We start from the raw sequence: 144,179 nt of genomic DNA on the forward strand, positions 1-144,179 counted from the left end.
CAAACAAAAATGATTTCCCACGAACAAAATGTGGCTCTCACACTAAATTTGTCATCATGTAAAGTATACCTTTCTTTGTTTACTCTGGTAGTCATTAAACTGGAAGTATTTGTTTTAAGATCAAGTCAAAACTCAAACACACACACACAAATGCAGGTACTAAACACAGAAACACTGGCACACACACACATAGGTTAAAGGGTTAACAAGCACGCTCAAGCACCACACACACACAGATGGAAGTCTCAGTCGTGTGAAAGCATCGAGGAGATAACCCTGGAAAGCTATCCAACAGTTAATATACTATGAAATTGCGAGACACATTAACCTTACACGTGACAGCAAACCAATACATTATGCTCACGTGAATGTAATTATGGCTACTATGCAAGCCACTCTGCCAGCTCTTGTGCAATATTGACCAGTCTTCTTCGATTACTCTGCATATGCTGAACAATGTAGCCTACATTTACAGGCCACACGGTATTAATTAGCAACCATGTTATTTAACTTGACACATTTTCAGTTGGAATGAGAAGTGGAATAAATATGGGAGATTAAACCTCAAAACTCTATGTCACCCCTGGTCATGTGACACTGAGTCTAGAAAACACACAAGAGTCTGCCGTTCACAGGACTGTAATACATTCACTGGTTTACTGCTGGTGCCTCGGCCCTGAAGCCACACAATGGATGCTCGCTCGGGGTTGTACGCTAGAGTTCTCCAGTCAGACAAAGCCCACTAGCTGCTGGCTACCAAATGCCTTCCACCAGTATCAGAGTGACCATCCAAAGACCATCCACCTTAGACCACAGATCTGCTCTCTCCCTGACCTTGTTTTGTCTGCTCTGTCCTCTGTAGCACCCTTCACAGCCTCACCCTCCTTCTGACTAATGGATTAGGCTAATTATGACATGGCTGTGCCCACATTCTGTTGGTGGGGTGAAAATTGATATTCCAGCTTTTTTGTTCTCACTAAACTGTTGATGAGATTGCATTGCCCCAGAGCAATACCAGCTCTTCACATTAGCAGAGATGTGAAGCACGGGTAGTGTTTCTGTCTGTCTGCTTCATCCTGAAGTTAAAAGCCTTGTTAAAACAACGTGTTTTTTGTCATATTAGAAGCTGTGACTCCATTATTTTACCTGTTTTGCCTCTGTGTTTGCAGGTGCTATGAGGTTCCAGGTATTTACCAATGCCGACATGGATACGGCAATAGGCTCAGAGTACATCCACACAACGGACACTACGGAGATCTCCGTCCACACGGGCGTTTCAGCATCGTTTTCGAATTGATCTGCATCCACACGGCAACCTTCGAAAACGGATATCACGTGACCATTAACGTACATCACGTGACCATTAACGTACACTGGGCATGCGTGTGACGGTGCAAACAGGAAGTAGATTGGTTGCTTAGTTAAATAGAATAATAATAAAACAAGAGTAATAAAGTAGTCTTTAATAATGAAAGGTTGTGTTTGATACTTCCTCTAAAATATTCCTCTATAAACTCAAACAGACACAGTTCGTGGAAAGTTTTAGAAGTTTTATTTTTCAGACTTAGTTACAGCGCTGGGGGTCTTGCTCTATCGCTCTCACCTCATATTTACATTAAAATCAACACTTACACACAAAGGTTTACTCGGTCATGGGTCCATAAATGTGGTCAACACACGTGTCTCACTCGTTTCCTCGTTGTTGTCTGTTCTCACTCGTAGCTCTGCTGGTGGCTTAGCTATCTGTCCTACTGGATAGCATTTACTGCTAACCGTGACTTCAGGCGGCCGCTCCGTAGGGCTGATAACGCCGCTGGTCACGCCGCTCGCTAATCGCTCCAATAACAGCTGCTTCCTCCACAGAAATGCAGACTTTAACTGAACAACAGCTGCTACTAAAGACAACAAGGTCAGCAACGCCTGCAATCAGTTGTCCATGTTTAACCTGGTAGTCGATCGGTAATCAATGTTGTTGTTTGTGAGCTTCCGGGTAAGGGTCACGTGATAGGCATGTGACGAATCAGGGAAGGATACGTCATGACTGCTAAGAACCAATCAAGTAGCGAACGCGGGTGTGGGCGTCATCGTTTCTGAATGTATCCGTTTTCGACCGTCCACACGAAGAGGCAGCCCAGGAGTTTTTAAACGTGTCCGTCTTCGGGAGCGTTTTCAAACTCCTCCATTTTCGGGGCTCGAAAACTCCGCAGAGTGTAAATGTAGCAAAACACATGCGTTTTCAAATGGAAACAGAGTAATGTGGACATGGCCTCAGGTAAAGGGTCGCTTACAAAGGTGTTGGAATGTAAAGAGGCTGATTAGATGGCCTTATCGAGCCCTGACTGGAACCAGGCAACCCCCACAACCACACACACACACACACACACACACACACCTACACACACACAAACAGACATACAGCAAACAACTCCCTGACCTCTGCTCTTTCCACTCAGTCGCCTCAATTGCTCACCATAATGAGACAAATTTTGATTGATACCGTCACTAGAAGTCTCATCTAAATGGCACACTTCATGTTATTGCTGAGTTCAGGTTAAAGGATTTCATTTGTTTACATGTCAAAGTATTTTCTGAGAAACTATTGACAGAAGTCTTGTATATCTCTATAAACGTAAAGAAGTGTCAACATGCACAAGCAGTCAGTACAATGGAAGTGGTATGTTAGTGTCTCTCACCAAGAACTTGGAAGACATTTTCCTGGGACCTTTTCCTGATGTTTACTTTTTACAAGGCTGATATTTCAGTTGTGTTCTCCCTGTTCAAAAACAAAACACTTCTGTTGAACCAAACCAAGCATTGGGAAGCCACCATCCTGCCATCATAAGAAACAAGTACACACACATAGTGCTACCAACATGTGTATATATAGTTAAAAGCCGCTTTCTTTTCTTCATTTTTAACGACGCAATAATACGCTGTCTTTGCTGCTTTACATTACATTTGACATTCATTTTGCTGATGCTTTTGTCCAAAGCGACTTACAATGAGTGTCAACAGTATGCATTGTGGTTTTCTTCTCGTAAACAAGGTCTGCAGACGTATGAAAAGTGTGCATAAGAAGTAAAATAAAGTCATGAGCCCTCAAACACTTGCCAATTTCACAGTGGGACAGAGTGAGCTATCACAAACGTATCAGGAGTGTGCATCACATTTGTAAATGAGTAAAGGGAAACATTGTAACTCGGCCCTGCTCACTTTAAAGGAATGACTTGACAGTATCCCGTTTATGTCAATAAACTGACAAGAGGCTGGTGAGAAGGGGGTTTAGATCTCATTGACTGACCCAACACCACTCAAGGAATGAAACCAGAAGTCATCTTGTAGAATTAGATGTGTGACAATACGATGTTCAAAGGAAACTCCTGAGAATGTTCTTAATATTTTATATTTGCAAATCGAAATATTCAGTCAACGCCAGATGCTAATTTGTCGCTAGTCATTCCAAAACTTGACAACGTGGTTTTAAATACACTGGTACATGTATCACATTCTAAAAATCTTGCATTAACTCCGAATTAGTAATTCTGAACCAAACCTGATCAGCACGAATGCTGAGAACGCCATATTTACTACAGAGCTCGAACAAACACACTCGTCTGTTTCATGTGGCTGCTAAGGTTTCAAAAACCCTCCAGTTTTATTGTGAATAAAAAGTCTCAAAATGGGATTGAAGATATTGTCACGTTTCAAATCTCAAACAATCTGCATTGCTCTTCGACCTCATCACTTCGTCCTTCCTGCTTTGATAAGTTCTCTTCACAGATTCCTCTCCATGTAGATCTCTCTCAGCTCTGCATCATCAATAACTTCAAAGAAACAAAAGCAGCTAAATTAGGTCCGCCACTTTCTTCTGTCATGACTAATGAGCTCTCCCTTCGTTTGTGTATTAGTCTCGCTCTGCTGTGGCTGCGCCCCAGGGAACGGGCCACTGCTGTGCCTTCCCATGAACAGGTAAGCCCAAACAGATGACACGGCAACAGAATGGAAATAGAAACAATAGGGTTGTATTTGAGTTTTGTCTGAGCCACACGCACAGTGTTGTATTAACTTGCAAGCAGATGCATCCATTTACCTCTTTACTGGAACATTCAGCAACTATTGAAACTTGTGTGTTGAGTTGACTTCATTTTTGTGTCTTTCATAAACATTCTGCTAACCTGTCTTTGACACAAGTAGCAGAAAAATATTGAATTCCATATTTCACATTTGTGAATCGAAATGTCCTTGTTAAGATACTTGTATTTAGTACCCGTCAGTATGTTTGTGCACTTACTACAGCATTTATGACATCACATAGCCACATATAACAGAGAGACAGCAACTGGAAGATTTAGCTACAGTTTAGGACAACCATAGCAAAGTGTATAACAACTCCTTAGGATTATGAAAGTATCTGTCTGATTGGCAGGATTATCTTCCAGAGCCTTTGGCAGCAGAGATGTGACTGATTTGGCCTATCATTAAATAGTGTGCACCCAGGAATCTAAAAATACACATCGTCACAATGATGAGATCATACACGTGGAGAGAGAGAGAGAGAGAGAGAGAGAGAGAGAGACAGCCTATGATTATAGGCTTTTGTCACAGGAAAGAAATGGTTATTTGTCAGCACCATGTCAAAAGAGGCCAGAAAATAAATCAACACTTTGACTGGTCAACGAGACCCAGCCTTATAGCTGACATCACTCTTTTTCCAAACAAATTGCATTATTATTGAATGAGTAAACTGCCATGTGTCATCCGCTAATTACATTTTGCCATTAATGCAGATGCAATAGGGAACTCAAACTTAGGGGTATGAATCCCAAACTAAAGTCTTCTTTGTTGATGAATCTAGGCTAATGCATTAGAAGCAGGATAAAATAAATGATCATTAGGTGGCTCTATAGCAGGGACTCCCTCATAAGTCACACTCACAAGCCTGTCTGCTGATCTGTCAGTATCACTTCACACCAGCAGTGAACTCAGTTGTCTGTTCGATAAATGTATGAAATACGAATTTAGAAAAAACATCACAATGTACTGTATCCTCCAGCTAAATTAAAGGATGATTTACAGCGTAAACAAAAAAAAACACAGTTTGATCCACATGGCTAAGCCCATATGACCCTCTAACTACACACAACACACAGTTTCATGCAAACTAGAAATACCCAGACTGACTTCTGTTACTGTTGTACACGAGTCAATTAAAAGTGAGACCTCTGAACTGAGATAAAGTGCAATATACAAGAGTGGTTTATATGACTCCACAGCAACGCCTGGCTAGTGCTTAGATAAAGTGATTTTTATGGCAGTGGACATAATATCAGTTTGGATGGAACACTGGGTTCATGGTATTTACTTCCACTTTCTTGCATAACTCCTTTGAAATTCATAAGTATTGCTGTCTTTTACTGAATGAATAAAGAAAATAAAGACACACTTCAATTGTATGCATGTTTGTTTTATCCCTTGATAACATCTTATATTCTTTGTCTGTAATTTGTGTGGACTGATATAGTGATTGAAAGGGGAAGCTCGTGCACGGTTGTGTCCAAAAGGTGGCAGTGTTGAGTTTTATAATGTTACGTAGAGGCATGACGAATCTCTTCGATACATCTTACATCTTTTTGGTCAATTGTCTCTCAGAAGTTACCGCTCAACATTGTCATACATGGCACAGAACAGAAATACTAAATGTCACTAATAAGTTTAAGGGATTTTTTTAGGAGAGAAAAACAAATAGTGTATCATAAAGACAGCCGGCTTATTGCAAGATATAAAAGTCACACAGATACCAGTTACAATATCTCTTTTCAATGAAAGGTAAGTAATTATGACACACGATACGTCGAGATGCATCAATCTATTTATTCAACTTTCGATCTATAAATCATTGTGTTCCCTTCTCGCTATGACCTGCACAATGAATCGTATGTTAATTACTTTGCAGCATGCAAGCTTCACATCATTTCACTGATTTTAATCTTGGATCAATTGTTGCCCCACATAAAAGAGGCGATTTAAATAGTCGTCAACGAGTTAAGAGTCTGTGTCCCAGCTGACAGTCAGCTGATGGCCTTTGACAGTTGCGAAAAGTTTTTTTTCTGTCGGGCTACTAATATGTTAATTAGCTCTCGGAGTGTGAGACCCTATTGGCTCTTCGTCCGAGTCAATTTCCTATTTCCAGACTGACGTCAGGGCAGCTACAATGCTCTTAAACTCATCTGCTGTGTGATCCCTCTAAAAATATTGCCCGACCAGTGAGCGCCGTGTAACGCGCGAGGCTGCATCCACTCCCTTACTTTCGTCTTTTCTCCCTCTCCGCTTGTGCAATGTATTAATGAAGAAACCGTAAAGTGTTAAATGTTTGAAATACAAAACCGCCGAATTCCAAATGCTGAGACGGGACCCCGCTACTCGTGCGCGCGGCACTGGTGTGTCTGTGCAATAGACTCTGCAAAGAAAAACTACTCTCACACGCCTGTAAGTCCGCGGCTGCAAAAAGGACGCTGAAAACCTTCTTTTTTTTTCAGAATCAAGACAAACGCTTAAAAATCTAACTGGCTCACGTTCTTCCCAACCAACCCAGTTTGACAGCTGCTCTTCACCCCACTTGGAGGACTGTCAGCAGCAAGAGGATGGCATCAGAGCTGGCAATGAGCAACTCCGACCTGCCCACCAGTCCCCTGGCCATGGAATATGTTAATGACTTCGATCTGATGAAGTTTGAAGTGAAAAAGGAGCCGGTGGAGCCCGATCGCAACATCAGCCAGTGCAGTCGCCTTATCGCCGGGGGATCCTTGTCTTCCACCCCGATGAGCACGCCGTGCAGCTCGGTGCCCCCTTCCCCAAGCTTCTCGGCGCCCAGTCCGGGCTCGGGGAGCGAGCAGAAGACACACATAGAGGATTTCTACTGGATGTCCGGTTATCAACAGCAGTTGAATCCAGAGGCGCTGGGCTTCAGCCCCGAAGACGCAGTCGAGGCGCTGATCAACAGCAGTCACCAACTCCAGTCATTCGATGGCTATGCCAGGGGCCAGCAGTTTGCTGGCGCAGCCGGAGCAGGAGGCACCATGGCCGGGGAAGAGATGGGGTCCGCCGCGGCGGTGGTGTCGGCAGTTATCGCTGCGGCAGCCGCTCAGAACGGAGGGCAGCACCACCACCACCATCACCACCACAGCAACAGCCACCACCAAGCACCCGGCGTCCAGTCCAACGGCACTTCTGGGACGATTCACCAACACATGCGCTTGGACGACCGGTTTTCAGACGACCAGCTGGTCGGCATGTCAGTGCGGGAGCTCAACCGGCAGCTACGAGGGGTCACCAAGGAAGAAGTGATCAGATTGAAACAGAAGAGGAGGACCCTAAAGAACAGAGGCTACGCTCAGTCCTGCCGGTACAAGCGAGTCCAGCAGCGGCACGTCCTGGAGGGAGAGAAGACGCATCTCATCCAGCAGGTCGATCACCTAAAGCAGGAGATCTCCAGGCTGGTCCGGGAGAGAGACGCGTACAAAGAAAAGTATGAGAAGCTCATCAGCAACGGTTTCAGAGAAAATGGATCCAGCAGTGACAACAACCCTTCATCCCCGGAGTTTTTCATGTGAGTCTCGACATAATCGTGAAACAAATCAGATGAAAAAATCAGATGGGTTACTCACCCCCGCTTACAAAAGTTTTCATGAAACATTTTTTTTTTCATTTGGCGAAAAAAAAACTACTAGACCAAGAACTAATTTGTCAACTTTTTACTTTTTTATTTTATACATTTTGAAACGTCTGCGACTGTTTTTAGATTTGTAGGGCTTTGTCCTCCGTGTTTTTAATTTCGGTGAGGCATATTAGGAAATCGTTTTGCTATCATACGTATATTATGCATAGCCTGTTTGTCTTTTTTTCATCGTTGTTCATTAGATTTGCAGTGTTTGAGTAAAATCTGATTTTTGAAAGTGAATCTAACTTTATGCTGCAGTATACGAAGTGTGCATGCAAGTACTAAGTATACTCCAGTGTACCGATTCCTGTCATCCTGCATCCATCAACAATATGTTTTTGGTCTTTTTTACCTTTCTTTTTTTTTTTTGCCAAACTTGGAGGATTGCGAGCCTGCCGTTTGACACCACCTCATCTCATGCGTTTGCTTGCTTTTGTTTTGAGCAACAAAAGACTATATTCATTACAAACTATTCATTGTTTTAAAGAGATGTCTTATTGAACTTCCCTGCATGCTGGACATGTATGGTTTTTTTTTTTTCTGTGCTTGAAGATGTTCTTCTTGTCGGATGACTCCAGCATGGCATTCATAACTTCATTTATGGCCTCCTCACTTTTTTGGGACAGCAACAAAAAAGTGACAAGACTTCCCAACCCCTCATGCAAGTGCATTTCAGCTGTGTTGAAGTGCACCACCACCGGCTGTCATTAGGCTGCAGTCAATGCCCTATGCGTTTCTTAAGGAAGTTGATCAGCGGGGATCCCGATGCGAGAGGGAAATGAAAAGACTTCACTGTAAAGGAAATCATCGATCCCTTTCCTGGAAAAATAGTCTGATGCCTATTGCCTATATTGTTATTTAAAGGTATTCCTCTCTGCATTTGACAACATTTAAACCATTTTTAAAGCGTAATTTAAGTGCAAAGTTGAAAAGTTGCAAAAGAAAACGTGCTACAGGTTGAATCATTTAGATTGATATCATAATTATGAAGATGATTGCTGCACAAAAGTATTTAAACAATGGTTTAGAGAAATTGGCTCGGCTCCAGTTTGTGCAATTGTGCAGCTCATAAACAACGCTTTTGCAGCATGTGCTTCAAAACGAAGTGTGAAAGCTCGATTGATCATCGCCACACATTTCAATATTGTATTTCAAAAAGTATTGTTGGAGAAGTCAAAGTAAATTACCATGCTTTTTGGGAACGTGTGTCTTCAACGTACTGGTGTATTCTGGACTGAAATGCACTAAAAATCACGTGGAAGGAAAAAGTTAGTGTTCTCCACGTCACACATTCTTTTACGACTTGATCGTAACATTTTGATACTTTATTATCAGTTCAGGAGACTGTTGTTTTGCGTGAAACGAACTCAATATTTGCAAAGCAATAACAATTGTTATAATGAATAATGTCTGGACATTGTTTAGATCGTCAGGGATTGACACCCTGCATGTACAAAATGAGGGAGTACCATTCGCCAATAAATCTTGAAAATATGTTAATTAATACTTCATATTATATATAGTATATATATATATATATATAGATTTTGCTGTGCAAAATTATTTCACTCACTAACCATATGTGATGTTCATATGTGCTCGTTCTTTTCATTTCATACAATTAAATGATATGCAATAAATGTATGTAATTGTCTTCAATAAGTTTCTCACTTTTCTTTTGACTTGTCTTGAATTTTTTATTTTATTTTGCTTTTGTGATTGAAACACAATGGAACTCGATTCAAACCGTGATGAGATGACTGCACTACATATTAGCACTTTTTATATTAGCTGTTGTCGCCCCTCTTGTGTTTTTTTACGACGCTAATTTAAAAACGTGCCACCCTAAAATAATCAGACACATATATTTGTTTCAGTAATTTGCTAAAAAGCAACGCATTTCAGGTCGAGACACTTTCTCCCTTTTGATCGGAGTGCAGCATCAATCCGGTCCGGTTTTACTGAGTTGATCAAACAAAGATTGGCCCACATTTGACTTTTGTTACAACACACTATTGTCTGATAAACGTTAAAATGAAAAAAAATCATAAAAATCCCCAAATTAACTGCCAATCCTTTTCACAATGATCCTAAAAACGACATGAAATGTTATTTGCTGCCATTTAGGCAACAAATACGATTTCAAACGAACTCAATTTCCATTCTAAATCATCTTTGTAATCAAATGTAGGATAAAATAATGTCTTATTTGAAAATATTTTGGTCTACAAATTACATACTCATCTGTGAAAGCCTAATACCGTTTTGTATAATACAATCACATTATGTTAATTTATTGTAGAATGTGACCTGCAATTGGTGTATGTGAGTCTCTCTCTCTCTCTCTCTCTCTCTCTCTCTCTCTCTCTCTCTCTCTCTCTCTCTCTCTCTCTCTCTCTCTCTCTGTGTGCTTGTGTGTGTGGATGTGCATACATGTCTGTGTTAGGTGTTAATGTGAATGTGTGTGGGTTTTCCTTGAAGGACGTAGGAAGTATGTGAGGATGACATCTCAATGTGAATTTCTTGTGGCTATGCATGTTCTATATTTGCCCCATCCGTTTGTCCTTTTTCACATTGCTTGCTTCCTGATCTTTGCATGTCCAGTGTGCCCGCTGTCTGTGTTTTTCAGACACTGTGTGCTCAACTGTCATTAGCCTGTCATCGTCTGGCTTTCCCAATTCTACCCTGCTTCATCCTGTTTGTCAGTGGGCCTGGAGAAGACATGCTCTCGGTGAGGGGGTTGCAGTGAGGGCACTGCCATGTCAGGCATGTGAGGGGGCGCTGGAGAAGGTGCCAGTGTAAGTCAGCCGCTGCGGTGGGCAGAAAGAGGCTCAGCGCCTGTACCCGGTCGTGCATTGCAGTTGCTGTTTAGTCATCTGACTTTGTCTTCTTTCAACATAACTTTTGCACTGTACTGGTGCACAAACTGAAGAGGCCACTTTTCCAAAACACAAGAGGAAAAGTTATTTTGTAAGTTCTGGGACAAGGAATAGCCTTGTGGGCACCATCTTGTTTCACTGTTCCAGGACAATTTGTTTGTTGAAACAGGAAGACCAATGTGCCAAAATCCACTTTGAAGAAACACTAAGGTTTCTGAGGACATATTCAGTCTGGATTAGTTTTGCAATTTAGCCACAGTTTGTGTGTGCACGGCTGTGAGTGAAGGATATACACAAAGGGTACATTTCATGGAAATTACCCACAGTGTCAGTTTGATAACAAAACACTGAGTGATCAACTGTTATTCTATCTTCGTCTTTGTCATTATAAATTTCATACTTGTTCGATTTACAGAAACCTTGTGTGCACCACCTGCCAGGGATGATGTGCTTCACAATTGCTCAAAAAAAAGAGAGAGAGAGAGAGAGCCCGTTTTAACCCAACACTTGTATCCCACTCTGTTTTGTGTGATTTCCTCAAAGGTGTGTGCTGCTGCTGTGGTGGCTGATTTGCCCAGAGTGAGGGAGAGACTGAGACAATAGTCAGGCTTGGGCTGAATTAAATGATTTTGCTGATGATTAATAGTGGTGTGGGCCACTGGCTCCTGCGATGTAGAGATGATAAATCGTGAGTGCAGCTCTGTGCAGCTGTGCCCGTGTTGGGTCTTTGCATGCACACACCATGCAATTTACAGCCAAGCCGTTCTCCTTCTTCCTCAATTTATCTAATTACATCTATTTTGATCAAAGTAGTAGCGCTGCTATATTTTGCATACTTGTTTGCCTTTCCTCTCTTTAAAGAACATGTCTCTGTACTTGCCGTTTCAGTTTTTTGATGTGTTTGGAGTGGCACGTAAAAAATGAAAAATTGGTTTCTGTTTCAGGATGTCCCTGTTTGACTCTTTAGCTTGTATATTTTGATTGTTTCCTTATTGGGATAGACTAGTTAGATCTCTAATATCCATCCACTAGAACTGAATACACACTCACCACAGAGACGAGAAATGAAAACACACTCATCAGCCTGCACGCACCAGCACAAACACACATCCGCAGACAAACAATAAATGACCCTACATATGTTTGCTGCTGCCTTTTGTTTCACAGCAGGATGCTCCTTGTGTTTCTCTTTATTCTGGCATTCATGTGATTCAAATACTTCAATTCTTCAAGCTGAATGACATTTGTTTGACGACAGATCTGATTTGCAAAAGATGTTTCCCGTTATATCTGTGGCACCAGTGTGCAATGGTTGTGTAAGCGATAAATCCATCGACTTTCCAATGACGCACTTATGTGGAACGTCGGTGCTATGCGGGCTTACTGCATAAGATGCAGCACAATGTTCACTTAAGTAGCAGTATGCCAGTTGACAGACCCCAAAATAAGAGCAGGTTGGGGGTCTGAATTCTTCGAAGCTTTACGTGGTGCCAGGGAAAGGGTTGGAGAAGATCTGGTGTCTTGCTGTTTGTGTGTGATTCTGCATCTCTTAACTCATGCCGTCCCGTGTGCACGGTCGATTAGTCCCCTGTGTGTGGGCAATATGTGTGCTTGTATGTGTAAATGTGTGGGAATGCGTCTGTGAATGTGTATGTGTCTCTTGTCATCTTTTGGAGAAGAGGATGAGCAGAGGTCAAAAGTTGCAGCGCACAAGGCTGCTCTCAAAGTCATTAGAGTAATCCGTGCCCAGGGGAGCTCAAGCTCATTTCCTCTGCCCAGAACTCACTGAATGAGATGTACATGCACATCCGACATGGGACACTATACACAGTAAATTCAAGACCAGTCACTGCCAATTTTTTTTTTTACCCATTTCCTGTATTTCACCACTGTCTGAGAGAGTTACACTCTCGCAGCAAACTTTTTCTTTTTATTACACAAGTACGTTTTTGAGGATTGGAACAAAATCAAATTACTTTAACACAGAACTAACTTTTCCTTATTTTTGTGTGTGTAAAACCTATGCTATTAGGTAATGTGTTAACCTCCTAGTTGATGACTCATATATGGCATAGGTTTTACACAACAAGCTGCTTGCGTACTTACATGCATGCAGCACAAGCGTTCAATAAAAATATGTAGAGCAGGGCATGCATGGCTCCTGGCCATGATGGTCACAGACAGCAGTTCATGCTATTCTCACACCCACATCGTTCAAGGATTGCATTGAGGGTGTTGCAAAGACACAACAAAACAACTAGCGGCTAGTAAGCTAAACTCATTGTTCCTCCTATTAATATCCAAAGACTCAGGCTGGGAGTGCTAAACTGGGATTGTCAGTCTCAGTCTTGAGTTGACACTTTAATCAAGGTTCAAAATAACATATGACATCTGAAAAATACTATTGAGGAAAACATTCATCGACCCTCTCTCTTGTAGTGCAATGAGTCCAAAGGTTTTTTTTTCACTTGCTTGCTTTTCTACTTTAAGAAAAGCAAAGTAGAAAAATCACAGAGTTAGGATTTTGTAAGATTATTTTTCGGTGACATATCACAAAACCTTTGAGGATTTATGAGTTTGGTTCTGAAAAACAGCCATGCAGATACAGGACATACTGGATGTGCAACAGTAACAGACGTCAGGTGTCTCAGCACAACCAGGTGGCAGCCACATCTGTGAATGTGACCAAACACAAAGACCAAAAAACTCCTCTCACTGAACAGTGTACAGTATATGAGAGGTCGGTATGGAAACACTCATTCCGTCAGAATTAAACAGACATCAGGGATCAATTAAGAACCTTATTTGATCAGAGTACACTTTGCTCTTTCTGCATTTCTTCTTTCTTTGTGGCAGAGAGTCTCAGTGCTTCAAATAGACATGAAGCGGAAAACGCGCAGTGTCATTAGAGAGTTGTCCTTAAAAGACTGGCTGCAGGTTATGTTGGTAATGAGGTGGTCGGGACTTGCTGGGGTAATTTTATATGTCTGTAAATGGACCCAAACCAAGAGCTTGTGACTTGAATAAATGAAAGACCATCTTTCAGCGGTACCATTGCATAAAAGTTGAATATAAAATGTATGAGGGATTATAGTCTTTCGAAGTAGGAATGTGTTTTTGAAGTTTCTAAAAAATAAAACCCTGATATATGACAGAAATCACAGTTTCAATACATACATCTTGGGTTTTATTCGTATTTTAAGTTATTCTTTTATTATTATCATTAATGCATGCTTTTAATGAAATATGGAGAAAACACATTCAGTGATGGTTTCGTCATTGATAGAGAAGAACGATGATCAATATTCAGCAATTTATCCGTGATTCAGCTCTCTAGCATTTGTGTTCTTGCCTTTTCGGAACTGTTTATATAGTTTTGAAATATCTGTCACTCTAATACAAGATTACACATTGTGATTTAGATGCAACGGCTCTGTTTCTGCTAGCGGTACTAATATCACCATGCTGCATCGCTGCTGTTTTCCTGCAGGTTCTATATACTCCATAGAATCGAGTTATGTGGCATTTATTTGAAAATCCAATTATTTTAAATTTCCTTCACTGCAGTGTATCGGCAAAGTATTTCCTCAACTGTCATTTTCCAACGCGTCTTAAAGCGACCCTGCTTGCCATCAGTGCACAGAAACTGAAGAGCTAAGCAAATGTTTTTACTTGTGTAGCAACATTTTTAGGGAATATGAAAAATCCTATTTGGATGCCTCGAGCAACATTACGTGTGAGTGTTCTGAGGGTGATGCTTATGACAGTGTTCGTCACGGGGTAGCACGGGAGTCCGACATTAACATCCTCCATTTTTCCGTACAATAAATTCCCTCCCTTTAAGAACAATGATGTCATTTAATGAGATTAGCAGGAGTATAAAAGGCCTTTGCATAGAACTCCATCGCCTTTTCTGTGCAACGGAATGTGCAATCACACTGTGTGCTTCGATATTTTAGTTTTGTCTCTTGTGGTTACAGTGTTTTGATGCATGAGTTCTGCCTGTAGAATCTATTTGCATGCAAATTTTTACATTTCCCTCCGCATCAAACGCTTACTATGATACATGTACTGTGTTTCACCAGACCGACACGGTGAGAGTGAATCTCGCTCGGAGAGGATCTCCTTGTTTCTCTGTGATTGTTTGTTGGCCTGACAGGGTGGCAGAGAGTGACACGCGCAGTAGAAGAAACAAAGGAGGTATAGAGAAGAAGACAGCATGTGTGTTTGCCTTGATATTCATTTATCTATTCTTATATGTTTTGTCCAATCTTATCTGCTCCTTTAGGTCGTCGAGAAAATTCCTCCATCTGTGATTTCAAGCCCCACTCCTCCATGCCCTTCCCTCCCTGAGGTAAAACACTTGTTTCTTTGTCGTTCTCATCTATTTTGCCTGTCTTTCCCCTCTAATTTCAACTTCATAACAGTGAATGAATTTGTAAAACAAGCTTGGAAAAAAAATGATCACAGCTGTCTCGAAATATCAAACCTGATTATAATATACAGAATTATTACTGGCCATGTTGTTTCCTATTAGGCATCTACACAATGAAATACATATTAATTATGCATCAATATTAGACTCTTATATTAAATAGAGAGAGGATACAGTCACCACATATAATATTGAGTGTTTTATAGCATATAATATAAATGTAAGACTTCCATAATGGATACATAATATACCATAGTTTGTCAATTCCTATTCATATGCTAAAGAGTACACACCTTCTTTATGTTGCCAGTATCTCTCTCCATCACATCTCTCTCGGTGCCATCACTTTGCAGAGTACTGTATGCATTTCCCCACCTTATTAAAGCCACAAAGACACACGACACACTACACAGATATGACGTTTTCTGTCGTCCTGAATCGACAGCAAAACCAGCACATTATGGCCACTCGTCCAAATGTAAATGTTCAGATTGTGTGTGAAAAAAAGGCAGAGAGGCAAAGCAGAGTGTGTCGGACAGCAGGAGAGAGGCAGAGTGAAGAATAAGCTTCTATTCCTGAAATCAATTCACAGAGACAGAGAGGAAACTGGGCAAATGTATATTGCAAACCCAATTGTTCCTGTAATGGCTTCACTGATTGTTCCGTAGCGGACGCCGCGATATGCTTGGTCATGACACATAAGGCTGAGAGAAGGACTGAGCTTGTATTCATGACTTCGAACCTTGGTGAAGAAGAATGTACGTATGCACAAGTGTTTGTATGTACATGTACTTGTGTGCAGTGTTATTTACTTGATTGTGTCTAAGTGGGGCGTGGGATCAGTAGCTGGCCTTTCTCCAGCTCCACTTAACTTCAAGAGGCGAAGCAGGACAAAAGCCATCACGGAAGACAAGGACAAATCATCTTTAGATGAAGTGTTTTAAGTGCTCTGATTCTCCTCCCACGTCATCACTGTGAATTAGGTGCCCTCTGTTCACTGCTGAGGGCTGTAGAATATAAACAATGCCAAGGTAACGGATGTTAAACGAATGAAAGTGGAAAACCATGAGGGTGTCTATCTTAGTCAGCCTCGTAAATCTCAGCTCCCTTGCCACGCTGCTGCGCTACACTGATGTTGCGCTCTGACAACCTGCCAGCCGAGCTTAGAGTGGCTGTGTGTGGTGTGGTCTGGTCGATCCTGCTCTTAGCAGTTTCACCCAAGGCAGACTTTGCAGGCAGAGCCATGTCTTTGTTTTATGCAAATCCATGCATATGAGGGTGTGTGTGTGTGTGTGTAGGGGGGGGGGGGGGGAGTTGAGCAGTCTGGCCACGTAGCTCCAGGAGGACAGGCTGAGTGATGGAGACGCAGAGCCAGGTCTCCATGTCCTTGCCTGCGGAAAGAATGTCCTGACTCCAGCCTGGGATGCCGAGACATCACCACTGTGTCACTGCGCCTCTTTCCCACATGAGAGAAAACTCATTTTCCAGGCACAAATGTATTTACACTGTGAGATGTTGGTGATAGAAGTTAACGTTGGTATGAGGGTGCCAGTGTGTCCTACCTGTGAGTGGTGTGTGTGTGTGTGTTATCAAGTCAGGCACACCTTAGGGGTTCACCATGCAAAGAGACATAGGAGTTCAGAGCCCAGCAGGGAGGTGAATGACCCAAAATATGCTGACAAAGATAAAACACCAGGTATGTGTGTGTGTGCAGAGTAAGTGTGTGCAAGAGGCTGTGAGGAGGAGCGCTAAGTGCAAACATAGATTGCAAAACCAGGCTTGTGTGTGTGTGTGTGAGAGTGTGTGTGTGTGTGGTGTGTGATCTCATAAGCATACTGTAACAGGTAGGCCACCAACCATGTGGCCAGTGTATGGCAGAGTGGTTTATGTGAAACTTGCTGAAACACTGTCACCTATACACCACATCTAGTAACAACCATCCATTCCCCGTGTCTTTTGCTTCTTTATAGCAATGTAGTCCATCAGTGCAGTAAATGATGTCAAGTGAATGTTTTCCAAATGGTTATGTCGCCCCATCCTCTCTCACTCAGCTTAGAGCTGCGTGCTAACGGTAATGCTTGTTCGGAGGCTCTTCTATCACAGAGAGCTCTATTTCTGGGTGCCAGGATGTTGGTCTCAGTCATCGAGGGCAGATGAAATCGATCCAGATTGACCTGTCATGTGGAGGAGAAAATGAATAAGATAGAGGAGGGGACCAGAGGCCAGAGAGAGAAGGGGGCCAGCGCAGAAGTACAAAAACAACCTCCTGCTCCATATGGGTCAAAAGTTGAGGGCTGATTTATCCCCCCTCCCCCTCCTCCTCCTCTCTGCTCCACCTGCCTCTCGGAAAGGAGTGAGAAACTGGAGACTGCTCAGGAGGCGTTGATTATATTTAGCCTTGGTGGCCAAAGACACTGGGGTCTAACTTTAAAGTTAAAAATACAGATATCCATGTGCAGTAAGATGGGCACGGTTTGCGTCACTACATGGAACCAAGCACAAGTTTTTCAGTTTGAACCGACTCAAAGAAAGATTGCAAAGCAGCTTGTAGCTGTCGCTGGGCGCTTCCTTGTCAGACGATAACACTTACTGGTAGACTTATTCATTGGAGTTATCTTTAACACTCCAAATGATTCAATTCAAATGTGTAAGCATAAACACACAACGTAAACATAAAACTCCTGATTGTGTAAATTGTACTTTCCTAGCTAAGAAGGGAAGATGGTTGCATTTGTATGTGAAGTGGTACTAGATTTAGCCCAGTGTGTTTGGGCAGAGCTCCACTTTGCTAATTATGTTCCCGTGGCAGAGTTCTCAGCGTGGCGCTCATCTCTCGCTCCGAGAAGAGAGGCTCAGCAGTAAGTGCTTAGTCAGCCCCGCTCTGGGTGTGAGATACTGTTGGGTCTCTGGTGGACTGTCGGGGAGGCAGAGCAGCATGGGACCGATCCATCGCAAGGGCGAAGGCTTTGAGGAGAGGGCAGGCCCATCATCACCCATCAGTGAAGGGGAGTAAAATACTACGGTTGGAGTCGGTGAGCAAGAGCTCTGTATTGTATCTACCGGAATCCTCAGCTCTAAATGTTGCTGATAGAGCTGGTACTTCGCTGATTGTTTGTGGAAATGTGATGCCACTTGCAGAGAAATAAAGAACCCAGTCAATGTGGACATAGTTGTTAGGAAAGTCTCTATCGCGGCAGGATCCACACATTAGCAAAGGCATGGACTTTAAAACGTTTAAACCCATCATTGTTAGTTTCTATACTGCCTTGTTACTGCAAATCCCTTAGACTAGAATAAACGGTCTGTGTTCTTTGTTTCTCTCCTCCCTCTCTATTTATACTCCAATGTCAAAGTTGTCTTTCTTTCTATCTCTACCCCTCTTTTTAGAGTGACACGCAGCTCCTCCTCTTCTGTCTGCCCTGCTATCCTCTAAATGACTCTCCTCCTCCTCCCAAACAAACTTAGCTTCCTTCCCCTTGCCTCTGTACCCAACCCATCGCTTTCCCTCCCCCCTCTGCCTCACACTGCACCTGCTTCCCTCCTGCTCTCTGCTCCCTCTCCAAATGTCACTTTTCCCCCTCCTCTCCTCCTCCACTCCTATTCTCCCCCTCGTTAGCTTGATGAATGGCTTCACTGCAGGGAAAGTGCTGATTTTCATCCCTCTGTCTGATTTTTGCTGGCTGTTATTAATTTCAAACACTCAGAGAAAAGCAAGTGAGTCAATAAATAAGGAAATGAACACACTTCATCCTGCCATGCAGCAGCTCTCACAGTCATTCACCCAGGAGGCGGGTCCTCTGTGGAGCCCGTCCCTGCATTTATACTGATAGAGTTCAACGCCACTCTTAAATCACAACATGTTTCAGTCTTTTTTTACAGCAAACATAAAAGTCAGCCGGTACCAGTGTATCATATCAACTGTTAGTATTTTCAGTATCTTGCTTCCTTCAGACAAACAGGACCAGAGGGACAGAATGGTACAAAGTAAATCGCCCCGAAGAGACCTGCAGTGTCCTCTCTCATCTTTCACACCGGTTGACCATTTAAGAAATGTGTACAGAGGGTGACAACGAGAAGAGATATAGAGAAGATGCAGGGTTAAAGAGAGGCAATGAGAAACAGCAGCCGGACAGAGTTATTGCGGCACATTAAACGATGCTGTCCACACAGTGTGGCTGGGCCTCTGTGTCTAAGTGCACATTACTTACATTCCAGGCTTAATGCATTGTGCTTGCCCGTTAACATCAAACACAAATAGCCGTTGACACGTTACGATTCCCTCTCTTTTTGTTGTTGTTGTTCTCTATTTTATGTATTTAATTAAAATGAGTTAGGATGTCTAATCAAAATAGGATCACCATAATGCATGCACAGACACAAGAATTAAAGGCTGGGATATCATCACGCTGTTTACGAAGTGTTAATACAAACAGTCTGGTGGAGTGTCCTATTAATACATGTCTGAGGCACATTCACATGTCCTCAGTTGTGTGGTCTGTGCTCTGCAGCGGTACGGCTTATGTTTCCCTTGGCTCAGACAATTAAAACAATATTTGGTATCACATTAATAAACATACAGAAATTATCAAGGCCAACACTTCCTGAAGTTTGCTGGTAAGTCCTTGATACCTCACTGATTAATTGATTTCAGCATCCTTGGACTGTCCTCCTAAATCAGTGCGTAACACAAATATGTTATGATATAAGAAATGAAATGGAGGTGATTTGCATGTACGTCACACAATGTCTAGAGCTTATGCTTTTGCGGACAAGGAAGCATATAGAACCCACATAATGAATTAGTATGTAATCCAGTTATGAGCCAGTACAGGTGACATATATGAGGAGCAAAGTCAGCGTAGGGAGGAGGTTGGGGTGGACAGGTGGGTCTAAAAACACTAGACTTTCACCTAGGAGACCGCTGCTTGTGTCCCAAGTGAAACCAGAGGTCAATGTTGACTTATTTGTTGTGTAACTTCTGTACTTAAAGGTGCTATATACATTTCTATTGCCTCTCAACGGCTCTCAACATGGCGATGGCTGAGCCGGCAGCGCGCAGCTAACGGTGCTAACAGCGCCAACCATGGCAAAAGTCTTGACAGAGCTAACAGTTTCTTACCTGAGGGGGAAACAAAGGGTGGGGGCTCCGCTTCTGTAACAACGCCGTTGGTTGGAACAACGTTATCAGGTGTATCCTCCGCATGAGGTCAGTGCCGAGCAGCTTCCGTGAGCTACACACATGCACGAACATATACTAAAGTCACACGCAGCCGGCCCCGCTACCTGAACAGAGCAGGGTGAAGCACAGGTAACAACACCCACACACAGAGGCAGAGCGGCTTCATTCTCTGCTCAGGTAGACGTTACTCCACTTCATGTTGCACCTGTAAGTAACTTGACTTGCGTATTATTCTGTGTTATTTTAAACCATGATCATTTCCTGAAACTAAACAGGTAGTTTTGTTGCCTAAACACTGCAGGGGCTTGTGCAGGCGCACTGATTGCCCGTGTTGCTGGACATTCATAGGAAAGTGCACAAAAAAACCAAAATAACTTTTCATAAGTTATCACCGTTGGCAGGATTTGACAACATTAGCTGGTAATGGATTCCCAGAGGGTTTGCTGCAGTCTCAATAGACTGAACATACAGCATGTGACAATACATATTGAGAGGTAGGAAAAATACTAAGTTATATAGAGTTGTTATGACTTTGTGAAAGACAAAGTGTCCGGTGACAAAGAAAAATGTAAATACACTACTGGTACAAAATCTACACTGGAGTACATATCCCATTGACTTTCTGTCATTCGTCATTTAATCCATAAATTAATAAAATTGTATGAAAGCTGAATGTCAAGACACCAAAACTTTTGCTTTTTGGAGTGGTAACATAAATATCGAGGATGATGTGAAGAGAGGAGAGGAGGAGAAGAGAGCAGCGGAGCCTGCATTAGTCGTAGCTGCAGGGTTAGTGGAGCCTGTATGTCTGCTTCATGGCTCTGTGAGCGCAGACATAACTATTGTGTTTACAAGCCTGAGTTGCTCTAACTGTTACATTATTGGGGTGGGGCGTGTTAAAGGAGGAGGAACAGAGGGAACGGGTGGAGGGGGTAAATATTTGTTCCTCTCTCCCTCTCATACTTCTGGCTAACCAGACTGAGGAATGCTCTTTGCGTTTTATAATTACAGAGTTTGGGTAGTGTCACCCACGGAGAGTACATGGCCTCAGAGACCTGGCAGAGGAGTGCCTTTTGTATACCCAATGTAGTGACTGGGCTTCAAGTGTGGTGGCTGAGGAGCGGCACACTTCTGCATGTCACTATACTGCACTGGGAGGCACCTTCAGTTAATGGCCATGTGTCGTGAGGTCACTCTCTGAAGTGTAACACAAACACTCGCAGGCCAGACCAATCCGTGAACTGGCTTGGATAGGTGAGTGACCCCTGGGAAAGAATGTTGTGGCAGAGACAAAAACTGAAATCAAGAGACCCACAGTCCTGGTTTGCTTACTCGTACTCAGAACGAAGGAAACCATCTTCTCTCACACAGTCTCTCCATTAAACATACACAACGTCTTCACTGTTTTGCGATGCTCTTATTTTTCCTTCCACTCTTTGTGACCTGGCCATTAAAGGAGAGCGATGAGTTCACAGCTGATAGTCTCTGGTTGCAAAGAGCGGAGAGCAGTGTAGGATGACATTATCGGAAGCGGCTGCATATAGATACAAAAAAAGAAGAAGACACAAACAGAAAGAGAATACTATGGCGTACTTCTCTCAGTATAAACTTCTGTCTGCTTGGATTACACTAATGACCCCTGACAAACCATAATAAGACACATGCATCTCTATGGATACTAGCCATGACCAAAGGAATGGCTCCGTGTTTACTTTCTAATTTGACATTCTGCAGTAAGACGCTCTTGTTCGCAAAAACTAAAACATCATAATTATCCTGTTGTGTCCTTAAACCAATAGGTCATGGTAGAAAAAACGAAAAGCATACCAGTTAATACATTCTCGATATATGCCACAACTACCATTAGAGAGAGAGATGTGAAAGGAGGGTGATGGAGAGGGACAAAGCTTTCCCTCTATCCCTGCGGCTGAAGTGGAATAGTTGTGGTGATGGGTTGTGACAGCTGAGGGAGCGAGGGAGCAAGAGGGGAGTATCACTCCAAAATCCCCAGGAAGCAGAGAGGAGGGAAGAGTAATTTAGGATCAAACGCCCGCTCTAGCCTCTTTCAGCCTGGCTGTTTCTGTCTTCCTCAGTTTTTGGACATGAACACAGAATCAAGTCTCTTTATCTCTGACACACAAACAATCTTTGGTTAATATACATTTTATTTAATAACTCTCTAGTCACACACCATAAAGATTCAGCCAATACGTATTAATGCTGGCTCCTTGGCCTGGGTCAAAATCAGAAATACGTCAAACACATATGCCGTACCAGCATTAGATGCACGCAGGACAAGCACACCGACTCTCATTTCCTTTCCCCGTCTCTTGATAGCATCCCTAATAGACCACTCTCCCAGTGGCACACTGCTGTTGCAACATTCACCTACTATTGCTTTAATGAGATGTCTGTGTCGTCGTGTGTATGTGTCGGTATGAGTGTGTGTGCATGTGTCTGTGTGTGCCTGAGAAAGAAAGATGTTAGCGATCCTCGTGGCCCTGTTCATCTCCACCCTTGTGTTGGAGTAGAGGGAGGTCAGAGGCAGGGCTGCCTGTATCCATCTCCATTCCCACGGCTGCTGTCTCACAGGCACAGTGGTCACAGGAGGATGAAAAGACTATGGATTTTTTTTTCTCCTCCTCCCTACACTCACCAGAGCAAGAAGATTAGACAGAAGATGAGCACAGCCTGGCCCATTCAAAGCAGCTTTAAGCCCAACACTGGAGGCATCTGACCCAAGCTCTCTGGTTCATGGAGCACAAGATATGCGTGCATGCACACAGAGACACGCACACACACGCACGTACACACACACACACACACACACACACACACGCACACAAATCAACTAAGACAAGATTTCTTGGTTGACTTTTCCGGTTGAAAGCTTGGTCATATAGTGCCCGGGTGTTAAACATCGTCCCTATGACCTCCGTATACTAACACGCTCCAAGCACACACCGCTACACACACATAGACCACTGGCAGAAATCAGCACTCACACTCACTTACCAGCAGCCCCAGATGGAGGCAGACAGTTGCATGTGTATAAAACAATATTTTGGGGAAAACTTGATAGACAATGAGGTGAAGAGAAGAGGGTGGAAGCCATATGGGGAGGGATAGTGAGAGACAGAATTGATGCAGGCAAAGAAAAACAGGGAGATAAAATTCAAAGCTCTGCTGCTCTCACCAGCAATTAAAATTATTTCGGTATAATTTGAGAAAGGCCTGAGCTGTTTTATCAGTTCCCAGATAAGTCGTCTCCTCCTCCTCCTCCTCCTCCTCCAGAATGCATGAGAGGTCCTTATGACTGAAAACTGACACAGGGTACACTGAAAGCTGATACCATATGGCCACCTCCGTAATTTCAAACAAACATGCACATAGGTCAGCCGACAGGCAGCACACAAATTGTAAAAGGGAAGTAGCTACATCTAAATGGGAGCATCGACTCAACTTGTCATCGTCCTTGTCTGTTTTCCAATGTTTTTGGGGAAATGTACTTGTTATTTGTGCGCCACTGTGCTTTTTCAAAAATCATGTATGTTTGACTTTTTATGCGTATCTCCTTGCTCTCTCTCTCTCTCTCTCTCGCTCTCTCTCTCTCTCTCTCACACTCTCTCTCTCTCTCTCTCGCTCTCTCTCTCTCTCTCTCACACTCTCTCTCTCTCTCTCTTTCTCTCGCTCTCGCTCTCTCTCTCTTTCTCTCTCTCTCTCTCTCTCTCTCTCTCTCTCTCTCTTCTCTCTCTCTCTCTCTCTCTCTCTCTCTCTCTCTCTCTCTCTCTCTCTCTCTCTCTCTCTCTCTCTCACATCAGCCGAGAAATAATCGTCAGGGATGTCAATTTTGATTAAAACAGACACTACAAGATATAACTGAAGAGGAGCGTACACTAGAGGAAGTGTGGGTGAGCAGCACAGGGACTGAAACTTAACGTTATGGTGTCTCTATATATGAGGGTTACTTGCTAAGCTAAAAAATAGCATGAAACAACACTATAACAAACACAATAACAAAGTAAAAATGTCATTGGTCAGAGTGACCGATAGGTGAGGCAGCCTGGAAACAGTGGAGGGAGGATCTTCTCAAAACAGAGGGGCAACAAGACTCTTTGACTTGAGCCTATGTCAAACCTACTTGAGTCAGTTTGTAAATGGGTGCCTCCCTTCCATCAAGGTAGGTCTTTGGGGAGCCAGCAGCAACGGATTCCAACATAATCGACATGGTTTCACAGTGACTGACAAACTGAGTATCCCCCTCGAGACACAAAATCATGTACGGTCCGTGGTAGAGTTGTTGAGGTCAAACTGTTGACACTCTTCTTGGTACTTGATGTGATGTGACACGTGACAGACTTTCTGCTGTTTAGTAACATCAACAATTGTGGCAGAAAACGGTTAGTGGCAGTTATGGATAAGTGCCATGTAGACCTGGTTTCAGAGCATTGGATAAAGCACGAACCAGTGGTCTGCTACTGTTTTTCACGCAGGGCTCCAAAATGCCACCATCAGCATGTCGATGTAGCAAATTGTGTCTGTGTAAGAAAGGATGCAAGGATACAAATAGAGGGAACGAGCACTTTCCAAGACCAATGTGCTTCAATGAGACGCTGAAAGGCGTGTGTTGTTAAAAAACAATGTAGAGGTGGGACCAAATGAAATTATTATCTCAAATGTATGGAATAACCTGCTCCTTTGTACTGCAATGTAGGACTTGTGAATCTGTTTACCTTTACTGGGCATGTCCAGAGCGGGACGGCAAGGTGGCACTATGTCTGCGTCATTTGGGAGGTTTGCTGGTTGTCACGGACACGCTGAGGGCAACGTTCCAGTGAACAGGGGGTGGGTGCAGTGACATAAGCAGGGTGCAGTGCCCTTACCATACACAAGACTCTCACAGCACACACATATGGAGGGGTCAAGGGCATGTACACACCGACTCTCACAGACACAAACACACACATTTCATTGTGATGTAAAAAAGATTCCACAAAATGCCTGTGCCTCTCATTTTAAGATGATTCTACTTTCTTTATATGTCATATGGTGTGTTTTTACAAAGTGAATACATCTTTTTTTCAGTCTGTGTGGAGATACAGTCCAACGCAGAGTGCGTCTAGCTCCATACACTTGGCAGCATCCTGCGCACACACTGTGTGAGTGCTGTAAATAGCCAGAGTGCGCCGTGCATCTCTGCTGTGTTTGGACCTATTTTAGAGCTGACACAGGAAACAGGGCCATTCTCACAGCCACCCTGCCAGCCGGTACTGCACAAAGCAGCCCCGGAACCTTCTGTCGCACACACATATACACACTGTACATAAGCATGTACGAACACACACACTCAGACATGCAGGCATACCCACAGACAGAGAGGATTTGTCCATGTTAACAACCTACCAGTGCTTCATCCACCTCATAGACTTTCACGAATCATTTCATTTCCTTTTTAAGTCAAAACGCCTTCTCCCATCACTCTGTTTTATTCCAGTTTTCCACAACCTCCGACTGGAGAGACCTTTTACAAAAGCCCCCTGCTGTGTCACTTGGCAGCCCCCAGTCCCTCATCTTGTCTTTAGTATTGAACATTTCAAACCGTGCAGTGAAGGGGTGATTTCACTTCTGAGCCAACTAGAGAGAATCTAGCTGCTTTACTGTGTTACATATCCCTGCATAATAAGCAAAATGATAAGTCTGGCAGAGGGGAGCTCAATTACCCAAGACACAGGTTTCTGCTTTCAGCGACACAAGACAGCTGGAGACCTGCCACAGTATACAGAGTCAATTTAGAGTTCATTCATGTTTTTGTTTTTTTTGCTATTGTGGTTCATTGTTACTGTACCGTTCTGTACTTTTTTAAATTTCATTTGTCCACAGAGGTGAGTTAATTTAATTCAGCATCTTTGTCATTTATTCATTCATTCAATACATATTTTGAGGGACTCAAGAGAGTTCATACCCTGCATCTCATTGTCATGACAGTGCTCGCTCATTTAGTTTGCATACAGACATAAATGCCTCTTGAAAGGCTGTAGCGGAGTCCCACTCACCAGACTCTCGTGTTTGGGGTGGAAAATAAATTCTGCAGGCTGCTCCTGCCTTCCTATGTAATTATGTGCATGGTGATGTGCTTTTACAGCCTGCCTAACAGTCGGAAATGATCTCCTGGAAATGAAGTCCAATTAATTGTGGCACTTTGGAGGCGTATGTGTGTGCAGAAACACTGTAATGACACTTAACAGGAAATTGGCTCCTGTTGAAATATTTAATAAATAAGTTGTGAGGTGAAACAACCTTGTATAATACTGACAAACGTAGCTTGTTCCTTCTGTTTTTTACACACTCTCACACACACACACACACACACACACACACACACACACACACACACACACACACACACACACACACACACACACACAGCTCCCTCTCATTTCAGTAAACTGCTCAGATATAAGGAGTTAGGAGGGAAAAAGCCAATAGTTTACAATGTATTGCACGTAACAAACACAGGTATCAATTATTATTATTATATAGAGGACGGAATTGTAATGAAAAAAAAGTGCAGATCAAAATATTTTTAAATAGGTATGGGTGCAAAATACCAATCTAACCTAAAAGGGGAAAGCCTATAAATGGACACAGCAGTCTTTTAGGGTCAGTCACATAGTGTGCCACGCCACAGTAGCTCTCTATTGTAGAACACACTCTGATGAGTGTGCACTGTCGCAGAATAGCACTTTTTTGTTTTTGGCCCTGGGTGTGTGGGTGTTCTGCCCAGATCTAGTCCAGATACAACCCATTCATGGATTCTATTTTATTTTTTGCCATTTACTACTTGTTCCATCATTCTGAATATGTTAAAGGGTTCTTATTCAGTTTGCACCAATTGAAACTGGTTCTTCTTAAAATGCAAGTTTCAGCTTTGAAAACATAATCTTTAGTGGAGGAAATACTACATGTAGACATAGAACCAAGCGATCTGAAACGTCACCTGAGACATTTGTTATATCTGGACGTTGTCGTTGTGTCGTTGCGAAGCAGTATGCAAAAGCTATTCATTTACATTTGATGTGGTCCCAGAGCTAGAAGCCATCTTCATAACGCAGTTATGTTTGAAACAAGTTACTGAAAACCATTTACTTTTAAACATCACATTCTACAAGACAAGTTTTCTCAGATTAGTTCAAAAGGCTGTGTGTGTGTGTGTGTGTGTGTGTTTACATTGACCTCTAAATGTATATTTATGTCCTCATGTTTATAACACTCACATCCACTTGTCCATTACCGTAGGTCATTCTGCTCTGCTTGGTTACACTAACAGCTCCCTGGTCTATGTGTGTGTGTGTGTGTGTGTGTGTGTCTGTCTGTCTTGCTATGTTAAGGGCCTACTATAGAGCCATTCGGCTCAGCAGTACGGCACGTAAATGGCAGCAGAGTGGTGTGAGTGTCAGCCGGAACGTGTGCTTGGCAGGCAGCGGCTATGCTATTAGCAAGCGCTAACAGTTTTATTATTAGAAAATAAACGGTGCGCTGCAAAACTCTGAATGTTATTAGCGCCTCACCATCTGGGTCTGCCAGCTGTGTTCAGCCACCATCATGGCTGAACTGCTAAGGGCTACATCTGAAATCTCTACTCTTTATCTACAGTACTTTCACACTCATTCTCTGTGTCTGTCAGCATCTCGTCCTCTCTTTCTCCCTCTCACGATCTGTTTTTCGTCCCCTTGCTGTGTTTCATGCAGACACAAAGATAAGTGAGTGGATAATAAGCGAGCAGATGCAAACACAATCTATTTCATGGCCTCACACACACAGAAATTAAAAAAAAGCAGCAGAAGCTCTCGTGATTTTTTTGCAGCCTATGAAATGAACATTGTCTCTTCTATGCCTGTGTTTCATTTGCAATGGTAAACTCATGCGTATTGCCTTAATTATATAGTTGTAGAAGTAAAAAAAACTAAAAAGACTGTTGTTCAACTCTCTCAAAAGAGGCATACTGTTTGTGTTTGCTTGCGTGATAACTTCTGAAATGTGTTGCTTTTTATTCACATGCTTGAGTGTCTGCACAGATACCTTTAAAAAAAGAAGAATTCTGGATGTGTTCTTCCTCCCCTATCACACAGCTTTGCATGGCTTTATTTAAACAGATAACCTGCTACTAGAAGCCCGCAGCATCCCCAAAACCTCCCAACTCCTCTTCTTGCCTCCAAGTCTTTCACAGGAAAAAAAACCCATAGAAAGGAGACACCTCCAGAAATGAACACTTATTGCAGACACTGCAGAAAAGCCATACCCTGGAGTGCTTCACTTTCTCCAACAGAAAATACTTTTCTTCACTAAAACAGGCCAACTCCTTCTCGGGGTGCGTCTCAACCTAATCTACATGCATACTTACTTCCCATATATATAGGGATGTCGCTCCCAAGCAGCATGAAGGACTCAGGATGGCATAGAAAGCATTTCACATAAAGATGCACAGGGCTAGCATACAGGGATAGGATACATATAAAGAGAGTAGAGAAAGTCATTGTTTTCATTGGCCCTCCTTTGTATTGTGACATGGTTATCCGCTGTCTAACTATCTCTTCAGTTTCTGATACGTTATGGGAGAAGTGTTCAAAAAGATATAAATGCTTTTATGTTTATTTGTTGTCTCAGCAGGTAGATTTACCAAACGAAATACACTGTACGGCTTTAAATCGTTTTTTCTGTCTTTCTTTCTTTAATGAAACAAGATGCGCTTCCTTGTGTACTCAATTGTGATGTATAAATAAGATCATCTTTCTAAAACTAGTAATGATGCCACATTCACACTGCCAGTTATTCTGCATCTAAATTAAATTCAAAACTAACACTGTACAACAGATTCAGCTGAACGGAATCCTTCTTATATCATAGAAGGACAAATAGTGACATGGTCTGTAATTATTGTAAATAGGCAAAATCATGGATTACATTTTATTAAGCACAAATGTAATTTGAACATGGAAGAATAAACACTGCACAGTGTGACACAACAACGTCTGTGTGTAGTGCATCGTTAAAGTAGCCATGCTTACTTTTACCATTGCTTTTGATGAACAGGTTACAGCTTCTGTTCTGTTTGGGTAAAAGTGACTCATTTTGAAGCACTTAAAAGACTCGTGAATCACTGCTTTTTGTTTAGAACTTTTCTCTCAGTTGGTATTAATTATGGGTTAGGGCATTTGGATGCGAGAAAGGGAGCAATTTACAGATTTGTCTCAGAGTGAATGCCGAGCAAATGAGTCACTCTGGCAGAAGAAAACAAATATATTGGGCTCTGGACCTGCTGAAATAGGCAACACATCACCAGCAGCATGTTAGTAGTTTTCTTCGGCAGTGCATGAATACAGACTACACAAACAGTTTCTGAAACGATATCAAACACCCTGCAAGCAGGCCCATTCATTTCACTCTCCCTGAGGTTTGCAAAGAGACCATTTATTTTTGATGGTGTGTGTGTGTGTGTGTGTTTACGCAGCTAAATGTGCACATCTGTGTACTACGTGGTTAATGCACTTGACTTGAGCCTGACCACAAATCAAAGTGATGGCTGGTGAGTACCACATAAGAGAACAGAAATGAAGCAGATAAGTGTCGAGATCAAACAGACCTTCCCCAGTCAAAAGACGCAGGGGGACGGCAAAAGCACTGCTCAGTGTACGTCTCATTTACTAGAGGCAGCACCGCAATCGCTAACGAGGTGATCACACGGACAGACGATGAGTTATTCGGGGGGGAAAAGACCAGCTTTGTCACTTTGCTTTGCTCTCTCTGTGTGCCACTGCATAGTATTTAATGGCATCTCTCCTAATACATTTTACATGTACAGTATATAAATAGAAAATACAATTATATTACTGCAGTGGCTATGTTGTATGTAAGTCTGAGCTGAGATCAGAGCTGAAGTGGTCCAAACACAGCAGACAATGGGACTCTGAGGACAGATGAAATGGCATTGATGAGAGGTTTCAGTCACTGAGCTGGCTGGGAGCCAGAAGTGGACTGGGGAGTGTTAGAGTTTGACAAGACTGAACGCTGTTTGTCTGACAGCCAGCTTACTGCTCTGTATCTGAGACCAGATCATAACCAGACCAGAGTCCTTCTGCCTGCACGTCTCTCCCTCCTCACCCACCCGAGCCCTTTTTTTCAGGCGTTTGGTATTTTCTCTCCCCTTCTCTTTTGCCAGACATGTTTCGTCTTTTATACAACATTTTAAAGGGCAGTACACTTCATCATTTTCCGTTCAAATTTGTCCTACCTTTTTCTTGTCACTGTCTTTACCTCTCTGTGCACAGGGGTTCCCAGGGGGCATCTCTGGTGTGTTTTACGGGGGATGTATGTGGAAAGACTGTGATTTACAAAAGAATATAATTATATACAATTTCATAACATACATAAATAAATAAAAGAATATATAAAAAATAGGATTTCATTAAAAAATATCTCCACATATTCTTATCTTAGAGGGAAATTAGTCTGACTCCCCGCTGGTTATAAGCCTGTCAGTGGCCGCATATTTCACACGGCATTCTCCTCCCCATCTGCTATCTGCGCTATCTATTTTGCAAGGGCGCTGTTGCTGTATCCTGTGGTTAGCGGTGCCCAAGATGCTTGTGATTGGTTCACAGAAATTTAAATCAAGCCAGAGTGTTTTTTTACCCTATACCAGAATGGTAATGTGTGGAGCCGGACCTTTCTTTTGCGCTGTGTAGATAAACTGGGCTATGCAAGACTACAGGAAAATAAACACAGAAATAGCATTACAAATCGGCGTGTCTTAATTAGACTCATTGTTCTGAGTGCACAGGAAATTCCTTCGTTTCCCATCAAGCTGAGTGCGTTAACTCCTTAGAAAAAGACAATACAGAAAGCCAGACCTAAACATCAGGATCACTGTCTTGTGTGGATGTGCAGCCACAGATACACCACGGCAACTGTGCTTTCTCTGCTGTGACGTATTCTTGAATGACTACATGAAGCCATGCCATCTATGGAAGTGCTACGCCAAGGCGTACTCAAGTCCTTCTGATAGGGCTCTGGGAATGTGTCAAAGAGAAAGGGTTAGGAATCACTGTATTCAGTCTAACATGCTGGGCTCCCACTCTCCCGAACTGTCTACCTCCGTCACCGCCTCATTCACCTCAGGTATCCGTTCAGGAGCTGTGTTTTAGCTGGCTCTACTAATGACAGTGTGGCAGAAGCAAAGACAGCTTTATAATAGTAATTCCTCCCTACTGACACCAAAATTGTTCTGGGGGAGAATTATTGACTTGTCTTTACCATTGTCCCTGCGGTACAAATTCAACCACAGAGCCATGAATACAATAGCCCATTTTTTACACTTGAAATAAGGCTTGTATTCAGCTTCCTCTCCTTTTGTGTTTTGTCAGTGTAATACTCCAAAGTTATTTAGGTTTCTGAAAAGGATAGATTTGATAAGTTACGTCTCCACCGGAGGAAATGTGCAGTGTGTGGGTATGATGGGGAGTGTATGTCATGAGTACTGCATTGAGAAAATGCTATTACATAAATGGACTAAGCAAGACAAAGACTTTGATATTATCATAATTAAAAGTGAGCAGCACCATATGGTGAGGGAGAAAACAATCAAATTGAAAGCCTCTCAGTGAACAGAAATACATGAAATGCTCATTTTTCAGGCAGAATAACTGACAAAGTCTAAACATACACTTTACTATAACCTTCTCCTCTCCTCTCCTTGTCCTGTATGTGTTGTGTGTGCGTGTGTGCCTGGTCAGTGCCCTGGGCCTTGCTAGGTGTCTACAGTATACTCCAGGAATAGTCCAGTCACATGGCCGCTCTGTGGGATCTGTTCCCCTGGCAGGAAGCTGTTATATGGTTACAGTTATTTTTGTTGTCTGTCTGGGGATAGTTTTTACTGCGCTCCAGAGGATCAATAATTGTCATGAAAAGACTGCGTCACTCTGTGCCCTCTTGGAGCAGGACAGTGAGGTGGTGTGTGTAGATTAGGGAGGCGTGTGTAAGGGTGTGTGTGTGTGTGTGTGTGTGTGTAGCGTACACATGCAAGTGTTTTTCTGTATTTAAATGTGTGAGCATGTAGAGTGAACATTTGGGTCTTGCGTGCACATTCGTGCCAGTGTGCATGATATTATCTTCAGTTTCTATGTGAAGGTGAGGTGAGTTGTCAAGAAGTGCGAGTGGGTTTTTTTAACAACAATGCCAGAGTCCGTGGGAAATGTGAAATATGTTATGTGAAAGGAAATAAGTTACAGACAGTGTGGTATGTTAGGCTGTGGGGTGTTTTTAGATGCGTTACAAGATTTGGTATAAGGATGAGGGGACACGGGTCAATTACAGTGTATCATTTCATTTAACTGCAGCCCGCATTGTTTTTATTTGATATAAAACTACAAGTTGCCCTTTATGGCTTTGACCTGCTATGTCTGTCTGCTCTTCTGTTCGTCCCTTCCTGTCTGGAAGGCCACACCACGTCCCTGTCCATAGCATGTCTGCCGGGTATCTGTGTCTCTCCTATAGCTTGTCTACTGTATACAGTATATGTGCCATCATATCCCCGAAGCTGCAGTCAGCCCTGGGGACTCAGAGAGGAGGTCCTATAACAGCGCAGGCAACGGAAGCTGGCTCCTAGCTAATTGGTTCCTGTGTTAGCGGCACACAGAGACGGTGTCAGAGTCAGCACTTTCCCTCCCTCTTCCCACGTTCCCTCTCCTTTTCCCCTTTCTCCATCCCTCCCTGCCTGCCAACCACAGATGCCGCAGGTCTGATATCCCTTCAGGACGCACGCCTGAGCTAATATGTACATTGCAGTATGTTTGTGTGTTGACAAAGGATTTACCGGTAGGCGTGTTGTCGCTGCCGATGCCAGTTTGAAGCAACATTTTTCATCTTAGAACATATTCCCCTTGTCTTCTTCTGTCCTTTGTGCTGTATCTGCCCACTTCATGGGCAAAGCAGATGAAGGTCACGATATGTTACTGTGTTGATGTCGCCAACCCTCCCACCGAAAAAACACCGACCCTCCTTCAGCTGATGGCCCCAATGACAGGGAAGGTAGACTCTAGTCCAGGTAATGACAGCTTTCGGCTCTAAAATGTGTGTAAGGATGCTTCCTCTGTGTGTGTGTGTGTGTGTGTGTGTGTGTGTGTGTGTTTCATACTGCAAGAGGAGATGACTATGAAGTGTATCCCACTGAGCTGGAGTGGCCCTGAAGAAAACAAGCCTTTTTCCCGCTCTGATCACAGAGTATGTGTCTGGTCAGCCACAGCCTGATGCTCTGTGTTTATCTTTGCAGGATGTCCTCTCGCAAATGGGTGCAAACTTTCTGAGCCCTTGCGTTCACGCTCACTCATAGAAATATTATCTTCTACATTCTCAAGCTCCCGCCAAAGGGTAAATACTGTACCTCTGTACTTTATTTCATGGCAGTTAAGGTTGTTGGGAAACAATTTCATGTGCACTCCTGGGATCAGTTTTAAATGATCATTTGATATGACCCATTAATTAGTGTCTGCGCTTTGGTTTACGTTCACTGGCCGTGGTTTTTCAATCCAAAAACTGGATGCATGAAGGGTTAGGGTGGGTGGTCGAGCTTTGACACAGGGACCAAGAATCATGTACGTCTCAGCTGTTCAACAATAATCTGTGGTTATGGAAAAACATGTTTTTTTATGGTATTAAACAAATTAGCACATCCCTTCTCATGGTTCAAGTCAGCAAGTGGCTCAGCAAGCAAACAAAGTATGTGATGTCACCGATATGGGATTTTGTACTGAAAACGAAACATTTGGAAAATAACTGATTTGGCTCACTCTTTTTTTTAATTTGTGGCCAGTACAGACTGGAGGAACAACTACAGTGCAACACTTTCAATGTATAAGCCTGTGAGTATTGTATTACGATAGACTTGAACAAATGCTAACTTATCTTTACCTAAGTGGTTTGAGTTGTTTATTAAACTCCCAAGAGATGCCTTGTGTGGCAGACTATTGTCTCCTGTCACGCACCTCCGCACCTCCGCAGTGCCGACCTCCTCTATGAGGGTGGCAGCCCAGGCTCGGCCACTTCTCTGCACCATTGCATTAAACATTGATGGAGCAGTAAGGGAAGGCTGGAGCCTGTCTATACTCTGGTCTGGCCCTTGCCTATATAGCAGGTCTCTTCTATGGCTGCAACATGTCTCCTTTCAATTTATTTCCCTCACTTTGCGATTTACATCTTTGCTGCCGCTGTGGTTATTTGAATGTGGCCGAATGAAGTTGTCTGCAGCAAGTGCGAAGAGACACATCAAATCTCAAGAAATGAGAGTGATACGTGTTTGCTGCTGCCTGTGGCCATTTCACAGCAGTGAGACGTGACTTCCTGGAAATGCGTCTGTATTTGATTCCTGTATTTGCATCTGAGTCTATGTGTGGTGCATTTATGTTATGCATTATGACTCTCACCGCGGCGCACGCTTATATGAAAGGAAGTGGTAGGAGACACAAAACAGCAAGACTTTCCTTCCTTTATCAGTGTGTCTCTCTGTGTGTGTGTGTGTGTGTGTGTGTGTGTGTGTGTTTTTGCGTGTTCCAGTACTGCTGCATAACATCAGAGCACGGTCTTAGCACCTTGCTATAGCTTCATTTTCATGTTGGTTTGAATAACACCTTCATATAATTAAATAATTGGTTTAAAACAAGAATCAAAATAAGTGTACATGCAGTGGGTACCACATCTGAGTAGGCTACTAATAATGGTATGTTAAAAGTGTTCTGTCGTTGCCACGGAAATCCACATGGCCAGCAGAACAGCTTATGGTGACAAGTCCAAACACTTACAGATCCAAGAGGGATTTAGTTGCCTCCACCCTCCCTCACCTATCCCCACAGAGCCCTGCCCTGGGAGATCTGCCCCACAACCAACAAGTGGTGGATTTCAGCAGCATACCAGACCAAATACTGAGTCCTGTTAAGACTGAAAATGTATTTATAGAGTGCAATGTGAGCCGGGTACGGGTGTTAGATCCTGAGAGACGTTGTAATATAGCATTTGTGAGAATTGATGTGGCGTTTGCGCATGTGAATTTGCGAGGTCTAGGAGAAAGCTTTTTTTGTGTTTACATGTGTGTGTTCATGCAGTGTTTGCATGTGTGGATGTTTATACATGCCTGTAGCAGGCTTGTGTTCATCAGGATCATGTCTGATTATGTGACCATTGGGAATGGAGATTTTAGAGACGATTCTTGTGTTTTGTGCTGGCAGACTGCTTTGTTGGGTCCTAAGAAAGTCTGCTGGCAGATCTGGACTGGCCCCCCTGCCATTCAGCCATTCAGCCCTCAGGCAAACTTCAAGGCAGCACAGCAGAGTACAGTCGGGCTTTTCTCTCTGAGCTGAATTACACATACAGCAAGCTCTCTTTATCACAAGGCACACACTTCAGAAAATACGATCATGATACTGAGCAAATACAAAGGAGATAAAAAGGTTCGGATTGCAATAAAAGTTACTTCAATTGATGTTTGGGATTTTCCACCTACAACAATCAGTTGTGATGAAATCATCTGAATTGGCAAAACTAAGATTAAGGTTTCTCATTAATTTGAGGAACTCAGACTCAGTTGTCTGCTTCAAGGAGAGACAATCGCATGAGAATAATCCTAAGTGAAATAATCACAGCTCTGAGCAACAGCAAACGGGGATGAATAAATAAGGCTGACTAAATAAATGATCAGTGATTGTTTGGCTCTAAGTGCTGTTGCCGTAGCTCAGCATCCTGATTTAGTCGAAGCCTTCAGCCATCCCTCAGCGGAGCTATGGCCTTAGCGGAAGAGAAACGGCTAAAAAGCCCCATTCTTCTTCATACCTTCAATATTCAATGAGAGTGCTAATTGCACGGTGCTGAAAGAAGAAAAAAGAAAAAAGGCGGAGGTGGGAGAGGGGAGGGATCTACTGGCTAATGGTCCGTAGGGGGAAAATAAAGGAGAGGAAAAAAGCGGGATTTAAAAAGTTAGACATATCCTCGGGAGGTTCCTTCCTCTGTGTTTTCACCTGTGCGTCTCTTAGCTATAATGCTAATGCTCATTAGCCAGTCTGTGTGATATCCGCCGAAACACGGCTACTGTTAGCGACCGTCACCGGGAGCACTCATGGCGAAGTGAGTGCATCCAGTGGTTACGCACACGCTGTTCTGTTGTCAGCTGGAATCCAACTATGGTATTTGTTTCCCTTTTTTTGTTTTACCTCAAAAGTTAGTTGGAAAGATATCTCGGAATATATTCGCTCAAGGTGCACCCATTTGTGAGGAAGAATTGAGGGCTGCATATGCATGACAAAGTCTTTGTGTGTATAAAATGCAAGCGCAGCACTTTAGCCTTCCCTCATTCTTCCACCCCCGTTCCTCCCTTTAATCTTTGGCTGAGTTATAATACAATAAGTCCTTATAATCATTGGATCTTCTTCTCTCGACTTACCTGGGATAAATGAACGGGTTTAAACAGGGAGGCAGTGGAAAAAGGGAAAATATTTGACCATTATTTATTGAATAAAAAACAATGGTAAAATATCATTGTTGAATGAGTTTTACAATTGAACCTGCTACGTATGACCACAAGGGGCAGTGTACAGGACGTCTGTTTAAGGTACCAGGCTGCAGTGTCTCCTCTTCTCCCCTACAGTCAGCCCTGCCCCCTGGTATTCTGCAACTGAAATACTGCTGATCTGAAGTTTTTCTCATAAATCACGGCATCCACCAAACAAAGCAATAAAGATGGTTGTTTGCATTATTGAAGGGAAATTATTGGCTTGGGTCAGCTTTAAGCAGTGGTCGGTGTGTGTGTGTGTGTGTGTGTGTGTGTGTGTGTATGCACACAGCCTTAAAAGTACATGTTCACTTGAGTGTGTGCTTGCCAAGTATTTGTTCTGCTCGGAAAAAAAGTAATTTGCTTCAGAAAAGCATATTTTGTTGAGTTGACTCGCTTTTTCGCACAGGAATAGTATTTTTGATTGCTCAGCCAATCAGAATTCAGTTGGCTGTGTGTATTTGAGTGTAAAAGTGGTAATGGCGGAAAGGGGTACATACTGGGTACATGCACGTACTGGAAATAGGTGATTGGCTGCATGTCTGTGCTTGTGGATATGAGTTTGTGCTCTTGACAATTTTATAACAGCCCATTTGGTGGTATTTATATTGATCACACAGGCTGCCAAGTGCAAGCTCAGAATACAAGTTTCCCTGAATTGAACTCTTTCTCTCTCTGCGTCTGCTTTACTTTTAACAGCTTGACTTCCTTGATGTTTCTTACACTGATACACAGAATCCCTTTCAACAACCTTTTTTCTGTGGTGTGTTGTAGAAGATGAGAAGATGAGATGATATGTATATGATGTAGTTATGAAGGTGCAAGCTTATCCAACAGGCTATTACAGTGTCCTAAACTGTGTTTTCAGTGCACACACAATCCCCATGTTGTCTATTTACACCCACTCTAATGTGATTCACACTCCAGATAATATAAAAATACGAATCACTGACCATCACATGACCCTTTGACTTTTGTGTGATAAGCGGTCTCTTTCTTTCACTTAGTGAGTCACAGATACCAAGATAAATACAAGCAAGTGAACTATGTTGGTTCATTTACTCAACTTTAATCAAGAAAATAGAATCACTTTGAAAATGATACAACTTTTTTACGAGTGCCTTGGACACAGAATGTTGAATGCATATATTTGATAACTTGGCAAGAGTCAGGTGACACACAGCACCTGTGTCGGATCATTTCCGCCTTCTTGCTCATTAGAAACCACTCAGTTGGTCAGTCAACAGCATTCCAGCTCAAGCTTGAACGTGGTACACTTATAAATCCAAACCCAAGTATTTGGTTTGTGGCCTCAAGGCTCGTGTGTAATTCATGACTGCATATGTGTGTGTGTGTGTGTGTGTGTGTGTGTGTGTGTGTGTGTGTGTGTGTGTGTGTGTGTGTGTGTGTGAGATGGAAGTGTATAGGCCCGTCCCCAGTTGTGCTTGAAACTTAACCTGGTCCATCCTGTTCTGGGCTTTTGGCTCTGCTCTTGTGGCGTTCGAGCATTCAGCACTTCATCTGAGGAGGAGTTTAAGAGGGGTTTTTGAGTGCTTTGCATAGCCAACACACTCCTTTCTAACCGAAACAGTTCCCTAAGAAGGCCAAAGCTTCTCCTGTTTCCCCCTAGAGAAAGTTAAAACACAAATAATCAAGTGTCAGGTCACTGAGACAGAGCAAAAGGAAACAGGAGCAATTGCAAGTAGAAGGTGTGCATATAAGAAACTGAAAGACATTTAAGAAGGACATTACCGTTTGCTGCCTACTTTTAATACTTTTTATGATCCTGTTTACTCTGCCTCCTTACCCTTTCCGCTCCTCACTCTCTGTCGCATAGATGACTGATAGTGAATGGCTTTCTAGAAGGCTGCTGCAGAGTGAGGGGGTGAGAGACTACCTGCTTTTGTTATCTTAACACCCAGCGGCATGCAAGAGACAACCATCAAACATTCAGCTCCTCGCTTGACATGAGCAGACTGCGCTGATGTGGAGGGAGCTGGTAGTGACATGGTTGGTGGAGTGAGAGTACACTGCATCCTGGGCCTGGCAGCTTTATGAGCCCAGGGGGAACCATAAAGACACAGGCTTTCAGGCCCTCAGCTGCTCCCTGTGTTTGGGTTAGAAAAGCATGAGGGACAGGGACAGGATGCCTGTTTGGTCAGAGTTCATTCTTATCTAGGAAGTGTCTTCTCATTCACAGTAGCAAGAGTGAAAGTGGGTTACTTCTATAACCAACTAAACCTTCCATCATTGCATTCATTCATTTACAGCCATATCCATGTACGACCACAAACGTCCCTCTTTAACAGACAACATGTAAACTGTACCTGTGCAAAGTCAAATGAATAGGCAACTACAATGTTATACAAGCCAGTGGCCATATGCAGACACAAACACACGCATGAACACACTGGGAGAAAAGATTAGTTCCTTCTTTTCAAATACCTGTGGCATGTCGCTGACAGATGGATGGGTCAGTGTTTGTTTTAACAGCCAGGTCTTTGGACGACAGGAGGAAGCTCTGGGACAGCTATATCAGTGTTTAGACAGATACTACTGGGCCTGAAAGACACACGTTATCCTTCCCTCAGGCCACTGCTCACAGAGCAAGGCAAAGGCCACACAAATGTCAGACGTTCTGCTTAAACGTACCATCGTCATAATTCGGAAATATTTACCCTGCTTGATCTACCAGATGGGTCGTTTTTTCAGTAAGTGCAGGTTCTAAATTTGCTTTTAAGTCTGTCATTTCCGCTGGTAAACTCATTTAATCGCAAACAAAAAAACATTAGGCAGAGGAGTGTTTGAACATGGCCATGATTTTTTACTGTGTGTGTTTGCTCTTGTTTTCCAAGCTTTCGTTGTGACTGGAGGTGGCCCACTTGGCAGGAAGTTTAACAGTGTTTTATAGAGTAATCCTCAGTGTCCCAACCTCCTCATGGTAAGCAGTTAATGGGACCAGGTTGAGGAGGAGACAGGGACAACGTAAGGAGCACAGACTGGTTTAGACACAATGGGAACACACACACAGGTCTGCATGGGCATGTATTCCACTGATGGAGAATAGAGACTTCACCATCTGCAACTCTGAGGCACTGAGGTACGCATACACACACTCGCAGGTGCACAGAAACACACAACTAAGTGCAAAAGTCACAATTTAAATTAATATTAAAGCTAACGAAACTACAGGAACAGTGCTGAAAGACATTTTGTATTTGGGACCACCTGCAGCGATGTTAATATGAATACAACAATGCTGTGTATCCCTGTTGTTATAAATAAATGCAACTGGCTGAGTGACAAGGTGGAGGAGGTGTGAGTCAATGGCACGCTGCTTTTCAAGGCATGTGAGCGAGTGTTCCCTTTACAACCTCTGACAGTAAAGTGTGAATCATCAGTTGTTTCATCATCATCACACTCTGCCTCCCTCAGGAACACAGTATGGGGGTTGTGACCACTCCAGCCTTGTTTTCTAGTAATGTGTGAGCCAACCAAAACACGCGCTTTACCCTCTTTTCTCCCCGCTCTTCAAACCAACTCCGCCTGCTCTTTCTCAGTCACACTTCTCACGTTCTCTGCTCGGCATGGTTCATCTTGAAGTGCATTTAAAAATAAATCACTCTATTGTCGTTGTTCAGTCATATTTAGTTTGCATTGTTACACATTCTCGAAGTTGAGTTTCAAATAGCAGCAAGCTTTTTGCAGGTTTAAATTATTCCGATGATGATCAGGCCTCCTCTCTAAAACCCAAAAGCAACGTATTGAAGACGGCGTCCCGTCAAACTGCGTTTGCACGAATGTTAATGAATGAAATAACCATGTGGAGCAGTGAAGTGTGGTTTGAAATGCTCATCTCTATATTACACTTAACAAGAGCAACCACAGCTCCCCTACCTGCTTTTCCAAAGAAAACCTGTGGTAAAGGTGGTCACACTGAGGTTCACAGATGTGTGCGAGTGCTGGATTGTGTGTGTGTGTGTGTGCGTAGCTGCAGGCTCAAACCTACATCCGTGGGGGGCCGAGATAAAGCGAGAGCGAGAGGAAGGTAGTGAAGTTTCTGTTGCAACTGATACAGTATCATTTCTCACCACCTGAAAAGTCACCGGAATGCAGCTACTGCTGCTGCTGAACATCTAAAATGCCCGCTGACATCTTCCGCTGAGCGAGCTTACATAATGAATGTTGGTTTTCAGCAAACTGTCTTGACAATAAATTCACTGGATGAACAGTACATAGTGACCCAGGCTTTCTGATGTTAGAGACAAAACAACTAATGCATCCAGTTGTGTGGCCCATTGATGTCATGTGCGTTTGTGTGTGTTGTGGAAAGGACTTTTATTTACAGTTATATTGTTTGATATGTCTAAAAACGTATTACGGTACTTGTAAAAAAAGGTGTATTGAATTGCGTTGGAGGTGCTGTTTTCAAGCCCATAGACAAATGTTGACACATGAGAATTAGGATGCAGTGTAGTATTTTGAGGCTAAACATTGTTGTTTTGGAACAAACTACTCCACCTGCCTTACGTACACATGAATATAAAACATCTTGTTCATTTTCAAGTGTGTGCATCAGATCAGGGGATGCACAAGTGTGTGTAACTAAAAGCAGAAGTGGAGATAAACAATCGATTCTGTGAAGACAGACCAGTGGGCTTCAAAAATAGAAGAATCACTTTTATAACCAAAATAAAGTACGACTCTGTTTCTTTAATCCTCAGATAACAGCAGATGGTCAATATTAACTGCAGTGTCTGCTGGTGGGCTTGATCTGGCACAGCTTGCAGAGAAAAGGAAAACTGTGATCACCTTTCACAGAAGTGTATTTCTATCCACTTTGTATTTCAGGAAGTATAACTTACTCAATGCGAGTCTAAAATGCACCTTCAAATGTGTAATTTCTTGTCTTACAGTTGTGTTTGTTTTATTCTGTACTGCGATTGTCTGATATGAGAAGCACCTTCCCAGCATTGCGGAAATAATGGTATCTATTTCTGTTCCTTCCTGCCATGGCTTCGAGCAGGCATCCATATCTTAGCATAACCCCATCGTAGCTCTCTCTCTCTAGACCCATATCTCTGTCAGCCTCACAGAGTGAAACGCTGCTTCCTGTTTGGTTTGTCCAACCAGTGCCTCTTACTGACTGCTCTAATGTTCCTATGTAAACTTTGACCCTACTTAACTGAAACCACTGTTATCAGCCTGCTTCGCCCCAGTCACAGGAAGTCATGCTCTGAACTCATGGCCTCAGAGGCGGTTAAGAAAACAGGTAAAAAAGAATGAAAAGCAAAAATTCACTCAGCAGCAACATGAACTGTAACACAGTCGCTTTGTAAATGCTTTTAATGGACGTGGCTTGCATGCGAAATAAAAACAGAACAATAAAAAGTAATGATATTGGAAGACAAATTGATGTTTGTTTCACTTGGCTATATATTATTGATGTTGTGCAGTATGGGTTTGTATGCATTGTATTGTAGTCCTCTTCCCCTTTACATTAAACAAACAGCTTAAGGTTTCGATCGCTTCTGGAGTCTATCTGCGGTGTAATTGTCGTCTTTCATTCACCCTTTCGGAGATGTTTTCTATTTGACTGCGTCCTCCATCCTCCTCCATTTCTGGTGTGCTCTAAACCACGAGCCTCCCACACAGGGCGCTGCAGCCCAGCAGCAGAAGGGTGAGACGAAGTAAAACATTTAAAAAGACAGGCCTCTTTTGGCTCCGATACAGCAGCAGTCTCACACGGCTGGTAGCCACCAAGTCTCACGCTGAATCTGTGGACAGAAAGCGTGAGCTCGTGATAAAGCTCCGTCTCCCAAGTTACGCATGTTACGTGTCTGACTGCTGTTACAGATCCATCGTTGAATAAACTGACAACATATCTGTTGGGAATCTTTGACGAGTGAGTAATGTTAAAGCGGAGGAAGAGGAGTGGCGAGAATTTGCATGTGTGCATCTCTGTGGGAGTGCACACGGGAGAGCAGTTGAGATTTGAAAAAAGATGACGAGACTGAAGATGTGAAGGAGCGACAGACAGCGCAGCAGACCACTGAGTGTCTAAGAAAGTGAGCGTAGCACAGTATCCATCAGCCGTAATAGAAACACGCACCAGCCCATTATGGAGTGGTGTTTGAGAATAAATCATCGAAGAGGCCCCTTTTCAAAGCATTACCCTGTCAAACCTAATCTAACCTACCTCTGTCTGCTCTCCCCTCCCATCCCACACTGCACCCCCTCTCCTCTCTTCCATAGTGAGCAAAGCCGTTTGCCGCCTCAGGCAAGGGCTGGGAACATACGAGCAAAGTCACAGCAGAGCCGTAGATTCTAGTCACCACCACAGTGTCTCCTCTTAGGCTGCATGCTTTGCTTCAGAGGAAAAGGGCCCACATTGTGAACCAAACACTCTGGGTTAACTCCATCAATATTTGTTCGGTCACCCGTCGCAAAGTTTCGGCCTCAAAAACCATTTTTATTTTCCAAGCACATCGCGAATGCATAATTTGTCAATTAATTAGTTTGCGAATTTGTCGAGAATTTTAGACGAAGAATGCCGGAGCCTTTGGAGGACAAAATGAAAACAAGTTTTGATGTGACCACTGCTGCAGTGAACATGGATGAGAACTGCCTTCCTCATGTCTCCACTGTGTCTGTCACACAGTGCGGTTTTCACCACAAGACACATCCCCTATCCTTCTGGGAACCATAAGGCCAACCTCTATGACAGCGCGGCAAAGCAACAAATAGACTTGCACAGAGACTCTGACCGCGATAAAGGAGTTTTAGAGAAGCCTGCAGACTGATTGTATCTCTAATGCTGCTTAAGGAGGAGCAACTACTTGTCTCTGCCTGCACAGAAGCTTGTCTCTTTATATCAGATTTATAGCGTTCACACATTTGCACAATTTGACTTCTTGTAGGCTTTTTCAAAATGAATTGCAAGTTTGAATATTCATTTATTTCTTTACCTGCATATTGACAATTAACATCGTAATGAATGTCAGGGTTTCTGATACACGAGAAGTGTTTCGCACAGGTTTGCACTTCCGTTCTCACTTAAGGACAAGCCCCATTGATCGGTTGGATGTGGGGCAATGAGCCTTGTGTGTTTTTCCATGGCTCCCTCCAGTTCTGAAGCAGGCTGATGCTCCAGGCTGCTGTGTGTGAGATAGCTCGGCCCGCTGACTGACAGCCCTGGATAAGGGATAGTGTGTCTCCCCTCAGTGCCAGCACAGCTAGAAATGATAAACACTGGCAACCTGATCCAGAGACAAGAGACGCCTCTGCCTCCGACAGAGTTCAAACTTAATGCACTTCTATTCTTCTTAGCCAAGTCCAGGTTTGCTTGGCTCAACCCTGCTGAGCCTGACATGGCCTGGCAAGTGGACGTCAGCGGTGGCTATTCCAGCTGTTTTTTAGACCACTTCTGATTGGGTCTTCCCTTTGCCAGTCTCTCTCATCCGCAGTCTGACAGAACATCACAGTTTCAATCTGTCAGCTGCCTCTACTTTACAGCTGGGTCTTTCGGTCTCTATTATTCCAAAAGCTTCTCCTGTTCAACATTCCTATTGCACCAATTGGACCTGAGCATTCTCTCTGGTCTGGAATATTTATGGAAAGTTTATTTTATCTATTTTTTATTGCTACTCTTGTGCAAATAGGCCCCCATAGAGTCCCCAGTCCCTGCCCTTGCAGTAATGGCAATGCAAACATGGGAAAGTAATTTGAATTCTAACAAAGTGGAGATTAGCTGGTGACAGTTTGTGGCATGGCCGATTATTTCTAAAATAATCCTGTTTTGATATGCATCTGCGTCCCGGCAGGAATTTTCAATTTGTTTTCCCATTGCCGCATGTAAACAAGCTCTAGTGTCTCCTTATCATGGCGTCACACGGACAAGGAAAGAGCGTATGCCTGCCCCCCCCCCCCTTTTCCTTCTTCCATCTCACCACACAACCTTTCTCCTCCATCCTGCATCTGGTTAGAGTCGCTGAGCTGCCGTGCGAGTTTCAACAAGTCTCTTTATCGAGAGCAGGTAGAGTGTTTTATGTGTGTACCTGCAAATCATTTGCAAACATGAAGTCCTCAAAACGCACCCCCTGAATATGTTCTGCTTGAGGGGTTCTGCCCATTCCCCATCTGAATAGGCAAATATGCAACATGGCAAAATGGCCCATCATACCCACAGGCCTGGGGCATGTGATAAATGTTGACACATTTGATTGTCAATTATGTCAGTTATGGAAAGAATTGACGATTTATTTGAAATAGTCACGACAACAAAAAAAATCCACTTTAATTTAAAGTTACAGACTTCATCCAAAATATTCCCGATAAATGCAATAGTACAAAGATGTATTGTTGCGAGTGTGATTTTGCTCTGTCGTAGACATTTACTAGTGAGGAGGTATTCAGACATTTCACATGGTGCCTGCAGTGGTTGTAACGCCACAGAGAGTCCTGAGCAGCGAGATATTAGCTGTTTGCTTACCCTTCTTTCATGTGGATTGAAAGCCAGGGGGCTATTTATCTCTCGCTGATTGATTGCTCCTGCCTGAAGCTAATCAGCATGTAGCTTGTTGCGTCTTAATGTTTATGGGGATTATGCGAGGATAAACATGGTAATCCCCAATGTTGTGCAGGACTTCCAATTATCACGCTGCTTCGCCAAAAATAAGGTCACCATAGATTTAACCTATTAATACAATATAAGCCAGCCAACACCCCTCCGCTGTTAATTTCACCGAAGTTAAACCTGACTTCATTCCGATATTCGACAACCTGACTGGAAGCCAAAAGTGACTCATCTCTGCTACAGTAGGTTGTGATTGGAGCTGACCAGCTAGGTTAGGCTGTGGTCACTGCCGTGACTGAGGCAGGCTTCCTTACAGATAGAGATAACAGGCAGAGGTGAATGTCTCGTCCATGCTGACAGTCAGGATCGATTGGGGATGGATCACTTACACGCAGCGATCGTTACAACCCCACCCCAGCGCTCAGGTGGAGCCATGGAGTGACTCACGGGAGCGCAGAGGGGTGATGGTCCTGACTGAATTGTGCCCTTGCCCAGATGACAGCTACATGAAAGAGTTATGAACAAAACGTTTGGCAAAAATATCCTGCAATCTCTGATTGACAAAGACCGCATGATTGATAAAGCTCCTCTTTCCACGCCATTAAGGGTGAGTGAGAAAAGAGGATGCAGAATGGCCTGGCTCTTGTTGTGGAAAATTTCTATGAATAGTGGGGAGAAGAGTGTAAAGTGTTTTCAAATCAATGTCGAATGAAACAGAGTTTTGATGAGTGATCAAAGTTGCAATAGTCAATTTTATTTGCTCGCAAGCAAAGAGAACACAGTCTCACAGATACATCGCCGTCATCTGCAAGAGGTTCCCAGTTCACCCCACAATAAACCATGGATACACTCAGCCAGGTGCTTCCTTTGATATCACTGTGACCTGATCAAAGAGTTAAGTCACAGTATTGCAGAGACGGAATAAACCTGTTTTACCATCACACATCACATATGCCATATGCGTCTTTGAGGACAGAAGCAATGCACAGGATAACAGATAACAAGACACCCGGAGACGACACTTACTAGAATCATCTACTGAAACAAGGTTTGGTGCCTGCACTGTTAAAGACTTACATTCTTTAACCCTAAAGCATAAGACTATGACATATTTCCCCATAACTCTCTCACTGCCAGCCACCTCCATATCCTCCCCTCATTAATCTCCTCCAATACATTCACTGCAAAGAGCTGCTTTCCCGGTGAAGAGCAAGCAGGCCTTAAATTACAATACAGAGGAGTGGAATCATTACTACTACTTTAATGTTCCAAATCTAATTGAGGCATTAATTTAAGTAGAGTCTCTAGTGAGGATTATTCATAACTGCTTTTTAATTTAGAAGGGTGATCGGCAGAAATATTGCCCGGATCAGACGCAGAGTCCCTCCTCTTGTTTCCCCTTTCACTGCTTTTCAAAGCCCCTTGGCATTCGGAGGGTGAAGCGAGAGAATACACACAGCGGATAAGAGACGTCCCTGTTATTTTAACAATAAACACAAACAGTGCAGCACGTTTGGTGTGTTTCCTTTTCATGTAATGTTGCTGCACACAGAGCCAAATTACACACTACGGTGACAAGAAAAATGATATTGTATCCAGGCTTCCACAATCAAACTGTAGCCTGCTGAACTATACTCTAGCTTTTGTGAATTAGTTTGTGGTATTTTAAATAAATATTAATGATTTTGACATATTTTCCACATAAACCTCAAGAAGAAAAGTAGAGGCCTCCTCACTAGATTGTGACGAAAGAGTCCATTTGCAGAGCAGAGCCTCAAATATTTGATAATATTTCAGGGCCCCACAGGACACAACATCATTTTTTTTATTTTTAGTTAAATGGTGCATCTTGCAAAATGAAGATGCACCAGCCACAGCCCCCCAAAAAGAAACACCTATGATGATGAACAGACCATTTATTGTGGATGGTAAATCAGTTCGATTTCAACAAATTTGAGCAAAAACGAGAATCCTCAAGTGTACTACACACAAGTAATAGTATAGAAAATTCAGGTAGCCACGAATTTGAATTTGAAATCATAGCAAAGTCATGATCAGTAGAAAAACAAGCTTAAACACAAAAGAAGGAGCAAGTGGGGTGGTGTAAAGAGCTGCGCCTGCAAAGTGCTGTCGACATGAAGATGAGTTGTAAAAGCTAACCCGAACAGAACGCTTGTATGAATACGTCGCTAGTTAATAACTGTGAGCCTCGGATGGAACAGCACAAACGACTGATGGAAACTGGACTTCAGTGTTCGGCCTGGATGAACACAATACACCACTAATGCATACTGAAGCTGCATGGGGACTTTGGGGCCATAGGTTCTGTAGTCCCAGGGGAGTTTGGTCAGTAATTCTGCCATATCTCTCTACAGCCGTAGCTGTCGACGGACTGGTTCTTTAAAGCATACTGTGGTGATTAGGTGTGACGATGAATCGACAGACGCAGATTATTTTAAGCTAACATCAGTTCCACAGCCATGACAATGAAAACAAAACTCTTAAGTCATCCGTGCTATTTGCAAAGGTTGTCACTGTTAGACAGGCTAGTGTGAGAAAGTAAGGGAACATGTTCTTTATATTGTATCCCTCCAGCAGTGAAGTGTTTACAGGCTGTATTTCCCCTTTGAAATCACTTACTTAAACGGTGAGGCTCAGTGGGGAGGATCATGAGTGAAGGAACTCCATATTGAGGCAATGCAGCCAACAGAAGCCGACGAGACACGGGCATTTGAGTTTTGGGACTCTCTAAAACACACAACCGAACAAGAGCACTTAAGGGACAAGCACATATACGCTCACAGAGGCATGCACACATACCCAAACACACGTGCGCACACACATGCAGACGGACCATGCCCCAAGGGACTTGAGTCACACCGATACAGTCGCGGTCCCCCCGTGGCACTAGAACCAGGCACGGCATGCCATCTGGAGTCGGGAGGAGGGTTTGTTGGAGGGGTGTTGAAGCCGAGCGGTACATGCTTCGACCGTGTGGCTGACCATCTGGCTTGGCACACTGTGTACCAGTAACTTTGAGCAGTCCTGCAAGAGAGAGGAGGAGGGAGATGGATGGGTGGAAACGGAGGGGTAGATAGCTGTAGGGTTAAAAGCAGTCAGAGTTTAGTGGCAGCGATTTGATTGATGTATTCGGTATAGCGCTCTTTCTTTCTCTCTCTCTGTCTCTCGCTCTCTTTTTGTAGCGAAAGTGAACTCAGTCCATTTCTGCAAATGAGATACTTTCATGATCAATTAATCTTTCGCCTTATTTTTAGATTAATCATTGATCTAGAAAAGTAAAATATGCCAATTATATATGCAATATAAAATATGAAATATGCCAATCCGTTTTCCAGAGCCCACGGCAACATCACGTCTTCATATTGCTTATTTTGACGATTGACAGACTGAACAACATGTACAGATTAATATTCTGTTGATTGACGAATTGATTCAGGATTGTTTCAGCTCTAAGTACTTTTATTACATTAATGTGGTAGCATTAGTATAATCTTTTGAATAATTCAAAGTTTCCTTTGAATATATTAAAGCAGAGAAGGTTGAAAATCAGAGAAATTACTTGATACTGAAAGGTAAAAATGACTTCATTGTATATCTACTGCAACAGAACAAAGCCGAGTTTGGGTACTCGAATATAAGGAGCTGGTGTTTGTAGGGTGGAGTGACTGTGGGAGGACTGCCAAAAGACACACTTGAAGCATTTGTAGAGGAAAGCTCCATGGCCCTTTTCTTAGCGCACAGAGAGAGAGAGAGAGAGAGAGAGAGAAAAGAAGAGAAAAAGAGGATTTATCTTATGAGCCAATGTGTGGCCTGACTCATCTCTGCATTAAGCCAAGTGGGGTATCCGCTTCCCCTTAATATTTTATAGTTTCCGTCAAAGAGTTCCCGCTCCCCGTACTAAAGGTGCTGTATGGGTTCAGTGAAAGGATTCTGACTTCCTACCTGGTATCCTGGACCGGTATAGAGTTACTCTTCAGTCCTTTACTGATCTCCTTTATCACACACTTTCTCTCCGCAGAACAATGACTGCACACTTCACCTTAACCCACGAGCAGTATTCCCTCTGAACACTTTCAGTGAACACGGACATGTTGTCAGCTGCTTTAGATGAAGGGAAACGAAAAAAAAAAGGATTGAAAGTTTAATGTATGATTGAATGTTCTTCTTGCATATTGAAAATTGGCATGACGAGGATACAAACAACTTCTGGCTCCTTGGACTGGCATTAGCACATGAAGATCCAGCAAGAAGTAATGAAACAAAGGCAAATTTGCAACAACTGTGACCATGTATGCATATGCATGCATTCACACACTTATGAAGAACAAACTCTGTTCAGTGCAATGATGCCTCCTACAAGAGTCTTCGACAATTTAGAAGTTCGGGCGTCTTTTTGTTTTAGGCCACTCTCACTGTCACACACCCTTTTTGCCAATTAGCATGAACACAAACACACACCTTCACACCTACACGCTTGACCTCCATGCCAAATTTCAGCCTCCCAGGGTGAAAACTGTGCTACCACAGGGTGGGGAAGTTTTTGTTGACTGACCGACCGACAGAGTGAGCTATAGAGCTGCTAGTCGCAGCTAAAAATATGTATGTTCTGTACATATTTATATTGGTGCCCAATTACTGACCAGTCAAAGAGACTAAGAGTTTTCTGGAGATGGATGAAGTCTGGTACTGCTTTAACTTCAAAGGCAGGGAAGGGTATCGAGTTCCTAAACACATCATGAATATTGAAGATTGTAAAGTCACTCTTTCTGATCTGAAAGAGAAACTTTAAGATAACTTTAAGATCTCCATCCGCCTCCTCAGCCCCCCAACTTACAGTAGCCAAGCTGACTTAACTATTTAAATGGCACAGAGATGTGAGAAGTGGCCAGCATTTTAATGAAGAACAGACAGCAGATTGGCTTCTGAAGGCACCACTCTGTTTGTGATTACCATGACTGCAGCTCAGTTACATTATGTCTGGATGTCATTAAAGTTACATTCATATTTTCTTTTCATTTTTTCTTGGCTGTGTATGCATGCTCTTTTCTCCTTATCCAGATGTGTGGTGCAGAGCCTTCTCAGCAGCTCTGTTTTTATGTCTGCAAGTCAAGCCAGTGACAAAGTGCTACTAAATACATAGGTCTGAGTCAAAGCCAAAGTGTCATCCATACTTCCTATTTCCTCTGAGGGAGTTCTCACCTATCCAGCCTTCATGGTCCTACCTTGGGCGCTGTGCTAATAAGCAACACCCCGTATTTAAGCTGGGTGAGGCTCTGTCAAGAATTCTGGTTCAAGGCCATGGGTGCCCACACTCAGTTTAAATTGAGAGATGGGGGTTAGAATATATCACTCCTTCATCCATCCTTCAACCCTACCTATAATTAGGTAAGGTACTGTGGAGCTACATTGGTCTAGATGGCTAAATGCAGTAAGAGCGTAGCGGTATATTGTCATTGGCATTTAGGAGAAAAAAAAATTCTGCTATGTTCACTGACAATTTTTCCGAATCAAGAACTGTATTTTGTATCTATATTTAAGAAATGTAAGACTTTTTGTTTGTGCAAATTGAAAACAGGGGGATGAAAGGACGGGCACAGACAAACAGTGAACATTTCATTGTATTGATAAATACAAAATCCAGCCAGCATTCAATTTCTTAAAAAAATGTACTGCAATAAAATCTGTTGAATAATAACATCATTTTTAGGCGACAGAGATGCAAATTTGCTTAGAAAGCACATATATGTGTAATCTCTAAGATCCAATGTGAATCTTGAGTAACTTTTGGTATTTTAAAACTTTAAAGCGTGACTGAAAAAGATGCAAAGAGCAGAAAGTTGCTTGGTCCTTGGAAGCAGTGTTTGCATATCTTCAAAGCAATTCTTTACAGCTGATTCTGCCTCTCATCTTTTCATCTGAGAACAGAGTCTCAGCAAGTCTGATTAGAGTTTCGACAATGAAGCACTACTGCAAAACATATCTATTGTCCTTTATGATTTAAGAATACACATGAAGCTAAAGCACGGTTCTGTTGGGGTTTTTGTCTGGCTCTTTTTAATATTTTTACCCTTGAGACAAAGCGACAACAGTCCCTTAGCTCCCTTGGGCAGGGTGCTTAGTGGCTGAAAGGACTGGGAGAGGCTTGTGTAAAAGACTGAAGACATGTCTCTGTGAATACACATGCATCTTTGCACTGCTCGCACTTCACACACAAGCTCTCCCCGGCAGAGTCAATAAACTGTTTGTTTTAAGTGTCTCTCTCACTTTCATTCACTCTCTGTATCCCTTGCTTAGCTCTCTGTAGCCATGATATGAAACGTCTTTCTCTCGCTCTCGTTCTCTCTGACCTTCTGATGCAGTGCTCAATCTGGCGCTGCAGCGCAACAGGAAGCCGTTTAGAGTATTGTCCCCACCATTGTTCCAGTCTGTTTCTCTCAAAAAGCTGTTATCGCTTCTACGAAGCGCTCTGCTAGCGAAGACACAAAGATTTGTTGACAGTTTGCCGCTGCTAAAATTGCACCCTGGAGGTTTGCACACTTAACATGTGGAACATACAATAAATTAAGAAGAATGAGATGCAAACTTGGATGATGGAGGATGTTCCTGTGAGTGATGACAGCAGGGTCCTGTACTGTGGCAGGGACACTGCAGTTTCCTCTTTGTTATCTCAGGGCCCTCACTCGAGCTTTCCTGTTGCTCTCAAAACTTTTCTTCTCTTCCTAGGAAACAACTGTGCTTTTGCTCTCTATATATGGGGGGAAACAAATGCATTATTAGGGTGAGTGTTCATGTTCACACTTGAAACACCACTGTGCAGCACAGTGTTATCGGTAAAATAATCTCTGAACAACATATTGATAGGTAGCTTTACTTAGCCACTGCATGCTACAAATCACTTGCAAGAACCCCAGAAACAGTGCTGCACGATGCAACTTTCTGGCATAGTGTCCCACAGTCCAGTAAGACTATATTTGCCATAAACCACCGTTGCAAGAAGAAACCACTGTGAAACAATGAAGACAATTTTCAAATCTTCAAAAAGATCTTAAAACTTGAGCCATTCAGTCCAATATAGAAGAGCTATATCACTAAGAGCTGCAGGTTATTTTAATGTCATCCTAATGTGGGCAGTCAACTGGCTCAGAGAAAAACACTCATGGGCAAATGAGCCCTAAAAATGTTTTTGTGTGCATACTATACGAGTTTGTTAGCAACTTTTATAGAAATACAAAGGTTAAAGGCCTTCACATGTCTAGGGTGGTTTTTGTGTGTGATTAATTCACTCGACTATAACGTTTTTCACACTGCTTTGGTCATGAATACTTACAAATAATACACATGTATTATGTAGCAAAAAGCAATATACTTTTTTTGTAAGGCAGATTTCTCTGAGCTTTCGCACCGCGTGACATCAACCAAGCAAGTTGTGCTAAACAGGTTGAGTTGAGCCTTTATTCATAGAAATAACAAAACAAATGCTCCTGTTATATTAAAAGCCCAAGACATTATGTTGTTTATTCGTCACACTAGCGTCACACCTTGAGTGAACAAAATACTCCACAACAATCCTCAAACTTTTGTTCACCAACAAATCAGTATGGCAATTACAGAGAAGCTCTGAAGTACCAAGTAAATGTTCCAGTTTTAATTAATCTAGTTCCATTATTAATTGGATGGTAAGACCTTTAACTTTTTGGCCATAAGACCAAACATAGATTGAATGCGTATGTTTTTCCATCACTGGGATTTCTACAGTTTTTTTGAATGTATAATCTAAATATGTAATTTAATACATAGAAAGAAAGAGACAGAGTATCCACAACACAGACTCTCACAAGTGGTCATGGTCAGATGGGTGTGAGAGCCGCTTGACCTGTCCTCTCTTGTCTTGTTTGATGCTCAGAGTTTAAGTCTGTTCCTTGACCCTTGCTGGGCTAAGCTGCTTTTTGGATAATCAATGGACTTAAGTTAAAGTTAATTGCCATGTCACAATATCACGGACACCATAGACTCACCATTGAGGACAACATTTCTGTCTGTGTGTGTGTGGGGGGGGGGGGGTATATAAGAGGATTGCAGGGACCAGATGTCTGTGTGTTCAGTTTTGGCTTTAGCCCAGACAGGTTCAAGTCAGACTGGGCTGGGCAAGTTCACAGAAAAAAACAAAATACAATATTTTTATTTTTCTGAAGATCATGCATCGCGTTGTTTTAGAAGCCATTGTGTTCCACGGTGCTGATAGTAACAGTATGAACCATATCATCCCAGCTAGAGCATGCATATGTTATCATGGAGGGTTAGAAACATCCCCCCATAACGTCAAGACAGTGCTACACAGGGAAGCTCGTTTCTTTTTACGCATAACATTACACTATAACCTTTATGTAAATAATTTAAAGTGCTACTTCAATTATTCATCAAAAGTGCCCTCAAAGCAAAGGGAGCTCTCAATTCCATTTTTAATGTTCATTGTTGTTGTGACTAAATGTATTTTTTGTATAAGACGTCACTACATTGGATTGTTGACGCCTGCCTAAATACATAATGTGAATGTATGCAGTCTTCATAATGTTGCCATTGTGTCTCTGTGTACAGTGGACTAGTGTGAAGCTGCTTTTGATGTGGAAAGGTATCATATATAATCTGAATTTGTTGAGCTAAAAGGTAGTGGACGTTTATGTGCAGATGAAGACGCTCCTCTGGTTTCGGTCCTGCGTGTCTGTCTTGTGGGGATCAATCTGGAGGCTACCTGCTCACAAAGCACAATGTAAGCCTGTGGCTGTCATACTGGAGACAGGAGAGAGATAGAGGATGAGATTTTAAAATGTATACTGTAGCAGTTGAGAGGCCACACAGGGTATTACAGATGTGCTCCCTATTTAAACCCCCCAAACCTCCAGACGTCAACTTTGTAACATCCATCATGCAGCCCTCCTGTCCTCTCTATGCGATGAGGGATGTATCTGAGGACAGAACTGAGCTGGTTACCACAAAGGATTTGGGAGTAGAAGTACCTCTTTGGGCCTGTACCTGAGGCTGGAGGCACCCAACTGTAGCAAGCTTTTGTCACCCTGTCACCATCTCTTTCCTCTGTGACTTATGTCCCCTCCGGCATCTTTGGGACTCCATTACCCCTGTGTGTGTATTGTGGGAATGTCAGGACCTCCCTGTGTGGAGAGCGTGTGTCTCAGATTGATGGGCAGAGGTCTAACTGTGACCTGGCTGACTTTCACTCTCACTCTTATTGAGAGATGTACGTGGTGCAGGCATGAGGCTTTTGTGCATTATGGGAGAGGATTGTCAGGTCCTTGAATACAGGGCCTGGGCTCCAGAGATTTCTTGAGATGAGCACCATGTCTCACAATGAACATAGGTGCACAAAAGGTGAGAAGCCATGCGATGATGATCGCGATGATACGTGAAGAAAAAAGGAAGACAAAAAAACGGCGTAGTATGGCATGAAATAGTGCTTGGGTTATAGTTAGGGCGGTGTGTATTTGTATTGTGCATATGCCTCGACATTAATGAGCCTCAATCTGTTGTGACAGAGCAGCATTGTTGTACTGATGACCTTTGACCTCAAGTTTCAACTCAGTATCCACTTTTACAGTGGGGTTACAGTGTGCAGTTTGGAAAAAAATGTTCACCACTAGATTAATACAAACAACATATTCAACATACTTTTTAGTGGTTGATTCCACGCTGTCAAATTCCTATCTAAGCTTCGAGTTGCCTACTACTCAACTAATTAGCCTCAAATTGTCAGTGGTTAGCCTTTTATAACGCAAAGGTTAAAAAAAATACGTTTTTATGTCATGCTAACATAATTATCATCCATATCACTTCATCAGAATTACGTTTTTTTTACATTTTTCACTGCATGGTTAAACCATGTAAATCTACCTTTTTGCATATCGTGGAATCCTTTCCACTTCCCTTCTACAGCGCCTGTACACATCTAGTTGTCAGTTCATTGGGTTGAGAAGGGTAGTGTTTTTTTGTTTTGTTTTCCTCTAGAGAAGAAGTGCAGGGCCCAGAAAAGAGAGCTGAGGCTTTGTAATCACCGTCCTGTCTCTGCCTCTGCATTTCCCAGTCTGTGTTTTCTGTTAGTATTGGAGCTGACAGCCTGTCAGTGGAGGAAGGGCTTTGAACCTGAGGGCTCCTCTCTCTACCAAAGGCTAATCGCTACTTCAGAACAGGGGACTGCCCCTAAACAAACATTTACTGCTGTAAAGACAGGGTCGGCCCCTAACGATGTAGGTCAGCGGGGCTTTTTACAGCAAGCCCTTTATGGAGACGGATGCCAGAGATGGACAAATAGCAGGACATTATCTGTCAGCGGCACCAGTAGGAGGCAGATCTGGCTGCACTTTAATAGCTGTTTGTTGGTGGAGAGGAAGAGCCTCATAAAGAGAAGACTCTTATCTTCTGCGGACCCTGTGTGTTTGTGTCTGACCACAAGACTGACCACAATGAAACACAACCAGAACAGTCCAGGCCAGAGAAGAACTGCACTCCATCTGATAATTGCAGTGCATCCTCTTATCTACATGGACCACAGAGCGGGTTAAAATACTCCACTGCCACAGGCATCTTTATATCGTACACCGCTGTACATGATTTCTTAACACAGAATATACATCTTTCCAGGAGAGTGCAATGTAAAGATTTTTCTGACAGGATAATCAGTTCATCCAACAAGGCTTTATTTGGTGACAGTGCTGAGGGTCTTTCTCTGCCTGAGGAGCTACGCTCTCCCAGTCCACATGCTCACACCTTTAACGACTTCTTAAATGTCACAGAATGTCAGGCGGAGGGATAAAAGCAGAGGACCTCCTCATGCTTGCCAGTGATCCTCGGTAGTTTTTACTACGCTACAGTGCTGCCGGGCAGGACATATGCACTCAGGTGTGGCCCAGATTTCATCGGACGGACCGATGACATGATTAAATGCACTTGCTTCTAAGGAGCCAAGTGAGAAGAGCTCCTTGTCAGTGGAAGAGTTCTGACTGAGCACAGCGTGCCCTTACAAATGTATCCTTTGTGCATTCTACTAAGAAGAAAATCATCTATCACATGCAGTTTCATAAACTGTAACACTTCAGATTATGAAGCATTCTCTGTAGAGAGCAAACAAGCTCCCTCACTAACAGCACAGACGATATTGTTTTCTTTGTTCAGAAAGATTTAAGATCAGTGTAAGTTGACTGTGTATTCCCCACGGAACGGACTACTGCTGTGATGAAATAAGCATCAACTCTGCTCAATTTTCCGTTGAGCTAACCAGGCAGCTCATCTCCATTAGTGTTAGTCTAACCAGCTCTGCTCTGGATCTCTGGAGCTGTGATCTCGCCAGAAGCCAGCTGGGTGTTGTGAGAGTGTGTGTGTGTGTGTGTGTGTGTGTGTGTGTGTGCGCCTGCACACGCTTGTGTGATTTTGTGAGAGCTCAGTACTCTGAGCCCTACAGCTGTGAGAGATCTGAGTGTAAGGCCATGATGGGGCTCCGTTAAGCTCAACAGCGTGAGCCTGTATCAATTACGCTGCAACAGCGATACGAACACAGCGTGCAGTCTTCAAAGACAAAGACTTATGACCGCCCAGTGTCTCCTCAGTTGCTTTTGGCCACAGAGTCAGCTAAATAACCTTCAGACAACTAACACTAGGAGGAGGAGAAGGATATATATATATTCAAACGATTCAAAACATTATGACCAGCACTTTATTTTGAATTCTGTTCCATAATATACCCTGGAATAATGCTTTGTGTACCTCATTTTTAAGTTGCAATTATCATTTTGACTGAAAGAGAGACATGATGCCTTGTGACCTGCCTCACCGCTTGGCAGAACATCTCTGTGGTCCAGTGCTCCTTTGAACGTCATATGTATCTCGTTCCCGGGCTGGAGACCAGTGGTATGGATGAGCTATAATCCATGTAGGTCTATCTCTACTTGCAACCGCCTTTATTATACCTTTGTACCTCTATATTCAATACCACTCCAAAGGCAAGCCGATGCCTTTGAGGACTCCACCAAAGTTTGAGAGATTCTGAAGGCAAAACTGTCATGCATAAAATGTGTGTGGTATTTTCCAAGACTCCTGGTTAATGGAATGACTGCCATATCAGCCAGTCAGCTGTGGACTGTAGCGAGAGGGAGAGGGCGTGTGTGTGTGTGTGTGTGGTAATGAATGAAGGTAAATGGCAGGGTATGAAGCACTTCCTATCGTAATTTCACACTTGTCAGCTCTTGTGAGGAAACTTCACCTTTACACAAGGATAGCAGAGAATGTGTCTTGATGTTGTGGGATAAATTATCGATGCAAAGAATTTCCCTTGCAAATATATCCTATTCTCAAATGTACAAAAAAGGGCAGAATTTACACTCAAATACTAAAGTTTAAAAAACACACAGTTTTAGTTGTCAATCCTAAAAAGGTTTACATAGTATGTAATGAAAGCATTATACACAAATGATACAAAATATTATTCTAGAATAACTTACAATGAGTCAAAATCACTTGCAATCTTTGTATAAGTGAATATAGTTGTGTGCATAATGTGAGAGTGTGAATGTGTGTACGGGAGTGCTGGGGGAGCTGTAATGAGGGCTCTATATTAGAGACGGATGAAATAGGGGGAAGTTATCATACACATGTACACACACACAACGAGTTGGCTGGTATCTAATTAAATTGTGAGGTGTAGACGTGAAGTATAGACACAAGAAATGCATTCAAACTACTTCTTAAACAGCACCTTTACCACCTTGATGGAATTCATTACGCCTGTGGACTATTGTCAGTGATGGTCCTTGTGCATTTCTAAGTCACAGCCACATATGGGATGAAAAGCTGCTATCAAGCGCATGATTTTCCCCATCCTAGTGTCACTTTTTCTTTATGAAGTTTTGAGGTCGGGCTCCAATTTGCAGCAAAAACTGGATACAGATATTGAACATTGGACATATATGAATATAATTTGTCCACAGTTACCAGTTTAGATTGTTAATTTATGGAAAGAACACCTATTGAGTATAATTTACTGTATCAAAAAAAAGGTTTAGGCAGTTTTATGAATCGTGTTGTTTAATAAACCCCACATAGACATTTGTCCTCAACATACATTTTTGCTGCAGTCTATTCAAAACCTAACCCCATCCTGAGATGTTTTACATGTACTAACACATAGTGCTTACTCAAAGTTTTGCATCAAATGTAGTGCCAAAGAGGATGCACATTACACATCCGAATCGTCCTCTGCTGGTGCAGCACCATCAGTACAGCTCCTTTTATACTGCATGCTTCCTATCGACGCAAAACAAGCTCCAGTAATTCTCCCATAGATTCCAAATAGATAATCATGGACTCATCTTCCTCACTACCCTTGTAGTTATTTAGAATACAAGTATAACACAATAAGGACAAAAAAACAAAAGGAACATTAATTATGCACAAACCTAAAAAAAGATAAATTGAGTCACCTACACGTGTGAAGTTCATCTATTTCATTCTATGTAAGTTAGGGACTGTGAAGGCGGCTCTGAAAGTGTGTTTGAGTGTGTGAGTACGAGAGAGACAGAGCAGGGGAAAGGACGGGGTGAGTAGAGGGAGGATATGAGAGCCTTCTCGGGGGACCTTAAACAAACTGACTAAAGTGGTCCTGTTTTCTGATCAGGCACAGAGAGGAGAACACTTAGCACTGCTGGAGACACTCTAAACAGCCACTGAGGAATTAGCCTGTTACTGGGAAACTTCACGGCTCCTGCACTGGGCCGTGTCCCTGACTAAGTAATACAGAAAATAGAACAGGCAATAAACAGCAACAAACAAATGCATGTATGCACACACCCATCTATCCTCCACCCACCCGCACGTACACAGGTGCATAAGGACATACTGTATGTATGCCAATAAGCACATTTGCTCACAATAGCTGCTCAAATCAGCACAGATGAACAGGAAAACACACACACACAGCACAAGATACCATATGCGCCACGGTCTCTCTGAGGAAAAGCGGGAGATAATGAATGGGCCCCTCACACTCTCCAGAAAAGTGTCGCGAGTGACTTGAGACAAGGAAAAATATGTTTTCACTGAGGAAAAGCAATGACCTTATTCCTTCTCCGCGCTCATATACAGTATTCTTTTAGCTGCATCGCCAGGTTTGGCCAAACAAAGATGAGCTTAAATTTAGGCCCAATGATGTCAACACAAACACGGGATAGAAAGTTCATGTTTAATTAGGTGTCCCCCCCCCCCCCCCCCATTTCTAAAGTTCATTTCAATTAGTCCCACCTCGGCCCCACTTTCAGGTCTCAGTGATTTGTCAATGCCTCAACTTCTATGAAGCGCAGTGTGGTCATAATGCAGCGTATGTGTGTGTGTGTGTGTGTGTGTTTTTGCATGCGTGTTACTGTTTATGTTTTGTGTGTGACCTCAACAAAAAAGGGACTCCTGTGCCCTTGACATTTCCTTCTTGTTGTTATGATGAATTGCAGGGGTTATTTACTTGTTCATAGGAGGGATTCACAGATCTCTGCTTTGTCCCCAAACACTTGCAAAGAATGCAGAAACATCCATAAAAAGAACTGCTCAAGGAACTTTTGCAGTCAACTTCCTTGACAGGAAGTTATTAACTGGCTATAGCCAGAAAATGCTAAATCTACACACAATAACCTCAAATTGTTTAACTCCCCCAATACAGTGTAAAAACATTAAAATCTTTATCATATCAGTTTGTCTTGTGTATGTCTCATTAGGAGACACTGCACATTACATTTGGAAATATGTTTAAAGCTGTTACGTCATGTTTTTTTAAATATAATTTAGATGAGTTGTCTGTTTTTGAAAAGACTAAAAGAATAAGAATTGTTAGCATGAATGTAAAGCAAATTAGCAGTTGAGTCATTGCATGTTGTCTTGATAGATTTTGTATGAATGTTTTGCTCTTTTTGTGTGTACTGTGTGTTTTTGCTTGTGATCCATGTCCAAGACAAATTCCCGACCCCGTGTGATTGACAATTACATTTTTCTTAATCAAGTTAAAATTGTAGGTAGCAAAGCAAAATAATTGTAAACACTGTAAAATGTTTATGTATGACATCAAATATTTCAGATACCTGCAGACTTATCATTCAGAGGTAATATAAGTCACAGGCTTACTGTATATGGGTGCCGTGGTTAGATGGCCTATATGTCCTATGTAGCATCCTGAAGGTGTACTATGTCTGCTCTGTCCATTTCGTGACACCCTCACATAAGCCGATCAATCAGATGTAATGAAACCCATCAGGTCACCTTTGAAATTTATCATTTTTTTTTGTGTGTGTAAAATGAAACGCGCCATGACGGTATGGAAGCTATATTTAGATTACCTATAGGCTAACATATCTCTACCCCTCCTCCCCTCTAAAATGAAGGGGAAACAAAGTTGTACGATTATGCTGAGATGCAGAGTCCATATGCTGGTGTTTGTGTGCCATGTAATATCAAAAGCCTGATCTTGGTCATTTGACCAAGATTGTCTTGTTCTTTCATCCCCATTATTATTTATATTGTTTGTAGCAGTGTATCTACATTTGTATCCTTAAATTGTTGCAAAGTTAGTCGAGAGTAAACGCCCAGAATCAAAAAGTTTTAAAAAGGTAAACATAATGTTGTTTTGTTGCTCATCAGCAAATAAAAATTGTGCAATCACCTGACTGTTTGACGTGTCGCTTTCAGCCTGTGGTGTGCTCCTCTCTGTGTGTTTCCGCCACTCGCAGAGGTTTGAGGTGCTTAGCGTCTCTTGTTTGCACACAATCCGTCTGTGATTATTGCCCGCTGCAGGCTTCATGCACAGTGATGCGTCTTTTCACAAAGCAGCTTCATTTGCATATATTTTGCCAAGAACCTCTCAAATCTTAAAGGAGCGTGCTTTAAAGACGAGCTAAAGATGAGCAATCACGACGACAAATCGCCTTGTTTGTGTTGAAGGCGGGCATTATCAGCTGAACTAGCTCTTCAAGTCATTGGTGGCACGCAAAACATCTTGTGAGTTTGTTTTGATGTGGATAGAAAGATGTCCCACCCTTTAGTGGATTTTCCACAACAGTTACGATTTTTTTTGAATAGTCAGGCCAAACCTGTGTAACTGCAATCAAGGTCCAACTATACGGTTCATTTTCTGCAGATGGCACACAAAAAGTCCTTATTCAAGCATTTGCAAAAGAAATAAGCTTTTCTTATGTGTTTGTTGACTTGTTTATTTATTTCTTTATTTTGTTGTTGTCATTTTTTTCTGCTGAACACAGCTGCTTGGGCCCCACCATGCAGAAAGGCCCAATATGGCTCTGTCTGTAAATCGGAGTCCGGGGGCCACAAGGCAGAAAACAGGGGAGAACCACCCGGCGAAATTTAGCGCACGATGGCTCCCAGCGGGCATCATTTGGGGACCAGAGAGATTCTTTTTCCTCCTTCTCTCTTTTCCTTTTCCTGCATGGTGAGCAGGTTGGAAAGCTCAACCCTAACATTGCTGCTGACACAACCACTCAGGGACGGCTGTAACAGCTCTCTTAGCATGGCACCTGTTATTGAGCCGTCAGAGAGAGAGAGAGAGAGAGCGAGAGAGAGAGAGAGAATGCGAAAGAGAGTGTTAGAGAGGGAGGGGGAACAAGGAAAGGAGAAGGAGGTAGGTGTGCAAGCAGGAAAGAGTGAAACTCAATTGTAATTTCAGGGCTGTCACAGTTCTGAGAGCCGGTAATTCCTCTGCCGTATCGGTGAACGGACGTATTCAAATGCCTCTCTGTGCTGAGACTGATCTCTTCCCTCATTGTCCAAACGGCTTATATTTATACATTACGAAACAGAAGAAATTAACTGATTATAATGAGATTTGCAGGTTCATTTGTAAACGGAGAGCGGAGTCCGTTTCTATATGGTGGTCGCACTTCTGCTCCCTCTATTTTGTTATGTTTCTCGGGTTCAACACATTTTCTTCCCACTGTCTCTGTTTTAATGCAACTGAAATTACTTGGACAATCCAGTGTGCCTTTTATGTATCTCTTTATCATTTGTCTTCTTCCACTGAATGAAATAGGCTTTTTGATTTGTTTTTAAATGATTCATAATGCTTTCATCAAACTGATAATGATTATAAAGCGTCCCCAAGTGTTACCAAGATAAATGACCTACAGTATCGATAAAAAAATAAGCTAGAATAGAAATAGAAATGCACAGTATATACCATGAATATAGTGGTATTAATTAAATAAAATGAGCAACTAGTAAACTAAACTAAACTAAACAACCTGGAAAGTAGAGCCAGGATCACCAACAACAAGCAACAGCCGTGTAGCGTTGTAGTCATGTGAAGGACGACGATCTGGCCCGAGGTGTTTTATTATAAAGTCTAATGGCAGAGGGCAGGAATGTTTTTCTGAATCTGTCCTTGTGACAGCGGAGCGGGATCAGTCTGTTGGAGAAAGTGCTCCACTGTCCCTGCAGGAGGTGATGGAGAGGGTGGTCCGGGTTATCCAATATGGAGTTTCTTCAGTGTCCTCCTCTCCACCACCTCTTCCAGATAGTCTTGTTTGCAGCCAATGATGGAGCCGGCCTTCTTAACTAGTTTATTAAGTTTGTTGGTGTCTCCGGCTCCAATGCTGCTCCCCCAGCAGACTACGGCGAAGTACAGTGCACTGGCCACAACAGACTGTAGAACATCTCCAACATCCTGCTGCACACGTTGAAGAATCTAAGTTTCCTCATGAAAAAGAGTCGACTCATCCCCTTCTTGTACACAGCGTTGATGTTGGTCTTCCAGTTCAGTCTGCTGTCGATGGAGACACCCAGGTACTTGTACTCCTCCACCATGTCCACATCCTCTCCCAGAACTCTCAGCGGTTGTGGAGCCGTCGTCTTCCTCCTGAAGTCGACCACCATCTCTCTGGTCTTGGCCACGTTCAGACGCAGGTGATTTCTACCGGCCCACTCCACAAAGTCCTCCACTACTGCCCTGTACTCCTCCTCCCGTCCGTCCCTTATACACCCGACCACTGCAGAGTCATCAGAGAACTTCTGCAGATGGCATGGCACAGAGTTGTACTGGAAGTCAGTGGTGTACAAGGTGAACAGGAAGCGAGACAGAACAGTTCCCTGTGGGGCTCCAATATCACTGACCACCGTATCAGACAGCACACGGCCCAGTGGGACAAACTGTGGTCTGCCTGTGAGGTGGTCAGTGATCCAGGAGACGGTGGATGCGTTCACTCCCACCACCCGCAGCTTCTCACTCAGCAGCACTGGTTGGATGGTGTTGAATGCACTGGAGAAATCAAAGAAAGTGATTCTCACAGAGCCACCGGATCCATCCAGATGCGACTGAGCTCGTTGCAGCAGATAGGTGATGGCGTCGTCCACCCCCACATGAGGCTGGTATGCAAATTGCAGAGGGTCCAGTGAGGATTTCACCTGCGGCCGGAGGCGGGCCAAGACCAGCCTCTCCAGCACCTTCATCACATGGGATGTGAGGGCAACTGGTCGATAGTCATTGAGGCCAGATGGTGTCGTCTTCTTCGGTACAGGAACCAGGCACGACGTCTTCCACAGCACCGGGACTTCCTCCTGCTTCAGGCTCAGGTTGAAGAGGTGTTGAGGGACATTAGACAGCTGGATGGCGCAGGTCTTCAGGACCCTAGGGCTGATGCCATCAGGTCCCGCAGCCTTGCCTTGGTGGAGTCTCTCCAGCTGTCTTCTCACCTATAGTATAGTATACTAATATAGTAGTATAGTAAAAGAGGAGGCACAAATAGAAGATGTAATGTTTTCAGTTTGGTGTTATTTTTGTTATTATGATTCATTTTCTTTTGAGATGATACCAGGAAAGAGGATGGAGATATTTAAAAGATACAAATACTGGTAGAAACAAATATTAACAAACATGGGGGAACAAAAGAAGGAAAACCACTCCGGTTTATTTTCTCTCTCAGCCAATCGTCAGAGGTGCACGGCTGTCCATTCAAGCAAAGCAGTGGCATTCCTCTGCAGAGCAATCAAAATGGATTAAACCAACCACGCTCCAGCTGCCGCCACGCAAATCAGATATGCCTGTGATGATGATAATCAATCCATAATAAAATAACACAACATAAATCTGATAGTGTTGTTCCAACAATTTTAATAACATAGATTTAAATATTGCCATGTGCACTGGAGTGATTTATTGAGGAAAAAGTGCTATCAAGCTTATATACACCCCGTTTCTGGTGGCCCGCCAATAATACCATTAACTGCATTGTTCAAACTCATTATGTGATGAGAAACACAATAATAATCGCAGGACTACAAACACACAATTCCTCCCATTGAGCTAATCACTTTTGCCAGCATTATTAGTCTCTCTTCCTCTCCCTCTCTCCCTTCTTGCTCCCATGCTCACTTTATCATAAATCCTGGGAGAGGAAGGTGTATAAATCCCTAGTCCTGAATTAGTATTGTAATTTCTGGTATCTATGCATGCTTTGCCAGCGCAGACCTCAGAGTTATTAATCTGGGGGGACAGGTGCCATAGAAACAATATGCTGAGCGGTTGGCCTGTATACTGGGACGACCCCACCCGTGCCAAAGCCCTCAGTGCATTCAATTACAATTACAAGAAATGGACTGAAGCCCAGCTTTAGTGAACATAAAAAAAGCTGAAAGCTGAAGGGATTTTATGTGTTTCATCAATACATGTTTGAATTGAGTTTTTGTATATAACATTTTTCTATTTAGATAGATTAAAATATTTTAGAATGGACACATAGCCTCTTCTGAATAATCAGAGAGTCTGAGTTGTTTGGAGTCCCACAACGTGTGATATCGTGTGGTTTACCACCTCTCCGATAGAAAAGCTGTTACGCCGCACATATGGTCCACTGACAAACATGACAGATGAAACACTTTGTTTGCTTTTTTGCACCGGCTCTTCTCCTAATACAAGCCTTTTAAGTGATCAAAAAGGCCCGGCGATATTTGATGTTGTCTGCGGAGAGAGGGGGGGAGGCAGAGGAAATGTCATCCGGTGAAATACAGCTCCAGTCCTCTGTCACACAGCGCAGTGTCTGCTGGGAAATAATCTGACATCTTGTGCACGACACATCCAGGCGATGAGTAGAGAAGGAGGCACGGAGGGGGGGGGGGGAAGAGATGGAAGGGGAGAGAGTGATGGGACAAAGAGGCGAGGGAGAAGAGAGAGGCAGAGGGAAGTGGGAGTGGGAGCGGCAGAGTAAAAGGAGAGAGAGGACGCAATCAATTCAGCAGCCCCGTCTCCATCATGTCATCGCCTGTCAGGATAGATTTGAGAATAAAGCTTTTGAGAGACCTTCCAGTGCTACAGTCTGATCGATGCTCTGGCAACATTGGCCCAGATGTCACTGACACGCATCACACGGCCGCTCAGAACACAACTTCGCCGTCACCACCGCATGACTGGGAACTACCAGAGACCCCTGCCCTGAGTTTGTACTGGGACAGGGCACACTTTCCAAAGGACACAGTTCTGTCTTCTATCCCCGCGCATGCTCCTCCGCACTCCACAGAAGTTACGAACATTGTCACTTGAATATGCCAATCGGGATGGGAAACTGGAAGTGCATATGGGCAAGACCATTAGAGAAAACAGAGAGGCAAAGATGAAGATATAGTGACGGGGTGAATAAATCGAGTCATTAAGCATGTGTGTGTGTGGGAGCCTGGCTCCCATATGACGGTGTAGGGTGGCAGGATGCTTCTGCTGCCGTTCCCCCGTAAACAGACAACAGATTGGCTCGTTTGCCTCTCTCCTCTGGGCAGCTTTTGCCTCCTGCTTTGTGGGGAACGTTTAGGACTTTCCTCCCCTCGGTCTCTGAAGAGAGTTCTTCTTGGGCTGTAATTTCAATTTGTAGCATGGCTTCTTTTAATTAATCCACACCACTGTCAAGTGTAGAACTGTAATGTTAAAAGCAGATCTCAGACAATTTAGTTCATAAGTAGCTGTGATTCAACATTTGACTGATTTAATTAAAACTTTCACTCATCACAATGTTCTAAATCATTTTAAAAGTGGTTAAGTCAAAGAGCTGTATGCACGTTTGTTGGTTGACGGCTGCTCTCTTTTCCCTCACTTTCCTCAAAGGAGCAAGCTATATGCACCACTTGTTTTTAAGTAAATCTATCCTGTGTCCCTGTTCAAAGAATAACAAAACTACCAAACTGTTTCCTTTCTTTGTTGTGTCTCTGTGGTGCAAACACTCGAAATGTTGATTGTTTTATTCTATTCAATAAAAAAAGAGTTTGGCAATTCAAACTACATGTTCCTAAAACCAGCCGGTCATTTATCCTAAAACTGGCTAAAATGTAAGTAAATTTCCAGACTCAAATGTGAATACTTGTGGCTTCTTGCTGACACAGCTGTCTAGGACATGTCACCGACTGCTGTCAACTAGCAGGTGGACAAAATGCCATTGAAATGAACTGTAAGACGTGTATATGGATTGGATGATTCCATGTGGCATCTTAGAGGATAGCACATACAACTGAAAGAGTTGCAAGCAACAGCAGTGTCACGCTTCTCTGTTCATTTGTTTCTTTACATTTCTGTTACCAACGCATGTGATTTTGAACAAAGAAAATCTTGCTTTAATAAACACATATTCGATTATTTGGGGTTTAAAAAAAAACAACTTTTCTTGGCCTTATAATGATGACACAATGAAGTGCTAAAATCATGTCTGCCAGCAGAGTGGAACAAATTCTTCTCTGGCCAGTGGAAAAAGAAAACCACGGTGATTCCACCTCTGCAGCACCGAGGGGAAAATCTACCTCTGAGTTCAAAACCTCGTGAAAATCTATAAAAAATAAAAAAAAGACAATACAGTTCCGTAGATGAAACGGAGATACAATTGGTTGTTTTTTCCTCTCACTGTTATTTTTACTCAACTGCCTTTACTTCCTTTTCGTCAATCCTCTACAACCCTCTCACTCTGTCTTGTCTTTTGATTTCAGTGCGGAGGGCAATCGTTACGTGAGCGATGGTACCCATCAGTGTAGTGCATGTGTTGTAAAACTGTCAGCCACTGACAGATTGACTGAGATGTTCCACCCTTCGATCACCAGGGTTAGAGGGAGAAAGATACAGAAAGAAAGACATGCAGAGAGAGGAAACAAAACGAGGCAAAACAGGTGCATTTAGGGAGTCATGTTTTATGTTGTTTTGTTCTGTGAACACTGATCAAATCTGGCATCAAACTCAAGAACAGTAAAACAAACATGGTTGGTTTTAAACTGAATGCGAAAGACCGATGTGTAGAGAATGAGTGTTCCCGTGTAATTTCCAACAGCTGTTGATTCAAAGGGAAAAACTTTATTTGGTCCAGATGGTCCCAGTCAGTGGCAGAATGAGAGAGCTGACTTCATTGGCTCCAGCCATGTGTTTTTCCTCCTGATAGAAATTAAAATGGTCGTTCGTTTGTCACCGCTCACTACACAGCGTAAAATGTAGCAATGAAACGTTCCTTGGCGATAATGCACCATAATTACTCAAACGCCTGTTCTTTATCTGCAGCAGAGGGAGGACAGAAGGAACATTTTCCTCAGATGAGATTTTAAAACACTTGCAAAAGTCGAAGCACACACTCAAAAGTAGTGTTCGCTTTGAGGCGGAGAAAGCCATAAGTCTGTCATCTTCTTTCTTGACACGACTGACAATCCTTTGTGTTGTGTGACCTTTTTACAGGAACAGTAGAGGAGAGTTTGAGCATGCTGTGGTGGCATGGTGTAGCAAGTATCAGGGTGTGATAAATGTATTTATTTTAGCAGTCTGATGGATATTGATCTCCTCAGCGACTCCTCCACATGCTAACATTATGGGACCCTGAAACGGAAGCGAGTGGGCGGCTCTCTACTACACATCTAGACATCTCACACCTCACAAATGAGGTGAAAAACACACTATTGCGGAGGTGTGGAAAGGTTAACAGTGGCCTCTGACTGCCAGTTCAACGTAAAATCTGTCATTTATCGGAAATATAGTAAAAGCATCTCAGCAGTCACCGTTACGGAGATGAAAGACCAAAGCATGACAGGAGTTGAGTCACGGGAGTCACGAAACTGACACAGAGCAGAAACTATATCCACATGCGTTTTTTTCAAGGCTGCGCTGCACATCCAAAGGCACACATGAGTAGGCTGGAGAGATACGGGCATGTAAAACTGAGGCTGTGACCTGTGGTTGTTTGACTCAAACATCGACTACAACATCCTCTTCCCTGTAGCGCCGCATCAACCGTGTGTGAGCGCAGCACAGTGAATCATGCGAGGAGATATTCTGCATGTTTGATTGTGAGTGGCCTAGACTCGGCCGCAGGCTGAGGCCAGTCATAAGGCTTCGTGAGAAATATCGCAGGCACTGGTTTTCAGCTCAGTTTCCCTTCTGTAGTTTTCCTCTAATCTTACCGTCTTTGTCAACTGAACCTTTCTGTGTCCAAACGTTGATGGATGATTCATTTAGATGTTCCTTATGCCTGCTGGAAATGTCTGCTGCAGAGGTCTATGGACCTTAGTAACTGTCTCTTTTCTTTTAAATTGCTAGGGCACAAATTAATAAAACGTGAAACAGGTAACTTCTGTTCACTTGTGTATTCATGATACTATGCAACTCTAGAAAGTTTTTTTTATTAAAAAGGTATTTACATTTAGGTTTTTACTTTTATCTGTGGAACAATTACGAAACTAATTAAAAAACAGAACAACAATTAAAAAAAACACAGCATAGGGTGATCATTTTCGAATGAATACGAAGCATCTGTGGACAAAATGTAACTGGAGAACAATGAAAAACGAATCGCCATTTTGGCAGATGAGATACAATGTAACCCTTGAAAAAAAAGACATCCTATAATTTACAAAGACATTTGATCGTATGTCCTTTTTAAATCTGAAGTGTTTTAACAGTATATTCATCTCCATAATTTAAAAACTAAACATCATCAACATCATCAAAACTAAAAAAAGGAGAAAAATGTGTTGTTTGAAGTATGTGCAGGTGTGAACTGTAACTAAACACACTTGTATGGAACTACATCAAACAATCTCAGTAGAGAATGAGCTCTGTTTGCACTCAAATAAAAGAATTAAACAAAACCAAAAAAAGGACGGAGAGAGAAAAACAGTCTCATTGGAGCAATTGTCACTTCACAGTGTTTGGCTGTGCTGTGACTGCTAAACGGCTGCAGATTGTGAAACACTAAATGAGTGCGGTGCTGCTCTCATTGCGGCTCTGTCTATAAACACAGGATCTGATTGGGTAATCGGCTTCTCAACAATGGTCTCTTCAACAGCAAATGTACCTCAGTGAACTGAAAAGCTTCAGAATAACCTCAAAATATCCGCAGAGATAAGATTAATGGGGGATGTACACAGCAGACATGCAGGTGTAGGGCGCTAAAGTCCTTCATAATAAGTCATTTCTGGAGTGATTGGTGATCATTTTGGGCTTGCACAGAGTAGGAATGTGTTTGATGAGAGTTTCTGCCACAACCCGCTGTACTTTAAGGGAAAAAGAGGGATGACTTACAGAAAGTCAGTCAGCAAGACTGCAGTGTTGCAGAGTCACACTTGACCCCACAGATCTGTGCAATCGATAAGATAAGGACGCGTTCACCTCATTCTATCACAACAATATGTGAATTCATGTATACATTTACTGTGTAAGTGAACTCCGAACAACAATAATGGTGATCTAGAAAAAGAAAGAAAAGAAAAACTATGTGGGGAAAAAGAGGGAAACATTGTTGTTTCTTTTCTTGCTCTGCACATTCGGATGTGTGTGCGCACGTGTGTGCACATGTGTGTGTGAGTATAGCTGAGATGAAGTCAGTGAGATAAATAGGATATGGGCTCTGGGCTCGAGCACGAGCATTTGCATCTCAGGAAGTGCGTCAGCCACACGGGACAGTCCCAAGACTAAGAGCCTTAGTGCTTTTATGCCCTATTTTAAACACACACACACCTACGCACACACACACACACACTCAGTATACAGACATGCCGTTGAGAAATATTAGCATTAATGAACCACCTCTATGAGGCACTGAATGCGGTGGTTAGAGAATGTATCGTCTCAATTCTATAACTGGTGAATACATTTCAAGGACAGTATACTGTTAAAACAACCGACCGTGTCGAAGCTACACATTTCTTTATTCTTTTATTTTCCCATTATGTTACTCTGTGTTATGTTATCCGTCTTCTTCTTCCAGTAATATTGCATTAGATTTCCAATACTCGTGGTGTGTTTTTCCATCTTTCACAGATCAAGACTTCATGGGCTTTTTAGATGGAAAATTATCAATACAACATGAAGCATCAGCGAAAAAGTAGTGACACATTGCCAACATGTTTTTGTTCCCGGTGCCAGCATCAATAATTCAGCCACTAGCTCATAACTTTATTTTCGATGCATAATTGAGGCCAACGCAATGTTTTCTTCGGCCATTTATATGGCGAGCAATTTTCAACAATAAGAGGAGCGGTCCAATAAGCTTTTAACATCTCTTTTCCATACTCCAGTAGATGGCTGGAAAGTATGGACAGTGCGGCCTGTTTTACTCTCTTTGTGCTCAGCAATGTGCGAGATAGGGCGCGCTGTCAGGTGTTTTCACTCCGCAGTCGCAGCTTCTGTAAGCATGAAAGTCTTAAAACGATTACTGCGGGAAAGCTGTGGTGAGCAAGTGAAAAGGTGTAGACTCCACATTTAAAAAGTGTGGTTTGGAAAGGAAGGGGGTCTGTAAGGGGTGAGGTTTCTGTACCTGCATTTGTGAATGTGCTTGTGAATATGTATGGATGTGTGTGTGTGTGTGTGTGTGTGCACTGCAGAATGCTACTTTGAAGAACCTATCCTCCTTCCAGTGACTCATTATATAACCTGATTACATTTCTCATTTTCTTTGTACTACTGCTGAATAAATATTGATTTACTATTTTAATTACATGTTAATCTCAAAACACATAGGTGCCAGGGTTATGACTCTCTCAAGCCATACTGCAAATTTCCTGTTTGCAAATATCTATTGAGGATGGCATCCTGAGAGGGCTATAAAAGTGAATAGCACTCATTAAACAGAGACTAGCTGTCTACAATATCTGCTCAAGTGTCAATATTAAGTACACAGGTCAACCTAACTACTAATCAATTATTTGTTGTCTTTCATTTGCATCAACAATAAAAGAAATTCTTCAAAAAAGGGGGGATGCATTCCATTCATCTTTTATGTCCATTTCTTTGTCATCTGAAAAGAACAAAATCTCGTTTTTGACAAGTTTGTATTCAAATGATGTTTCAATCGTTTTTTGACAGATTGGATAATCAGGCTAAAGACCTGTAACAGTGGCTATATGAATATAACGTCCTCACTATGGTGCTTTAAGAATAGGAGCCTCAATTCAGCCTGAATTATTCTCCAAAAAAACGAGTTAAAATGTTAAATGTTATGACTATTCTAATCTGCAATCTCAGGTTGACTTGAAATTGACAAAATGTTTCTTGGGATAAAACACATCTGAATTCATGATTATCAAATGAATTTAGATAACAACCATCTATGTTCTATAGCTGTGAAGTGCTTGCTGTCGCCATACATAATTATTTTCCAAACTGATTGCTTTGTGAAGCATAACTTACCAATACACCAGAGGGGGTTTCTCAGACTTCTAAGGAAATGGAGCCCAAGAGTGTTAAAATGGGGGCAAATAATGGAACAGATCATTGCGGCTATTTTCTTCTTTCTGCAAATTGCTTTACCTCCCATTCACATTGGAATATGTCATCATAAGTAATTTGACAGCAGCGTATTAAGGACGGATGATACACTTGGTGTTGAATCCGGTTATTGGCTACAATAGGTGAATGAAGAAAGTTATTTTTCTGTTCCGCACATATAGGGGTTTACATGTAATCTGTAGGAGAGAAAAAAAGTACCACGGGGAACCCTTAAAAATAACTATGACTAAAACCCGAAATGATCTTGGTGATCTCTTCATAGCAGGCCATCATGCCATGGAGGCCGGAAGGTTTTATTCCACCAACAGACTACCCTTTGTTTAAAGTTGTCATCATCAACCTTTGCCTCAATTACATTCATTCAAACCATGTTAAGTATGTAGTATGTTCACGCTATAAAATTGACAACAACTTTAAAAAGCCAGTGTGCACATACCATTGCTCAGTTTTTGAGTGTAGACAGGTGAAACAGCCCCTGTGACAGCTTGGAATAAATAAACAACAAATGTACGTTTTGAAATTGAAACTATCGAAAGAAGTATTTCTGTTTTTGTGTGTACTATCAGGGAACGCATGACATACAGTTTACTTTATTGAAATCGAATGTGATAGTCTCTGTTAATGAAAGCCTGCAGACTTTTGGACCATATTATAGTTGCTTGCTAAAAGGTTATACTTCAGCAATGAACCTTAATAGTTTAGTATGTACCCCCCCCCCCCTTCCTTTCAGCCTTGCTCCCTCCTTTTCTATTGCAACTGCTTTTTCACTCTCATTCGAACATTTCAAAACCTTCCATCACAAAGATATATTGACACTGAGAATGCATTAGGATGATTGGGAGGCTGAAACATAAAATAATTTTTATTTTTTTGCAGGGAAAAGCTGTGAGTGAGAAACAGTAAACAACATCATTTTAATCTCATCTGGGCTAAACAAAACGGACAATGGAGTGTGAAATATTTACTTTAGATAGGAGTGTGTGTTTGGGAATAATCCATGCGGCGTGCTGTGTTTGTATGGTTTGTTCCTGACATCAAGGTTGCTGGTTTAATTGAGCATATACTGGACCCAGGTCTGAGAGAGCAGGCAGAGGAGCATCGATAAACTATGAAATGGTTCCAATATGGCCAATCAATGAGGCTTTGTGAGCAGCTCCCTTGGGGCTTTGATTTTCCTTTCAAACAACAAACCAGGATCTCTGCTCTTCAAAGGCAAACTCCATCTTTGCTGTTATTGTTGTTGTTCCTTCCCCAATGTTTGAGTGATGTCACTGAGGTCGATGTTATCCATGTCCATAAAGGCTCTCCCACACTTGAATCACCCGGGAGACGGCTTCTGTTGGTCTCCGCAACGGTAACAACAACCAATAAAGGTCAATCTCCCATGGTAATGGCCAATTGGGTTTGTTCCCATTATTGGCTCTCTGATCCGTGGTCAACAGATGGAGAGCTGGCATCACTGACACAAGTTACACTCCAACCTTAAAGAGGCTCAGCTCTGTCTCCATGCGCTGTTGTGTGATTCCACTCGTTCTCCCCCTCAGCTTGTACTGGCCAGTACATCACTCCATCATGTGCAGCTCCTGTAGAAGGAGACCCGTCGCAGTAGCGTCACAGGAGCGCTGCCAGTGTGGGCTAACCGTCTAACCATTTCAGCTAATTGCCTCATTAATGATTCACCGGTGTTAGGCGGCTCTAGCACTTCGCTGTGGGGAGCAAATTGTTCTGATTGGTTTGCCTCTGTCAATTATTGATGAGGCAGTGAGCTGAAGTGCTAACACCTGGCTTTGGAGGTCCAAATGGCCCTGCATTCCCATCACATACTCAGTTATCACACACCCTGGGACCACATTCATTCTTGAAGGGCTGGAGCCTTGACTGTTGGTGTTCTCTGAGAGTGGATGTAGCATGCCCCGGGGCAATGGCTGTGATCTCAGTTGTTAGGATATTAGCTCATAGAACACAGCTCACTGCTGTGCAAAGGTGGACACAACACGGACATATAGCTTGCAGTGATTTGTGCTGAAAGTGGTGAGAGGCACACAGAGACAATGTCACATTAGAGGGGCCACTGAGAAAGGGTGTATGGATACAAGTGTGTGTGTGTGTGTGTGTGAGATGACACCACAAATAACAGTAATATTGGAAATAACCTGATAATAATTCAATTATATTTTTGTCTTTTATCAACACATTGCACACGTTGTCTCTAGCTCTATCCTTGCCTTTGGGAAAAATAAAATGATGTTGTGAATATAAAAATTAAACATCTTATGGCTAATAAATAACACCTTCTTTGGACGAAGTGAGTGTATACGACTGAGATAATAACTTCCGATTTTACAGGCCTGAGTGGAGCTGTAACGGTATGCAATGCGATGTCAATACTTGCTTTGTTTATGGTGATTTATAATGGGTGCAGGCTAGGCACCTTTACTGTAGGCTAATTTAATTGGATCTCTAGTAGATAGTAGCTGAATTCCACTATAGTATCTGTGTCTAATGGCCCACCCACAATGTGCGCCTTCTGGCTACATGAATCATCCTTACGCAGTGCACAAGCTGCCGAGGGGTCCCACCAAATGTTGTGTATTTCATGACACAAAAACAATCAAGAATTGTAATTTTGTGAATAAAATAGACAGAATAAAACAGAAAGATGTAGACATGGAGTCGACTCATCCACACTGAACTTACTCGTCTCTCCTTGGCCTTAATTAAAGCTGATTAAAGAGTCACCCCCCATGCTGACGCCACTGTCACTCTGAATCTCGGCCAAGTGGGCTTGCCATGTACACTCACAGGGTGGTCATTCTGCTTTTGTTTTTACACCGGCACAAGTCACAGCAGAGCCTACCCCACCCCCAAATACAGTTGCTGTGACTCACTGTTTGTCACCATAAAGTCTTGACTGGGGAACCGAGTTTAGACAAGAGTCCAGCTCACAATGTGGACTTTAGTCACTGCCTCATGGTGCACTTTATGTGTGTGTGTGTGTGTGTGTGTGTGTGTGTGTGTGTGTGTGTGTGTGTGTGTGTGTGTGTGTGTGCGTGGAAGCACTGCACTAAGGTGTAAAGTGGGAATTGTTGTCTGTGTCTTAATGACTTTTCTTTTCTTTTCTTGCCCAACCCCTCCTCTCTTCCCTCTGTATTTCTCTTTCTGTTAACAGAACCCAACGACAGAGCAGTGATGACATCAGAGCGGCTGACCAATCGTAGGAAGACACCTACAAAGCACAACATTCAAAACTGACTTCACTAAAAAACAAACAAGACAAGACCTGCTGAGATCCCTGGAAATCCCTGCAGTGGAATTCTTGAGAGCCTCTTACGCTCCCCTTTTCCTCCCTGAGATTTTACTTCCAGCTTTTTTCTACAAAACACCAAAAAGAAAAAAAAGGACAGACTCATACTCATGAGATGGTTGACAATGTCAGATAGATACATTTGAAGGACTATTTTCTCTTAGGTGGGAAGATGAGTGATGCATGCCTCTGTAAATAGATCATAATAAAACCCTATTCTTATTCCTAATATAGAAAAGTCGCTCTCACCAACTACATAAACCACCATGACTGTGGATAAAGTACTCATGGTTCAATATTTTCCATATGAAGTCAGTTTTCTTCTTACCTCATCAGAGACCATGCAATTATCATTTCCAATATAATTTCTCTACTCTTGGGAGTTATTTGGACTGTAAAAATTGTACTTGCTACTCTTCTTTACATAACGGCCTAGTCTTCCTCTTGATTATCCACAGTAGTACATGTAAATAGAGATAAATGAAGACAACAGCATGGAACAGACTATCGTGTTTATTTACCACTCCCTAGAACACAAATCTCAAAACATGGATATTTCAGACAACCTTTGTAAAAGTTGAACATACTTCTGATAGTTATAGTAAATATAGTCCCAGGTGTCTGAACACTTGTCCTGTGTATTTAAATAGATGCATAAAGGCATTAGCTGTAGGTAATGTTATTATTTGACTACCGTACAAGGATTTTAAGGCAGCAGTTCCTTTGGTATCATCAATCTGTTCCATCAGGAACAAACGGTCAAACTGAAGAGGAAAAGACCAAACCCACGAGTCTACCTGGGCACTGCTAAATATCATTTTTTTATATTCTATTCTATAATATTATTTACATTTTTCTTCCTATACCTACCTATTTATTCTCTTCCATTGCAATAATTGCCCTCTCCCTCCCCACGTGTGGATTGTAAATGGCTGTAGTGCAGCTGCTGTCAGCCTGAGAGCGCCAACCTTTTCTTAGCATTGTTTGAAACGGTGCTTCGATCCTGAGCCTACACAAAAGAACACCTCATTGATTGCAATGTAGCCATAAGGACCCTCCATCTTCTATGGACTACGAAGATAACCAAATGGACTGACGTATAATATGCCGCGCCAATGAAGGTACAACTTCATAGGGTACCCGGTCACTGGTGAAGACAGAAAACCTTTGCATGGACAACAGGGAAAATACCAGAGGTTGTTGAACACCTCATCACCAACATCGTGCATCCTCTACCTCTTAGCTTGTGCTGTGCATCTAGGGAACCATGACTTATCAGTGAGCCCTCTACTGTCCCCACAGTCCGTTTCTGCACTGCATGTCCTCAGAGCCTCATGGAAAGAGTACATTCTACCAATGGATGCCCATGGCAATGGGGGAATACAAAACAAACACTGGTTCACATTGACACAGACATACTCACACATACAAGCGCATGCATAGAGATGCACAATTATACACAGCGCCACTCCAATATGTTGCTGTATATATGTACAGTATTTCAACTATGTATAGTCTCGGATGCTGTACTTTGCATGTTGACTTGTAGATGGAAAGTGACCAATATTCATAGAAGAGGTTGCGCAGGTAGGCCTAGTCACTGGATTGACTCTCTAAGCCAATGCAAGGTCTTCGTCAGCTCAACATCTCCCTCTTTAATTTAAGAAAATGTATAGTTACATGACAGAAATTGTTTTACCGCCCTCCAATTGTGAAAGGTCCTCTTCAGCCAAACCGCAGTGCTGATAGGGTTTAAACTGTTTGAAGGGACACATCACCTCGCCTTTGATGTCAGACAGAACCTGGCCCGAGTGAGCGTGGGTAGGAGAAGAGAGGAGGGAAGGTAAACTGGGGCGCTCCAATTAAGTGGCAGCACACAAAGTGGCGTGGGGCAATCTGCCAGCAACTATCTATTCATCCTATGTCAAAGGATTCTATGCACTGCCAGAGAAGTCTGAGAGCAGAGCAGAGAAAGGAAGCAAGGCTCTGGAGAAAGGAAAGGAGAGGAAAATATACCAAAATGCAAGGTTGTAGTGAGCTTATGTTGAAGAATTCTCCTGGTCTTTTCACATCGAGAATATTCTTTTCTGACCGGCAGCCACCTTGGAGAGTTCAATCACCCCTTAACCTCTCACTATTACACCGTCGTGCGGCTCTCTGGGCTGCCATGACCTCACGTCCAGTCTGAGGTTAACTTTGTGTTAATGAGCATGGCCCTTAGCTCAACCAGATGCTCAGCCCTGTGGTTAAATACTTATACCCTTCTGTCCCAATGGTTCTTCAATGCCTCCCCACAACACCTGTACACTTTCACAGACACTCAGAAACTCATGGTAGACCATGATGAATCGGGAGAAATTAGATTAAAACGTTTCATAACAGGTGTTTCCTTTTTCACTAAAAACAATCAAATTGATAAAAATGCACCCTATATCAAGAAAAGTTGTGATTTCAGCAGAAAACAGCGGCTGTAGATCACTTCATTTGTATTCCCCCTTGTGCAGCCAATATGAATAAACAGTCTGAATTCAAATTCTGTCAGAGCACACTGGATCGCACGAGGGTATTTACAGTCAACATGTAAACAAACTTGAAATTAGGACTTATGACTTAGCAGTGATTATTTAAAGAAGATTTAAAATACAGGAAGGATGAAGACGTCACTCAAACATAAGACGTTACATGTGGTAGGAAACAAGACATTGAGCAAGTGCTGATCTTCTCTGAGCCTCAAGGCTTTCCACTTTCTCAGAAGTCAAACAAAGCTCCATTTCTGCGCAGCTGTAGGCAATGTGTGACAGGCTGATTTGTTTTTCTCTGCTTTTGAATGCAAGTATTGCGTTGTTCTGCGGTGATAATCACGACAGCATGGGTGCTTTTATCTGGCAATGACCCTGGCCGGGGTCAGCACAGCCACGTAAACATGCAGAGATGTACATATTCGGAGACACAATGTGTGAAAGTGCACACGAAAGCATAGAGGCACATCCTTGCTCTTTTTTCTCACACACACACACCATGCTAATCTAAACAGCAAGACTGTATGTAAACAGATCTTCGACATAATGGGATTGTTCAGTGTGCAAACAATAAGCTGTTAGCGTAATCACAGGTCAGAGATATATTACCCAGAGGGCCACGCTGTAGGTATATTAACATGATGGATATGTGGGAAAGAGGAGGGGGCAGGGATACGAAAGATATAGAGCACTACTGACTCAGATTTACCCCCTATTGGGCCCCGTCCGCTGCCTCTCTCTCCTCCACCTCCCTCGTATGGGCCCCGCTTAATCAGCCTCTCATTCTTTTCTTGCTCTTTCACCCACCTCCTTCTAAGACACCAGGTTCCTCTCTTTCTTTTCTCTGCAAGAACACCTCAACCCTGTCCTTTTCTGTCTTAAGTCCCTCCATCCCCCCTTTTTGTTCTGGACAAATGTATTCTGTTTCAGCAAAGCGGTCCATACGTCTCAGTGGTCAGTGTGAGAGCAGGATAAAGCAGCTCCACATTCTTGTTTTTGGATGAAGTAAACAAGGGTCTGAGTGAGAAAAAGAGCAAGGATTGGATAGAAAGACAGCATTTTGTAGCATGAAGTTGGCCATTTTGAACTATGTGATAAATATAACAGCTATATAGTTGATAGATATGCATCTACACACCCATGCGTTATTATCTTTACTTAACCATGTTGAAAGGACCTTGCTTGTGTATCTCAATGAGTAGCAGCATACAAGTTCCATGCCAGTCAAGATAAATCCTCTGTAGCTCACTCCATTGCACGTACAGCTTATTAACTTATCTCTGCTTTATTTGATTACCACCTAGCCTATTCTCTCAACTGGTTAATAAGACTTTGTCCTCCTGACTAAACACTCCATTAGTGTCATCACTGGCTAGCTTGTGTGTGTACTGTGTACGTCTATGGACCACTGAGGCAGATACGTATACATCGGGGCCCAGTGAGTAAACACAGAGGCAGAACACTGGGGAGAAAAACAACCTGTAAGACAGACAACAGGTACAAAGGTGACCAGTCTGATGATGACAGTAACAGTCAAGACACTCTGCCTCACTGACGTTTGGCTTAAGATGTGGTCTTCGGCACAATACAGTCTTATAGATGAGTCAAGATGACCACAGATGCAATGTCTACATTTTGAAACAAACAGTTATTCAATTTGGACCAGGCTTACCAGTAACAATTTCCATTTCATTTTGACAAGAAAGAATGAAACAAGTTGAACATTTTGAACAACATTCTAAGCATAGTCAAAAAGCTTAAATATATCCACTTCATGTTGCATAATAGGGTTGCAAAGTGGAAGGAGCTGTTTGAAAGTATCTTGTATCGCTTGAATTGGTATGAAATTATGCCGCTTGAATCATCAGTGCAAAAGAATAATAACTGCATTTGAAAATATCTGCTACTTTGATAAAAAAAAACTTTAATGGAGGCAATAACAACTACCGATGTGCGTTTTTTGAGCAAGCGACATCCAAGCGCCACGCTTACAGCTCTGTTACATACACAGCTAAGAAGGCAGAAGCTAAAGTTCACAGTGTTAAGAAGATGGATATTACAATCTGCGGCTGAAATGAATTCACTTTCAGATTCTGAATACATGTGCGGGTATCGAATAAGCTACCACTCTGATTTGCACTATTGCAATACAGAATGGGGAAAAAACAGCAGCGCCTCACACTTACCAACTCTATAGTGAAGACACACACATCCATGCTCTTTTTCTCACTCTCTTACACGCACATACGCGCACACACTCCTGTTCCTGTGTGTGTCTGTGTCTGGTGGGGTGTCATGATTAACAGTGACCTCAAGCCAGACATGGGTTGGGGTAGAGGGAGCGGGGTCAAAGGGGAAAGGATTACAGTGAGGCAACTCCGTGTCAACTGCTCTGCTTTAATCCTGAGCGCCAAGCCGACCCAAGATGATGATTCACATGTATGAGCTCAACATATAATGTGTACACACTGACATTACTCACATACGGTAATTACTGACTTGTTGTTTTTTTGTTTTATTTTGACTAAACAACAACTTGTAAAAATACTTGAAATGTAGCATTTAACTTAAAGCAGCATGGATTTGGATGTAGCGATAGAGTGGATGAGGGTTGTTCTAATAGCCAGACAGCTGCAAAGATAGAACAGACCTCCTTATGTCACATAGATAATGACAGGGATGAATAATACAGCCTTTAAAGCCCTTACTCCCACCCCATTCTGGCCTGCGCATAAGCCTGTGCTCTGGGTGAGCAGTTAGCCTTCAAGCCCCTCACTGAGATGAGATTGGCTCCCAAGAAGATTTGTAGGGGGGTTGGAGAGAATCGGATTAACCAAAATGCCTCAATTGGAGTATATGCTCTGGGCTGGTCTCAGTGTAATACCATTTATAAATGCTGTAAACCAAAACTATAGCATCTGATTAGGTAATAGAGGAAAACACATCCTGTTAGCAACCATTATCTGTGGTGGAACAGCCCAAACCGGCACGTAAGGGTTGTAACGAGCATCACAACACAAACAAAATGAGTTTGAGTCATAAGTAGTCGGGACTTTTCCAAATACCCAAGTCTCCACTGTAGAAATAAATAAAAAGGAAAATAATAAATGTCCAGAAGTTGTGGACAGGTGACATTTCAGCCTATGCACCGTTTAGCTGTGCAGTCTGGTTTCTGACAGCTTGATTTAGTCTCCTGCTCCTGAGCCAGAAAAGACAGAAAATGAACGGCAGCTTAACTACCGTAGACTCCAATTCGCCTGTTTTGAAACACTATTGATGAAACTAGTGTACATGGAAAACACAGAATGGACTTCCTGGTAGCCGTACCAAGCTTATCGTGGTCATGAAAACACTGCGTGCACTCAGTCAGGGTCAGGTACACCGGGAAGTAAGGCAATAGCATTGATTTGATTTACTCGGTCATCTGAGCCTGGTTATCCTTTGGGGGACATTAGGGTTGGTCTTTAGGGTGTAAAATGGAGATTAAAGTGGCTCAAGGGGAGATGCTAGGATACATGCTGTCCCCCCTGCTGTGAACAGGGTATAATCCTTCAGTTTCAGAGAAGTGAAAAGTTTGCAGAGTCCAGAAAGTTACGCATACATCCCTTCTGGGCCCCCTACAGAGCAGAGAGTGTGAGACAGCAGGGGATAACCATATGCTATCAAAGTGTTCTTCAAAGCTCCCGTCTTTAGTCCACTAAATTATACAGTATCATCACATACACCTGACAAATATAGAAGAAAGATAATCATGTAGCTCAACACACAAACAGAAAAAAACAATACATTCCTTAGAAATATGTTTTAAGAAATCTGTTGCCTCTGAACTGTGAAGGAATACATTTTTTTTCTGGAATGACTTTGTTGAAACAGTAGCCAAGTCCCAAGAGTGTGGGTAAGCTCATGATTTTGTATTTACATGCTTTTACATTATACTGCTGCTGGTGGACAATTACAAATTCATGAATCCTATCAAAGTGAGCCCCTCCTCTGTTAGCAGAGGTTAATTTGTGCTAGCCCCTCATTTCAATTGTAATGTACTAAATGTCCACATTATTTCCCACATGGGCCTGGATGAGGGGTTTGATTATCCAAAGGTAGACCTTGGTCTGCTCTGTTATTGTCAGAGGGGTCGTAAGACGCAGTAACGGCTTCTAGGGTCTTATTGCTATGGCTATCAGCCCCTTGCCACTTGGCCTCTGTGACCCCAGTCAGAGATAAGCTTTATGGGAAAGCACATTAACATGCTCTTGCAGTCACCTCCCTCCTTTATCAAAGGCAGTTCTGTGAAATCAAGTGTTTATGGACCCCCGGTGAGGGTATAGTGCTGCTCATTGCCTATATTAGAGGTTGAGTGTAAATGAGCAGGAGGTGGACAAAGGACCTGCACTAGTGGGGGGAATTGAGGATGCGATACTGATGTTATTCTCACTAAATGAGCAATATCTTTAATGACTGCAACACCCCATGAGCTGGATGATAAATACTGGTTGCAGTCTAAATATATCCATGTCTTCCAACCTTTCTACAAAACTGACACTACCATAACATAAGGGACGTAAAATGTGCATATGGACATGATGTAGCATTGTATTTTGCAGTAATCTATTGCGTTAGCTCTACTGTATACTGTGGGTGACAGCCATTTCCTTTACTGTCTTCCTCTTTGTGTTACACTAACTCCTGATCCCGTTTAGTAAGTTGTCCAATGGATGAATTTTTTGTTTGTTTGTTTTTATTTCTGGAACGTGCTATGTTGATATGGGCATTTTCCTGTGGCTATGAATGACACTCGGAACAAAAAATAAATGAAAATACTGAGGTGTCAGTAGTGTGATCCTGCTTACAGCCTTATCACTGGTGAAAGATAATTTCAGTATGTCTGCAATGATGGATGGTGATAGCCCTGTGTCTTTGTACACATCAGGGGGCCCTACTGTTGTCACTGGACAGATAGAAGGAGCGAGAAAGAGAAAGATGTAGCCGCAGCTTAATGTCCTTCTCTGGTGCTGTGCATGCTCTTTCCTATTTGCTTTTCCCTTCACGGCACGGTTAACATCGTAAATTAACCTTTCCAAGCCCCCTGTGCTCAGAGACTGGTGCGCAGTATAGACAAAGGGGAAAAAAATAGATCTATGTTATGCAATGCAGTAGCACTGGTCAGAGACATATCATGTTACAGAATTGAGCTCTTCCTTTTTCAGTGATATGGAATAAAACAACACACTTTGTTCAGTCAAGCAGACATTCTATTTTATGTGCATGTCCTGTGTACTCTGCAAATTGGTATGAGGCTGCGTTTAGTTCTCCATCTTAGAAATGTAAATGAAACACATGAAAATAAAATGTATTGTAGATCCTTCTCTTCTTAGTTCAAGTCTGTAAATAGGATGTAAATACCAAACAGCTATGCATGCTAATATACAAGCAATTTGTTCAGGTACTTTTGTAACCCAGACTTCTCATATGGCATGTAATGACAAAAAAAAAAAAATCAAACATGGAAAAAACATGAACGCGAATATGGTTTGTAAACAACTTAAAAACTGGAAAATATATGTCTTTGCTGTTAATGTTTTCTTACTGATAACTAATGCATTGGCCTGCCATTTACTACAGTGCTCTGCTCATGTTACCTGTTATCTTTTTTTATGTTTCATAAGGTAGGGCTGAGGCAAAAAGGACCATAAATCACTGATTTGTGGAATAGTCGGTTTGGAGAATAAGATGAGGGGAAGAATGGCCGTCTGACCATACTCTTTGTAGTTTTTTCATTGCCACTGCACGTTCACATGCATACACGTAATAATTGATAACAGTGTCTAACACAGCCAATAAAATGACATGGCAAAACTGTTGCTTAAAAGCAATAGAAAATGGGCTGCCATTTGGGTTATCTCACCAAAAAGACGTATCACCAGCTCCGAAGTGTGCCGTTATTTTAAAATGGCATACATTTCTTTCTGCTAAATGAATGCAATGCCATCAACAAACTAAGAAGCTGGTACAACAAGCAATTTTGACTCATTACAAATTCTCCAAATCATGATTTGCACGTGAGGACATTTTGAAAACTTTGACCGTTTTTGTTTCTCATTTCTAATGCTATGTCAAGTGACAATGATGATTATCTATATGCCAAATTTGCCTCTGCCCTTGCAACTCTAATGTGGCATTTTATGAAGACAGTGATGGAGAAAGTAGGGAGAAATCTGTTTGGTTTCTAAGAGTGTTTATTTTCAACCATGTTTGAACCATGTTGTATCCCAAGGCACTCATGGTAGATGGAAGTGTCCAATTTTTAACCTGTGCTAAAGATATTTTAAATTTAATAAATAATTATTGTAAGAAGAAAACATGTGTCGTGTTCTTAACTAACCTCTTACATTGTGCATATTTTTCCATGATTATATTTTCCAGACGTGAAGGATGTAAATCGTGAAGACAAGAGACACAGAGAAACTGAAAAGAACAAAAGAGTTTAATTATAAAAGGCCTTTAGGGGCATTTGTGTCTGGGTAAAGTGCTCTGCTCTAAATGTAAATTTAAGTGATGAGTCTTTTCACTCATTATATCCATGATGAAATACAAAGAAACCACAGTCTCAGAAACAATGATCTTTGAACCCTGGCTCTCAGTTGTGAAAGCTGGAGACGGGAGGTTCAGCTTCCCTTCACTTTGGCCGGAGCCAAAACAGACCAACCACCAACATATAAGTAGATTATTGGAAATACACCAATAATGTTCTTTGGGATATTTCTGAAAACATTTTCTTGAAGAGATGGACCAATACCAGAGTTAGGTATTGCCCCGATACTTGTGCTCATGTACTCGTACTCATAATGGTAAAACTACTCGGATACAACTTTACGGCAACCTCTCATCAGTTGAGCACGTAGGTGGACGTGGAGAAATGTCAGCAGATTGCAGAGATATTTCAGGATAAATTATGATGATAAAAAATGATGATATTTTTTTTTTACCAATAGCTGACCTTCGTAAAACAATCATTAACAATTAACCAACAAGATTAGTGCCTTGCATGCAGTGGTGCTGTAGTTAAAGTTCCTAACAAGCTATACCATAACCAATGCACAAATAGGTTACATCCATCATTTATCACCAGCTGCAGTGTATGACGAAAACATGCAACCGAGTCTCCAGTTCACCTGTCTGGGTGTATTGCAAACCCGGCGTAATGTTAGAGTGTTTGGTCGAGAGAGAGAGAGCGTGTGTGATGATGGGTGTGAAGTCAGCAGTAACATCATAGCTGTGAACGTGGCAGAGCAGTGTGTGAGCAGGTCATTTGTCGCTGAATAAATGCTACAAGTCCTCAAGACCCAAGCCAAGCTCTCGTGTAAGCCACCTGCTGATTGAAGTGAAAGGGTTAGCCCTGAAGTCAGCCACAACTCTGGCTCAGACATACTTAAGGTGGGCTGACCTTTAAGATAGACCAGATATTCTCATTTGAGTGTCATTTGAGTGTTATTTCTAATACTTATTTTAACATAGTCATATCAGTACCTGGTATCCGCAAGTACAGAAATGTAAATACTTGTAATCGGACTGAAAACGGTGATATCGGTGCATCCCTATTTTCTGGAACAAAAGGTATGGGTAATTGTATTGTAAAGGTTACCACACTTAGTCTACAATTAATTGAAAGCCACTCACAGTCACACACAGTGAGGCAAAGTGTGGCCGTTTGTGTTTTGTATGTTTTAACAAATTGTTTACAAGAGGACACATTCAATTAGTTATTTCATTATCGCCCGAGGTGTAATCAATTGACAATGCCGATAACAAAACCACATCAATTTGTGAGCCGACTCCAGCACATTTCTCTAAATGATTGAAGAGCACTTCTATTTTAGGCCCTCATGAGTTCTCTCTGGCATTTCAGCACAAACCCATGTAATGAACCGTATCATCATACCATGAGAATCTTTTCTGTCTTCAGTGATTCAAAGTTGTTTTAGTGACTGTTCGTGACCCAGAAATTCCACATGTAGACTCTGTCTTCTGTGGGGAGTGAGGTTCTGGTCCCCGCCCCACCCCCCCCCCATTTCCCCTTGAGCGATATATGGCAAAGAAAGAAAGAAAAAAGCATTCTTTCTTGCCTCCTCCGCCCCCCCCCCCTCCGTAGCATAGATAAACAATGCGAGTGACAGTCTCTCATCACTCAAGAGGCTGAATCTCTGGCCCTGACCTGATAACATCAAGTGTGTGTGTCACCTGTCAAGTGGCTTCTGTCACACTTCAGTGGGAACTCTAAAACAAGACTCAGTGTGTGTGTGTGTGTGTGTGTGTGTGTGTGTGTGTGTGTGTGTGTGTGTGTGTGTGTGAAGTCGATTGGGGGATGGTGGGTTTAAGAGTGCCTGTTGGCATGCAAGCGCAGGCCTCTCTAGGCATGAGTGGAGTTGAGAGTGGCAAAGGGAGGGGGTGGTGCTAGTGAAGGTATACCAGGAAACTGAGAAAAAAAGGAGGGGGAGGCACAACGACTCAAATGAGAAGGACTTGTGCAGACACTGTGAAACTATCTCATTTTGTAGGCTCGGCTAGTCTCGTTCTCATGTTCAGAATGGGCAGGGTGATCTGGGAACGCAATTATTTTCACCTATAAAAGGCAACATATGCCAAGATCATAAAAGTTCTTATTGGACAGTAATTTATTAAAGCAAGTCATAGAAATGGAGAGAGGTAGGGCACAAGCTATAATACGAGGGTGTCGTTCCGCTTCTCATTAAGGGCCTGAGTGTCAGTGGAATTCAATACCCCAGGTGCCTGCCAGAGGAGGGATAGATGAGCTAAACAGAAGATGTTCTCTCTTTACAAGATCCTGGGGAAATGACAACATTTACTGCAGCCACATCATGTCGAAGTTCCATTCTCGATTCATTTTCTGCGTTTCACTGCAAACCTATACGTATGGATTCAAGTGTATAATTAAGCTTATTTCACAGCCACACACATCCTTGGGTGTATTTACTTTTTGCAAAACATTCTCTCGGCCCATCATGCAGCTCTTCAAGGGGAGGTACTGCAGAGCTTTGAGACTAACAATGATCTACACCCTCCAAGCAACACACAGCTGCTGCTACGCCAAACTGGCATCCTCTTAAATGGATGAGTGATCTGAAACAGTGTGTTTGTTCATATATTGCAAACGTTTAAATCATTGTTGAGCGCTGAATGAGCAATAATAAACCATCATTGTGATCCTCACAATACTGAATGATGTGGATTAGCCAATGGGGGAGCAGATTGTGTTGAGGAACTTATCAGCATCTTCTCATTATCTAATGCAAAAGTGCAGGGGGAGACGATTACCTCTGTGGCACATTTTACCCAGAACAATGTGAGCTTGTGTACCTCTGTTCGTTTATTTGCTCAAAATGAACGAGGCGGGTATGTGCTATTGTCTGAGGTTATTGTAATGGTAAAATACACTTTTTGTTAATGTAAATTATTGTAAATGACTCTTCTTTCAGACGAGAAAGAGGTTTTTGTATCTTTTACCGAGATAAATACCGTCACAAATGAGGCTGGACAAAACAAAAGCACAAGAGAGAGAAACAGGCAATTGTGATCGAGGGAGGGAGGGTTTTCTGCACGCCTATTGTGTAATGTCTGGCAATGTACTCGCATGTTTGTTGTCGTCTTTCACACTGACAACCGCAGTCTGACAACAGTCACACTCACACTCTCACACACACACACACACACACAAATCTTTCACCAATTTATGAACATCTTTATTTTTTCTCCCCCTCCCTTCCTCCCTCCCTTGCATTTGCAGCATTCAAGAGTGTTGAAAAAGCAAAAATAATTATCTGAAAAGTGATCTTTACATGAATACAGCTGAACCAATCAAGAAAAAAAAAAGAAATAAATCACACAATTATGCCGAACTCTGAATGTGTATTTTTGTGCATTATGTTAAAAGACGTTTCCTTTTGCTTACTTCTAACTCTACATTTTCCCATAACCTCTGTGTTCTGTTCAATCACATATTGATGTAAACGTGGTCAAGGTTGTACGGGCCAGCTGGTCAGCCTGTCGAACATGTCCAGATCACGTCTGCTGAACTGTCCAGAGAACACAGAAAGCTCTAATCCCTTGTTTGCATTGGAATCAATGTCATATTGATCACAGCCTAATTATATCATCATACATGTATTAATATCAATCGGACTTGATTTGTAGATACTCATTTGTTGTATAAAAGCAGCGCAGTGCCCTTGTGGTAAACACACAGTCAGTCTCGTCATTGATCCCTCTACTGTATGCACATTTTGAAAATACCAAATGAAGGAGGCAATTTGAAGTCCGGCAATGAACTTCATTAGTCACAGGCATGCACACTTGCACATATACAGTACATGCACATGCATCACACACACCGTCACTCATATATGGACAGACGCACACACACACACATGCACATGTTCACACATGCATACAGCCCCTTGGACATGTCTCATTAAATTCAGGTGAGCAGATTAATTAAAATGATATTTAAATCCCTCAGGACTGTAATCTACACTGCTGGTGTGTATGTCTCACACACACACACACACACACACACACACTCACACGCACAGGTAGGGCAGCAAACATTACATAGAAACGGGTAGCGGGGGAAAGATGGGTAATTTGCAGGTAAAGCAGAAACATTTGTGTGACCTGTATGCAAAAGCCAGGACATCTATGGAGCTACCCGAGGTCTGAACCCATCGCCATACTATTGTGAGAGACAAAGTGAGGAAATCAATACCAAAATGCTTCATTGTGAGGAGCTCCACAGTGCAAAGCCTTTTCTGTTTAGCTGATTTGACCTTGTGTGTCCCCCCTCAAACCCCCCCATCCACTCAGCCTGCTCATCCACAGCACTGACCTTAACTGCAGCTGTGATTGGTAGACCAGAGGTACGCTTTGTTAGCCTTCTGTAAATTCTGTAATAACTTCACTGATTGTCTGACACTGTCGTATTTTGAAAGGCTCTGCTGATGTTTCACTGAAGATAAATCAGGAAGGGAAGAAGAGAAGGCTCATAATAGCACCGCTTAAATGACAAAAATGATTCCAAATAAGTGCTGAATCTGGAGAGTTTATCAAACTAAGAGTAAAAATAGATAATGGCAGGTGAATCATAACCACTCAAACCTACTTCAGTGCATGGTGACACTTGGCGTTCTGAAAGGTGAACCAGCCATCAGGAGGGTAGGTGACATCAACTCTGTAGTATCTGTATTGTAGTTCTCATGGGATGTTTATATGCAATCAAGATAATGTCACAACATACCAAACACAGAGGGCATTGGTGTTGTGAAGGAGGTGTGTTTCTGCATATGCTCGCCTACTTTCCTACCAATCAAATCAAGAAAAGAAGGAAAGCGAAACTTGAGTCCTGGTTTGGTGCGTTTCTATTATCAAAAGGGAAATGGTGTCAGGAAGTGTCAGTTAAACATGAAATTCATTTCTATCTTTTTGTTTGTTTTTTCCATTTTCGTTTCGGTCACTGCATATTGTGTGGTGTAAATATTTTTCCTTCATAGCTCAAAATAAGCTTTGGAGTGGACATGAAGAGAGAAAAGGATGAAAAGAGAATTTAAAAAAGAAAAGAAAAAGAAGCCGTCAACTGCCATGCTGGGGGCTCTCTCCTGACCTTCACCTGCCGGAGACGCAAATTGCATTAGAGAATGACATGTCATTCATCTGGGCCGTACTTGGAGGACCATTTAGCGAATTCAATGATTAATAAGTTTAACACCTCTTAATAATTTCATTTGGCCCCGTGATTGAAATCCTGGCGAGCTGGGCTGAGCGCAGTGGGAGGCAGATGAGGATGTCTGGGACTGAGACTGTCTGTCTGGGAGCAGAAGACAGGGAAAGGAAAAGAGAGAGAGACTCTCCCTGAGGACTACATATCAGTCTATTACCACCATGACCTTTTCCCGCCACTGCCTGCGCCATTAGAGAGGAAATCTGAAAGTAAAGCCTTGATTAACACAGTTTTTCAACATGTTGAAAGAAAAAATGGAAAAGGAAAAATATGTTCCTTCATTAGGAAAATGTTCTGCATTATTAATGTCACTGAAGCCAGGCTAAGTGGACCTCAGAGCATTACAGATTATTGGTTTAACCAGAGGTGATCACTGTAGAGACTCACAAAGTCTATACTGTACAACATGATTCTACAACAGTGTGACAGAAGGATTTACTGGAAACCTTTGGAGAAATGAATCTGCAACAATTCAACCTTAAGTCCTGAAAGCACAACAGAACGTGACATTTAGTCCAATTTGATGATGTCTGACTTAAGACCGTTTTTACCAATTCCTGATCAAATCAAACAAAAATAAGCTGTAAATCTTTTTATTGTATTTTTAAATAGATGTGCGCAGAGTGTTGCATATCATAGCTATACGTGGGTGTTCATTTTTCCAGCGCCTTCTTTTCTGTCGTCGACACACTGCGGAAGTACTGCGTAACAGCATCGGCCTGTCAGTTCTCACGATCGAGCAGCTCTCACAAAGAACATTGGTATTTTCTCTCAGTTAGGTAATAGTGCTCTCCACTGAAACCCATGACAACGTTCCGGGGCTGAATCTGAGCAGAGTGAGCCGGAGTTGTGGTAAGATTACAGTCAGACCTGATCACAGCGCATTGACAGATACCTTGTAGGCTTCAGACAAACGCACATACACACACGCATTCATTTTACACACACGCAATCCAGCTCAAGTAATGCATGTCTCTCACTCCTGTTGCAGTTTCACCTCAAAAGTCAGTTCTCCACTTTTCTCAGTTCTCACAGATTCGCAATGGTCACAAGCTGAAACCAATTGATATAACTGCCGAAGCCTGCATGCCTGAGGGTAGCAGCCACTCAATATACTTGTTAGATCTTAGACACCCTGCGTCCTGACGGAGTAGCTATTAAAAGGCACCTTGCTCTCTTGTTTTTCAGATCGGATCACAAGAAAACACTCACGGAATGCTTTGATGTGCAACATGGGAAAGAAGCATGTTCACCACAGCATTCAATTCAGATTGGATTTAAACAGGACTTTGCCCCTTCTCACCTTGGTGTCTACATCTCCCGATAAGCCCATTTGCCGTGGTCCATGTCAACTAACTAAACAGCCTCTATACTGCCCATCAAATAAAACAGTGACCTTGTCCCAATCTGCTTAGGACCGTGCTCGGCCCCTCATTCCCATCTGACTCCTCATGACCCTTGTCCCATGCCACACAAGGTCATGACGGATCCTCCCACGTTGCTGTCCATGTCCTCGGAGAAGCGAGCTCTGTGGTGTTTGTGTGAATGCAGAGCTAAAAGACCTCCAGACAACCTCGGAGGGCCTGTTCCAATCTATAGAACCAGCAGGTGATGCTTATCTCTAGTACGGCAGGAAGGGGTCCGCTGTAATTGTGTGAGCCACACATTGTCATGGTGGACAAAGAGAGTCTATTAAGTTCATAATACAAGGTCCAGGTGACGCAAACCAAAGACTGTGACGTGTGAAAACCAAGCCAGCTGCCATCAGCTGCGTGTGTACCTTAGACACGTAAATGAATATAACATAAACACTGTCTTCAAATGTCTCCACTGATACCCAAATTGTTTTCTTATATGGCTCTCTCTTAAATGACTCACCAATTGAGCTACGCCCCCACAAAGCACCAACAGAGCGGAACTTGGACCGTCTCTTTTTTTCTTTTTCTTTCTTGTAAAACAACGTTTTCAACATCCCACAGAATTCCTGGCCTGCAAAATTAGTCTTGTCTTCAAAACAAACTGGTGTGTGTAAAACATGCAGAGGTCTGCGGCGGGACACGCAGAGAGGAAATGGCTGTGATCTCTGTGATGATGTTGGTTGGACGCCGACACACATTGTGTGTGTGCTTAAAAGCATCGGTGAAACGCAAACCTTTTCAAAAACTACTTAGGAAAATAAACGCGGCTCCCATTCCAAATAAATGTCTGTTTGAAATGAAATGTTGGACCAATAGTTTGGCTTTGGTCATAACCTAGAGAAAGAATGGAAAACATTTTTGAAATGGACTTTTCGTAGAAGTGGGGAGCTCGGGGGATTCTCACTTTGAGGGTGGTGTAGATCAAAGGTTGTGCACTGCGTGTTTGTTAGGGCAGACAACCAATAGCCACATAAGTCTGGCAATAGCACCCTTTCTCAACAGGGTGCACCTGGAGAACACTGAGGCCAGTGTTTTGGCTAGAAAAGTCTGCAGCTTTGCTTTCAACACCTTCGCTCCCCCTTTTCTGAGACTGAAGCAAAAGCTGAAAAACATCAGCGCAAAGTCAAACTGCACACAACATGCATAGATCTATAGACATGTAATGAAATACAGACTGCAAATGTGTGCAACGATGGACACACACACATATACATATATGTGTGTGTGTGTGTGTGCTGAAGCAGGTACAAAAAGAAACACACACACACACACACACTTACTCTTTCTGATTTGTGTTAATTGCCATTTAGTTGGGGTAATCATTGCTCCTTTTCAACTGAGTCCTGTTGAAGTGAGGCCGTAGGGGTTAATACGTATTTCATTTAGCAATTATTATTCTATCAGCAGCTTTTCCTCTTCTGATTGGTGTTCATTGGCAATGTACTCAAGCTGGTGTAGCTACCGTGGGTGTTTTTAGTTACTCATTTCTGTTTTAATTGCCTGCCTCCACCTGTAGAGAAAGGAGTGGAGAGGTTTTCCCCTCTCACTGACGAACACAGTATCGGCTTTGAGATGTCAGCCGCTCTCTTTAACGGGCCAATGACAGTTTCCTCCTGTCACAACTCTGACTTCCTGTACAAACATAACCTCATTAAAACTGCCACCCTGGTCTGTGGGCGGGCCTCCTGGTCCTCCCCTCCAATTAAGAGCAGTAAGGGCTGTCGCACTGACAACTCCCACTTTGAGTTAAAATCTGTGCGCTCTAGGGGCCAACCCCATGTGTCAAAACATAATTATGATCTCACCCATACCTCTGTCCAAAAGAGAAGAGGGAGTGTGAGAGAGAGGAGAGGAGGTGGGGAGAGAGAGAGAGGGAGAGCGAGAGAGAGAGAGGGTTGGGGTCGGCAAATGGAGGCAGTGGAGGGAATAATGAACTGAGAGGGATAATGAGAATATTTGACCATAGTACGTTTTATCAGCCCTCCCCCACACGCCCATGTCTTCAAAATAAGCAGTAATATTTATTCTTTGTACATCTGGCCATGGGGCAAGGGTATGTTCATCCCCTTTCTGTTGACACTGGTTCCTCCCAGCAGCAAGAGTTGAGTTCAAAGGTTGAGCAGTCACAGCCTGCTCGTGTAAAGGATTTCTGGGTATGACAGAGTGTGATACCACTTATTCACCCTGTTATCCTTTTACACTCACAACACACACACACACACACACACACACACACAGCAATAGACATGCATCCGTGTGCCTGCTATGCAATCAACCCACTCCCTCTAAACTCTTATCCCAGCATGATTTGCTGGACATGTTTTGCATGCCAGGTCGTCCAGCTGATACGAGTTACCCCCATTTTATCCCGGAGGACAGGAGGCAAAGATGAGCAGGGTGAAGAGAGGGGAGGATGCAAGAGGGAGGTCACAGAACAATGTGACACCAAAGGCCACCCGCCCCCCCCCCCCCCTGTCTGCAGCGCACAGCATCACGGCAAGGCCTCAGTGACCCAGTAACAGGACACTGCAGGAGCCAACACACTGCAAGCTGTGCCCACTGTCACAGCTGCCAGTCAGCCGGGTTTGATAACTGACAAATGATGGTACTTATGTACCCCGCCATTGTGAACCACACACTGATAAAGGTTCTGCAATTAAACTTCCATTCCAGCAAATTAACAATGCAATTATTGTGAGTTGTAATCTGTTGTACGCCGACACCCTTTTGGTTCTAAGCGCGGATGAAGATGTCCTCACTTTCATTGAATTTTTGAACAACCCCTTCCCCGGTTTGTCCTTTTCCTCGCTTGTCCTGTATGATGGGGGCGAGATGGGGTTGGAGACAGGAACAGACAGGTGTTCAGGTGTGTGATGTTTGACATGCTCACGCAGCATGCGTTCATCACAGGGAGGAGACATGTTTGACAGCAGCGACTCCCTGACCATGATTACATTATCTCTCGGTGTGCTGCTGAAGGTCAGGGGATAGCCCCAGCAAGCGAGCAAAAACCAAACACGTATGAAGAGTCAATCGTGTGATTTGATGTGCATGGGGCAAACACACCCAGGGTGGACGATGAAAAGGGGGGAAAGAACAGATCATTTAAGGTCAGCTGCAAAAAATAGATTTAAAAAAATAATCCAAGTGCTCAACCTCATAATCAAATGCCAATCAGGGGTAAATTGCATAATAAAGTAGCTCCTCCATCTCCTTGGAATTAACACAGTCTAACTTGGCTGAAAACAGGAAACTACTCAGATTAAATATGAATATTTGTCTCTGATCTATGAATTATACAAAGCTTGGCGCAATGAAACAATTATCGACTCATTTTGGTTTTTCTTGTGTGCTCTTCCTTTTTTGTTGAATATCAACAAGCCGAGCGGAACAAAACAATAAACATTAACTGAATAGAGATGTCAGTTACAGTGGCTACAGAGCCATTATGTGGCATTCCCCCTGGGGTGGGCAGTGTGCAGGAGATGGGGAGGGGGGCACTGGGATAAATGGGCCCAGTGTTTGTAATGGAGAGGAGTGTGGCTGCTGGCCAGGGATTTGAGTTAGCAGGCCTTGTCCTGGAGAGGAACACTTCACACTCTGCCAACTGGGGCTGCCCGTGCAGGGAATGGCTTGGGGAGACCTCTCTTTTCTCCTATCGCCTTATCCTTGTGTGTGTGTGTGTGTGTGTGTGTGTGTGTGTGTGTGTGTGTGTGTGTGTGTGTGTGTGTGTGTGTGTGTGTGTGCGTGTGCGTGTGCGTGTTCTTTGCGGTGCAAGAGTGTGAGCATTTGCACTCGCGTGTTTAAGGGAGAGTGATTAAGGAGAGTCTTCTGAAGCACGCTACTCGGTCCTCCTCCTCTATGTAGGCTGACAAAGAGAGAACTGCTCTGGCCTGTTCACAGCATTTCCAGCTTGAGCTGCGGGGTAGCCATGGTGAACTTCTGTTGAAATGCCACATAGTGGGAGCTGCTATATCTCTGTTGAGAAGGTCTTCAATGGGCTTTACAACAATCGATTTTAACCATTTGTTTTCAGAAAGCAGATTTTTACCTTTACACACGCATGCAAACAACACAGGAACACAAACGCACACGCTCTAATTGCTGTAAGTGAGTGAGCGCTTGGAGCGGGTGGACAGGTCTGGCTGAGTGGACGGTTTCACGCGTTCATGCACTGCTGCTCCAGCGGCATAATGAGGTGTGACGCATCAGACTAAGTGGCTAATGGGGTGTGAAGTCATTAGAACACTGCCTGTATCCCTCTAGCCCTCCCTGTCTGTAACTTCATCTATCCCTGCAACTCCATCTCATTTGTTTTCAGTATCACCACATCCCCCTTCCTTCTATTCTGTTTCTGCTTTTTGCAATCTCTTTTCTGTTTTCCATGTCATGACAATCAGGTTTTTCTTATCATTTTGTGCCACTGTATGCTTCAGAATCTTGACATGTCCAACTTGCATGTTACCTAACCTTTCTTTCAATGTTTTCCCGACCAGCTTCCACCTGCTGAGATTGCACACAGTAAACGATCTACAAGGAAGCCAAATGCTCCGTTTTTTTTGTTCTGCAAATACACGATAGGGATTAACTCTAAAAAAACTATGATCGTTTGAACATGCATGAGCAAATGGGGGGGGGGGGGGGGGGGAGACGACCATCTGTTCCCTGTGATCAGACATAGTTGTAAACAGCTTTAAGAATAGAGAACAGACTGAAGACAGTGAAACTTAATATCTTTGTCCTGCTGTCATTTTTGTAGTTTGGCTGCTTCGAATCCTCGCTGCACTCTTACCCACTAGGGCACAGATGTAGTCATCACTATGTGCCCTTTGACCTTCTGCAGCAAACCAAGACAAGAAAAACGTCATGAAACACATGGCCTGCTATTGAAAAAAAAAAAAAGAAAAGCTAGTTCGCTGTGTTTTCATCATTAATACGAAATGGTGTTGGAAAACATTTTAGATCGAGCTCATCACTGGTGTAAACTTCTGCGTAATAACATCTCTCCGTCTGGTTGATCTTGTTGCTGCGAGTACAAAATGAAATGTGCAGATTTTGCAACCTGCAAATGCAATTGTACAAGTTCATTTTGCAACCAAAGAACTCAGCCTGTCACTGCGAAGTGTGCCTGTGTGTGTGAGAGCGCACACATGCAGCTGTTGTACCAGCCCTCTGTGTAATTTCATTAACCTTTATACAGAGCAGTGCATGTACAGATCCTCCCCAGCAGATTATAGGCAGAGAGTCCTCCCACACACTACTAAAAGTTACAGCTGTACCGTGTTAAGGTTTAAGGTGGTAAAACATTCTTGTTTTCCTAAACGTTTGGTGATAACCTTCATTGCTTTAGTGGTCTGCACTCAGTGTTGGCACTTTCCCAGCACAAATAGCAATACTTAGTGACTGCAACTGCTAAAATGTCAGAATACAAAAAGTTCCAAGAGTATAAATGGTAGTAAGTATATGCTTTAACTGTGTTACGTTTAAGAGAGGTTCATTGGAAAAATGTCCCCCTGCAAGCGGTCATTGGCCCCATTAAGTTTGAAAGCCATGGTTTTAGACCATTAAACATGATACATTTTAAAGCTGAGTCACTAATGTATAGAAATAACGGTCAAACAAGAAAAATGGTTGTGGACATTGTACTCCATCAACACTTACTCTCTATCTCTCATCGCTCTGTTTTTCACTGGCAATTTTGTGAAGAGGTATTTTAGCAAGTAAATAAGGGGTGATGAAAGAATAAATTACTTGACAAATAAACAAAAATGCACAGAATATTATATGTAGCCTGCAACAACTCAGAAACCTACTTTCTGGGCTGTTTTAGCTTTAGAAAACTAAAAAGCTTTTATATGTGTGTGTGTGTGTTTCGTGTATGTCCACACACATGCAAGTCCGATACCGAGAGAGAAGTCTTAGAACGCGGTGAAACATCATATTCCCTCGACAAAGGCAGACACTGTCCCCAGGCACTGATCCAGGTTAACTTTCACTTTATATCATATAACAGTGAGGTCAGGGGCTTTGATGGGAGAATCTGATTCCACACCAGCCCATGGTGATAGCCCTTCCCATGGAGCATGTCTCCTCCCACTAGGGAGAAGGAGATAACAGCTCTCATAGACTGAAGGAATCAACAGTTTAATGCTCCAGACTTCTCAGAACTCCCATCAGACCTCATCAGCATCCCACAGTTTGTCTCTTTAAAAGGACCATACCAGTGGTTTTGCACATCTTAGCCAATGTACTACATTTCACATCCACTTTATATCACAGAAAGTCATTTTGTAAATGTGAAGGTATTTTCTTTACCATTCCAGGTGTCGATCGGTTGTCATTCATTTCTATACTACATGGAAATGAATTGGCGGGCTTTTTGAAGTTGTGTGTTGCATTTCAGGAAACATGCTTTTGTTTTTGTCAAAGTTATCAATGCCAGGTCTGAACAGGGCCAGTATCAGTTCAGTGTGGCTTGATTTAAGTGATAAGAATGTCATTCATTGCTTTCACTAAAAACCTAAATTTGACTCATGCTTTTGTACTTGGATACATGTGCACTTCTTTTTCAGTCTCCTTATACCTTTGTGGATAGCTTCTTTTTTGTTTTACCTGCTGCTGCCTTATGTTCTTCTTTCATGATATGCATACAATACGTCTTGGTAGCACGGGGTTTCACCTCTGAGATAATCACAGCTGAAACACATCTATACATGATCACAACAGGAAACACGTATCACAACATCTGAAACCGAATTACAAAAACAAATGCTTTTCAAAAAAATGCCATCGTTTACTAGTTCTATAGATGTGTTTGGCCCTCTTGCTCAGTACAAACACTGTTGTCTAAAAAGATTTTGAGCTTTGCCTCTGCGCATTATTCTTGCTCAGCGATTATATCAACCATCTATTTTTTTTTCAACAGCACAGCTGTGGTATTCCTGTGAGCCAGCCAAGTTGGGGTACATATTTGTCTGAAAATGATTCACTTACATAAGCACAAAACTGCATTTCCTTACAAAATAAACAAAACCAATTACATTTCCAGCCCAGTGCACCGCCTACCAAGGGCACAAGACATGTCCTTTGGCAATGCACACAATGTTTTACAGGAGAAAAAAAATCCCCTACGTTGCTTGTATGTCCTTGGACATTTGAATCCAGGTTCACAAAAAGAGAGAAGCATCTGGCACTGGTTTTGCCACTGTTCCATCGACAATAAACATAAACCTGACCATATGACAGGACCTAGATTCATTTCTAATAGTTGGCTAGAAAAATAAAAAATAAACTGGCCATTGTTATCAAATCCAACACAATAGTCTTGTAATAAATACATACTTTTGTGCTTTTTGCATGTTTCTAATATTGTGCTCTGTCACATGCAAATAAGGTGGGCAAACTTTTATGAAAATCTCAGTACAATAAATCCATACAACACCACCTAAGAGTATTGCCTCAAACCCTATTGAGTCCATTATGGCTTGTACCCACTAAAAGGTTTCTACAGGAATAAAACAAATGAATACAAATGATGGATAAAACACACCGACAACTAACACCAGGGTTAATTGATATGGAAGCTAACTAGCCATGGTTGGAATGCATGCAATCAGTTTGCCTGCCAGGCACTGTCTGGGAAAAAAAAAATCACCGTTTCATTTTTTAGATGAATTGTCAAACGGGACACACTTTCTATAAGCCTGTCCTGAACATTGCATGGCAAATCAGATCTCACCAGAATGAAAGGTAATGTTTCGGATTTCATGTTTTAACGCACAGCACAATTCTTTACAATTGACAGTGTAACTTTATCCCACAAAGGTGTACCAGTACTGTGTTTACCAAATCATAAATGTAAGTACAAGGGGAAAACATGTCAAGCTAGAGAATAAAGGTTTTCAATCTGGGAACTAACTGTTGGTATTTTGTTTAACTGGCAGCCAACCAATAGCACCACATTCTAAATTGATACTAACAATGGAGTGTGACTCAGTACTACACATTACATGGAAGTCTGACAAATCAACATGGGCTGGGTGCTACATGCTGAACTCAATTAATTTCTAGCACTCTCAAGAGAAATCCATGTGTAATTAGATCAATACTTACATTTGATTATTTATCTCTTAATATGAAAAGATTAGAGGTCTCCCCAAAAGGATTAAATGTTCATTTGAGGACCACTGGCGTGTGGCCATTACTCTTGAAGGGATTAAGTAAACTAATTAAGCAGAATTTGCATCTGCAGCTAATTAGGTGGAAACATTCAGAGAATTGGAGGGATTCAGAAGGTCAGGGTTTTGTTTTATCCTTTTTCACCATTCACATGAAGTAGAAGTGTCTAATGCGTAAATTATGTCCAACATAGTCTGAAAGATGGGCTTATGAAATCAGGTGACAAATCAAATGAAATTAAAGGCTCGCGGCTGGAACACAAAAATGTCAAACAGAGCATATGGAAACCCTTGAGGATGAGTTGGTGAGAGAAGTAGTCTTCGTTTTGAAGGAAATAGAAAGACTCTGATTAGTTGGTAAAAAGCACAGTGCTAATAACAGTTGTATTGGCCTTAGCCCCTGTTAGAAATGTCTGGTCATCTGTGAACAGCCACTGCTGTGAAGCAGGTGTGTAGCCATATGCACATGGCTGCAAAAGGGTGGCCTGGGACGGATTAAGACAGGAAACTGGGGCCTCATTAAACTGGTGCTAAACCAGGTAAGCAGCGGTGCTCAAAAGGCAGCACCATCAGAGGGCAATTTCAAGCCAACATATTAAAGAATACCTGAGCAATGCAATACAAACAAATAATATGGACCTGACCACAATTTTGACAAAGAACTTCACATATATCAAACCACACACTCAACGTCTCACTCTGTCTTTTTTGCCACACATTCCTATAGCTCTAAGTACCAATAGATGGCATTAATGGCGAATGACTCGCTCTGGCAGTTCCATTATACCAATGGTTCCCCTTTCTATTACGTGTCATTCTGCGATATTCATGGTCATAACAGGCAGAGTGAAATTCACTTGCCATAACAGTCTTACTGTAGTCCATATGTCAGAGGGAAGCTCTATGGCCTAGCCGAGGGGTCAATCTCTCAACCTTAATGGCCCTCTTTGGGTCATGTGACTGGCAAGTGCTCTGGAACGCTCGTTACAGCAGATAGGAGCAGGAAATGATTATCGGGAGGTCAATTTATGCAAGGGAGAGGCAGAATGACAAAGTGAGGGGTCAGAGCTCGCCCATATCTCTACACATTAAAGATTGACATGCAGAATCTGAGAAGACCCCCACGTTACCTCACTCCTCACCAGCCGCACGCACTTCCCCATTTAAATATCAGACAGACGATGAAAGTGCAGCCATTAAAATGTCCGACGAGCGCTTCAGGAATGAAATGGGGGAGATAAAAGAATCCCCCTGGGTAATCAATGGTGCTATGAATTAGCCGTGAGTTTTAGAATGGTGGGAGGGGGGTAAAGATCTGGTGCATGTTTAACTCATTTGTTGGTCATACCTTCTCAAAACATCAGACCAGAGAGGTTGATATAAGCAACTTTGTGCTCTCCAACCTATGGTTAAAGCAAAAGGCATTGCCGCTTGACAGCACTTAAGGCAAGGAGAATGCACATAAAGGCCATTTACTCTCTTCCATATACATATCCCGGGTGTTTAGTCACAGATTATCATGCTCACTCTTTCTTTTGGTAAATGTTAGGCTCACTCGGTTTGTTCCTCTGTAGATTGTGTTCACAAGATGATGGCCTCCATTGGATGATCGAGCAGTCATCAACCCAACAAAGCGTGAGGAGATTCATGCCTCTTCACCACAGAAGTAAATAATGACATTATTGTGTGCATTTGCTTCACTTTTTCATTGGCTAACAAAAGTTGAAATATTTTGGGTTGCAATGAAACCTGAGACTAAGATCAGTCTATACACTCTAAACACATTTAGCGGTATCATGTTAGTGTAATTATCTGGAAGAAGTGTACATATGTGTGTTATTTATATAACTACCAAGGTTCAGTGTAGGTCTTTTGGAGATCCTCTGTCACAGCCTAGGTTTTGAAACATTCTTCTGTGTATGGGCATGTTCAGCTTCTTAGTGATTTTTTCTCGGTCAGTACCTTGAAGAGACTTCACAGCTTTGGGGAATTCCTTGCAACTAGAGTCAATTTTTCTTCTTTTTCTTCTTCTTTCATGTTGGTGATTATTTTTCTGGAATCACCAACATGGAAGCTGTGTTGGGATCTTCTATCGCCAAATGATTCCAGACAGGGGCTTAGACAATAAGCTATTTGAAGACACTTAGGAAGAGCTCCATAGCCAAGAAAAGGGGATACAGGGCTTGCTTCTGGAGGCAGCCTTGAGAGCTAAATATGGGTAAAAGCCTGGTGTCTTGGCTTGACAAGCACCAGCTCATGCAAATTTAGGCAGTGGTGGCAGTCCCTGTTTTAAAAGAAGAGAATAGAAAGATGTGTTAGAGTTTACCACTGTTTATCCTCTCTAGAAAGCGTAGGGTATTGTGCTGGAAAGGGGACTATGAGTGATTGTGAAATCACAGGGTCAAGAACAGCAGAGGTTGGTCTTGGGGGACCAGATCTTCACCCTTACTCTTTCAATACAGGAGGGGTCATACAATGTTGCCCATCCAGTCAACCTGTGTTTAGGGATTTGGTGGAAGACTTACTGTGTGTGGGCTTTAGGGTATGATGCTGAGGCTTGACTCCACATTCAAATAGTTTTCAGTGTGTCTGAGCGAATCAAAGGTTGTGCTTTGTTCAGATTCAGTTTGTTGTTTATAAGGATGTCAGGTTGAAGCAAGGGAATGTCCAGTTTGGTGGCTTGCATCTCTGCTTGTTACTGACGATGTAGTCTTGGTGACTTCATCAGACATTTCACTCTACATTGTAGCCCTGTGTAAAGTTGTTAGGATGATCGTCAGCACTTCTAATCTGAGGACATACTCTCTGCTAAAAAACAGTGGATTTCCCTCTCTGGTTTGGGAGTGTGTTGCTGCCAAAAGGTGTTAGGACCTTGGGGTCTTGAGTGTAGGTTTTGTGTTGTAACTAAACAACTTAGACTGCAGATATGAGAGGCCAAATGTTTTTTCTATATCCGGGCTCACTCCTAGAGAAGCTCAACTAGAGGAACTCAAAGGACTTCCTAGTTTCTACAAACCAGGCAATTTAGGCTGAATGTATGTACTGTGTATAGCCTGCGGTATAATAACACGTGCTTTTTGGGAGGTTGTACAAGGCTAATTAAGGAATGCTACTGAGTTTTTCAGTCGGTAAAAAGTACATGGTTAGAATATGAATTTCTCTATTGTGAAGGTTGAAGGGAGGAGACAGATGAGCAGACAGCAGAATTGGTCACGTTGAAGTTTTTTTTAGTGAGGCCTTATCATGTTTTACACCATCTTTCTGTTGTAATGCATAGAGAAAGCCATACTACCATCAGATAAAACTGGCTGCAAGGCAATTTAAACCAGACGTGATATCATTCAGCTGCCTAAGAATGTACACATTGTGTGCCCTGAGCAATAGTTCCTTCATGAACATTTTGCATATAGGGAACTTGTGTGGCTTAGTTGTATCAGAGGTACAAGAGACAACAAAATATCTTCCTGCCGTTTACCATAACATGAGATTAAAATTGGACTGACAGGAAACATATGGCATGGTCATTGTAAGGAAATGTTCCATAGCCTCAGTTATGTTGACTGAATTGTTATTCAACACAGTCCTATGAATCTCCTTCAAGGGCCACGAGAAGTTGCAGAGCTCTCAACAACTATAAATAGAGATATCATTTAATTAACCGAAGGGAGGGAAAATTAATGCTGTTCCTTGTAGTAATTGGCATAGATGCATGATAACCAGCCAGTGGGAAAAAAATAGGTCACTTATAGGAAACAGTCATTGGAACTGTAGATTACACTTAATATATTTGCGAGGAAACTGAGCTTTTCAAAGGCCAATCAAAATGTTAGCGATGCTTCATTGGAGGTGCTTATGCCACAGAGGGTGGTATCACTATTTATCAGAAGTACTATCTGCATTTTCTGGAGAAAATGTCCCACACACACAGCTTGAAACGCTTGCAGGTTGTCTTTTTTTCCTTTAACACGGGATACAGCTTAATTCTTAGTTCAGCATTGACAATTTGAGAAAGAAACAGTTGGCCTCGTAGTTGAACAAATAGTTGGATCCTTGTCAGGATCGAACTGCATTTTTTTGGTAGTGGGCGTACATTATAACAACAGCACAAAAACATATGATGGTGTCTCCTTATTTTAAATGTGCTCGTACTAAAATCGATATGGAAAGAAAACAAATTGACAAGGAACGAATGTGCACTTTCACAACCAGCAGCTAAGGTGTTAACACTGGAGCTTGTCTCTGGGGTGGGCTGGTCTGATGCTAGCTGTGGCGGATGACTGAGGTGAAGGGGTTAGGAGAGGAGCAAGCACAGCTACAAGGGCCTCTGTCCCAGGCCAGGCGGTGAGCTGCAGCCCTGTGCTGATAAGACTGTAATGGTCCTCCTTAGAGGACCCAGGGCTCCGCTCCCCTTATTAGTCATTTATCACACCTGGCAGCCTCACTGAACCATAATTACTCTTCCCTTATCCCCCCGCACTGTCATGTCCATGAGAGCGAGTGGGGCAGAGGGGGAGGGAGAGAAATAGCTGCGAGAAACAGTGTACAGAGAGAGTGGACTTAGAGAAGGACAGAGGAGAAGGAGAGAAAGGAGAAGGAGAAAGTGCTCCTGAAGAACAGGCATGAAAGGACAAAGTCTAAAGTAGACATTTGAAGAGTATGTAGTACATAAAGTCGTGTATCAAATATAACTTTTTACACATGCTAGAGGAAGGAAAAAACACTCTTAAGGTAGCCAAAATACAATTTTCTTTCTCTTTGAAGGGTTTACTTTGTTGCCACGTGCCTGGCTGTCACGAAAGCAGCCTCCTCGACACTGTAAGCAGATCCAGATGTGAGCCACATGCTTCCAATCACAAACTGGGGCTTAGATACTACACCCCAATCCACCCAACCCTTAACAATTGGAGTAAGGTCTCACACTCTAGCTGTAGTGTTTCGTTAGCAAAAGGGTTTCACCTTTTACAAGAAAACAAACAATTAACATGTAGTCATTCTGGAGTTTTGTTTTGTTACTGAACTAATTTTTCTCCCAAATTAAAAAAACATTTAAGACCAAGATCCAGTCCTTGAACGACGCAATTCTAAGTGATCGTGTGATTAAGTTCTAAATTGAAAAAAAGAGTCCCTACACATACACAGCAGATCAATTATAATGTACATGTGTCTCAATATTGTCTTTATGAAGAAAAACTTTTGTCAACAGTTGTCGCCCTTCACAGATGGGGATGACACCAGGGCTCACACAGCTATGTCCAGATGTGTGAAAAGGGGAAGAACAGAGGGACTGCAAAAAGAGGGAGGGTAGAGAAAGTGGGAAGAGAAATGGGATCGCATGAATTTTGCTGTCATTAAAAAACCCAACAGATGTGTGAGTCCCAAAGGAAAGACATCTGGGTTCTCTCTCCCTCTCCCTGTCTCTCTCTCACACACACACAGACACTTTTCATCAGCTACGTAAGGTGAGAAAATGGTGAATGCTCTTGGCTTTTTAAGATCCGTATTGCTGCCTTCCTCCATTTTAACAAGCGTTTTATGGAGCAGCTTCCTTAATAGCCACTCACTTATAAAACAAAGCTGTAATGACATGCAAATGACTCACAGGGAAACACTGTAAAGAGGATGTGATGTATGGCCCGTCTGTGCACCACAAACACACACACAGACCAAAACAGTAACACACAGACAACAAAGGCACAGTACCTCACAGAACAACCTACAGAAATATTTCTTCTTTTCCCAATGATAACTAACATAAATTATACATGTAATACCTGTTGTTTGATACAGTCAAATATATAAGAATGGTCCTTTCCATGTATTTTGCTTAATCGCACAATAATCACTGTGAAAATATCATTGCTCACGTAACTCATATTTCCCTTTGAAAAAGTTGGGGAATTCAGTCGATTGGAGTGTAAAACAATGAATCAAGATCTTACAGAGACATTCACACAATGCACACACAAATCCATATGTGCTTTCAGCACACTGTATACTACAGCAGAGAATCTCTACATGAGAATAACTGGGAGCAGATTGCTGCACCAGTTTTGAGCAAGCTACAGGCTGAACAGCTACAAATGAACAAGGAAGAAAATAGGAAAGCGCAGTGTGTAGAATAGAGCTTTGTTTTACCTACCGGCTCCCACATTCATAAGCAAGTTGCTGTTGTTCCAGAGGTATCTTCCTGTCTTGATTTGTAAACGGTGGTTCTGCTTTCAAAGCACAAATAAGTCAGTATTACAAAGTAGGGACCAGCTATTCTGTTTAAGAGTTTAAGATCACACTGGATTAGGGCCTGAGTGGGACAGATGATAGGTAGGCTAGTTAAGTCTCTATTGGACACACAGGGGCAGTAGCCTCTTCATCATTATGATAAAGAGGGTATGTGATGGGGAAACCCTTTTTAAGTGTGGTGTTGAGGAGCCAACTGTCTCAATGAGATGTAAGCCCGGAGACAGGGGATCATTACCGGGCTTTGCGCATTTTGAAGGGTTGGTTCAAGGTGAACTGGTTTCCTCTTGAACCCACGAGAAAAATCAGAATTTATTGTACCACTGACTATTATATCTTTTCATGATAAGGGTAGAGCAGGTTGTCAACGAATCGTAACATCGGTGGTTCATTCCCCGACTCCTGCGTCCGCATGTCAAAGTATCCTGAAATTGCTCCTGAAGGCTGAGCCATTGGTGTGTGTGAATGAGCATTTATATTAGATCCTGATGGGCAGGTTGGCACCTTGTATGGTAGCCTCTGTGTAGTGTATGAATGTGTGTGAATGGGTAATAGTTGTGTAAAGCACTTTGAGTGGTTGGACGACTAGAAAGGCGCAACATAACATGCAAGTCCATTTACCATTTCTCGAAAAGTCAACTGCATCAAAATGTACTAAAAGTTGAGTTTGCATGCGTTGAATGCAGAGAACCAATCCCAGCTAATGTCAACAACAATAGACCCCTCTGTTTAATCGTCACACTGACTCCTCCTCTGTGTTGGCTCCACCTCAAAAAGGTCTGTGTATATACACTGTATATATGCTGCTTATGAGTTGCCAGAGCATCTGCATCCTGACTCCAATTAGGAGAACAAACCACAGGGAGGAGTACACACCGTCAGCAGTTCAAAGGTCAGCTGACAGGAATGAAACAAAAAGGCAGCTAGACAGACAGCAAGTACAGTAAATACAGCAGCATAGAAAGCCTCTTCTCTACAGTAGAACTGAGTGAAACAATCAGACAAGTTATTTCTCTCTCTCTCTCACGCTCTCGCTTCACTCTGCATGTCCCCGTCACCTCTTCAGTCTGTTTCCTCTTCCCTCTCTTCCCTGGTTTTGTTCTATTTATGACTTCCTCTGAAATCTCGGCGTCTCTTGCACACTTATAGGGGCCATAAATCAGCCATTGAAAAGGACAGAGGATAGGAGGAGAGAGAGATGGAAAGATCGGAGGGAGGCCTTCACCGTCGTCTGAGAGACCGTTTAAAGGCCCACCAGAGAGCTTTAAAACTGAAACCTGCTGGAAATATTAGCCTACACAGGCAGACGGGAGGTCCAGCAGCACGCAGCATAAGCAAACGGTGTAGTGACAAGCCATCAGTGTCAAATGTGCTCGGCGATGTTACGCTAGACGCACACAAGTGAGTTATTCTTTCTTCTCCAGGGTTATTGAATTGCAATCTTCACATAACAAAAGCCACATCTATATACATTTTCATTTTTAACTCATGAAGGGCTCCGCCGCGTTGCAGCAGTTTGTTTGCTGTTGGCTGCTTCCAGTGTGAGCGAGCTTGGCCAGACCAGTTCAGCAGATGCATGCTGGAGACTTGTATGGGACTCTGGGGTGATTCATTTTTGAAGTGTGTTGTAAAGAGCTTTGGGATCCATAAACAGGAGAGTACACAACAGGCAATCCCTGGATAGTGATGGTCACAACACAGCTCACAAAGCACTATGGTCACATATAACCACAGCCAAGCATCATTTCTGAAGCTCACTGTGTGGAGAAAAAGTTCTCCCCCAAGGAGCGTGTGGCAGGCCAGCACACGTGGTACTGATAGCTTTTCAGCAACACGGCGCTAAAAACGTTACCGAAACTGGTTCACCGTCAGAAAGGATTTTAATCCTGCTGTTACAATTACAGTTATGCAATGGTGTACATTAATCTTTGAAATATTAAACAATGAACCCCCCCCTTGGAAAAAACCTCTCCCCGTCCCAGGACAACACGTCTTCCCAGGACTTCTACGTAACAGGAGAGGAAAAACGCTTGACTATCCCCTCCCTTATATTCATTCGCGACTCCTCCCCTTTTATCTATCTCCATTTTTATTGGCTGCCTACGCTCACTCCTCAGTAAACGCCTGTCTCTGCATCTCGCTCTGCCTGCAACAAACACATTCAAATCCTGTCAGTTATGACTTACTCCCTTGTATAATCCTACAACACTTTATGTTTTTCTTAATTATGCATTCCCAAAACCCTTATGATTATGACTAATTATGAACCTTAATTATGAATTATTAAACACTATTATATCTACTAATCACCCCTGTTTTGCTCAAATTTCTTACAATTCCCCCCTAACCCACAGTTCACTGTGAGTTAGTTACGCGAATGTAGTAAGTTACTCAAATGTACTTAAATGTTGTTAGTTTACACAAATATCGTTAGTTACTCAAATGTCCCTGGAGACCTCCCCCCTACTCAATCCAGGAAGAGGCTCCCTATCTATCTAAACAGAGGCAAACAATTCATGCATACAGATAACATTTCAAGTATTTCTGTTCAGTCCGTTTCAAAATTGAGTCCGTAAAAAGAAGACAAAGAAGAAAATTTAATCCGTAAAAAAGGGAAAAATTGAGTCCGTAAAAGGAAGACAAAAAAGGAAAATTTGATCCGTAAAAAAGGGAGAAATTGAGTCCGTAAAAGGAAGACAAAAAAGAAAATTTAAAAAGGGAAAGATAGAATCCGTAACAAAGGAAAAGATCGACTGCGTTGAAAATCACTGCCTTCCATGTCTTGGGGCTGGCAGGATCAGGATACAGCCTGTAGGCTAGAGAACACATACTGAGAAGCCTTGACTGTTCTTTTACACCTGTCAAAATTACATTTCTTAATCTTTACACCCTAAAATCCCATTATAACCCATTAATTAAAAATAAAATCTCAAATTACTCATCCAGAACAATCAGTCTATTTCCCTAATTTCCAATATTTCACCGGATGTGTTAGAAGTCCATCTGGGCCTTTATCAGGTCCTTCAGGATCTCCGAGAGGATGGTCAGGAACCGCTTGTGAAGTTCCGCTATGGCACCGCTGGTGGCCTCATCTAGACTGTGGCCATCAGAAGCTCCAATTCTCCCTCATCCCCGACACATAATTGGTTGCCCTGGACTGGTGTCTGGCTCATCGGTGAAACAATAAACCCCTGTAGAGGTCCACGGATGCACGGGAACCCCCATCCACAGACAACTAGGCGGTCTATGATGACAGCACACAGAATAATTACGATTGCCAAAAATGTATGTTTTCACTGGCTAAGCATACTTCCCAACCAGTCGGTGAATGGATTCGTGACACCAGAGTTGTCTGCTAGCTCTTGGCTGAGTGCTGTCAGTCCCTCCAGAGCCCTGGTCACCGATCCATCAGGAGCTGTGTTATTTGGAATGAAAGTGCAGCACGCAGACCCAAACATCTGGCACACGCCACTTTTCTCTGCTAAATCATCTCTAATGCCATTCTGTTCTGCAAGGTCATTAAACTAGTCTTCGCCAGCTGTGCATGCAGTCCTGATATGGCGTCACTGGTGAAGTTTACTAAACGCTGTTGGTTATAGTAAATGTAGTTGATCCAATCGACATTTTTATTAATCATCACCTTCTGAGAGAAAACAGATTCTAAATCTGCTGCTATTTGATTTCTGGCTTGAAAGTCATTAGACACCCCCCTTGGCAGTCTTATGACATCTTATGTACACTTGGTCATCAAAGGCCCCTTCGGGCCGCCGGCATCTCTTTTGGATCTTCTGTTAGCATGTGGGCGTGGAGAGATGAGTTCTCCATAAGTTGCATCAGTGACAGGCAAGATATAGGTGACTGTTGCTACAATTTGCTTTAATTTGCAATAATACTACCTACATTGGGCCCTTAGCGGTATCTGAGACTATACAATCAAATGGACCCTCTGTAACTTTGAACAGAGGTGGGGTATTATATTCTACAGGTGGGTAATGCCAGTGCAGCCTCTGACAAGTGTGTTGGAGGGGCAAAGTGTCATCAGTAAACAGAGTTAAAATACAACTAATTCAGGACTTAGGAGTCTGAATCTTGAAGGAACTGGTGTTGCTAGGGGTCTAGATCCTAAACACACAATACAATCTGTACTACTGGCTTGAAGCCGTATATTGTACCCATCATAAATTCCCATCTGCCATTCCAGTTTCCACCCCTTACCTCATTCTCTGCGTCAGTCGTATGTCGAACCTGGTCTTTTTACAGGCTTAACAATAATCCTAATGAGCCCTTGTGGGGCAGGACTATCAGTAGCCTTTCCCTGTATTACGTAAAGTCCTCAGTCAGTCAATTTAGGTAAGTCTTAAAGGATTACATCTACCCACCCCCTTTGTACACATCACCGGCATAATATGATAACCGCTTCCCATACTTATGTGTGGCAGGCCCACACTCGTCAGTTATGATGCACACGGTTTTGGTCATCCACCCGCAGGCGTGTTCATACTTGGGACTGGAAACTTCTTCACAGAAGTCGAACTGGACCGTTGATGTTGTACCTTCTTTGAACATAAGAGTGAGAGTTACATTTTCATAGGTGAGTGTCGTCAGAGAAGCCTCTCTACGTGGTCTAAGATCGGTTTGATTAGCTACTGAGGCTAAATGTCGAATCCTGATGTAGTCATGCATGTGATCTGGTTCCTGTCTGTGGTTAATTCCACATACTAAGGGGGAAGCTACTGAAATCAGGGAGAAAGTAATTAGAGACTTCCATAACCCACTGACCCTAGAGTCTCCTAATGGACGCCCTCGCTTAAACTGTGGGGAAAACGTCATCTTCAGTACTGTCTAAACCCCTCTTTTGAGGTGTCTTTGGCTTCAAATTTTCCTGTCTGATGTTCAATCCTGTCTCTGCGAGTGTCTTACTCGTTACCTTCGCTGCTGCACAGTGAGTGAGGTGGTGTCATGTGAGGTTGCCAATACTACCTCCCATGGACCGGTCCACCTTGGTTCACTCCACTTGCGTTTGTGGACTTTTATCCACACCAGACTGCCTGGTGACACATCAGCCTGCTTCCTTTCGTCAGCTGCTGCTTCTGCGTTTGTCACCTGAGAAAACAACACTCGGCTCATGTTAGTTAGAGCTCCCGTATATTTCTCAATTTCTAGAGTTAGCAAGTCTAGTTGTGGTTTATCATGACGTTATTAAATCTCAAAATTTGTGAGTAGCACCTTTACTGAAAACGATTCTAAATGTGGATCTACAAAAAATGTTTGACACCTTACCATAAATGTTTGACACCTTACCATATTCCCCCTTCACCTCGATATCTCTGCTGTAAGGGATCACATGGCAACCATCTATGTATCTTGGCTATACCCTGAACCTCCCCATGGTCCTGGTGACAGCATGGGCATCTGTTGATGTCTCACGGGAGGAGGTCCAGCTGGACCTGGTCGTAGGTACTGCTGATGTTGTGGTGGGAACGGAGCATGTTGTGGTGCTGCACTGATCTGTCTTCCTCTTCCCATTTGCCTTGGGCAGTCTCGGGCCCAATGGCCCCATCTCCCACATACGTAGCACTCACCAAACCTGTCAGGGTTTTCTCTGTTTCCTGGTTGGCCATATCCACCTGCTCTTTTATGAGGGCAATCCCTCACCCAATGACCTTCTCTCCCACATACGTAGCACACTCCTTTACTTACAAGACCCCCACGCCCCCCTTTATCGTTACCTCTCCCTCTGTTGGATGCACCACTTCTGCATCGTGGTGGGGGCTGATTGTACACCACCGTGGGGGCTGGTACTGCTGGATTTTGTTGCTGCTGGGCTTCTGCTGCTATCATCTGTTTCTTGGCCTGAACTTTTCTATTTAATTCTCTGTCGACCTCTGCTATTTGAAGTTTCAGCAGCCGCCGCTGCATGCTCTTTATATCCTCGTCTTCTTTACTTTCTGCTCGTCTTTCCTCTATCTGCTGTTGCAAATCTTTTCTGATGCATTCTACTTCTCTTACTTCACATTTTAGTCTTCTTACCAGTGCTCCTACTTCCTTACTCTGCTTCTTTAATGTAAACATTATGCAGCCTAGGAGTATTCAAATGTGTGTATTAAATGTGCATGCTTGTCATCACATGAATCAAAGTCAACTCACCCTCTGTGCTGTATGGCGTGTGGCCGCTGACTCCAAAACTGGGATCCGCTGCTCCACTTCCCAGGTCTGGACCCTCAGCCACGCACCTTGACTGAAACAAACACAGAACTGCCAAAAGTTCAGCAGTAAATGTTAGCATACGTCTGTAGTGTAAGAGAGGTCAACGATCTCTCAAATATGTTGCGCCGTCCGTGTCAATATTGATTCTTAGGAACTATGTAAAATAGTAAATGTACCAAAATTAGTCAATACTGGATATGTGAAGGAATCTCGAATCCAAAATTGAAGCTGGAATTCCGAAATCAAACTCAACATCTAAATCCGAATCACAATCACAATCCAGTTCGAATTCAAAAGGTTTAAAATCAAAATTACGCTTAAATTAAAAAATCAATAATTAATCAAAAAATCAATAAGTAATCAATAAAAATCAATTAAGATTAAGATTCCAAATCAAATGTAAAATCGAAATTAAAATGAAATTAAAAGTTAATAATTAATCAATTACTAATAGCAATAAAAAAATCAATTAAGATTACGATTCCAAATCAAATTTAAATGGTTTAAAATCGAAATTAAAATGAAATTAAAAGTTAATAATTACTAAAAGCAATAAAAAATTATCAATATCAAAATTCAAATATTTCAAAATCAGAATTAAAATTAAATAAAAAATGAATAATTAATCAATTAAAAAAGCAATTAAAATTATCAATATCAAAATCTAAATTCAATAACTGTATTCAAAACATTCAAACAGCAAAGCCAATGTAAGTCAAACTACAATTACAATCCACACTGCAATCATTGACACCTCAGCAACACCACACAGCACAATAATAAATCACATTTACTAATGAATCACTATTAAGTTCAAGAATTGAAGGAGCACAACTGAAACCATTAATCTTTGTTAAAATGCTGAATTAAAACCAAAGTCAACAACTAAAGTTATAATGCTTAATTAAAACTAAAGTCAGGATGTAAGCACAAAGGTCATAGACAATGAATTTCTAAGACTGTTTTGTGTAATTTATCTAGGAAGCCACTGGGTGGCATAAAACTATGCTGTGGTTGTCTCTCTAAGCCACCAGATGTCAGCCTTTTTAGTACTAATGTAATGACAGATTCAAAACACTAGGTTTAATATTATTATTATCATTAACTAGCAGTTACTCCTCCTGGTCACTAGTTGGTGGAGTTGCTTTCTGGCGTTTTCTTCTTCTACGGTTTATCTACCTTCCTGTTTACATTCAGCCTTTGCCAGCAAATATACTACGTAAATGCTAACGGAATATGCTAACGGAATGCTAACAGCAAAAACGGAGCTTCTAACGCACACACAAGTTTCACCAAAATCCCACACTTTATTTCCACTCATACGCCTTCTGTCTCCTCTCACACTCCAGCAGTTATTTTCTTTACAAGCACTTTTATTTTTCATACACAGTACAATAAACCCGGAGCTACGTCGTAGCCAACGTTAGCTCCTCTTATAGCTACCACAGGTCATGCAACGGTATTCATCATGTTAAACGTATTTCCACGCTGCTAAAACACAGACTAGTCACACGTATTATTGGACTTATTTATTCATCAGTTTAAACGTATTTCCACGCTGCTAAAACACAGACTAGTCACACGTATTATCGTTTTATTTTAACTTAAACCTCCAGTTAACCGGCTTTCAGCTTCTCCAGACCCGAGGTCATTGTTACGTTTGATCACGAGTTATACACTTCCAGCGTCACCCACTCGCCCAGTCCGCCTAGTACCGCCAAAAGCCGTTATTCTACGTATTCTGAATCATCCACACGACTCTCTAATTATACATTCACAGCCAAAACAAGCGAGTGTGTCTTTCCTGAAACCACAGCCTCAGAAGCTAACTCCCGCTAGCTTAGCTCTCTACACAGCGTATGTTTTCGAGACCCGAAAATTCATGCACGAGACCCGCAAAGGTTTGCAAGCCAAAGCCGGAATGTCACAATATTTCAGTCCGCCAAGTTACATACCTGCTTTTGAACAGTTGTCAGCACAAACCCAGCCATGCACCCCAGAGCTGGAGGATCTCAGAGCGATGCAAAGCTAGCCCGCTCTAGCTAATCAACTGCTTGGTACAAATGTGATGATTTAATTACTTACATACACAGCGCTGTCCGTCTTTAATTAATTCTTAGGATCCTTTTACTCTTGACTTGTCCCTTTAATGCATGCTACAAATATACTCTCATTGCAAACTGTAGCTAGCTCAGCTCAAAACAGCCTGCACACACGCGCCTTTTTTTTTCACACCTTCTCACAGAACAAAGGCACGTTAGCAGGGCCAACACCGGCCGGCCACATCTCCAAATAAATTGTCCTATAACTACCTAGACAGACTTCGTTAGGTGCTGTTCTTACCTTGTATTGGCGCCTTGGAGATGTAGGTGGCCGATGCCGTCCAGCATCCGTGTCTCGTCCCGCAAGCTACCTCCTGGCTGGCTCGCCAAATTTGTGGAGAAAAAGTTCTCCCCCAAGGAGCGTGTGGCAGGCCAGCACACGTGGTACTGATAGCTTTTCAGCAACACGGCGCTAAAAACGTTACCGAAACTGGTTCACCGTCAGAAAGGATTTTAATCCTGCTGTTACAATTACAGTTATGCAATGGTGTACATTAATCTTTGAAATATTAAACAATGAACCCCCCCCTTGGAAAAAACCTCTCCCCGTCCCAGGACAACACGTCTTCCCAGGACTTCTACGTAACAGGAGAGGAAAAACGCTTGACTATCCCCTCCCTTATATTCATTCGCGACTCCTCCCCTTTTATCTATCTCCATTTTTATTGGCTGCCTACGCTCACTCCTCAGTAAACGCCTGTCTCTGCATCTCGCTCTGCCTGCAACAAACACATTCAAATCCTGTCAGTTATGACTTACTCCCTTGTATAATCCTACAACACTTTATGTTTTTCTTAATTATGCATTCCCAAAACCCTTATGATTATGACTAATTATGAACCTTAATTATGAATTATTAAACACTATTATATCTACTAATCACCCCTGTTTTGCTCAAATTTCTTACAACTGCTAAAATCAATAGCTTCTTTAACATATCTGTACACTTTTGACAGTTATGGGACGGCATTCCAGCTAATTCAATCCTATAAAGGGGATCGGTTCCCTTTTTTTTCTCAATCTTGGTCTTTATTAGTGACATCTACAATCATCTGATCATCCTGATTTTATTGATAGAAGTTACAGGTGCTGCCTTTTCTCTCATATACACCTCCCTCAAACACTGACATGCCTCACCAGGGCCTCGTTTAAAACAACACAGCGCTCCTTCAAACAATGCCCTGCTAATCTCAGGAAGAAAAAGAAACCCTTGAAAGAAAGAGAGAGGGGCACTGTTGTTTCATTAATATGCCCCTGAGAGTGCGGTGGCAGTAGCAGAAGAATGAGAGGGGGGTTATCAGCCCTCATCTGTGAGGAAAGCTCCCCCCTTCCCTCGTCTCTCACTAGACTGTGCGTCCATCAGGCCTCATTACTCTAATGGTTGTGGCAGTGATTAAGGCTTCCTGGCTGCAGACCCCTTTGTTTGCTCGCTTGTGTTTCCCCTCCATAAAGACAGTCTTCAGGATGCCTGTGGCCCAGCTCCCCCTCCTCTTGCGGGGATGCAGTGCTGGCAGACCCCCTTGGACCTTGGAGTTATCACAGGAGGGGGTTGGGACAGGTTATCACCATTTGAAGAGGAGAAAGCCAGGAACCGCTGGGTTCCTGCAAACACACTGATAATATGGTTAGTGAGGGTATTTAGCTGCAACAGTGCACTTCTCGGTCTCTCTCTCTCTCTCTCCTCCAGCCACTTATTATGGGGGTGCATACAGTATGTATTTGGGCTGTGCGTAAAGTGTGCTACAATATACGCATACAAACACAGGCGCTAACAAGCAGTGCAATAAAGAACAGTACTTGCACATACATATTCATGCAGACATATACACCCACAAATCGAATTCGACAAAAAAGTGCAAAACAGCATTGAATGGAAATAATGTTAATGGAAAAAAATAACAAAAATCCTGGCCTATTTTGAGGTGTTCTGCTCTGTTGTGGTGCATAAACACATCCAATCAAATTCACACAAGGGCATTGGTTGCAGGTTACCCTACCCTCCCGTCATATTTCTTTTCTCCCTTTCATCTGTAAACTATCCACTAAAACAAAAATGACAGCATTTTGGTTGCAATACTTGTATAACACGGTTATCATTTGAACATGAATATGAACCCAGGCGTCAGCGGTGCAATAGGAACCAGTACTGCCTGACCCCATCACCATCCACTTCATAAGGGGGGCGTCTAGACTTTCATTGTTCTTTGTACAACATTACTGAAGCAATCCTGTCTCTGGTCTCAGTCAAGTGTGCAGTGATGTGAGGCACTCTGCCTGGCCTTCTTCAGTTTCACTCAATTCAGTCTTCTTTCTCGCTGCTTCATTCATAATGGATAGCTCTTTGGGTTGCTGTCAGCAAGAGTCTATCAATGACGGAAAATCCAGCTATCTAGACAGCGGTAGTCTCTTACAGACATCAAATCCAATTGTTCCAAACTCAAACTTTTTGGGGTTTTTTTTGTGAATGAAAAGCAACAGTGATTCCTGATGTTGGCCTTTGGATCATAAATTAGAGATAATAATAACAGCAGACTGAAAGTCAGATTACTTTTTAACCACAGTTTACATGAATGGCTGTAACACCTTTGGCAATTTAAAGAAGAGAATGGTTGAGAATAACCGGTGATGACTATTTAATGACAGTAGATCTCAGATACAATGATTACAGGCCTAGACATCAGGTGCAGTCTTCCCCAATAAGAGACCAAAAATATAACAGTCTCTTAAAAATGTTCATTGTGGCGTGCATCCACAACACCTCGGGAGAGCCATCAGCTGCCAGACGCTAAAACTTCAAAAAATGATGACCATGCAGAACAATGGCTGTCATGGGAGACCATCAAAAAAACAACGCGTACACAGAAAGCAAGTAAACAGGCACAATACGTACACAACGACCATGTGTAAACAAAGAGCGGTATCCGTTTGTCCCACATCTGAGCAGTGAGCGGCAGAACTGAGGACCTGTGCACAGCTGTTCTCCCCTTGCTGTCAGTGGGCTTCACCAGGCTGGGCCTGTCCCAAAGGCCTGCACTGGGAGGCCTGCGCACAGTGTGACATCTGGACTACACAGGAGGGAGGGATCATTCCCGTTCTGTTTATTTTTTTATATCTTACTGCCTCTCTGTCTATCTCACTCAATCTATCTCTGTCTCTGTTTGTAACTCCAATTCTCTCTCCTCTCTTTCCTTCCATGAAAGGGTCCACAGGTCGCAGTCCCTGGGGAAATGTTGATGAGCAGCGCTACAACTGAGCCAGCTGACTCTTTAGCAGTAGGACTGTCACCTTGTTCCCTTGATCCCCTCCTTGTTTCCCCCGCTCTCTCTCCCTTTTTTCTTCGTTCCCTCGTATCGCCCCAGTTCACCGTTCCCTCATTTCAGTCTTGCAGGGCTACGAGTGATGGAGCTGAGGGACACTCTACATGCGACGCCTCAGAGGAGAGTCGCAATGAACGGTGACGCATCACAGCAACCTCCAGGTCATTAATCAGTGCTGGGTGTCACACTGTGTTAATTTCATGAATGAGAAACACCATCCATTCTACTCAGAAAATATAGCATGAATATGTTTTTTTCTTGGATGTGATAAATATGAGTCGCACTTCTCTTTTATTACATCAAAATAAGAGCACACTCCAAGAGAACTTTAGAGCTACTTCATATCTTTATGGAGGCATAGAAGTGATGAATGCTATTCAGATCTTTGTCCTTTATTGACCTCTTTGTAAAAGCTGCACATCTTCAGCCTACATCTTGGCTTCACCTAATGAGCCCAGTATCACTGGCTACACTGACTTTGTTTTCACTCTTATAAGAGGCAGAACTTATGCTTAAGCCTCTGAAATGCTTTGAAGAGATGCCATAACCTTCTGTTTTTCTTCTAGTTCTTTGTTCTTGTCTCTTGCTTGATAAGGCATGCCAGCCGCCAAGGTCATGGAGACAGGAGAGACGAGGAGAAGGGGGGGGGGGGTGTCGGGGGTATTTCTCTGGTGTAAATGAATAGTTATATCTCTCTCTAGATGAAGAGGAAGAACCTCATCAAAATGTTGTCTCGTCCCTTTCAAAACGAGACCACATTCAAGTCAGATGAATGAGAATTGTCACGCGCAAAATCATAATTACAAGCCTGCATATTCCCTCCAGCACTGGAGAACGACTTTATCAGGCACGCATTGGTCTGTTCTCATGTGTTAGCTGGGGGAGGATCCTCTAAGCCCTTTTCTTGTCTGCAATCTGCGATTGTTGTATTCCAAGGGGGGTATCAGGGCTGAAAGGACCAAATTTAACAAACCTAATTATCATGCCTTAATTAGTATCAGGGGTAAACCTCGGTGGGACACCTGCAGACTTAATTTATATCCTGACAAGCCAGGAACAAGTGTTAATGTCCCGTATTTATGATAATACCCCAAAGTGTGCAGGAGGAGCAGGAGGAAGCTCACCTCAACTCTTCCAGAACAATGTGAGAGGCAGGTAATTACAGGGAAAGGGTCTGAAGTGCTCAGGGATCAGCCCGGTTCCAATGTTGATGCACAGCAATAAAATAACAGCACAGGCTGTCTATGGCATAGAGATGAGTTAATAGCTGGGCCTCAAGTTGCTTGTTTCTTGGAAGATTAACGAGGCAAAAAGTTAAAACCTCTTCAGAACAGATTTCAAGGCATGGCCATTAAGGCGAATGAGAATAAAAAGATAGAAAAGGATGAAGATACAAGATTTTAAATGACAACGACACATCAGTCCCAAGTGTCTGTATCGTGTTACGCAATTATAAGACCTTGCACTGTCTGAGACCTCAGGTGAGAAATGCTAGCATTCACAGAAAATTCTGCTACCACAAATAAATGGGACAATTGTTGTCCTATTAGTCAAAAATAGATGTGCCGTTTGTCTGTTTTGCTACCACAAGCACACCTTTGCGATAGAAAAAAATAGGTTAGCAGGGCGGGGAAGAAACCTGGAAAATTGTGCATGTTGTGTAAGGTGGCTCGATACACTGTTGCAAACCACTGCAGACTTCCGCCTGGCCTCGTCAACACTCTCTGCAAAGAAAAAAAGCCGAGGACATATTTCCACTGATCAACTATAGAGGTCATGCAAACTTATGTTGAAATGTGCTTTTCATCACATTAGAATGTCTCAGAATCTAAATGATTTATGATGTAGCATACAGTAAGGCTTACTGACAAAATATATATTGAGTAAATGTAAAGTTATTATAAAAACGTTTTTAAATAGAAACCAACATTCACATGTATTTTAGGCTCATCAGTCCTGTAAGTTATTGACTGAAGGATTTCATGCTTTTACAGAAGGGACATAATGAGCAGAGTTAGTATCACCAATGTGTCGTTCAACTTTAAAACACCAATTTGAAATTGAATAATTTACAATTCTATAAAATATATAATTTCATAAACTATAACCACAACCGTAACCGCAACACTTATCCTCAAAAACAAAATGAATCACATTACAAATCGCGTGCATGCACACTTTGAAGTCAAGTCATGTGTGGGATAATTCACAGTGCATGAATAGCACTGTGGTACAGCCATTGTTCATCTTTACATTTGTAATTTCTAGTTTCCTCAATGGGAGGCGGATGTTGCTCTTCAATGTGTTCAGCATGGCCTGGTGTTTTCCCTTTAACCCGTTCGACGTCACCTCTTTGGTGAGCAAAGGACGATTCCTCATCTTTTTATCTTCATAAAAAGGTTTCATCACTTTGTTCTCATCACGTTTTATGAACCGTGGGTGCGCTAACGTTTCACCCTTCTGTTGGACCACATAAAAGGTGTTCTGTGTAATAGTTTTACATGCCGTGGGTTGACCTACTTACCCACGTTTGTTTTCAAATCCAAACTATAAATCAGTCTATTAGGGGAAGAAATACATGTGAAAATGATGTGTGGAAATACTAAAATCACTTTCATTATGATTCATTATTTTCAGGTTGTAATGATGCATAATGACTGTTTTGACATTTATTTGGTGGCAACATCTTCCTCCTTTCATGTAATCCTTTCAGAGACTAAGCCTAACCTCACCCATTATCGTCAACACTTCATCCCAAATTCTAGCTTATTGTTTTTTTTTGTAAAAATAAATAAATTGTAATGTAGTATTAAATGGGTTGAATTGAACGCACCTGTACGCAGAATAGTCCATCAATGGTGATTCTAGTTCTGTGGTGTGAAGTCCAAGAAGATTGTGAGTCGTACACCTGGCTCTAACTGTCCAGGCTCAACGTTGATGCCTCTTATCCTGGGCAGGGAAATAGATGCTCTGGAGCTGTGGATGATCCATCATACACTGAAAGCAGAGGTCATCAGAGAGATGATCACAAGTAAGTGTGTATGTGGTGTAGTACCAGTAAGTGTGTGGGATTTGTGTGTGAGAAGGTTTGGGAGGTGGTTTTTATTTCCACAATGTGGAATATTTTTCAAGGCATTTCAAACCACCAAAACCCTAAAGCAAGGTTTGGCCTTGAGTCTCAAACTGTTTTGTGGAAAACCAGGTAATTTACGTGTTGAGAGTACTTCTTTTTGTTTGTTAAACCCATTCTACAAGTCCAAGAACCAAAATCAATCGACTGTAATTACTGTGCTGAGCACTGTTGTAATGAACCAACTGTCCGATGGATGTTTTCTCAAAAGATGTATGTGTTCCATGTTTGACTGACTGCTGCTGCTGCTGCTATCTCACTGACTGAGCTGCCTCGCCTTCTATTGCAGGTTGGGCCATTGAAACAGAGGGTGTCTTCTGTCAGTGACTTGTAAGGATGAATTGCTATTCAGTCATTTGTTTTTACTAAAATCTGCTTTACAGATGAATTATTGACTTTAATTTGAATGCTTTTGAAAATACTTTTCATGGCTTCTTATTTGCAGAACTTTCGATGTTGAGAGGCAATCAATTTCATGAAATCCTGCTCAATTTATTGAATTGCACTTGCAAATGGGATTGAAGGTACAATGAAGACAACAATTTGATAATCAATACCTTCATTCTTATTTTTTACAAAACAATATTTAAAAAATGTAAAAGGTTGTCCGTTTCAATTAACATTGGAATAACTAGAATGTCTGTCTGTTGAGGCTTCATATTCTGTTATTTATTTAAAGGACAACTGATATTGCACTTACCATCATCACTGAACCCACACCTCTCGCAAGTCTGGAGAAAGTCCCTTCAGTTAAACAGCAGAAAAAGACTTTTCTGAACAGAAGTTGTTTACGAGCTTGATTCTTGACCTCGTTGGACTGGCATCTTTGGTCAGCTTTTCTTACAAGGATTTTTTGGCTCTTACTGTCTAAAGACTTTCATCCTTTTCCTTTTTGTTGAAGCTTGTTAATCATACAGCAGCTATCAGTGTCAATTCTGGTTTGACTGCAGACAACTGCCTGTTTTCTTCAGAAGCTGGGTTTGAGGTTGTTTAGACCCAAAGGTGTTGTAATATTTCACTTCCTGTAACCTTACATGCACGGTCTTTGTGGAGCAGCAGTATTCATGCCAGCACCAGGTATTGACAGGTCGCCGTGAGGCCCAGTCTCAGGAGCTCTTTGAGCAGATTGTGAGCAACAGAAAGGTTGGATTGAGTAATCAGGCTGTTGGCAGGCAGACAGAAGCCCTCCAGTCCAGCCGACCTGCTTTAAAAGCCCTATCCACTGTTGTTCCCCCCCCCCCCCTGTGCTGGCAGCTTATCACCCAGACAGATTTCAGGGCCCTTGAACCGTGCAGAGAGTCCATCCACGTGTGATAAAGCCCAGGCTCTCGCTCAGACAATATGACCCCCTGCCTCAGAGAGGTGAAGATAACTATACGGCCCACGTCACTCTGAGAAAAAACAAAACCTCACCATCTCTTCGGTTAGTGTCATCCACATGTCTGGGAGACGCAGCGACGATTCTCTCCGAACAGAAGTGAGGGAGTTTAGAGTATCTGCCCGGGGCTGTTAGGAATGATCCCTCAGGGAACGGAGCCAAGATCATGATCACTCCTCCACATGACTGGTTCCATGTCAATAGTATACAGTACACACACAGAATTTCTCCCACTCTCTCTCAAACACACACACACAACATACATGTGCTCTCAACACCTGCCCTCTGAAGGTGCTCTCAGTTAATCTCAACATTAATTATTGACTCCGAGTTTAATTTGAAAGTCAGACGCACTGTAAGCCAAGGGACACTGCTTTAAATAATGTATACGGCCCATTCAGAGGTAATCATATTGTCATTGATTAATGTACATTGGTGCCGTGGAGCATACCTGATGTGTGTGGGAGCCAGGCACCGGGTAAGATAAAACTTGGCGCTGCGAGCTGGTGTCAGGCCGGGAGCATCTCTAGGGCCCCGTCCTCCTTGTCTGATGTTTCAATCACAGCTTAGGAGCTGTGATGCATGGAGGCACACACTATCAACTGACTGGATAACATGAGGAGCCCCAGAGAATCACCACCGCCAGAGAAAAGGTTAGAGAGAGAAAGGAAATGCAATTGGACAGACAGAGAGGGCGATAAAAATCAAAGCAAGAGAGGTGGGAACGTGAAGAAAGTGTCAAGAATAAATCAAATAGATATTTTTACAAGAGATAAAAATCAATCTTTTGTGAATAGAGTAAAAACTATGCTGCCCATTAGGGCGAGAAAGAGTGATTTGGAGCAACAATACAATAGCTGCTATCTACTGTACAAGGATGAGCTGCATCAAGTATCCCAAGCTGACACACTGAGGCTGAAGGATCAGGGGGTGGTAATGTATCCCACACGCTCACACTCCTGTTGACACCCAGATGCAGATGCCATGTCACCCCAAGTTTAGTTTAGACAAACACAGATCTGCCCAGAGAGGAGCCAGGAGCTGCGGCTGCTCCCTGCGATGAAAAATTCATACGCCATTGTTACCTAGACGCCATTCAGAGAGCACAGAGTTCAAAAACATGAACCAATTACAGTCTGAAACTCAACTGTCTGGACACAACACATGCATGTTGATCGACGTACACTTAGACACACTTAAACCAATGAAAAGTCATGCTGCACTCTCTTTCTCCATCTCACACCCACATACACACACATGCACAATCTATCGGATAGGTAAACAAATCCTGTCCAAGACTCTCCTCCTTCAGGAGATTGTGAAAGCTTTGGCAAGCTTGAGTGAATATGTTGTTTTTGTTAATACATAAAGATTAGGAAAACAGTCTCTAGGCTCCTCTCTCTCTCTCTCTTCTTTCATCCTCCCCCACCTCCTCTCCGAGTCTGGCAGGAGAGGTGGTCTCGTCAGACAGCTCCTCTCCCACTTACCACGGAGCTCTGAGAGGTGTGGAGCAAACAGGCGGAATTCTGGGAAGCTTCTGTCTCTTATTCTTAAAACCTTTTGGCTGCTGGAAAATACTCTCTGACAGCAGGCCTGTGTGTTCTGCTGTATGTCTGACAGGAGAGGAAGAACACCCTGCACTAGATACAAAATAGCACCACAGGCAGATGCTTACCCAATCTAAGAAAAGCCTCATGGGTTGAGTAAGAAACAATATTCTACAACTGAAGAGGGCCAGTCAGTTATATGTGGTTTATTCTAGACTGTTTACAGGGCTTTTTCTGCTTCCCAACCACAGTGATATGATACCAAGTAAGTAACGGGGAAATGGTGACCTAACCGATGGGGGTGGTTAGAAGAACGCTGTCTTATCTCTATCTTGTGGTATTGCTGGAGTGGAGGTATGCGTAAGAAGGAGCATGTAAATGTAGAGCATCGGGGAGGAGGCCTTATTTCTCTACATCAGATATATTTGCTAGAGAAGCAGCGACAGGGACAACTGTAGATAAGGACCGGCTCACTGAAGACACAAAACAAAAACACACTAAACACTAGCGCATGTCATTTGACCTGGTCTGTCACCTTTTTTTTCAACATTGTATCTTTATCTGCTTCTGGTAAGGATACAGAGCGCCAAATGTCAACAACTTAATATGTTTTTCATTCAGTCTCATGAACAAGACATTACCGATTATCAATTAGTAGGGAACTCCACCTGCAAGTGAAGTCAGACTTTACAAAGAGCAATAGGAGGAGACCCTCCACCTAGGTCTTCCAACCGCAGTCTTTCCTCTAATTTTCATCTCTCAACAGGCCTATGAGCCACTCCAGTCAGCCCCTGAAGGAAAGCTTTTTATCATCCAAATTGAGGAGGAGAGAAAGGCCAAATCACATCAGAGGCAACACCAGCTGCACATAAAGAAGTTATCCACTGAACAATGGAGCTGCCATGAGCACCACCTCTGTCTCCCAGCTGAGCCACGCAGCCAGCGCTTAACCAATCATTGGGGTCAGAGCAGCCGCATGGATGACCAAAGTGCAGCCACCATAATCTAATTGTCATTGTATTGCCTTCCAATGTAAAAGGCATCTCTTTTCAGTATCATGAAGGGATTGGAGTGTAGATGAATAGGTCTCAAGCTTGTGTAGGCGACTTTAAACTGATTTAAAGGAGTCCAGTATAGTATTAAGATGCACTTTGGAGTAGTGGTGTTATTCAGGCTTCACAATGGAGCTCGCTTGGAATGATGCACCGGCGTAATCAAGGCCCAACATCTCCATCCAATCCCCATTCAATGGTACCGTTACACAAATTGACATATTGCCACGGCAAGAATATTCAGAGGATTCAGAAATGTACCGATTAGAAAAAAATGTGAACGATAAAGAAAAGTAACCCGCAGTACGGCAAAGAAACTTTTAATTACACGATGCTGAAAAGATCTCTGAAAGAGAATATTTACATATGTATAAAAAACTGAGAAATAGACAAAGAAAGACAGAGAAGGTGAGAGACAAAAAGAACAACCAAAGTATCGAAATGAATATCAGGTTATAAATGATTCAAGGTCATTTGGATAGAGAGATCCCCGTCTCTGTTCTTTCTACCTATCCCTGGGCTGTTTTACAGCCCAGGTTCTCTTTGTCTGGTTCTAAATGCATGCCGTGATCGGCCACTCTCTTTCATATTCAGCATGGAACGTATTAAACCCTCTCCCTGATTAAATATAAAAAAGAAGAACATTCCTTCAGCTAATTTCAACACGCTGACTTTGTTTGAGCGTCTAGACTAATTAAATATATCATATCCTAATTTCATTGATAGGTCAAACTGTAAACCTTTTAACAAAGTCAAAAGCACTTTCTGACAGTTTTTTTGTAAACAGTACATACTTTTTGAAATTCATAACCATGATGTGTCTGTGATTTTTGGTCGGCTGGACAATCCATCCATACAATTATTCCATCTTTCACTCATTGGTTTTCTTCCCAAACCCTTCTATTTATGCAAATGGGTATTGTTTTATTTACAAGTCAGTTAAGTGCAGTCACATCTTGGACAAGGCAAAAGTGCCAGTCTACTCTAATATCTCTCAGAAATGTGCACACATATTTATAACACCCCCCCCCCCCCCCCAGCGGTGATGCCAGCATCCATCTACACTTAGCCAAAGCCTCCCCCTTCATTAGCCAATGGCACCTTTAGCTTATGGTCAGGGCTGCAGCAGTGTCTATAGTGTAATGAAATTTACGAAGAAGAGCCACTTGGTATGCCAGCGATGCGGCAGCAGATCCCCATGCTCAGTGAAAACCACAAGCTCGCTTTTATAGATTGCATAATGGCTTGCATGAAAATGGTTTCACACTAACATAAATCAAATGTCAAAATACAACCAGAGCAAGACAATTCCCGCAGTGCACACATGGACACACACACACACATACACACACACACACATACATACACACATACAGTACACCAGCTACAGATACACATGCTCAGAAGAATCAGCCATCCACAGACCTCAGAGTCCTGCTTATGCAGATACATGTAGTGCTTAATAGCATACATAATAATTTATTACGAAATGTTAAATATTCATCAATATTAAATTAATCATTTATAGCATATCTTTACATTAAAGGGTGTCCTTGAAGTTCTAGATGTGAGGGGTGTCTTTAGCAAAGAGGCAATACCCTGTGGACATTTTAAATCTCTGATGTGCAACACTTGGACTGCGATTGTATAACGACTAATATCCTACTTTGATATGGTCTTTCACACAGAAAAAAAAAAACACACACAAATGTTCCTGTAAAAGTCATTAATTGCTCGTTCCATAATTCATGTTATCCCCATGCCTAGGAAATGGAAAGCACTGCTGTAAAGATGTGGGGCAGAAGATGTTCAGCAGTAGTGTCCACTGAACAAGAGCTGCGAGTGTCACTATGAAGTAAACTGTAAGCTAGAGCTGAATATATCACGAAATAAATGAGTCGGTTGACGGAAAAACAAATCGCCAAATAATTTGATGAAATTGATCCATAATAACACCTGCTCCACATGTTCCTGCCCCAGCTTCTCCAACTGGAGGATTTGCTGCTTCTCTTTGTCATAGCGTAAAATATTTGGGGCAGACCTCACACGCCACTTCAAACATTCCATAATGTGTGCTTTACTTTGGGAGAACATTTTGAGATGGATTTATACCATCTTTATCAATACCATCTTTATCAATACCATCATCAGAGCATATTTAATTACACACAGCTTGTGAGAATTAAGTCATCACACACTACATACGTCTGTGGCCATGAGGGCAGAACAGGGGAAGGACGCGGCTCCTTGCCAGGACACACCGGCTGGTGAGACTGCATGAGACACGCTGTTACACATCAGCTCAGAGCCAAGCACACCTGTGCCCACATAGGCACCTCACTCTCCAGGGTACGCCGAGGTCACCTGGGTACTCTGCCAGCCCCACCTGTCCTTCTCCTCACCCTCTCACCATCATATTGGTCCTTGTGGAACCAATATGATGGCTATGACCCACAGATGGAGCAACACACTGTACAGGATACATGCTTGATTGGCCGGTCTGCGAAGGGCAGTCGATGTAAAGACCACTTCTGGCACAAAGTCAGTGGGAGAGGAAAAGGGTTTTCTCCTCTAATTCCTCTGCATATACAGGAGTCATATTCCCTCTCAACCTTTCCATATACCATTCCCCTTTCAGTTGAGCTAAAGCCCTCAGGCAGGAGATCAGCGAGTCGGGTCGCCCCATCAGCATGGGTAAAGCCAAGGTTCGGCACAGGGTTAGGCAAAAAGGCAGCTTATAAAAGATTATACTGCCATGATAGCAAATAATCAGGAGCTAATTCATTGTGTGGCCCTCTCTCATCGCTCCCTAAGCCTACTTATTAGGGGGCTTACATCTACATTTGCAGCAGATAAGGGTGCTTCTACCCTTTTAAATTTGAACCGTGCATACCAGATGGAGACAGCACACTTATATTAGATTTGGCCCTCACGTCTCCCCTATTTGTAATCATTGTGGGTGATATAGTCAGATATGTGCTAAATCCAGCGCCTAAAGGATTGAAAGGTTTTTTTTTTGTGTGAAAGGCACAAATCTGAGATCTGATTATTTTATTGATAACAGCTAGTGGGTGGCATGTCCTCAGATAAAAGGCTTAGCTCTGATTCATTTCCCTTGTACAAATCCTTCCTCTCGGCACAGGTCATATTTATCGGTTTTCATTTTTTTTATTTATCTACAAAAAATGCTTGATGTATGATGAGGACTAATGGATGGAGGTGCTTTTTTTTTTTTTACAAATCCCCAAACTCCATATGTGTCTAACTCCAATTAGTTATTTTATCATTTCAATGACACATTTTGAATTGTGTGCAAGAGAATTTCATTATCGCCATGCATGGATATATCTTACCAGCAGGAAAACCCTCATCTATGTAGCCCAGGCTTCACCATAAATCAGGCTAAATTCCCTAGAAATTAGAATGCAGGAGGACACTACACCCAGCACTAAAATAGTATCACCCAGGGCTACTTCTGATTGAATGTTTTATCACAGACAATCCTGAGTGGCGGAAAAAAAGAAACTAATTCATTCATCCTGCTCAAGTAAAGAACTGTAACAACCATGTAATTCCTTTGAGATTTTGCCTTTTCAGAACACTTTGATTTGTCATGTTATTCATGTCTTTTCATCCTTTTTTCTTCCTGCACTCCGCTCTACAGTGCAGTGGGTATCGTGTGCTGTAATTCAGCTTTTTATAACCTCCTCGCTCATTCACCTATTGAGTATCTGCCACTGTAGTACCAGGGCCACATGAGTTCATCACTCCGCCTCAGTAAAAGGATACAATAAGTATGTGTCCAGGGCAGCTTAGGAAGGGCATGGATATCCATCAGCAGTACATATGATGGATCACGGTGATGTCTGGGATGAATAGACATGCAACAAAAAATACAGGGAGGCCAAAACAGGCAGGAATATACATTACATCCATTTAATCATCCGTGCGTGTTAGAGAAGGCAGGCGGGCCTTGCTTTCTCTGTTCCTGCCACCTTCAAAAGCTTTGCGTAGATTGATTATATACGAAGAAGCAGCGAGCATAGCTGCAAAACACCTGCCAAGAAGAGGAGGCAGTAAGCTTTTTCACTGATACACAAAAAGCATGCAGGAAGACAGTGAGAAAGGAAAGAATGGATGACTGCTTAGCTACCCAGATAAATAGATCTGACTGAGTATGACGAGTACTGATGGAAATCTAGCTCCCCAGCACAGCGACACCAAATGCACTACTCCAAGTCCAAATGTGTTTTCTCGTATCCGTTTGCCACTTGTGGAATGTTGAGAGGTAACCTTGACACAGTGGACAGTTTGTTAATCCTTTAAAGACAAAAGTTCATCAGAGAATTGAGGTGAAATGTCAGAGGATATCACAGTTTTCACAGCTGTGAGTTAGAGGATCCTGAATTACTATCCTGGAAAAGGAAGCAGGTCATTAGGAGGGAATACCAAAACATGGAAAACTGATGAAGTGTTCGCCGGCTTTAAAATCCCATCATCATTTCCAAGCACGTATCTGTCTCGAAGCCCTAGGCCTTATTTAACCTCGGAGTTAAAATACTCACGGCCTTTTACACCCACATGAAACTGGGCCATTAAGGTCATCCTGGATAAATGTATTCATGAAGTGTGATCTGCATGAATGGAAAAGAAAAAGAGCTGTGAGACAGCGCTGGTGATGATGTGATTGATGGTGATTAGAGATCTGGTCTTAAATCGATTTTACAGGACGTGTCATCTGCATTTCATTTACAGAGCCAGTAGCTGCTTTCAGTACTAAAATGCAAACATGTCTCTTGTCCTTATTCAAAGAGAGCTGTACGACATGTCAAACCTTCAGCACAACAGAATGTGTTTTTACCCGACTTAACTGCTCCTTGTCTGAAGTTGGGAACCTCCAAGGATTCAGTAACTAAAGATGAATAAAGAGACGGTAGAAAGAGAGAGAAACAAGGCAACAGGAAGAGGAGCAAGCAGGGGCAATTTTGTAACACTTGAAAAGACACTTTCGATAAAGGGGAGCGCAGCTCCTTTTATGTTCCTTTTATGAGAGGATGAAGACATAGGGAGCAGTCAGTTTTTCCAATATACATGGAGAGCTTGAACAGCTCTTTCATCCAGATTCAATGACATGCACTTCTCATGAATATAGATAGGAGACATGCAAATAAAAAAACGATGCAGTCATTTTTTGTTGTTTTACCTGAAACTCTCATCAAATACAGAGTTTGTACTTCAACCGTACAAAGATAAGCGGAATGGGGGGATTTATCATTGCAACTCAGAGACTCACAAGTCCTGCGTTACACATTTCATAGTAAGTATGAGAAGTACATTTCTCTGTCTACTGTCTCTCACAGCCGGACAAGAGACCCCCTCTCACCTCTGGCTCATCTGGGAAGCCGTGGGGTTGGGCTGAGGGAAGAAAGAAGGTTAAAGGCAGGGCCGGATGAAAAACGAGAGTGTCACAGCATTGTTGCAAGGTTAGCACACCCGCTAATGGAGCTGTGCTGGGGCAGGGCGCCCTGAGGATCGACCCCGCCAAGGGGGGCATGTACAAGCCCAAGATAAACTACTGTAGGGGGCATGGCACTGCCCCAAGCCCCTCTACTGCCCGCTAAGCACTCACACACACACACACACACACACACACACACACACACCACCACTGGCTAGAGACACCCTCTCAACATGTATAGCTGACCATCAGATGCAATAGTGAGAGAGCCACACTGCTCCTCACAAAGCTTTGTGTTTGACACAGCACTATTCAATGTTGATCCAAAAAAAGCTGAGTAACACTGTAACTTTACTCTGAAGGGCCAGCTACAGGATGGAGCACTGTCACATTGTTCCAAACGACTTCACTTTGTAATCTCCATTCACATATGATGACATCTGTTGGCAGACTACTTTGACAGTGGACACATTGATATTATTTTGATTCCATGCAGCGATAACTGCTATCCAACCCAAACCAATCTCTTCCCACAAAAAGTGAATGTCCCACGTCAGAAGGGGAAAAGAAAATTGAATGAGCAGATCCCGAGTGTGAAGGGACCACACTCTGTGGTTCGTGTTTCAGAATAATCTGCCAAGCCGTGCTGCTCTCCAGGCTGTTCGTGTAGGCTACATGGAAACATGCTTGTCTGTCTTTTCAGCAGCGTAGATGATTTAAACACAAGCAGGTGAATCCTGATGATCCCAAAAGCTCAGAGGGCACTGCAGACAGCTCAGAGAACAAATTGAGAAAGTAAAAAATGAGACATATGGCTGACATGTTCCTGCTGCGCAGGGTTGCACCGCTGAGCGGTCAAGGGTGGGGAGTTTCAGACAGAGGGGACATGAAGAATGACATGCCCTGGAAGATCTCTCACTCACATGGGACTCAGAGTTGACAGAGAAGGCTCTGTTTGGAAGAGTGGCAGCCATATTAATGACTAGTTTATCATTGTTTGTCAGGGGAGGGAAAAAGGAAAAGATGGGAAGAAGGAAAACATTTCCCAGCAGGCCTTTAAGGAGACTGACTTCCTGCCAGGGGGAGAGGAATGCTGACGTCTTCCTGTTGGCTGCTCACAGGCACTTTTGATTGGTCAAGAGGGGATACAGATGGGTCAGGAAGCCATGCTTTGATTGGACAGGAGGAATGTAGAGAGGTCAGTGTGGAGTCCAGTCAATGTCAGGTCGAGGGTGAAGGTTTAAATGAGAGAGACAGACCCTCCAAAGCCGTAAGGGAAGGAAGAAGGGGGGCTATGAAGAGAAAACCTGACATTTTTAAAGGGTAAAAGCGTTGTCTTTGTGTGCTGAAACAATACCAAAGACTCTTCTCTTTTGGTCTGCACAATCGAAAAATACACCCACTTGAGTACAATGTTGTCCAGATCTCACCATGAATTACCAGCCTATTAAACAATCTTTTTCGGACACTGCACAGATCGATAAGAGGAGAGTGGGAGGGGAGACGAAACTTCCCCCCCAAAAAAACCATTGAAGTCTTGTGGGGTTCCCTCTTGAGCTTGTGACATCACTGCTGATAGTCAAAGCAATGCGGTGCGTTTCTAAACTGTAACCGATAGTATTTCAAAAAGATCCTTCTGGGAGCTGAAATGGGCTAGTTATAGGCAGGATAGAGCCCGCCGAGAATCCAGCAGAGAAAGGCCTGTCCAACAAGCTTCACCAAAGCCTCTGTCGCTGATCTAACAAAGCCCCTCTTATTCGGGGCAGCAGACAGAGGCCCACAGGGAGAAAACCTCAAAGACTTTAACAACACCTCAAACCCCAGCCTCCATGACGGCTTGTTTCTTTCATTATTGAGCTCAAACGGGGGCTCTGTGGGTGCCAGTGTGGGCATGCCCGTATTAAAGAGAAAATAAGCCTCTGCCCACACATTATCGCTCACATGGCACCGACACCCACAGGCATTATTGCATGGAATTTTCCAGTGCTAGAATCTCATCACCAGCGTAATGTGTTTCCATGTGTGGTGGGGCAATTAACCTACCCAAACACAGAAGTGGTAACAGAAGCCACACTGGCTCCTGTGTGCAGAAGCCACCGTGTCTCTCCACTCCTGAGAAAACAACAGCACAGGCCAGATACCTAGAAACCCATGAAGCGCTACACGTTACCTACAATAACAGAAACACCCTGATGCGGTAGATAGATAGATATCACTTTTGATAACAAAACTAAAATAAATCTAAGAAGCGCAGAGATGCGCACGTCAATTTTCTCTCTTGGAAAAAAAAAAAGAAGAAAAATACTACCGTAGATTAGAATTTGATATTCAACGCTGGAAAGAACATGAAATGACTGTTAGAATACCATGTCAGTCACAGTATTTACTTCTGAATCCACATGTCTGTCTGCTCCAACTGGTCTCCCAACCCAATATATTGTAGCTGTAGTTCAGGACCATCAGTGCTCAAGGAAAAGCTCCTGTAAGGAAGCCAGTGTATTTCCATCCAGCCTCTTCATCTGATTTGCTTCCCTCTGCTTCTGCCCAAGTGTCTCTGGTCAGTGGGACAGTTTTAAAGCAGTTCCCTTATCCTTCTAAGAGAGTTCATAGAATATACTCCACGCATATTTATAAAAGCAGACCTGTATCTATTTATGTCTGACGTCAACTAGTTGACCTTAATAAAAATGCACGCACACACACACGCATAGAAACAGCACGTAGTAGAAAGGTTTTCCAGCAACTTCTACCAAGATTGCATAAGAAAAACTCCCACGGAACCGCAACAGGACACATTCAACTTCCACTTTCTTCAAAGCGTCACTATTCCGATAATCTTTCCACCCACCCGATACCTCATGAGCAATGAGCCTTACCAATACTGAAAATGGACAGCAATCTATCACCAGCAAACAGATCCAGCTGACAAGCTTTCCACACCTACTGCTCTCTGAAAGTGCACAGGTTCAGTCACTCCACACTACACCCATCAAACTCTGACCCCTTCATACGCTGATGGCATCACGGCGTTTAATCATAGAGAGAGACATTAGATAAACTGAGGTTACATGGACCCGTATAATATAATAATTGTGCAGAGGCTCGAGGAGAATCTTATCATGAAGTTTAGGCCAGATTGGGGGTAAGAGAGCTAAAGTACAATGAGCTGAAGCTGGCAAAGGGCTATCTGGTGTTAGTGTTTTGGGGACAGTGGGGTTAATAGTCCAGGGAAGACAGGCCTGGCACCAGCATGTTATAATAATACACTTGGCAGCTAGAATGGTGTCAACCCCTTAATTCCCCCCGGGAGAGAAGGACACAGCCTAATCTGTATTCAGTCCTGACATTGTCCACATCTGATATGGAACATTAGCCCCTAACTCTCTCTATAGACTAGTGTCCTTCGGTTTATATTACTTTATGTTAATAGAGAGAGAAAACTCCATGTGCTGTCGTTTGTCATTGTTAGCAGGGGTGCTCCCTGAGCCTGTTTGAAATGCATTTGTTTAGAAGAGAAAAAAGGGGGGGGGGGGTAAACCGGACCACTCGGGGAACCTCGTTGTTTCTTCATCTCTATCGATCTTTGATTCAACCTGGGGCCTCCCGTTGCCTTTTCCTCTCCTTGTCCTGTGTTCTACACTCTTCGTTCACCGTCTGCTTTCCATTCCTCTGCTGTACAAAGTAAGCTGTGACCTGTGCCTCGGTGGGCTGGTTGAGCCGGTGAGGCAGAATGAGCACTGGTGTCCAGCACCAACACCTGATTCTCTCTCACTCTGCCTTCAATGGTTAATACGTTGGGGAAATTCATTAATTCCCTCTCTCTCTCTTTTAAATTCTCAAAGATAAACATTGAGCAAATCCTCCTGCTTCTTCATCTACAATATGACACTGTGCTGAGAATCAATTAGAAACAAAAATAATCAATTCGAGAAATGAAGGAATCAATTAAAAAATATATAAATGAATAAAAGTGCGACTGAAATAAAAAGGAGGTCAAAAAAGTAGGATTCATCACTCCTGGGAAGACTGTTTTATGAGTCCTGACTGGTTTACTTATTTAAAGTAGAAATGAAAAGCACACCAACATGAATAATTATGTTCTAAGCAGTTGTTCCACACGATATGAGCCATAGTTACATTGCTGCTTAACATAGCTTGCATTGTCTGAATTAAATAAAACGAGGGAACGTCTGGTGAAGCTGGCGGAGGGAATATTGTTAAAATCTGACAATATTCTCTGACTTCTGTTGGAATTAATTCAGCTAATTGTCTTCAGCCCAATTAGAGTCTATTCCCCTCTGCAGTCTGGGGAAACAGTGCCGACCTAATTGGATTAAATCTTTATCATTTCCTGGGAAACACAGAGAGAAGGGGGAATATGAAGCAACACTACCGTCTTTTTTTTAATTAAATCTAACCGAATGACTGTGCTTTTATTAACATCCAAGTTTTTCATGCTTCCATGCTGTAAATACAGCCGAAAAATTGAAAGTAGAGCCTTTCACACCACTCATTTATTGACTCGGAAACCTTCTCTACAAAGATATGTGTATTGGATCACTAAAGAACGCCTTCAGCTTATGTCTCTTCTGATTTTTCTCTACCACACTCATCATTGTGAGCCACGAGCAGGGCAGGAGAAAGCCTCATTGTAAACCTGTGAGTGCACAGCACAGTAAAAAGCATGTCCCTGTGTATCTTACCGGCCCTGCTCATCCTCTTAAATGCCAATAATAATTAATGGTATTACAACAGGAGACTTCTGAGGCTCTTAAACTCTGCTTTATTAGTGGCCTTTAGATAGGTGGGGCTGGCTGTGTGGAGAAGGCAGGCTTTGCCAATCCTTACTGAGACATAAAAAGGGGCCGGTGATGGGGGGAAAAAATGCATTGATTATGGCTGAAAATTATTCATGAAAGAATTCATCAGCGTACATTCACATGAACTATCAAGAATATATTGTGTTCATCACCTACAGTCTCATCAAAACTGCTGCAGTGATCTTTGTGTTTTTACTGTCTCCCATCCCGGTGAATGACCACTGCCAGCCACTTGCTACCGGCTCACACTATAAAATGGATTGTAAAAGGGCCGTTCACTTTCATGGTAATTATATGTTTTCACAAAGTGTCCTGGGAGTCACAGCCAGTGGGAAATCCTTCCTTGAGGATAAACTACTTCAGTATTAAGAGCGCTTCATAAAAAATAAAAAAAAAGAATCTCAGGGATTGTTGGCAGCTGCGAAGACGACAGAGGAAGCAGGAAAGATGCCATTTTAAAACATCCGCATTTGGAGCCTAATCGGACAAAGTACAGCACTAAGCTGATGGCTACTGTAGTTAGGGAACAACAGCTATACCTTGAGAAGAGTGTCTGTGCTTTGCAGGAATTGGGTGATTTGGGGTTGAGCATCACGCTGATGATCAAAGTCAAAAGTAATTACAAAAGCAGGATCTCTGAATTTAATGTAACTGAACAAACCTTCCTGTTATTTTTGTACTTGCCAATTTCAGCCCTCTACAATGGTTCAGGAGAGGACTTACTTGAATATACCATCCTATAGTTATATGCACTCTGTACTGTCAATATGTACAGTGCATGCATCCACTTAACCTCAGTACATAACAACCATATGTGCAACAACCTCTTGACCACTCAGCTTCTTTGCTTCAGATTGAAGAGCCACTGTATTGATTCAGAGAAACCCAGCCACATCCCCACCCTCTTCTGAAGAAGCCAAGTCGTGTGTCCAGCGCTGCTCTGCTCCAAGAATCGTTTCCTTATCGTCTCAGTGGGAGAGATGGAGGAGAGCATCTGGAAAAACAAACAGGAAACCCAGCGAGAGGAAGGTTGGGGTGATATACAGCCAGTAGGGAGTAGTGCAGCTCACTGCCACGAGAGTGGATTGGACTGGAGGGCAATAGGGAGCATGGCGGGGAATGGTCCGCTTTATACTGCATGACTCATGAAAATATAATGAAGAAAGGACCCACCGACCCAAGAGCCATCAAGCAGACACAAGACGGTGCACGCAAACAGCCACACAAACATGACAGCACACAGAGGAACACACACAGACAGCTGACCATACAATTTCCGGAGCAATCTGGAGCATCTGTCACTCTGAAGAATCATCAGCATGTGTGTTAGAATGCTGAGCTTACACCCTTTTGTCTGATTGATTTTTTTCCCTTCAAAAGGCATAACATTTTGTCGTTTTTTGCAATATTATTTACATATATATATATATATATATATATATATATATATGTATACCAACCTATGGATATTTAACAGAACTGTCTGTAGTATTTTTCCTGTAAAAATGGTATTCAAAGTTTTAGGATTCAAGTTTCATTTTATTTTCATTGAACAACAGGTTTGCACACGAAACATCCCTGTAGGGATTTTTTGGTGGAATAATTGCAAAAACTAATTGTGGGGGAATTGTCTGGGCATCTTGACAGGACATATAAATGTGTTGTGTTCTTGAATTTGTATGTATTTTGTTTTATTCGTTTTTATAAAAAATAAATATCTCCCTATATTGTCATACGTATTATGTTTGTGTTTTTTCAATTCATCATTTTTCTTCAAGATAGGAAGTTTTATTTACAGATACAACATATGCAGATTGTTTTTCTCAACTGACCATAAGCCTTAAAAGACGTCCGGAGAAAACGGGAATCCATTTTTTTGTTACTTCAGCATTTTTTGCTCACAGACACACAACCGGATCATGCCCACTCATGAGGGGGCTTCACCATAACTTGAGTTACTGGACTGATTACCAGCATTACATTTAGATACTCAGTGATAACAGATGGTAAAGCCTAAAAGCCAGACATGAAGATAAAATCAATAGTTTAGCAACTCAAGTCAGGAGCAAAGGAGAAACATGTCTGATGTAATTTTAGTGGAACACGAAATATCTAAACTATGTTATTTCATGCCTGTCTACCACACACGCTTCACTACAGAAATGTCCCATGTTGACATTCTGAATAGGATTTTCAAGGATCTATTTTTGCAGCTGGAAAAATGCTTCGTATAGATTGAAAGGGACTGCTCAGGAAAATGGATGTCTGAATCTGAGCAGGCAAATGACATCGCACAGAGCAGAGGGAACGCGATCAATGCAGATCATAAACAGAATACAATAAAGAAATCCATTGCCATTACCAGCAAATGGGCATTGTATTGGAGGCCTTCGCAGACTGAACCATGCATTGCTCCACCAGTTTGCCAAGAAACTTGGATGACTGCAGAAGAAGAAGAAAAATTGCTATATAATGTCTCATCAAGAAAATAAATGTGACAGTGTAATAATAAATGTAAATGTTAGCGTGTACAGATGCGAACATATGCTTTTATTGAGAGGAGACGGGTAACTATTTTGATTAAAAAAAAACAGAAACAACATCAAACAAACAACCATGTGGATACACTGCAAGTATGTGCCGCTACACACACACACACACACACACACACACCTACACACACACACACACACACACACACACACACACACACACACACACACACACACACACACACACACACACACACAGACACACACACACACACACACACACCACAACTCATCAGGCAATCATAGTATGCGTCTGTGAAACCTGAGTCCTTCTGTGTCACACTCCCAACATCTGGATCTGTGAGGGAAATTTACAGCCCGGCTATTCCACTGTCATTTTAACCTGCAAGCGAATGAGCCTTGTTTTCTTGGATACTCAGGCCTGCTTGGAAAAGTACGTACCTGCCAAAAATCAGCCAACTCCCTCTATCAAGTGTTTGTGTCCAGTTGAAGTTGTCTTCACAAAAGTTTAAGTTAACAGCATTTCTCACTCTAAGAGATGAGGAAGACGCTTATCAGCTAACACAGAATACAAAGAAGTGTGTGTATACAATGTGTAATAATGTTCCTGAAAAGCTCAAAGGGTTCAAATTCATTTTCAATCAAAAAATAGCTCTTGTTTCTTAGCAATGTGCAGTTTCCCCTCACTCATTTGTCCAGTGATTTAAGCTCTTAGATCTCTGTCCTTTCGGATGCTGTGGACACCTAGTAAATAATTCAACAAAACAAGAGAGGAGTAGGTAATAGAGCTTAGGCCTGAAGTAACTCCATCAGAGCTGGCTGACTGACGTTCCCACCCTTGACCCCAGGACTCACACAATGGATGTGCATGCCACTCTCGGAGGTCAAAGGCTGTTTCTTGACCACAAACCACATAAAATTGGCTGCTCTGTAGTCTTGGCCGGGGGAAGACCACAGGGTGGTCAGCGTGACAGCCTGAGTTGCTATGTAATCATGTTACACTCGCATGTGACTGCCCACACATGTCAACAGAATGAATACACGTTCGCACAAACCTACTTCTATGCTTAAATGAGGTCATGTGAGGAACAAAGACATGGTGCTTTGTGATCGGTTACCACTGAAAGACAATGTCATTAACAGTAATTTTCCTTTGACATAATAAAAAGTTCAAAGCGTGTAAAGTAACCACACTGTTCCTCTCAGTTTCCTTTGACAGCTTTCACAACTAGCCCAGAACATTTGAATCAGACACACAAACCAACCTTACAGGTGTTTTCTTCATTCTTGCAAAACATGGTCTTTACATCTTTGTGCGGGGTAAATGTCATCTTTTATCAATCATTGATAATAAGGTCACAAGCTTATTGCATCAAGACTGAACCATAACTACAGCAGGCATAGACTATGAAACACTTTGCAGGCTCAATCCAAGTGCTTGTTGTTAGTGCATTTCAAAATTAACCATATGAGCTCTTCATTGATCAGGCTACAAAAAAAACAGGGTTCACTGTTGGTCTGAGGTGCATGGCCTTCACTACTGAGGTCAGAAACTAGGTTTCTCAGACTTTTCTGTCAGGGATAACAGGACATCACTTTTTTGATACATTTTGTATTTGTTTGAACTGTTCTTTCCAAAGAACAACAAGGGTCCCTTTCTTAATGCATTGACCGTACAGGTCTCAGTCCAAAAGCAACAGTAGAACAACAAGGCCTAACAAATGTATGCGTTGACACATCTTTTGAACTGATAAATGAGATTGGTTTTAAATACCGTACGACTGTACATTATGAAAGTTTTCCCCAAGCTGACTTCTTTAAGCATAGCACACCAAAAGTTATAAACTATGCTGTAGTGCAGAGGTCTTCAACAGGGGGTCCGCGAAATATATATATATATTTCTCTAAACATGAATGTGTCCATTATGTTAATAGTTCAGTATTGTATGCAATATAACAGGTATGTTTATGCATGGCAGTGGCACTAATAGGCCATCACTAATTTTTCGTTTCCACATTTATGCTTCAAATAAAAACGTCAATTTGAAACGCTTGTATGCATGATTATCATGCAATTGACAGACAATGTTGATATTGGCATTGGTATCAGCTGACAAGGTATGTTTCTAAATGGCAGCGGCACGGCCATACTCACTGTACCTTGCACGTTTAAAATAACAACATGAATATATGAACCTGTGTTTATTATTTGAATAGCTTAGTATTGAATGCACAATAAAGAGGTATGTTTATACATGGTACTAGACCCATTTAATATAAAACACAATGTTATACAATATATATAGTCAGGGGTCCCTGCTCCATCTCTCTATCAGTTTGGGGGTCCTTGGCCTGAAAAAAGACCCCTACTGTAGTGTATTTCAAGCAATCCGAACATTTCTTTTGAAAATATATTAACGGAGGAAAAAGACTATTGAAGGGCGGTGTAAAAAAGAAAGAGAAAGAATGAAAGAAAGACAGACAGGCCGTGAGCTGGTCTCAGAAACCGACCATGATCAATTAGTCTAGCTGTACAATAGCCGGAAATCTCATATTGGGGTCATGCATTCATTATCACCGAAGTGAATTTTCACATGCCAGATAATGCTCTAATGATTAATGGAGTTGAATGAATAATGGTGTAGAAAAAGAGTGTTATTTTTACCCTGTGGCAGCTGGTAGCGCACACAGTTAACCTAAAAAGTGAAGATCACACTTGAGGGCACTTTCTCAAGTCCTCCCACACATGTTGGATACAAATAAAAAAGGCCCTTTGGTACAATGAATCTGTTTTGACAGGTTTAAAGATGAATATCTTTAAAATTAAATTCAACCAAATTCAGTGAATTTCAAAAGAACTCGGCATCAAAGAATGCGATTTGCATGTTGCAGTAAAATGCTCAAAATGCTTGAAAGTGATCACGTGTTAAGGAGTGCATGCATATTTATTGGCGGCCAGTGTAGCGCTGCATTGTGGGATGGAGGCGACAGTGATGGGAAATGTTCTTCCCCATCCTGGTCTTCAAGCAGGTGTTGTGTGGGTAAACGGGCACTGGTGGACTTGCCACTCTAATTTCATTGACAGGTTTATGACCTTTTATGTGTCCCAGCTGCCATGTTTATGACAGGCTGACTGTGCGTTCATGTTCAACAACATTAAACATGCATAAGCCACAACGTGGCCCACCACACGGAACAGAATGCTCTCCCCTGAACATCTAACACGAGGAACATGGATTCGATGGGAGCAATAAAAGGAAGCAGAAATCGAAATACAGAATGACACATGGATAGATGGGAGCTCGTTGGATTAAAATAATGGATGTAAAAACTACAAATCTAAGTCATCATGGAGTCTAATTTTATAGAGCTGTTTGGCTCGCCAATGTGACTGTATATATCTGATTAATCTCTCCTATATGCCTAGCCAGACAAGGTCAAAGGAAGCAAGGTGGTTGGGAACTATGCCACCAGGAGCGTCAATCCCACAGACCCAACAGCATTTTGGGTAATTTATAATACCCCTGGGAAGGGTTAGGGTTAACCCTTTCCCAAAAAACAGGAGATGTACTTGTTCCTTGAGTACAGTAGAATAGTCCTCAAAAAGAAGAGCAAAGGGGGGGGGGGGGGGGATTGTAGAGGACACACCCACTGATAGACCATTGTAGTTCGGAAGGTATTTGGCAGGAGTTGCTGTTCTCATCAAGCATGTATGCCTCTGTCTTCACCAGGGCTTTCTGGCCCTTCTTTTAACTTTCACCACAGCAAACCAGGCAGGTCGAACATGGTCACATTTATGATGGGAGAGAAACCCTCCAAAAAAGTCAAATACATTGGTATTATTATTATATTCAAATATTGAAATTGTACTGAACCCAATGGTTTCATGCAGCATCATCAAAGAAAATGTGTAAGTTTGTAAACCGTGGCTTACAAATGAAAAAAAGTACCTTTAACCATATCTTGAATTACTTAAAATACAAAGTTATTAAATTAGTTTTAGTGGACAGAAAACTTACTTATAGTGAATTGGCCATCTTTTACTAGGCAAGCTGTCTGTTGACAGGGAGCAAGAGTATTCAAAGAGAAAATAGGGAAGCGATAGTAAGAAAAAACCCCAAGAGAAGACAGCGCAAACGATAAACAGAAAGAGAAAAAAAGCTAAATCTCCCCTATGATTTGTCAGTGATATGCCCTGAAGCCAGTGGCGGAGGCATCAGTATCGCAGGCCATAACAAAACATGTCAGGATCATTATCGGGCTCAAGATATGATTAGAGCCACGTCATGGCGTGCCCTGCACTCTTCTCTCATGAGGAATATATCCTTCTCTGCTCACCTTGTTCCTTGTTTCCTCTTTCTTTTAAGTGGCATTTATAATTTTGTCGTCAGGAGGTGCCAGGAAATAAACAGTTTAGTGTCATAGCCACGCCTGAGCAAGCACGGCGTGGCCCAGGCCCCGTCTAGGGACGGGTGCCAGCTCAATGCTCCATTTAACACTGCAGCCGCGCAAACTCTGTGTCAACATTTCCATAGCTGAGATGTCATTGTCAGATATGTCTGAAGGATGGGTATTTCGTAATCCCGAAATTGATTGTTCCACATTAAATCCACTTACACATTAATTACCCTGTTGAAGAAAAAAAAGCCACGTTTGATTTGCATAAACAAGAAAAGGAAAAAGAAAGAAAAGGGACAAGGGGTAAGGAACAAGTTACATTTACTCTATAGGCTCATATCTCCACAAGGGGTTTGTGTGGAGTTTAAGACTTTGCACTCTATTAAAAGCAAGCAGACGGCTAATAGAGCTGATGGTCGGCTGTTGAGACATGAAGCCGTTGCCTTTTCTTATTTGAGATGTGTGAAGCCCTGGAGTCTCTGTATCCCCAAAGCAGGGTTAGAGTAAATTAAAGTAGCAGCTCTACCAGATTGATATTATTTTGTTTCAGTGTGGGGAGAGTGTCTTTAAAGATAAAAACCTCCATCCCAATACATATTCCCCTCGGTTCTATCGTCCTCTTGGTTATTTGAGGAACACATATACAGAAAATAATGAAAAGGATACTCTGATCAATCATCTAATGTGTAGAGCAGTTATCCTAAATCATGATCTGTTCAAAAAAGAGAAATGGAGCCAAATTGCTAATTTATTGAAGGCTGTGTTCCACAAATCATCCAAGGGTACAGAAAATCAATGTTTTCATACATATCCCCACTTTTTCATCCAATTGTGAGAATTGTAATGTGTTTCGTGCTGCTGCTGACGTATAATCTGCGGTGCTTCATATTTTAGACTTTTGTTTTATACCATATACAATCGCAAGTCTTTAACCGGAGCAGAAAACAAAATAGCAGCAACATAGTGTTACAACGAGGAAAATGAATCCAAATGTAGTGGAACATGTTGCATTTTAATAAGCACACAGTCATAAACAGCGGCAGTCTCAAGGAATTTTATGATTAAATTGAATCTGCTTAATCGCTGTAGCCACGATATTCATAACTCAACTATATCAGGACAGCTGGGATGCTGTTCAACTCTGTTTAAGTGAGCGGATGGAGAGCTAAACACCATTTAGTAAAGGAGTCATTGCCCTGTATCTTATAATGAAAATGTACTGTGATCATGTGTCATAGTTAAAAGAAGAAACATTTGCAGGAATATCACGGATGAGACAAATAGAGATGGAGAGAGATGAAAGAGGAGACATGCAGAGGGGGCCGTCCTTCGAGCAGAAGAAAAGAGGTGGAGCAGGAGGTGGAGAGATGCTTTAAGCTGATTTATATCGAACGGTAATAAACTGGGCATCTCGCCCCCTTCCTGTTTAATATGCGAATATGCAGAGCATCCCACTCCTGACAGCTCCCCATTAATAAAAGCATGGCTTGGAGCGCAGGTAGCCATAGCTCATCTATATGAAAATACATGATGATGGTTTTACACAGAGTCATCTTTTAGAATGGAGCCCATGTGCCAGAGCCGGGCTGATACTGAGAAGTACTGACAGTCATAACTCCACATACGTCTGCAGTTAATATCTGGGATTCTGTCGAACCTGCAGTGCAGGTGAATGGAATCAAATCACAATGTGGCTCATGCATGACAGAGGTGTGGGGGAGATGGAATTCTTCTCTCAGAAGATTGTACATCAGTTTCATACTCAACAAATTGCCTGCCAGGATGGTGCCAGACCATATGGTACAATGCTATTTAACCCTACTAATTAATGAAACCATTCTCTTTATGCACTAATGATGGATGTCTTTGTTAGACGTTTCTCATTCTCAATGGGCCCAAAGTTTGTACAGTTTGACCAGTCAATATAAATGATACGGTGCCCTGAAGAATATGAGACATATTGAAGATTAGGATACCATCTATTCAGCCAGAACAGTGACAACAATGTAAGAAGAGGTGCTTCTAAAGGGTCACCTTGTCATTTTAAAAGTTAGAGTACTTGAGATGAGGAATGTACTGGTATAGACTGCTCTGGTGAGTATTTCTCTCCTCCCTTGGTAACGAGACGAAAGGTATCAGACTAAGATGCATTTCCACAAGCCTGATATTCTTATAACTCACATGTATATTACCTTTGTCCGTTTCCTCCCAGCAGACACCCTATAAGGAGGAGGGAACAAGGGAAAAGGAGAGAAACCCGAGAAGGCTGCAGACCTGGTATGTCCAGCCCCTGGAGGCCCCGGTAATACCCACTCTTAGTCCATGTATTTTACATGAACAATCCTCAGAGGGAACAAAGAAAAGGAATCTTACACGATTTAAATACAGGATTTGGGACATCAAAGTCAGGCTGATATTGGAATAACAGAAATAATTAGGGATATGGAAGTTGCAGAAATAGCCACATTTCCATACGATGATAATTAGCCCCAGGGTTAGCTGGGTCGGGAGAAAGCATGTTTGTTGAGACGTTGTATTAGCAGGGGGCCTACAGCTGGCATTCCAGGTAATTACAGGGGACTGGAATATTACAGTTACATTTCTGATTGAAAATCAGGTTTCATTTCATTTCATTATCCCGATATCCCTT

General features: G+C 42.5%; 1 protein-coding gene across 1 annotated transcript; it reads left to right on the forward strand.

Annotated features, from left to right (window-relative positions):
- The first annotated feature begins 6,227 nt into the window (after window positions 1-6,227).
- mafa (MAF bZIP transcription factor a) lies at window positions 6,228-75,584 on the forward strand. The gene is made up of 3 exons (XM_079282502.1): window positions 6,228-7,606; window positions 14,885-14,950; window positions 75,340-75,584. The coding sequence occupies exons 1-2, from the start codon at window positions 6,642-6,644 to the stop codon at window positions 14,910-14,912; spliced, it is 993 nt and encodes a 330-aa protein (XP_079138628.1). The 5' UTR covers window positions 6,228-6,641; the 3' UTR covers window positions 14,913-14,950; window positions 75,340-75,584.
- The last annotated feature ends 68,595 nt before the right edge of the window (window positions 75,585-144,179 follow it).

This window comes from Melanostigma gelatinosum (assembly GCF_949748355.1).
Source record: "Melanostigma gelatinosum genome assembly, chromosome: 2".
Taxonomy (NCBI): domain Eukaryota; kingdom Metazoa; phylum Chordata; class Actinopteri; order Perciformes; family Zoarcidae; genus Melanostigma; species Melanostigma gelatinosum.

Coding starts and splice junctions, on each gene's coding strand:
- mafa (XM_079282502.1), top strand. CDS start 6,642: ATGGCATCAGAGCTGGCAATGAGCAACTCCGACCTGCCCACCAGTCCC. Junction 7,607..14,884: donor TCATCCCCGGAGTTTTTCAT/GTGAGTCTCGAC, acceptor CTGCTCCTTTAG/GTCGTCGAGAAAATTCCTCC.